At 35.1% G+C, this 144179-nt stretch overlaps 5 protein-coding genes, 2 long non-coding RNA genes and 1 pseudogene across 8 annotated transcripts; all 8 read right to left on the minus strand.

Moving 5' to 3' along the window:
* Positions 1 to 11697: 11697 nt before the first annotated feature.
* LOC115958421 lies at positions 11698 to 15723 on the minus strand. 2 transcript variants are annotated; one of them, XR_004084529.1, is made up of 7 exons: positions 15354 to 15723; positions 15189 to 15258; positions 14380 to 14480; positions 14146 to 14259; positions 12873 to 13115; positions 12303 to 12408; positions 11698 to 11998 (listed from the first exon to the last, which is right to left on the minus strand). It is a non-coding gene; the product is annotated as an uncharacterized LOC115958421 (long non-coding RNA). The 2 variants fall into 2 exon arrangements; XR_004084528.1 differs by having other exon boundaries at positions 14146 to 14480.
* An 8163-nt stretch (positions 15724 to 23886) lies between these two features.
* Positions 23887 to 24276, minus strand: LOC115956901 (homoserine kinase-like). Its single transcript, XM_031075168.1, has one exon. It carries the CDS (start codon positions 24274 to 24276, stop codon positions 23887 to 23889), a length of 390 nt encoding a protein of 129 aa, XP_030931028.1.
* A 7719-nt stretch (positions 24277 to 31995) lies between these two features.
* Positions 31996 to 33356, minus strand: LOC115956902 (gibberellin-regulated protein 12-like). The gene is made up of 3 exons (XM_031075169.1): positions 33285 to 33356; positions 33126 to 33144; positions 31996 to 32177 (listed from the first exon to the last, which is right to left on the minus strand). The coding sequence occupies exons 1-3, from the start codon at positions 33354 to 33356 to the stop codon at positions 31996 to 31998; spliced, it is 273 nt and encodes a 90-aa protein (XP_030931029.1).
* A 410-nt stretch (positions 33357 to 33766) lies between these two features.
* On the minus strand, positions 33767 to 35493 carry LOC115956903 (annotated as a pseudogene).
* A 23633-nt stretch (positions 35494 to 59126) lies between these two features.
* LOC115954682 lies at positions 59127 to 63279 on the minus strand. The gene is made up of 4 exons (XR_004083939.1): positions 63028 to 63279; positions 60884 to 60988; positions 59976 to 60055; positions 59127 to 59369 (listed from the first exon to the last, which is right to left on the minus strand). It is a non-coding gene; the product is annotated as an uncharacterized LOC115954682 (long non-coding RNA).
* A 1583-nt stretch (positions 63280 to 64862) lies between these two features.
* Positions 64863 to 67737, minus strand: LOC115954970 (G-type lectin S-receptor-like serine/threonine-protein kinase SD2-5). The gene has a single exon (XM_031072984.1). It carries the CDS (start codon positions 67642 to 67644, stop codon positions 65110 to 65112), a length of 2535 nt encoding a protein of 844 aa, XP_030928844.1. The 5' UTR covers positions 67645 to 67737; the 3' UTR covers positions 64863 to 65109.
* Positions 67738 to 83550: 15813 nt separating this feature from the next.
* On the minus strand, positions 83551 to 86301 carry LOC115955215 (G-type lectin S-receptor-like serine/threonine-protein kinase SD2-5). Its single transcript, XM_031073280.1, has one exon. It carries the CDS (start codon positions 86293 to 86295, stop codon positions 83764 to 83766), a length of 2532 nt encoding a protein of 843 aa, XP_030929140.1. The 5' UTR covers positions 86296 to 86301; the 3' UTR covers positions 83551 to 83763.
* Positions 86302 to 111583: 25282 nt separating this feature from the next.
* On the minus strand, positions 111584 to 112877 carry LOC115954590 (G-type lectin S-receptor-like serine/threonine-protein kinase SD2-5). The gene has a single exon (XM_031072497.1). The coding sequence runs from the start codon at positions 112441 to 112443 to the stop codon at positions 111718 to 111720; it is 726 nt and encodes a 241-aa protein (XP_030928357.1). The 5' UTR covers positions 112444 to 112877; the 3' UTR covers positions 111584 to 111717.
* Between the last annotated feature and the right edge of the window lie 31302 nt (positions 112878 to 144179).

Consider the following 144179-nt stretch of genomic DNA (forward strand, 5'->3'; position numbering starts at 1 on the left):
TTCAAGTAAGGGTAGTCTTGTGACCACATTGACTTACACATGGAGTTGCCCTGGACCAAAGATACTACAAATTTTATTACATGGTTCTTACGAATTGAAGTGACATCCATCACAAAAAGTAAGACATATTGAATTATAATTTTGTTTTTTTTTTTAGAATCCAATTATAATATTGTTGAAGTGCCTCCAATAACATTCATTATCACATGATTCACATTCATTTGTAAATTTTTTTGCAGTAAATTATTTTAGTAATTATCAATTACCATTAAGTGAATCACCCTTATTAAAAAGTAAGAATAATATATTTTAATTAAATAAAATTATGACATATATAAAATATATAAATATTATGTAAGTAATATTTAAATATAAAAGGACTCATTTAAAAGTATTACCTTTGGCGGAGATATGGCTAACAAGATGGTTCATTTGAAGTACAATTACCTTTAAGGGGGGAAGATGTTTCATTATTGATTTTTATAATCAGACAAAGCTCCTCAGCAGGGATTGGTGTGATCGTTTGCAACAATAGGGGCGAAGCTATTGGTGCGTTATCTATGCCGATCCCTCTATCTAATTCAATTGCTGTCTTGGAAGCTTTAGCATGCTGTAGAGCTCTCCTCTTTGCCAAAGAAATCGGTCTAAGACAGGTGGTCTTCGAAGGAGATTCTGTCGTCGTCATCCAAGCCGTTATCCATAGCAACTCAGAACTCACGGAGTATGGACACATCGTTGAAGACATCAGGATATTAGCTGCAGATTTTGACTTAAATGCAATTGTAATGTTGTTGCGGATACCCTCACTAAGAAAGCTAAAGACTCTCTAAGCTTAGCTATTTGGCTCGAAGAGGTGCCTTTGGACATTGCCCCCCTTCTTTTGTTTGATATTCCTTAAATTATGGTTATTTCTCCCCTGGTCGTTTTGGTCTGGGTTCTCACAAAAAAAAAAAAAAAAAAAAAGACTAAGACACTAATTGGTCTTGATATAGGTCGTGATCAAACCTTAAATCTCTTATTCTATGACAATAAACTTTACCAAATTATTTTTTAGAAGAAAAAGTTTTACAAATTGAATTAAATAGGACCTGCTACTTTTTAACATGAAGAAGAATTGTGTATAATTATGTATAATCATCACAACTCTCTCTCTCTCTCTCTCTCTCTCTCTCTCTCTAATAATCCATATAATTAAAAATAGAAAAAGGTATAAAAAAACTGATGATGCCAAAATCGTCAGTTAGGTCACTCGTCCAATCTAGAGCATTAGAATATCTTGTAGGACCTGTAAGATAAAAGAGAGATAGATCAAAGAGACCACCGGGTTGTGTATGGAATTTAACCAAAATCCCAACCTGTGAGAAACAAAACAAATAGAGAAAACACACGCCAAAGAAAAACAATCACACACACAAGACAATATTTTCGTGGTTCGGCAATTTGCCTACGTCCATGGAGTTGTAGGGATTTCACTATTATCAAGAAAAATACAATAGTGCACAAGAATACTTTCAAGAAACCCAAATCCCAATTGCACCCTAGCACTCTCTCACAGAAACAATAAGAATAGAAGCTGGTCGCCTCTCTTTTCTCTATTTTCTCTCATGCGGCTGCTCAGTAGGTTAATTGGAATTACTCTAAAAATCCCACGACTGGACTTAATACAATATATATATGTATATATTAAAGTCGGCAGAAAAGAGGTTTCCTATTACAAATAGGATTCGGTTAACTAAGGTGACTTAGATAACTTGGGCTTGTGGCAATTCAAGCCACACACGGGCCCACTTCAACAAATCTCCACCTTGGCTTGAATTGATCAAGCTACACTAGCAAACTCCTCCATCGCCTCCACCTTAGCCCTTAAGGGCTCACAAGCTACAAACATCAACCACAATCCTCCATAACACAATCCCTCATCCCTGCAACTCATCCTTCTGTCCTAAAGTTAGAAGGCTAATTGAAGCTGCGCATAGCTTCAACTTCTCAATAGTGACACCCTTAGTCAACATGTCTGCCGGGTTCTTAAATCCACAAATCTTCTCAAGTATTACCAGCTTATCTTCAACAAGATAACGGATAAAGTGGTATTTTGTCTATATGTGCTTCGATTTTGAATGAAAAACTGAATTTTTGGCAAGAAAGATTGCACTCTGACTGTCACTGTGTAGAATGCCCATCTCCTGCTTCTTACCCAATTCATCTAAGAAACCATGTAGCCAAATCATCTCCTTTTCAGCTTCAGTTGCTGCAACATACTCAGCTTCTGTAGTAGACAAAGTGATAATCTTTTACAGATTTGAAACCCATGATATAGCTATACCACCCAGAATAAAAACAAACCCAGTAGTACTCTTTCTACTATCAATATCACCAGCAAAATCAGCATCTACATAACCCTGCAGTTTCAAACTTGCACCTGTGAAGCAAAGACATGTATCTGATGAACCCTTCAGATATCTTAGAATCCACTTGACTGCCTCCCAATGCTGCTTTCCAGGCCTACTCATGAATCTGTTCACAACTCCCACTGCATGTGCAATGTCTGGCCTTGTACACACCATAGCATACATCAAACTGCCAATAGTTGAGGCATAGGGCACCTTGCTCATATGGTCCCTTTCTTCCTCTGTTTTCGGTGACTGTTCTTTGCTTAGTTTGAAATAACTACCCAAGGGTGTGCTCACTGATTTAGCTTCATTCATGTTGAACCTGCTGAGAACTTTCTTCACATACTCTGACTGTGAAAGTTTCAATGTACCATTAGCCTTGTCTCTAATGATTATCATACCAAGGATTTTCTTTGCAGCTCCCAAATCCTTCATTGCAAACTGTTTGGACAATTGCTTCTTCAGATTATTAATCTCCTCAATGTTAGACCCTGCAATAAGCATATCATCCACATACAACAGTAATATGATGTAAGAATTGTCAAAATACTTAACATAGCAACAGTGATTAGCTTCACATCTCTTGAACCTAATTCTATGCATAAAACTGTCAAATTTCTTGTACCACTGTCTAGGAGCTTGTTTTAGGCCATACAAGCTCTTTCTCAGTTTGCAGACTAGATTCTCTTGTCCCTGAACAATGAACCCTTCTGGCTGAATCATGTAAAGGTCTTCCTCCAAGTCACCATGAAGGAATGTTGTCTTCACATCTAACTGCTCAAGATGTAAATTTTTTGCAGCTACTATTCCCAATACCAGTCTGATTGTTGACATCTTCACAACTGCAGAAAATATCTCTGTGTAGTCAATGCCTTACTTCTGCTGGAACCCTTTAACAACTAATCTAGTCTTATAACGTTTACTACCATCATGCTCATTCTTTATTCTGTATACCCACTTGTTGTGCAAAGCCTTCTTTCCTACTGGCAATTCAGTCAGTTCCCATGTCTGATTCCCCAACAAGGAATCCATCTCATCCTTCATGGCTAACTCCCACTTGCTTGAATTCTCATCTTGCAAGGCTTCATCATAACACTCTAGCTCATCACCATCAGTCAACAGGAGATAATTTAGAGTGGGTGAATAACGCTGTGGAGGTCTAATGTTCCTGGAAGATCTGCGGACTTTAACTACAAGTGTACTTGGATCTACCTGTGAATTTACATTATCCTTATCTTCTTCACCCCTTTTCTGGACAATATCTTCAGTCAATTCATCTAAGTTGATAAACTCAGATTTCTTTTGATCTATCTTTGTCACATCTGACACTACAGTTGACCTGTCCTTGTACATAATCTGTTCATTAAATATCACATTTCTACTTCTGATGATTTTCCTGTTTTGTTCATCATAAAACCTATAGCCAAATTTTTCATCACCATAGCCAATGAAAAAACATATTTTAGACTTTGCATTAAGTTTACTACGAGCATCAGAATCAATATGAATATAAGAAACACAACCAAAAACTTTTAAGTGTAAAAACTTTACCTCTTTACCGCTCCAAACCTCCTCAGGAAGTCTGAACTCCATGGGAACTAAAGATCCTCAGTTTATCAGGTAAGCTACAGTGCTAATAGCATTAGCCCAAAAAGTTTTTGGTAGTCCAGCATGCAACCACATACTCCTAGCACGCTCATTTAGAGTTCTGTTCATGCGCTCAGCCACACCATTCTGCTGCAGTGTCCCAGAAATGGTCTTCTCCATCCTAATTCCCTGTGCAGCACAATACTCACTGAACCTTCCATCTATGTACTCTCCTCCATTATCTAACCTCAAACATTTTACTTTCAAACCTGTTTCTGTCTCAACCATGGCCTTTCACTTCTTAAAGGTTTCAAATACATCGGATTTATTTTTTAAAAAATAAACCCATACCTTTCTGCTTGAGCCATCAATGAAAGTGATGTAGTACCTTGAACCTCCAAGGGATGCAACCGGAGAAGGCTCCCACAAATCAGTGTGTACTAACTCCAATTTTTCAGCCTTCAGCGTCTTGCCAGTTTTCAAAAAGTTCACATTTTTCTGCTTTCCTAAGATGCAACTTTCACACAAGTCAAAATTAATGGACTTCAATTCTAGTAGTATTCCTTTTGACAGCAGCATCTTCATCCCTTTCTCACTCATATGACCAAGTCTGTGGTGCCATAGGCTTGTATCAGTACTTGCATCAACAACTGCAATTGTGTCTCTTGGACTTGAGGTCATGTACAGAGTACCAGTCTTCTTTCCACGAGCTAACACCCTAGCTCCCTTTGTAACCTTCCAAGTATCACCAATAAATAGTATTGCACGTCCTTCATTATCAAGTTGTCCAACAGAAATCAGATTCCTCCTCAGGTCAGGAATATGTCGAACCTTCTCCAGTAACCAAACAGATCCATTGGGCAACAATATCCGAATGTCTCCCATATCTACAACATCCAAGTCTGAACCATCAGCCAAATACACCTTACCAAAATCACATGCAACATAATTCTGTATGATTTCTCAGTGTGGAGTGATATGAAACGAAGCTCCTGAATCCAAAACCCAATCATCAAGTGGACTGTCTACTGCAAGAAGTAATGCATCCTGTACCTTTTCTGTTACAGCATTAGCAGAATCATCTCCATTCTTCTTCTTAGGACTTTTGCATTGATTCCTAAAGTGACCTATTTTCCCACAGTTCCAGTATTGTACTTGTTGGCCTGATCTAGATTTACTTCTGTTCCGATTAGAATTTCTGGATTTTGATCTACTCCGGTTTGAATTTTTGTCATTATCTCTGCCTCTTGTCTTAAGGTTTAGGACAGAACCAGATCCTAAGGTTTCGCCTGCATCTCTTCGGCGAATCTCCTCAGCCAGAATTAAATCTCGTATATCATTGTACTTGAGCTTTTCCTTTCCTGTAGAATTGCTTACTGTCATCCTCATTGCCTCCCAACTGTTTGGTAAAGAAGCTAAGACGATCAGAGCATGAATCTCATCATCAAACTTAATTTCTACAGACGACAATTGATTTGTGATAGTATTAAATTCATTCAGATGTTGTGCTACTGATGCATTCTCTTCTATCTTTAGATTGAACAGTTTATTCATCAAGTGCACCATATTGTTTGCTGACGGCTTTTCGTACATACCAGACAAAGCCTTCATCAGATCTGCTGTGGTTTTCTCCTTTACAATATTGTGTGCAATAGACCTAGACAGAGTTAACCTGTAACTCCTAGTACCTGTCTGTCAAGACAAGCCCATTCCTCAACCTTCATAGCCTCAGGTTTTGTCCCCAAAAGAGACAGATGCAATTTCCTCCCATAGAGATAATCTTCAATTTGCATCCTCCAATACGTGAAGTCTGTGCCATTAAACTTTTCTATTCCAGACGCCTTTCCTGCTTCCTCTGCCATTGCTCCTACTCAAACCTAACCCTAGGCTCTGATACCAGTTGTAGGGAATTTAACCAAAATCTCAACCTGTGAGAAACAAAACAAATGGAGAAAACACATGCCAAAGAAAAACAATCACACACACAAGACAATATTTACGTGGTTCAGCAATTTGCCTACGTCCACGGAGTTGCAGGGATTTCACTATTATTAGGAAAAATACAATAGTGCACAAGAACAATCTCAAGAAACCCAAATCCCAATTACACTCTAGCACTCTCTCACAGAAACAATAAGAATAGAAGCTGGCTGCCTCTCTTTTCTCTATTTTCTCTCATGCGGCTGCTCACTAGGTTAATTGGAATTACTCTAAAAGTCCCACGGCTGCACTTAATACTATATATATATATATATATATATATATATATTTATATGTATATATTAAAGTCGGCAGAAAAGAGGTTTCCTATTACAAATAGGATTCGGTCAACTAAGGTGACTTAGACTGACATGGGCTTGTGGCAATTCAAGCCACACACGGGCCCACTTCAACAGGTTGTGCCCAGTAGGGAAGCATCCAATGCTTAAGTTAGTATCAGCTTGTCTATTTCGTATATAGATAGTGTTTTGTACTATTTTATAGTAGTTTTTGACATCCCTTAGAAAATGGACAGATTGTCCCTTTTATAGGTGACTTAGGTAGCTATTGGACATAAATGAGGGTGATTATTACCCTAATTGTAACGTTCTTTGTCTTGATGAGAGAGTTTAAGACCTTTGATGGTCGTTATTGAATATGTTGGGCGGTTACTCATCTATCTTTGATGGCCTACTAATGATGTAATGATCGTTCATTAAGATGGACGACCTTAATAGTTTTTATGGACTCATCAGTTGCCCCCCATTCCCAAGTCTGATTTTGCTTTATGCTGATTAGGCTTAGGGAATGTTCTTGACTTGTTTAGATTCTGACTTCTTTATCTTCAACTACTTTCTTTTTAGTATCTGCCTTTTGAAGGTCTTTTTGGACGTTCGAGGGATCATAGCTTGATCTTGAAAGTGAGCTAATTTCTTTGGACGATCATTTTTTATCACTGTTGAAGAGCAAGCTAATTTCTTTGGACGACCATTTTTTCTCACTACTGAAGAGTAAGATGATTTCTTTCGACGACTATTTTTGATCACTTCGATGCTTCTTCTTTCATTCATTCTCTGGTTGTCACATTTGATATTCTTGATTTGTGTGTGACTTGTGTTTGTGTGAGAATCCTTGTCTGCTTACACTCGTCTAAGGGTATTTAGTCTCTTATCCACTTTTAGGTGACTTACATCCAGTTACGGAGCTTTGTCATTTAGACTTCATCAGTGATTTACACCAATCTAATGGAATCTTGTCTTTTTTTTTTTTGGTGACTTACATCCATTTAAGAAATCTTGTCACTTAGGCTTCGTCAGTGATTTACATCCATCTTGACGGAATCTTATCACGTAGCCATTTTTTGGTGACTTACATCCATTCAAGGAATCTTGTCACATAGACTTTGTCAGTGATTTACATCCGTCTTGGCAGAATCTTATCACTTAGCCATTTTTTGGTGACTTACATCCATTTAAGGAATCTTGTCACTTGTTGCTGGAAAGATTCCTTGATGCTATGTCATTTTGGACCTTCTTGAGGCCATGTTGATATCTGCATTAAGTAGCACATTCACTTGCCAAGACTTGGTTAAACAAGAATTTTAGAACAATTCATATATGAATAATAAGTTACCAATAGTCTAGGTCGACCTTTTTCTTATTTCCTTGTAATCCTAGAGTTTTATCTCTTTTGTGATCTGTTTAGTAATACATACATTTTTGCATGAAACCATACTAGGTGTAAATATTTATTGATGAATATAAAAGAGACAGAGATAAATGTGTTACCTTAAATGACGACACTATTTTGTCACATACCTCAATCTTTTTATTGCTGGGATCTTCTTGACCAGCTCTTCTCTTTTTAAGATGATGAGCTCTTCTCTTTTCAAGATTCTTTAAGCTCAACATGATACTTCGTGTCTAAGGACTAGATTTCTTTTGCTTCAATTTTTTGAAGGCGTAAGAACTAGGCCACGTTTTTGCCCTCGTTCAAACATGAAAAGTACAATTCTCGTTTGTTGACGACTAGAGGAATGGTCTATCATGATTGGAACTTTTTTTTTTTTTTTTTTGGAGTGCTTTGACGACTATGGCCATTACTGTTTGTAATAGCAATTTCCTCTTCCTTCTTCTTAATTGTACGCTTAAGTCACTTCAATAGTGCTAGCTGCATTTTGTTAGGAATGACAATGTACAAATATGCAATTGCATGCTATACAATTATGGATGTCATTTGATGAGATGCATTCTATATGAATCATAGAGAAGTATTTTATGATATTAAAAAAAAAAAATTGAACCGATTTGACTATATGCTTCTTTAAAATAGTATTTGTTAGTTGCTTGCACTGTATATAATTTTTAAAGCAATTTAAAAAGATCTTGGTGAGTTGACAGAGATAGCAAAAATTTATTGAGATTTAGACTTATGACCATATTGTGAACACGATCATCTAGCATTTTAAGTTTAGGAGACTTAATAGAACTTCTTTGATTCATGATGATGAAACATATGCTACTAATAATATATAGAGCCATATTAATTGTGATAATTGTGATAATTTTATAGCAATATTTTCAGCATGTTCTATATATACATATTTGTAGATAATCATGCAAGTTTGATTTGCACTTACTTGTAATAAGCTAATATATGGCATGGCTAATTAAAAAGAAAAAAAAAAAATGAGTTAACTCGACAAGAGACCTTAAATCACGATACTATTGTGTACGTACCTCAATCTTTTCATTGTTGTAGTCTTCTTGGCAATCTCTCCCTCCTTTAAGATCTCTTTTGTTAAGCTTAACATGCTATTTCATGTTTGAGGCTTAGATCTCTTATGCTTCATTCTTTTGAAGGTACAAGTACTAGGACACTTTGTTTGTTCAAGGTTATATTTCCTTCCTTTGGGGACGAAGGTTATGCCATGTGCTTCTATTATTACATGCCTAATTGGTTACGCATATACTACAATTTAAAGAGAGTACTTATGCTTGACATGTGATCTATCATCATACATTCACATTCAATAAATATTCAAGCTAATGTTTCAACATCACGTCTCATACATACCATTGTGTGAGCCATTATGTAATAGACATATAGCAGTGTCAACAATCATAGACATATAGGGTCCGTTTGGATTGAGCTTATTTTTGCTGAAACTGAAAACTGAAACTGAAAACACTGTAGCGAAATATTTTTTAAATATGTGAATAGTACCGTGGGACCCATTTTTAATAAAAAAAATTGTGAAAAATGGAATTTGTGGGTCCGTGAATAGTGCACAAATGCACACTGTTCACACTAGAAAAGTCCACATATACGGCTGCACAGTAACTGATCACTCTTGAAATGCGAGAAAAAAAAAAAGGGAGGTGTTTGCTGTGTTACTGTAGCGTGGGTCCCACGCGAAAAACGCAAACGCGCATCAGCAAGAAAACGTCCAGCCCAAACGCCCTCATAGTAGTGCCATTATGAAAGAAATATTCATGATGATATGGAAAGAGTCTAGGCCTTTCCATGATTTTTGGCCTTGGTACAAAATTACCTTATAATAGTGTCAACAATTATATATAGATAGAGATGTGGTGGTATGATGCTATCATGTCACATACCTTTGATCTTTTTTTTAGCAAGCTCTTCTTGATGAGTTCTCATCCTTAATCCTGTGGACTTGACAATATATGTACAATCGAGATAGTCTAGTTGCTCTAGTCTAGTTGTTGTACTACATGTACTCTTTTTGTGCAAAGTGTTAGACTAGGAGCAACGATATCAATAAAGAAATTCACAAATAATATTAATTAAAAAAAAAAATTCTAACTTAAGGGCGATATATGTTGATGCGTCTATGACATAGCATAATATCCCTTAGAGCGTTTACATAACACAAATATATTTTGGAATTCCTTCTCAAAATTAAATAGCCAATATCATTTTAAAATGTTTGGAATAGTGGGTCATGATTATTATTTGTGAATTCATAATCAATCATATGTTTATGGGATTTCTCCTAAAAAGGGATCTATTTTTTGATGAGCTATAACATATGAGATATTGATCAAAAGAAAACGATGTTTGAGCACGAGCATATGCAAAATTCAGAGAAATAATTTGGCATGCCATGTTTCAATTTTAAAGGGAGCAAGAAGGATCTCAAGGCCAATAATTATATCTAGCTCCATGCTTTTAGATACCCAAAAGTGGGATCTTGAAACTTGGAATGTTGATGAGGAACATCTCTTATTTTTAAGCCTATAAGGCAAATATAAAATTTGCAATTTTGCTTGAAACTTTCTTTTTAAGTTTTTTGGGCTTTTGATGGAATAATAAAAGAGACTATCTTAAAATTATTTAAGATTGATGGTCAAAAATAGTTGTCACGTTATTTAAATGTCACATGCATATGTATGCTTATAATTCAATACGTTGCCCTATTTATAAAAAGAAAACCGAATAATCTCTTATTTTAATGCTTGAGTTTGGGGTTCTTAAACTTGGAATCGAAATAAGAATTGCCCCTCCTCTTTAATATCTGAAGTTATAATTTTGTATAGTAATAAATTTTTGCTTCATTTTCTCTTATGACTAAAAATTGAGATTTATTATTTTGGGCAAAGCAATAATACTGGATTTCATCTTTCCTATTTTAGCAAGACATATTGGGAAACAAGAGCGGTGATAAAGCATCTCTTTATTTTTCTTTACTAATCAATATGACTTTACATATTTAACGTCCAAAATTACAATATATATTTTTGGCTTCATTTTTCTTTAATACTCAAAATTAGTATCTTTAAATTTGGTAGAATAACAAAAGTTGAGAGCCTTTTATCTTAAATGGTCCTTATACTTAAATACTGTAGCACTACAAATTCGTAACCTCAAACGACAATCTTAACATAAGCATTATTATAAAATAAGGTGCATGAGAGGTAGGTGTTGCACTACAAGAAAACTGGGCTATTGCGGCGGGCCAAAACCGCCGCTAAAGCCCAAAAAAGCGCCGCTAAAGGTACCTTCGACCTATAGCGGCGGGTGCTATTGCGGCGGGCCGTCCCGTCAGTGTTGCAGTGCCACTATAGGTCAATTGCGGCGGTCGAAAAAAGCGCCGCTATAGATGTACCTTTTAGCGGCGGGTGAAGGTTTATTGCGGCGGGCATAAAACCGCCGCCATACGTGTTCAGAATTCGTGGCATTGACTTTTAGCGGCGGGAATGACCCCGCCGCTATTGGTGTCTACCTTTAGCGGCGGGCAAACAGCGCCGCTATAGGCAATTAATCAAAACAAACTAATTGCACTTGTAGCGGCGGGTAGAAACGCCGCTATATGTTTCAATCTTTAGCGGCGGACGATAAGCGCCGCTATAGGGAATCATTTATAACATAAAAAGTGCACCTTTAGCGGCGGTTTTTGCCCGCCGCTATAGGTCTTTTTTTTTTTTTTTCCTTTTCTGGTGGGTTTTAAAACCACATTTCTATTACAAATAATCCTGTAATAATTTTAGCCCCACTAAGACAATACCACAAATTTAACCAGATAACACCACAATTGTCTCAAAACTAACATTATATTAACATAAAAATATATTATCAAATACATAACAATGTCTATTTATCATAAAATTAACAAAAGAAAAAATGTGGTCATTTGTACACAGAAGAAGTGCCATCACACATTGCGTGATACAAGGAGTGCCTTCAATCCACAAGCTAGGCAGATTCAATAAAATCATAATTTAAAAAATGTTCCTCATTTTATTCCTTAAGCATTTTTATGGACATCCACACAACCAAGAGTAATATTTTGATAAATATCATTAAGCAACCAACACATATTTAAGTGTTTGCCAATGATAAATGGCACTCAATGCTTGTTATAAAACCACATTAACTATGTTGAACTTAGGATACCTCATCAACACGGCACAACAATTCTTGCAGCAAATTAATATTCACATTAAATTGAAGAAACCAATGATTCTAAACTCACATTTTGCATATAGGAAGCCCATCATTCCCTTCTCCAAGTCCAGCTACACAACAATGAAAGAAATTGCATAAGTTAGGACTATAATGCAAAGTTACCAAGTCAAAATACATAAAGTTATTATTTTTATCCATGCTTCCAGAACATATCCTTCAATGCCTTAATGGGAAGAGAACAAGCTCTAGAATTGAATAAGGATTTCTATCTCATTCTTAGATTTTTTTTTCCTTCTCAATCGGTAATTACACACATTCAGTAAGTCATGAACAATAAAAATTTCTCTCAAACTATGCATTTTTATGAACCAAACCCATTTAAAATAAAATGGAATAAAACTACTAATCACTCACTTTATTCTGGATAGAGAAATTGATGAAGTTGGTATCTACCAAAACCCGATAAGGCGGTCCCAACGAGGTGTTGTAATTGAAGAAAAGTGCCAATGAAACCTTTGGCCTATATCGCACAAAATTAAACACATTACAACACAATATAAACCCTTACAAATCCCAAAGCTCCTATACCCAAAATTTAACACCAAAAATCTATATATATATATATATAGGCTTTCATAAATACTAAAAAAATTCAAAGGAAAACTAGATAAATAACAATGATAAACAACACAATAAGGCTTACATATTTCTGCCAAATCAGCATTAATATTGTTGATTCCTTATATAAAATAAAAATCTTTACTGGAAAATAATTTTAGAGAAAGAATAGTGCTTGAAATTTTCTTAACAAATTGACATAAAAAATTAGTAAAGATATCTTAGAGTGAAGGACCTACACACTAATCTTAAGTATCTGCCTTAAGGGATTAAAGTGATAGTGGATGCACAAAAGCATGTCATATCAGTCAAGAGAAACTGACTTTTAATTAAATTTTATTGCATGGGAAGAAAAAATGAACTTACAATGATCTCTACAATAACTCGTGGCTGTCTTAATGGCTTTTGGATGAAAGCCTGACCCCATGTAACTACAACTACAAGGCATATCTGCATAATGGCAAGAGGCAGTGAAAATTGAAGAGGATCATCTCCCTGAAATATGCCATTTGAGGTAGGTTTCATTGGGGATGGACATGTCAGTCCAGCTGTAGCGTTGGAAACCATTTTGCTTTAGCAGAGTCTACAAAAGTTAGTTTACTTCAAAGCCTGCAAAGAGAGACATCTTATCAGACTCAAAATCTAAAACATTAGACATTAGTTTGCATGGTATTCCTTGTTTACCACCAAAAGAATCCACTAGCATTCTCTAGATCATACCAAACAACTTTGAACCTACAAATCTCTCTCTCACACACACACACGAACACATGGTGGAGACCCACCTTCCATCTCTAATGATAATTATATTCTCTAAAGATGATATCCATAAGTCTAATAAATAAATAAATAAACCAGGGAAAGAAGTCCAAAAATCTACTGCTTCTATTAAGGCTATCATCACAAAAATTTACCTGATAAAATTGACCCAGTTAAGTTAATGTTCCACTAAATTCAATAACCAATCTATGCATAGATTTTAATGTCCCACTTTTGAGTTTGACATCAATCAAACACAAGCTCATTTATAAATTTTGATCACAAAAAATAAATAATAAACCAGGAAAACAAGTCCAAACAAACTACTGCTTCTATATGGCATTTATCACACCACTTTTAACTGATAAGATTGCCCCACTTAAGTAAATGGTCCACTAATTCAATAACCAATCTCTGCAGAACATGGTTCATACATTTTCATTTAATAATCTCTAAACAAAACCAGTCCCTAGAAATATCTAGATTAAAATATACAATTTTCTTTTTCTTGACTTCAAACAAACTGAAACTCAATAATAAGTTTTGATCATAAATAAATAAACCAGGAAAAGAAGTCCAAAAATCTACTGCTTCTATTAAGGCTTTCACACACAATTTTTACCTGATAAAATTGACCCACTTAATCAATGTTCCACTAAATTCAATAACCAATCTTTGCATAAATTTTCATTTAATAAATCTCTAAACAAAACCAGTCCCTAGAAATATGCATATGCATGTGTGTTTCCCTTACTGTGCACAAAACACAGTACTCAATATCTATATATCTAATAATGAAACAAACGCAACCCATCAAAGCATTAGATTTCTAGACAACAAAAAAACAGACCCCAACTGATGAATGGAGTATAATGGTTACCTGGCTATGGCCAGAACTCGCTGACACAAAGGATCAGATTCAAACCAGCGCTTTTAAGTTGAGCGGAGCAGAGGTATTTGAAGAGCCAAAAGTTTTGCTTTTGTATTTTGTGTACTATGAAGTCAGAGAACATAAAAGTAGTAGTGTGAGTTAAGGCTTCGATGGCATTTTTATAACTTATATACAGAGTAAACGCTGCGAGAAATAAGGAAGAAGAGTTCTTATAGCATGAACTTTGTCAACTCCTTCATCGGTTTATGCGCGTACAGATATATCCTAGGCCCCACCAACACATCTTAGAGTCAAACTCGGACACAGCACAAATGGCTCATGCTCTGTCATACATGTTGCAACTAGTGACTTAAGCAATGGTTATATTGTGTTTAAATAAAATAAATAAAACTCTATAATCAAAATATCAACTAGTATTGCCTTCAAAAAATAAAATATCAAATAGTATCTTTTTTATTATTATTAAGACAGATTTATTTCAATTAGAATTCTATTACTTAAGTTTTAACAAAATTTAAAAAACCAACTCCAAATAAAGCTTTATGACCAAACATTTCAAATATTATTATTACAATAAATAAAATTTACATCTAACCTATTGTGTTTGTGTCAACTGTCAAGTGGCTCAACCTATTATATATTACACGTTGGGAAATTAATTTGTTTTTGACTTTTTGGAATGTATTTCATTCATTATTATAAGAAAGTTAATTTATTGGGTGAAACTATATTAAAATTTCCAGTGAATAGCTACTAGTCTAAGGATCTTCCCAATAGCCTCTTCCTTTGGGAATCCTGTGACTAAATCCCCATTACAATTTTTACTTATCTAATGGGCTATATTGGCTTAATGCTAAACCATATCTAATTTTCCATATTCCCATTTTATTGTGCTATCTCTAATTAGCCACAAAGCCAACATGTTCCCCAAAACATTATGGTACTTTACACAAACAGATCATGTTCATAACATTAAATGACTAAAACTAAACTACCCTTGTGATAAAACTGAAAAGTCATGAGTCTCATACCTCTACGCCAATATGGGACTTTACAAACCGGACAAGTGGAGCCCGATTTCATCAATTCGAAATGCACAAACTGAAAACAATCAGAAAAAAAAAAATAGCTTTAATTATTTTAACCAAATAAATAAATTGAACCCATTTGAACTGTACCAGAAAGATTAAACTCACTTGCGAAGCCACTGGCAGCCCAACAATCAAAGACCCGATTCGGTTGGCTCCTTGGGTTGTGCTCGATTCAGCTACGCTCAGAGATGCAGAGGCTGAGACTGAGGAGCAAATGATGAGGTTTGGGCGGCAAGGCGAAGAGAATGGGGCTCGACGGCGTCCTCACTCCTCACGGCATCTTCACAGCGGCGAGGCGAATCCTCACAGGTCCTCACGGCGGCGAGGCGATGGTCAGAGTGAACCATGGCGGCGAGGCGAGCTTCTCAACGGCGGCGATGGAGCACAACAGAGAACGGTGGAGAGAGGGAGAGAGAGAGAGAATGAAAAAGACTAGGGGAAATGGGAAATAGGGAGGGGCGGCTGAATGAGAAACGTTAGGGTTTTATGTTTTGTTTTAAATAGAATCAAAACGACGTAGTTTTGATAATAATAACTTAAAAATTGAAAAAAAAAAAAAAAGCTTTTGTGGAGGTTACAACCTTGGACAGGACCCTGAAAATCTACATGGCACGTGTAATATTTATAAATAGTAATATTAGTCAGCTTTGGGGGGAAAAAAGCTATAAGTGAAACACGTTAGGAGGGAAACAAATTTTTGGAAAATTTTGGGTGGGAAAAATAAAAGAAGATAGATTTATTTTGAGGAAAAAAATAAAAATAAAAGAAGACAATGTTTAATTAATTACCATTTTTTATTAGGAATTACCATTTTGTTATGCATTTTGTAATTGTACATGAATCAAACTCATCTATATATCTAAGTGAGTTAATGAGTGCAAAATATTAAGAATCTAATATTAATGAGCTATGAAATAAAATTTAAAAACAAAAAACAATCACATATACTAAATAAAATTCACCACACAACTTTCTCAAAAAAAAAATATACCACATAACAAAAATTATCACACGTTCTTTCTTATTAAAAATTAAAAAAAAAAATGATCATAGCTATTATTAAATTTATGTAAGAATTTTAATATGTGACTAACTATGTTTACATTTTTTAAAAAATAATATGACTAATTCGATGGTCAGATTGAGAGAACATAACCATATAAGTACACAGCACATGTCCATCACGCATTATACTTAGATTTGAAATCTAACCGTTGGATTTGAAGAGTGTAATGAAAAGTTAATTCTAGTCAACAATGGTAACAATCAAACGGTAGATTTGTCAAAATTCACATCGAATTAAGAAATATAGAGTTGGATTCAAGTTACACTTGATGTAACTCTAAAAAATGTTACACCAACCAATAACTTATTGTTGAATTCATATTTTGAAAATACAACCGTTGGATCACATTTTCTATATGTTTTTAACGTGCATGTCAATTTTCATGCCAATCGGATGTAATTTACCATTTAATCTTTAAACTCATCCTTTATATGTTATTTTAAACTACAAAAACTTGAATTTAAACAATTGATTGATGACATGACTATTAATCTTTGATCACCTAAAAATGTTGTATGCTTGAAAAATATATGAAGATAATGTAATCTAATGGTAGATTTGTCAAAATTCGCATCGAATTAAAAAATATAGGGTTGGGTTCAAGTTACATGTGATCTAACTCTAAAAAATGTTACACTAACAAATAATTTATTATTGAATTCATATTTTGAAAATCCAACCGTTGGATCACATTTTCTATATGTTCTTAACATGCATGCCAATTTTCATGCCAATCGGACGTAATTTACCATTTAATCTTTAAACTCATCTTTTATGCGTTATTTTAAATTACAAAAACTTGAATTTAAACAATTGATTGATGACATGACAATTAATCTTTGATCACCTTGAAATTTTTTAAGCATGAAAAATATATGAAGATAATGTAATCTAACGGTAGATTTGCCAAAATTCACATCGAATTAAGAAATATAGGATTGGGTTCAAGTTACACGTGATATAACTCTAAAAAATGTTACACCAACCAATAACTTATTGTTCAATTCATATTTTGAAAATACAACCGTTGGATCACATTTTCTATATGTTCTTAACATGCATGCCAATTTTCATGCCAATCGGACGTAATTTACCATTTCATCTTTAAACTCATCTTTTATGCGTTATTTTAAATTACAAAAACTTGAATTTAAACAATTGATTGATGACATGACAATTAATCTTTGATCACCTTGAAATTTTTTAAGCATGAAAAATATATGAAGATAATGTAATCTAACGGTAGATTTGCCAAAATTCACATCGAATTAAGAAATATAGGATTGGGTTCAAGTTACACGTGATATAACTCTAAAAAATGTTACACCAACCAATAACTTATTGTTCAATTCATATTTTGAAAATACAACCGTTGGATCACATTTTCTATATGTTCTTAACATGCATGCCAATTTTCATGCCAATCGGACGTAATTTACCATTTCATCTTTAAACTCATCTTTTATGCGTTATTTTAAATTACAAAAACTTGAATTTAAACAATTGATTGATGACATGACAATTAATCTTTGATCACCTTGAAATTTTTTAAGCATGAAAAATATATGAAGATAATGTAATCTAATGGTAGATTTGCCAAAATTCATATCAAATTAAGAAATATAGGATTGGGTTCAAGTTACACGTGATATAACTCTAAAAAATGTTACACCAACCAATAACTTATTGTTCAATTCATATTTTGAAAATACAACCGTTGGATCACATTTTCTATATGTTCTTAACATGCATGCCAATTTTCATGCCAATCGGACGTAATTTACCATTTAATTTTTAAACTCATCTTTTATGCGTTATTTTAAATTACAAAAACTTGAATTTAAACAATTGATTGATGACATGACAATTAATCTTTGATCACCTTGAAATTTTTTAAGCATGAAAAATATATGAAGATAATGTAATCTAATGGTAGATTTGCCAAAATTCACATCGAATTAAGAAATATAGGATTGGGTTCAAGTTACACGTGATATAACTCTAAAAAATGTTACACCAACCAATAACTTATTGTTCAATTCATATTTTGAAAATCCAACCGTTGGATCACATTTTCTATATGTTTTTAACATGCATGCCAATTTTCATGCTAATTGGATGTAATTTATCATTTGATCTCTAAACTCATATTTTATGCGTTATTTTAAACTACAAAAACTTTAATTTAAAAAATTGATTGATGACATAGCTATTAATTTTTTATCACTTTGAAATTTTGTAAGCAGGAAAAATATATTAAGATAATGTAATCTAACGGTAAATTTGTCAAAATTCACATCGAATTAAGAAATGTGGGGTTAGGTTCAAGTTACACTTGATGTAACTCTAAAAAATGTTACACTAACTCATAACTTATTATTGAATTCATATTTTGAAAATCCAACCGTTGGATCACAGTTTTTATATGTTTTTAACATGCATGCCAATTTTCATGCAAATCAGATGTAATTTACCATTTGATCTTTAAACTCATCTTTTATGCGTTATTTTAAATTACAAAAACTTGAATTTAAACAATTGTTTAATGACATGGCTATTAATCTTTGATCACCTTGAAATTTTTTAAGCATGAAAAATATATGAAGATAATATAATCGATCGGTAGATTTGTCAAAATTCACATCGAATTAAGAAATGTGGGGTTGGGTTTAAGTTACACTTGATGTAACTCTAAAAAATGTTACACTAACCAATAACTTATTGTTGAATTCATATTTTGAGAATCCAACCGTTGGATCACATTTTCTATATGTTCTTAACATGCATGCCAATTTTCATGCCAATCGGATGTAATTTACCATTTGGTCTTTAAATTCATCTTCTTTGCGTTATTTTAAATTACAAGAACTTGAATTTAAACAATTGATTGATGACATGACTATTATTATTTGATCACCTTGAAATTTTGTAAGAATGAAAAATATGTCAAGATAATGTAATCTAACGGTAGATTTGTCAAAATTCACATCGAATTAAGAAATATCGGGTTAGGTTCAAGTTACATGTGATGTGACTCTAAAAAATGTTACACCAACCAATAACTTGTTGTTGAATTCATATTTTGAAAATCCAACCGTTGGATCACATTTCCTATATGTTTTTAACATGCATGCCAATTTTCATGCCAATCGGATGTAATTTACCATTTGATATCTAAACTCATCTTTTATGCGTTATTTTAAACTACAAAAACTTTAATTTAAACAATTGATTGATGACATGGCTATTAATTTTTTATCACTTTGAAATTTTGTAAGCATGAAAAATATATTAAGATAATGTAATCTAACGGTAAATTTGTCAAAATTCACATCGAATTAAGAAATGTGGGGTTAGGTTCAAGTTACACTTGATGTAACTCTAAAAAATGTTACACTAACCCATAACTTATTGTTGAATTCATATTTTGAGAATCCAACCGTTGGATCACATTTTCTATATGTTCTTAACATGCATGCCAATTTTCATGCCAATCGGATGTAATTTACCATTTGATCTTTAAACTCATCTTCTATGCATTATTTTAAACGACAAGAACTTGAATTTAAACAATTGATTGATGACATGACTATTAATCTTTGATCACCTTGAAATTTTGTAAGCATGAAAAATATGTCAAGATAATGTAATCTAATGATAGATTTGTCAAAATTCACATTGAATTAAGAAATATAGGGTTAGGTTCAGGTTACACTTGATGTAACTTTAAAAAATGTTATACCAACCAATAACTTATTGTTGAATTGATATTTTGAAAATCCAACCGTTGGATCACATTTTCTATATGTGCTTAACATGCATGCCAATTTTCATACCAATCGGATGTAATTTACCATTTGATCTTTAAACTCATTTTCCATGCGTTATTTTAAACTACAAGAACTTGAATTTAAATAATTTATTGATGACATGCCTTTTAATCTTTGATAACTTTGAAATTTTGTAAGCATGAAAAATATATGAAGATAATGTAATCTAACGGTAGATTTGTCAAAATTCACATCGAATTAAGAAGTATAGGATTGGGTTCAAGTTACACTTGATGTAACTCTAAAAATGTCACACCAACCAATAAGTTATTGTTGAATTCATATTTTGAAAATCCAACCGTTGGATCACATTTTCTATATGTTTTTAACATGCATGCTAATTTTCTTGCCAATTGGATGTAATTTACGGTTTGATCTTTAAACTCATCTTTTATGCGTTATTTTAAACTACAAAAACTTGAATTTAAACAATTGATTGATGACATGGCTATTAATCTTTGATCACCTTGAAATTTTTTAAGCAAGAAAAATATATGAAGATAATGTAATCAAACGGTAAATTTGTCAAAATTCACATCAAATTAAGAAATATAAGGTTGGGTTCAAGTTGCACCTAATGTAACTCTAAAAAATGTTATACCAACCAATAACTTATTGTTGAATTCGCATTTTGAAAATCTAACCGTTGGATCACATTTTCTTTTTTTTCTTAATATGCATGCCAATTTTCATGCCAATCGGGTGTAATTTACCATTTGATCTTTAAACTCATCTTTTATGGGTTATTTTAAATTACAAAAACTTGAATTTAAATAATTGATTGATTACATGACTATTAATCTTTGATCACCTTGGAATTTTGTATGCATGAAAAATATATGAAGATAATGTAATCTAACGGTAAATTTGTCAAAATTCACATCGAATTAAGAAATATATCGTTGGGTTCTAGTTACACTTGATGTAACTTTAAAAAATGTTACACCAACCAATATCTTATTGTTGAATTCAAATTTTGAAAATCCAACCGTTGGATCACATTTTCTATATATTTTTAACATGCATGCCAATTTTCATACTAATCGGGTGTAATTTACTATTTGATCTTTAAATGGAAAGATGAAAAGATAGTGGGAAATTTAAATGTCTATTGCGGCGGTCCAACCCGCCGCAAAAAGGTGTACATATTGCGGCGGGGCACTTACCCGCCGCCATATCTAAGCTTAATGCCGCTAAAACAGGTCTATTGCGGCGGGTCATTGGCCCGCCACTATAGTACGCCACAAAATACTTGAGCTATTGCGGCGGGTAAGTGACCCACCGCTATATCTAAGCTAAATGCCGCTAAAATAGGTCTATTGCGGCGGGTCATTGGCCCGCCGCTATAGTACGCCGCAAAATACTGGAGCTATTGCGGCTGGCATATGGACCGCCGCAATAGATCTAATGTATAGCGGCGGGCCAAAAATGCGCCGCAATAGGTGACCTATAGCGGCGGTTTTTGCACCCGCCGCAATAGGCCCGCCGCAAATGCTCAGTTTTCTTGTAGTGTTGGGTGTATTAACTGATGGGCTACTAGGTTGACATAAGCATCACAGAAACTCATTTACCATGTAAAGAAGATATCATTGTTTGTAACCGAAGTAATATCTCCTGTTTTTTAATATTTGCTTCCAATCTATATTAGTCAAAGGCTTGTTAATGATTCATTTCAAATGACATAAGAAACAATAACATGAAATTGGTGAATATGATAAGCATGAAAGGCACATGTTGACACGTGCTGGAGAGTTCCATACTGAGAACCATTTGATTCGGTCGAAGGCAGAATGTATGCTTAATGATTTCAAGTTAGCCCATGCTTTTCATAATAAACCTAGTGCATTTGTAGCCCGGGTTGTGAGATGGATTCAGATGCACCCATTTCTCCTCTATATAAGGTCAATTTTGAAGGGGCAACCTTCAATGATTCAGGATGTGCAGGCTTGGGTGTTGTTGTCCTCGACTCCTCAGGCTATGTGATTGGTGCTCTTTCAGAATAAATTTCCCTCCCAAACGTAGCAGCAATGGTTGAGGCTTTGGCTTGTAGAAGAGTTATGATTTTTGCTAATGAACTCAGTGTCTTTGAGGGAGATGCAGAAGTTATAGTGAAAGCGATTTTTTCTAAAGATTCGAATCACCCAGAATATGGTCAGGTGCTGAGTGATGTTTTGGTGCTTGCTACAGATTTTCATGTATGCAATTATTCTCATGTAAAATGATCAGGCAACTTAGTTGGCCATTTTCTTGCTAGAAAATGTTATAAGTTTGATGTTGAGCTATAGGTTTGGATTGAATCCATTCCTGATGATATAGCTCCACTTGTTGCGCGTGATGCGGTGTAAGTTTTTTTTTTTTTTTTTTCAATAAAGTTGGCCCTCAGGTCTGGTTTCTCAAAAAAAAAAAAAAAAAATTCTTATAAAAAAAAAGTGCGAGGAACCAAATGAATAGTGTTTTGTTGTTTTCCATTTCTGTTGAGCTAATATTCACACCATTTCAATGCGTTTAGTAAGAATAGCAAAAAGTGAAACGGTATAATTGGGTTCTACAATTCATTGGATTCAACACCTACTTGAGAACCAGTGAGGGAGAGAGAAGAGTGTAGGGGAGTCCATGAAAGAGAGACCATGGAAATGAAGGGAGTAGAGTACATAGTTTATATGGCCTTCTACTTGCTCAGCATGAGCTTTTATGTTACTTTGTATGATGTGATAAGGGATGGGCAAAGTTCGGCCAATTGCTACAATTCTACTCAATATTTTTTTATTAGATATAAATTTTGCCAAATTTACAATTATATTATATTTTCTTCTTATATACTCCATACTTGTAAAATTTTTAGAAGATCAAAGATTAATAACCATTTCGTCAATCAAATGTTTATATTTTAAGTTTTTGTAGTTTAAAATTATACATAAAAAAATATATTTATGGATCAAATAATACATAGCATTTGATTGGCATAAAATTTTGACATGAATGTTAAGATTAGGCGAAACTACAACGCTGGTCCTTCAAGTTTACCCTATGTGCGCAATTGGTCTTTTAAACTTGAAGTGAGTATAATTGGTCCTTCAAGTTTTAAAACTGAGTTGTATTAGTCATTTTATTAACTGCCGTTAGTAGCGTTGCTTACGTGGCTAACGAAACAATGATTTGTCATTTTTTTTATGACGTGACATTTTTTTTATTAAAAAATTATAAAATAAATTTACACATGAGAGGTTGCCAACAACTTTGCCCGTGGCCATTATTCTAGTAAGCATTTCACACTTGTCAATGTTTTTCAAATTTTTTTTTTTGGGTGCCATTTTAATTACAGCATCTAAAACAAAACAATTTCCTTAATACCAAATCTCTAATCCGTCGTTTATCCACAAAAAGAAAAGTTTCTGATCCGCCACTCTCTAACCCCACTGCCACCATCCTTCACATGAACCCTATTTGGCTGCAAATTTGCAAGCGAATGCAAAGAAGAAGTGGACCCAAACCACGACGTCATTTCCAGCATCGGCAAATCGGGCACAAAATGACATCCTAACTTAACTTCGCATTCTTACCAGGTTGACCCGCCTCAGTTGGCAAGGATATTGTTGATTTGTGCTTGGAACATATCATAAAGCTTGCCGACAACTGCACTGGTCTCCAAGGATTTCTGGTTTTTAATGCCGATGGTGGAGGCACTGGTTTTGGGCCTGGCTAAAGGCAAGCATTTTTCTAGAGAGTGAGAAAGTCCCACTGATCATATTTCAAGCATTTTCATAACCTCGATCGCGGCGATTCCGGCGTAATTGGAGAGAAGATCACGGCTGATTTTTCCGGTGGCGTCACCGGATATTTTCGTGATGGAGATCTTGTCGGGGTGGACGGATAAGTCGATGGAGAGGGAGATGAAGTCTCTGAGACTGTCAACGATGCAGCTGAGGAAGTCGAAGTCGGGGCCAAGGTTGGCCATGGTGGCAGGAACGAAGGTTTTGACGGAGGCGAATATGGGTTCGGGTTCAAGTTTGGGTATGTGGGTGGGTCTGGAATTCGGAATAGATAGGTTGTAGTTGGTGCAGCGTAATGAGTTGAGTTTGAGAGTGGGTGAGATACGATTCAATGTAGGAGGAGGTTGATACCAAAGAACCATTGCTTTGTTTTGCAAGCTTTTTGCTTTGCTTTGCAAGCTTTTTGCTTTGCTTTAGCTTAGCCCTCACTCACACAAACATATATGTCGTTTATGGGAAAGAATAAAAGCTAAGTTTCACATCCTTATCCAACTTCACATTTTCGGAATTTTTTAATAAAAAAGTGCAACGTCATTAAGAAAAAAAAATCATTATTCCGTTAACTACGTAAGTAACACCACTAATGACTGTTAATTAAATGATTAATACAACTCAGTTTTAAAACTTGAAAGACCAATTGTACTCATTTCAAACTTGAGGGACCAATTGCGCATATAGGATAATCTTAAGGGACTAACATTGTAGTTTTGCCTTGAGACTATAAAGAAAATGTAATCAATTATTAAATTTTAAAAATATGTAACCTTGTTAATTTTTTTAATGGGAGTTGTAAGATTATTGACTACAACTAAGTTTGTAGACAAATTTTGAACAGGAAGGGAATTGGATTAGTTTCTTTTTCATTTTGTCTTAATTTTGAGGATTATTATTGGGTATTTTGGAAGTATTATACGCCGTCCCTCTCACATAGGGGTGGGTCTCACCTAGCATGGGGCCCACTTCTATGTGAGAGGGAAGAAGTATACTCTTGGACTATCTAATAAATTTCCCAATTTTGATTATGGATATTTTTCATTCCAGCTCTCTCTCTCTCTCTCTCTCTCTCTCTCTCTCTCTCTCCCTCTCTCTCTCTCTCTCTCTCTCTCTCTCATAATGTTCATATTAACGGATGCCCCGATGATAATTGTTAATAAACCATATTAGGAAAGTTTTAAAATTATTTTTAGGGAAAATATAAAAAGTTGTTAATAAAATTAATTATTTTATCATTTTTTCATAATATTTTTTAAAAAATAGTTCATAAATCTCTCGTAATCCAAACAATCAAAGATTAAAAAAAAAAAAAAAAAAACCCACAATTTTTTAAATCTTATTTAAAAGAATTTGAAAGAGCAGGTGAAAGTTGGCAACTGCGATTGCCAACTGGGCATCGATCTCTTCAATTACGCTTTTCTTATTTCAATTTAGCATAAAAAACTGTCAAACAATGACTTTTTTTTTCCTACTCCTCATGGTTTGCTTGGCACATCATGGGCACTTGGGTCCGCCTTCCTTAGTTTTCCAGTTGTTGTAGCATGGACATTCTTCCTTGTGCCCGAACGTGCCGGAGGGGACGCATAAACACTTCGCACAGCATAGGTTGCAGTACGTTAAGCATGCTTTCTTATATTGAGTGTTGGAGCACCGAAAGTCGCAGGCCGGTGCACACCCTATGAAGAAAAAAATTGAAAACCATGCACATATTTTACAACATTAATATTGTTTTAAGTTCCAAGTTGGGATGAGAAGAAGAAGAATAATAATTAGTAATTGGTTACGAAAAAAATGATCTTATACATACCAGCTGGAGTAAGTGATCCCTCCCCACCAGCCTGTACATATTCAAAGAATGCAATATATGGAGTTAAGATCTTACATTGTTTCATGGTAATTATACATATACGAAAAGAGGAAGCAAATCTTGAGTGTCTTCTATATTCAATACCATAAAATATATGATATTGAAAGATTTTTTTTTTTTTAAACATTAACTTAGTCCATTTATTTATCTATTGTTACAAAAAGTGGGAGGAGGATGATATGAACTCATGTTCTTCCCATTAGGGAAACCAGATAATGGAAGAAAGAGTTTTTTTTTTTTTTTTTTTTTTTTTTTTTTTTTTGAGAAAAACGTCAAACGCAAGTAATTATTTTAGCCTTATGACTATGTTTGTTATACTTGAAAAAAAAAAAAAAAAAAAAAAAAAAAAAAAAACCTTAAAAGGAAATTTCAAATTTAATGGAAAATAAATTCCTCAAAAAATAAAAAACTTAGATGTATGTTTCATGTCCTTGAAAAGAAAAAATGAGAACTTTCAGCATCATGATCTTAATTTGTTTGAAATTTTATTTTAGAATAAAGATTATTAATGCCGTTAATGATGGTCTCCTTCTTAAACAATTCATGGAAAAACTACATATGAATCCCAAACATGTTAAATACTTAAATAAAATACTTTACAAAGCAATATATTTTTTTGAGAAAACATTTTCATGGAAAATTATTCAAAATTAATCAAACCACAAAATAGCCTGTGAGGAAGTTGCTTCTATATTTAAACGTCCTCTGTGCAGTCCAGAAACCACTTTCACAAGTGAATCACAAATTCACAATTACAGAGGAGCGCTTTTAGGGGTTGCCAAACTAGTAAAAAAATGCACAGGAAGAGTAAGGAATTTTAATATTTAATAGCATTTTTATTTTTCAATACAAAAGTAAAAGTGTAACATTAAAAAAAATTGAAACAGTAATTTAAATAGTTAACATATTGAAACTGGTAAGATTTATTTAATAATTTTTCTTATCTGTACATTTTCATGTGATGATATGAGAGAGAGAGAGAGAGAGGGCTCACATTGACTTCGATGAAAGAGGCCATGGCAAAGATGAGAAAGAAGGCAATAGCGACAGATGAAAGCTTCGCCATTTTCTTTGGAATGGAGGGGGTAAGTTTATGAACAACTAAGTGCTAACAATTGAAAAACAATGAAGTACTCATGCCTCAAGTCACGCGTATATATATATATATCTCGCAAAGAAGGCTATGCAACTTTATATTTGGGAAAAATAAGAACACCATATAAGACAGTAAGACATTGTATGTATTTTTATCTTAGCTTATGGCATATCCAACTTTGTTTGGACATATCTTTTTTAGTTTCCATTTTTGTTTATATTCCATATATATATATTGGATAGTAACATCACATTCGACTCTATATTAAATTCAAAAAATCTTTTGTCAAAAACATTTACTTATATATATATATATATATATATGATAGAAAGTCAATGTTAAATGGAAAATAAATGAGACACCAATAAATTAAAGAGTATTTATACTTAAAAAAAAAAAATGAAGGGGGTCATTACTTAACATTTATTCAAAGTTTTAAATTTTTTACCATTAAAATAGATGGAGTGGTGCATTTTTTAAAAAGCCAAGGGGCTTCCCCCCCCAACACACACTAAGGCTCCGTTTGGGAGAAGGGAATGGAATGGAATGGAATGGAATAAAATGAATATTTTTAGAATATTCTTCCCTCCTCTTGTTTGGGAGTTTTAACGGAGGGAATGGAATGTCCATTCCCTTGTTTGGGAGTTTAAGTGGGAGGGAATGGAATGGTTAGGAAGGAATGCTCATTCCTCCCTTTTCCCTCAAAACCTCAAATTTTTGTTCCCTTCAAAATTGGGAGGAATGGGAGGGAATGAATTTAGGTTTAATGAAATTTTTGTTAAAATCCCTAAAATACCCCTTTAATATCAACCTTTTTTTTCTCATTCAGCCGTAAGAAAAATAAAGCTATAATTCTTGCACAATATTGTCCGTCCTCTACAAAGTGAAGCTACTGCCGCTGGTCTTTTTTTTTTTTTTTTTTTGCTGCAATTTTCAAATATTGCTTAAACCAAGTATGTCTATCTTTTTCTTTTTCTTTTCGGTTGTTTGCTAGTCTTTTTCTTTTTTTTTTTTTTTTATTTTATTTTTATGAACTGTTTGCTAGTGATTCATGAGAGTGATATATAGTGTTTTTGTACAGACCAAGATAGTTCCCTTTTCTATCCATCAATCTATGTTATAATTTATCAACGTCAATTCCCTTTCTATCTAAACAAAATATATACATAATATATTTTATGCATTTGTTTACAACTTATTAAGATGTTAAAGTTAGTGTACAAGGACATGTGTGTGGTTAAGAAAAAAACAAGAGTAAAAAAAATTTAAAATGAGAAGAAAATAAAATGAAAAGTATTTTAATTAAAATAATAGTAGTTTAGAACTTTAATAAGTTAGAGTAGATTATTTTTAATATAAATTTTTTTATGCCTGAGGCCTACATATTTTTGATGGAAAATCCAACTTATAAAGAGATGTTCTTTGGTTACCCAGATCATGAGCGCAAATGTGTCTTATTGACACTGATGTCTAGGCCTAAAAATTAAAAAAGTGTGGGATTTTTTGGCCAACCTTAGTTTTGGAATGGATTATGTTATTTTGTTTTGTTTTGGCATGACTCATAACCGGAGTTTTTTTTTTTTTTTAAGATATTTATTTGCATTGTTAGACAATATTTATTTTGTTGAGAATAAATATGTGATGCGTGAATTGCTTTACAACATAGAAATATACATAACTTGTTTTTTAGCTACAATAATTTTTTTTTCCTTAATGAAATTGGGAGATGGAGATGTATTAAATTATCAAATCCATTGTAAAGCATACCAGCCAAAAAAGATCCAATCTAAAACTAGCAGCCCCTAAAAAAAATTTGCAAATTGAAATAAAGAAATTGTACTATTGTTAATTTTTCATGCCATTATATTCATCTGTTAAATTATTGATTAGCGTGATACAATCTATTCACCTTGACAAAACAATATTGTAATTTAATAATCTAACATAGACCCAATTGTGGCTAACTAGTTTCACATCATCCACTAAATACTAAGCATTTCAAAGCAATTATAAGTTCTCATTGATTATTTTTTATGTTCTTTAAAATGAGGGGTATAATAGTAATGTTATTATAAAATGATTCCATTCCATTCCTTTCAATGTCACTCCCAAACGGTGTTACTTACTTTCCATTCCATTCCATTCCTTTATTTTATAACATCCAAACAAGATTTTTAAATCACATTCCATTCCATTCCATTCCATTCCTTTCCCTACTAAATCCATTCCATTCTATTCCATTCCATTCCATTCCTTTATAAACTCCCAAACGGACCCTAAGTCTCCCCTCCCTTCACCCTTGGTGACAAGTAGTATGTCATACAGGAGAGTTGTGCTAAAAGTTGTAGATTAATTTGTTTGTGATACAAAACATCATATAAGACAGTAAGTACATCTTATTTGTCTATAAGCTTATGTCATTTCCAATTGTATTTTGGTTTTTATTCCATTTTTGTTTTTTATCCCTTTTATAGTTATATTGGATAATAGCAACATCACATTTGACATTTGATACTATATTCCATTCACAACACCATATAATTAGACAATGCATTTATTTCTAAGCTTATGTCATATCAAACTTTCTATTTAGATAATTTTTTTGGGTTTCCATATTTGTTTATATTTCTAATTCCTTATTTGACATTTGAATAGTAACAACATTTTTGACGATACATTACATTTAATGGCCCTAATCTTATGTCACATTCCCTTTTTTGTTTTAATTTTTATTTTTTCTACCTTTCAATTTCGATTTTTTAGATTTACAAACACACAAATCCTTAAATTGCATATTAGAAAGGTTAGCCCTAAACCGAGGCCGCTTAGGCCATGGCCTAGGGACCCTTACTTGAGAGAGGCCCCTAAATGTGGGGGCAGTAGTATTTTTTATTTTTCTAAAAATGTAAGTTGTATCTTTTTTCCTCCACTTGCTGAAAGCCCAAAAAATTGATTGATACCTAAATAGAGGTAGCTCTAGGAATATTTTTTAAGATGGTTATTGAGAAAATCAAATTATACAAAATTTAATAAAGAAATAAAATAAATATATCAATGTCACAAAAAAAAAAAAAAAAAAAACTTGCAAATGCATGAAATATTTCTTTTTCTTTTTCCGCTAACAAAGTGAAAAAATGGGAAAAAAATAGACTGATAAGAGATAAAGTTTGAATTGAAAATGTTGAGATGAGAGTAATAAAGTGAGAGAGTTGAAATGATAATAGAGAAGAGAAAAATGTGAGAGAGAGAGAGATGATATTTGTTCCAACTGTGAGCCGAGTTGTTAAGGAGAGCAAAATTATTGTGACTCTAAAGCCAAAGAGAGCATAACTACTGGGGAGAACTCATAATGACAATATTTCTCTTAGTACTTTTATTAGGAAAAATGAAATTAGATATTATTTTTATGAACGAGTTACAAATTTGAATGATCAGAGATTTTTTTTATATATTTTGCTTTTGAATAGTTTTTTTGTTGAATAATTTGTTCACTTGTTGTTATTTCGTCTAGTCATATATGTTTTTTTTTTGGGTTATTTTTGTTGTTTTTTGGGCTAATTTTTATTGTTGTTATTTAAGCATTTTTTTTTTTTTGGGGGTTTAAGGGGTTAAGGATTATATTTGAGGGGTTAGAATTATTTTTTGGAGTAAAGCTATGTTTATGATATTTTCCCAACAAATCTTATCCGACAATCTATTATTGGTTGGTTAAAAAATTAATATCAATATTGGGGCCTAATTAGAATTAGTAACAGCTTATTAAGTAGGATATGTTGTGAAATTAATATTAAAATATTGTGAATATAACATTACTTTTATTTTTGCTTAACTTAAAATTCTTGTGATTATCAAGTCAGAGTGGTCAAAATAGGTTAGTTTACAATAATTTTTTATTGCAAGTGTGTGTGTGTGTGTGTATATACTTTTTTTTTTGAGTAAGGGTGGTCCTGTGACCACATTGACTTACACATGGAGCTGCCCCTGACCAAAAATACTACAAATTTTATTACATAGTTCTTACAAATTGACGTGTCATCCATCACAAAAAAGTAAGACATATTCAATTATAATTTTGTTTTTTTATAATCCAATTATAATATTGTTTTTTTTTTTTGAGAAAATCCAATTATAATATTGTTGAAGTGCCTCCAATAACATTCATTTTCGATTCTCAAAAAAAATAACATTCATTTTCACATGATTCACATTCATTAGTAAATTTTTTTGCAGTAAATTATTTTAGTAATTATAGTATTTTCCAAAAACAATTATGGATTAATGGCAATCCAACTCAATTACCATTAAATGAATCAGCCTTATTAAAAAGTAAGAATAATATATTTTAATTAAATAAAATTATGACATATATAAAATATATAATTATTATGTAAGTGATATTTAAATATAAAAAGACTCATTTAAAAGTATTACCTTTGGCGGAGATATGGCTAACAAGATGATTCATTTGAAGCACAATTACCTTTAAGGGGGGAAGATGTTCCACTTTTTTTTTTTGTTTTAATTGTTAAATATTATTATTAATTTATTAAATCTTATTTATTATTATTTAAAAAAAATGAAAATTTCTATTTTATCCTTAATTATAATGTCAAATTATATTTATTTTTATAATTAGACTAAGACACCAATTGGTCTTGATATAGACGGTGATCAAACCTTAAGTCTCTTCTTTTATAACAATAAACTTTACCAAATTATTTTTTAGAAGAAAAAAGTTTACAAGTTGAGCTAAATAAAACCTGCTACTTTTTCTCAAAATAAATAAAAAATAGAACCTGCTACTTTTTAACACAACTCTCTCTCTCTCTCTCTCTCTCTCTCTCTCTAATAATCCATATAATTAAAAATAGAAAAAGGTATAAAAAAAACCATAATTTACTGAATCTTTTTTTTTTTTTTGAAAGGATAATTTACTAAATCTTAATCTTATTTAAATAAATCATTGCGTTGGTAATTTGGAAGAGCAGGTTACGGCTAGAAACTGTGATTGCCAACTACCCATCAATCGCTTCAATTACACTTTTCTTATATCAATTTAGCATAAAAATTGAATTGTAAAACAATTAATGACTTTTTTCTGTTCCTCATGGTTTGTATAGCTCATCATGGGCACTTGGGTCCGCCTTCCTTAGTTTTCCAATTGTTGTAGCATGCACATTCCTCCTTGTGCCCGTACGTGCCGGAGGGGACGCATAAACATTTCGCACAACAATAGTTGCAGTAGAATAAACAAGGCTTCTTATGTGAAGTTGCAGAGCACCGAACGTCAAAGGCCGGTGCACACCCTATGAGAAAAAAAATTGAAAACCATGCACACATTTTCCAACATTAATATTGTTTAAGTTCCAAGTTGGGATGAGATCAAGAAGAAGAAGAATTAGTAATAGGTTAAGAAAAAAATGATCTTATATATGACTTGTGGTGTAAGTGATCCTTCGCCACCAGCCTGTACATATTCAAACAGTGCAATATATGAGGTTAAGAACTAACATTGTTTCATGTTAATTACACATATATTAAATGAAGAACCAAATTACGGGTGTCTTTTTTGTTTTACTAAAAATAAGAAAGAAAAAAAAAATGAGATGTTACGTTCACAACATTTTTATAACAAATCATTGATAGTTAGTGGTTATTGGTTCAAATTTGAATCTAACACTAAAATTACTTTTTTACCCCAATTATAACTAACTGCTAGTTTAGAATTTGTTATGAAAATGTTGTGAATATAACATTTTAAAAAAAATAACTAAAAATAAATTCCTCAAAATAAGAGGGTGTGGGGGGGGGGGGGGTGTTGGGGACGGGGAACTTAGATGTTTCCAGGCCTTCAAAAGGGAAAATGAGAAATTTTAGCATTTGAAATTTTATTGGAAAGGGATTATTTTTAAAACAAATTGATGATGGTCTCCTTTCTTAAACTATTCATGAAAAAAGTAGATATGAATCCCAATCATCTTTTTTTTTTTATTTTTTTTTTTTTTTTGAGGAAAATCCCAATCATGTTAAATACGAAAACAATGTACATAACAAAGATTCCAAAAAACATAAAAAGAGTATATCACAAAGCAATTTTTTTTTTTTTCTTTTTTAAGAGAAGAAATTTTCATGGACATGCAATTATTCAACATTAGTCAAACAATAAAATAACTTGTGACTTATGAGGAAATTGCTTCTATTTAAACGTCCGTTGTGGAGTTTAGAAACGACTTTCACAAGGGAATCACAATTACAGAAGAGCGCTTTTAGGGGCTGCCAAACAAGAGAACAAATGCACAGGAAGATTACATATTAATTGAAACTGGTAAGATTTTTTAAAATTTGTACATTTTCAAGTGATGATATTAGTGTGAGAGAGAGAGAGAGAGAGAGAGAGAGAGAGAGAGGCTCACATAGACTTCACTGAAAATGGCCAAGGCAAAGATAAGAAAGAAGGCTGTAGCAACAGAAGATAGCTTCGGCATTTTCTTTAGGATGGAGGAGGTAAGTTTAAGAACAATTAAGTGCTAACAATGAAGTACACATGCCTCAAGTCATGTGTGTGTGTATATATATATATAGTTGGGTTCAAGTTACACTTAGTATAACTCTAAGTAATGTTACACCATCTAATAATTTGTTATTGAATTAATATTTTGAAAATCTAACAGTTGAATTACATGTTCTATATGTTCTTAACATGCATACTAATTTTCATATCAATCGGATACTATTTACCATTTGATTTATAAACTCATCTTTTATACATTATTTTAAACTACAAAAATTTGAATTTTAACAATTGATTGATGACATGACTATTAATCTTTGATTACCTCGAAATTTTGCAAGCATAAATAATATACAAAGATAATGTAATCTAACGGTGAATTTGTTAATATTCGCATCTAATTAAAAAATATTGAGTGATGTAACATTGTTTAGAATTACACCAGGCAGCGACCCTTAACATATTCACTATCTTTGCTCCATATAACTGCATATCCTCACTAGACTTATCAACCATATCCAAAAGTTGTCCTTCCTCAGCTTTTCTCTTGAAAAGGCTTAATAAGTGCATATCCTCCTCTAGCTGAGACAAGTCCATGTTTTTCCGCCCACAGCATACTTCCATGACCACAACACCAAAGCTATACACATCTACCTTTTCAGTGATTCTTGAATTCAATCACTCAGGAGCCATATAGCCTGGTGTTTCTCGCATGGTTGTTACAACTTGGCTTTGGTCCCTCTCAATTAACTTTGACAGCCCAAAATCTGAAAATTTTGCATTTGAAATTTTCATCTAAAAGGATGTTTTGGGGCTTGATATCTAATTGAATTATTTTCTGCCTGCATTCTTCATGAAGATAGGCTAGTGCCTTGGCTACGTTGAGGAAAATGTTCCTTCTGGTTTGCCAATCAAGAGGAGGCTTTTGGTCTCTGTGGAAGATCCATTTATCTAGGGATCCATTGCACATGTACTCTTAAACTAATAGCCTGTGCGATGTTTCAGCACAGAATCAATTAATCTTACCAAATGGACATGATGAATGTTGCCTATGGACTCAACTTCTGCAAAAAATGACTTCTTCTCTTGACCAAAATCAATTAATCTAGGGTCCCTTGAAAGACTGCACCAAATCCTATTTCCCCTAGCTTGCTGCTAAAATTATCGGTTGCACTTTTCAAGTTCTCATAAGAGTATCTAGTAGGCAACCTCGGTAATTGGTCAAGGTAATCTTCCTCAATTTCTTTGTAATCCTTTGTAAATCGAAGAAAGAAGAAGATGCCAACTGTCAGTCAGACACCAAAGACAGCTCCTAGAGTTGATCCCACTATGATTGCAACTTGATTTGTTCTATTTTTGGGAGAAATGGTTGAGGAATACTTTGTAGTGTCCTGCACTATAAATAATGCAAAAGTGTTATAGTAATAATACATTTGTTCATTGTTGATGATCGAAAACACATTAGACAATAAAACGCAATCACCACTTGATGCATTCGATTTATATCGAAATAGAGCGAGTTTGCATGAACAGTTCTTCACACAGGCCTATTTGCAAGTCTCCATATCTGTATTGTTAAGGTCAATGCTGAATCTGTAAGCAAAGTAATAGAGGTCCTTGATCTCAAGAAAGCTCTGAGACTCAGAAGAATTGCAAGAAATGGGTGTTATCGCTGTACACCCAAGATTGGGTTGCCTACCATTGACTTGTCTGAACAAATTTGTTGTATCATCTACTCCAGGACAATTGCACTACCCATTTGAACATATACCATAATTTCCACAGAAAAATGGATAGTCACTTGCTCCTAAATAAAGAAGTAGATCAGAAACTTGTTTCCAACTTGACCCTCCCCACTCATAAACCCTCAAATGCCCATCAGTCTCAAACCTTATGAATTGAGCTGAAGATACAGGAGCAAAATTAAACTCTGCAAAACTTCCATTCATATATATAGCACTGTTTACAATACTCAGAGATTGATAATAGATTTGGGGGGGATTGGAATCAACATAGGCAACCAAACCTTCATTTTTATAAGCAAGAGATAACAAACCCTCAATCAAATTCGATGCTGATTCAGTTGCTATTAGTTTCTGGCCAGACACCATCCTCTACCCAGGAAGTAAAGAATCTGTTGTATGATCAAAAGACTACCAGACCACAGCATTGTTTTCGCTAAAGAGTATGAGGTTTCCCTCAGTTAAGTTTAAACCTGAAACAGACATACCGGTTGTATTTGTAGACCAAACATAAGTGCCATCAGCGTCTATTAGGATCAAGTCTCCATCTTAAGAGAGTTACAGTGTCGCATTAATTTTGAAAGGTGTGTTCCTGTTCGTAATCCACACTGCTTCTAAGGATTCTATGAAAGGAGGGTTGACACCTATGCGGGTTTGTGATAGGCTAAGAATGTATTAATCCCTTGTGATAAATTAACCAATTAATTAGCCAAGTGAATTAATTAAGTTAATTAACATGCAATACGCATGGCAGCACAAACAAATCATCAACTAAGTTAATATACAGCGGAAAATAAAGTTGACTCGGTGATTTGTTTACGAATGGGGAAAACCTACACGGCAAAAATCCCACCGGGTGATTTTAAGGTTGAAAGCTCGAAAATGTGTTAAAAACACAAAAGTTGTTTAAACCCCCAAATTAAAGTTACAGCTCGATAGATTTTAAACTAACTTAATTCTAAGTGGGAATAGTGTGAATACGAGCGGATAAACAAACAAGCTACTCTAACCCATAATCAAGACAACACAGCAATAAAATGGAATGTAAAAGAGTAGAGAAGAGAGATGCAAACACAAGATAACACACCGATGTGTTATCGAAGAACTCAGCGAAAAACCTCTCCACTGTCCTCCAAGTGGTAATTGATCCACTAGACAATCAGTTGAGATACATGGGTTAAAGATAGACCCTTCAAGCCTAATCTACCCGATGTACCTAAGCCCTCCAAGCTCCTACTCCAACAAAACTTCTCGGAACCGTGTCTTGTCTAGCTCTCCGAATTCCGCAACAAGCTCCATGTTGCATCTGCCATCCTTGGCTTTTTCCAATACTTCCCAGCAGTACCAAACTATCACTTGACACTCTGAAAGGGTGTAGTAAGTGTTTAGGCTATCAACCTCTTAATGGTATGGAAAGGGAGAGGTAGGAGTTGACGAAATCCACAAGCATGTGTAGAGATATATGGGTATGATAATCTCTAACTCTCAAGGTTTGAGACTAGGGTTTTTTCTCAGAAACACTCCTTATCATTTGTGGGTAATGTGGGTATATATAGCGTGGGTACAGATAGTGTGTATTAGATAGTACAGTTTGGCAGAACAGAATGTTTCGCGGGTGTCTCGCAGGAAGACCTTACCCGCGAGATACTCGTGAAACACAGCTGTCTTCATCTGTACTAACTCTTCGCATTCCAGTCATGTGCAAAGCACATGCTTCACTTCGTGGGATGCTTAGTCGCGAGCTACCCGCGAGAACTCTTCTGGTTTCAATTGCTTGAGTCTTCACACTCTCTCTCTAACACACAACTCTTACAATCAAATCCCACAATAAATACAGTGTACAAAAGATTGAATATAATTACAATCAAATTTGGCCCGGAATAAAAGCCAACAAAATACATATTTGTAAATCACAATTTTACAATCTCCCCCTTTGGCTATTCCATAACAAAACCCTTAAAATAGACTCTAGACTTAAACGTGAGTTTGGGAACAGTGGCAAAACTCACTCACACCTAATCTAGAAACTGTGAAGCACTTGCATGTTTCCCTGAAACACTCGCACACAAACAAAACTTTTATTAAGCTTATGATAAGTTGAATACAAGGTATGTACACGAGCAAGCATAATGCGATAAGTTTGTAAACATTAGATATCATGTAAACAAAAACTTGATCAAACAAGTTCAGTCATTAAAGAATAACTACAATGAACATTTAGCAAGTAAGTGTTCATCCGGACATGCAAATAAAGAGCAATCACTTATGATCACTTGTATGTCCAACACACGACCAATGCAAAATACATGTAGTATATGAATCTAGGAACAAGATCCTACTAGGGCACAAGTGTAAGATACTCAAGACATATTGGCAATATCTTAAAAGTACAAAAAAGATGCTACAAAGCAATAAGGCAAACAAAACATATTGAATAAACTGAAATTAAAAGACAGAGTACTAAAGCTTTAAATGAAAGTAGAAAACACAATAAACCAAACAGTAGTTACTATCTTCTCCTCCCCCTTTCACTGCATTCCCCCTATCACTACACTCCCCCTAACAACAACACCATCTCCCCCTTTTTGTCATGGAATAGCTAGTCTTCATGTTCCTCTAGCTTCCTTTGAATTTGGTCCAGTTGAGTCTAAAGAGATGTGAACTTGGTGTCGAAACGAATGTGTTAGGAGTGCATGATGGTAGCTAATCTGAATATCTTGGTATTAATCTCTTGGAGAGTAGCCATAATGTTATCTAGCTATTCATCATAAACATGGGATGTAGAACTTAAGCTTCCCTGAGTAGCATGACTTTCTTGCTTGGTATTCTTCTTAGTGTGACTCATGCTTGCATGGAGAGTGCGGATATTAATTGGACTTGGTCTTAGATATGGGTGCTCATCTTCCGAAGGACGCACACCTTTGAGCTTTAAAATCCTTGAGATAAGGTGACAGAAATGAATACAATTCCTTGAAGCAGTCCAGTCAACCGTTTTAGCCACAATGTGGAAAATATGAGAGCACACATCAATCTCTACGTCAGTGATCAGATCATGCAAGAATAATGCTCGACCAAGATTCATGTAACTAGTACTGGACAAAGGGTAGAGCTTGCTAAACATGATCATCATGAGCAGCCTTAATTCAGGAGAAAGAGATGCCACACTTATTGACTTCCCATTGGAGGAGAATTCCAAATTAACTCTAAAGCTTCCCGAAGAACCTCCTCATCTAGATTCAGTTCATTATATACCGGTGGGATAGGTAATATTGGCCTGTTGATGTGTAGAATATCGGCCAAGTAGACGGGTGTAACTGAGAACCGCTTTCCTCTCGCCCAACACTTGATTTCCTCTCCTTCAACAATGGCATTTGCATAGAATTCTTTCACTAAGTTTTCGTATGCATCCTCAAGATTTGAGAAAAGAAAATTCCAATATTTGGTGGCAAACCATATTGGAATATTCATGTCTAGGAGAGAGGGTTGATCAACGGCCCTTTCAACCAACAATGGAGCATCCCGAAAGTGGCTTATGTAGGTCTGGAATGCAGCATAGGATCTGAACAAGTCAAGGTCATACACTCCTGTTGAAGAACGAGTCCTCTTTGACCTCAGTAAAGGGTCATCAACATCAATCACCAGCTCTTTCCCTTTGTTGCAACCTCCTTTCACAGCTGAGCTTTTAAACAAAGACATCTACATATGAGAGGACAAAATAGAAAAGAAAGAAGTGCAAAAACACAAACACAAAACACAAAACTTGATTAGATTCAAGTTAGTTCAAAACAAAGGTAAAACAACCTAAAACAGAGCAAAAACAGCTCAAACAACATGCTAAAATAGTTAAAACATGCAATCATAAACACAATGCATGAATTTTAATGTCTGTGCATGTGTGTGTATGTGCTGATACATGTGTGTATGCAGCATGAGATGCATGAGATGTGCCTAGAGTGTGCATGGCATGGCATTGAAGCACAAAATGGACAAAGTGTGAAAAACACACAAACACTGACCAAAAACATGATAAACATGATCAGTCAAGACAAAATCCAAACATTGGAACTCACTTGAGTCCAATTCAACACAAGAATGTCACTAGGACATTCTGCCAAACACCTAACATGCAACAATGTACACAGATGATGAAAAATGCATGAACATAATGAAATTTGCCTCAATACATGCTCAAACTGCCACATGGGGCCAACACAGATACACAAACATCAAATGGGACACAGGCCAATCAAAGATTTTGAAAAATTTTCACAAAATTAAGAACCCCAACCCAGTTTTCGAAAATCCCAAATTTTCAAAACCCTAAGCTAAAATCTGCATAATCTAAGACAAAAATGAAGACAATGTTTAGGAAAACATACCTTGAAGTGATCTTGGAGAGATTTTTGCTTGAAAACAATGGGGTTTGAGTGAAAAATGATTTTGGGTTGAAGGGGGGTTCGAGAGAGGCTTAGTGAGGGAAATGAAAATGTTTTGAAAACTTGTCACATCTGCCTTATAAAATTGAAAACACGCGTTTTTCGCGGGTTAGAAAGTTGTGATATTAGTCACAAGACATACTGAAGCTTTCGTGAGAAGCTTTTAGTCACGAACCAGTCGTGAGACAGTCGTGATAGCCTTTGTATGAACTTGAAAAATTTCCAGTTTTTGCCTAAAAACATTTCGTGAGAAGAGTTTAGTCGCGCAATACTCGCAAGGTAGTAGCGAGACCTTCTATATGAAAATGTGACTTTGAAATTTCCCTTAAGCACATTTCGCGGGAAGCTCTAAGTCGCGAGCTTCTTGCGAAAAGACCTCTGAACCAGTTTTTGAAAAAAAACACAAAAATGCATTTTGAACAAAATCTAAAAGCACGAAAGTATAAAATCACTTTCAAAAACATATAAAACACTCAAAAATATTTTTGGGTTTGATCAGCAAGTACTTAGGCATACACATCACATTTGAACATGTACAATCACACAAATGAGATAAGCATTAATTGAATCGAAGTCTTGTGTGTTGTGGGTGAGTATCAAATGTGGAATAGTCCTTAGACTAGAGTGAAGCTTTAATGATCAATTCAATCAAGTCATACACAACTGGTACGAAATCAAGTGGACTATCTCAATTATAGAAATTAGCATATATGACCTCCCACAAGAGAATGATTACAAATCATAGAAGCTTTTCATTTGGTTTCTGCATAAATCATAACATTTTGTCCTTTTTGGATAATACATCTCTTTTTGTGATTGGTGCTTGAAATTTTTAATATTTCAACATGTAGAGTTAGCCTTTGGCTTTTTGAGCACCATACGTTTTAATAAAAAAGTCGCTTTCCCTTTTTCCTAGTTAAATACTAGTATGTGTGATAGGCTTTTGCAACTCATTATCTCTTTTCATTTGGAGATTTACATTTGGTGAGCTCTATAGCAAAACTATAAAAATAAAGTGGAAAGAGATATAAGCACAAGTCTATGCAAGTACCAAGACCATCAAGACTATTGACCAATCATTCATGACAAGCTTGAAGATCTATTTACAACAATCATACAAAGTTTTCAAGATTTCTCCCACAAAGATATATGTGCATACATAATAAGTTAAGCTCGTAAATGCGCTACGCCATTAGTACGAAGGTACTAGGCCAAACTGACATGTGATATACACAACATAAGCGATCAAACTTTTTGAAGATTTTTCAATTTTTATGAGTTTTTGAATTTTTTTTTTGAACACACTCAAAAACAGAACAGAAAAAGTAAGATCAACAAAAACAAGTATAAACCAAAACCAAAACCAAAAAAAATATGCTAATAACTAAGCATGTGATACCTAAACACCAGATGTGCAACAATGAATAGAATAGATTCGTAGAAAAGATAGAGTTCAAGGAATGATACCTACACCAATGGTCTTACGCAAAGACTCAAACCTTGGACCATCAAGAGGTTTAGTAAAAATGTCTGCCTTTTGGTTGTCAGTGTTGATGAACTCCAAATACACAGTCTTTTCCTCCACCAAATCTCGAATGAAGTGGTACCGGATCTCGATATGCTTTGATTTTGAGTGTTGAACTGGATTTTTGGACAAATTTATGGCACTCGTATTGTCACAAAACACACACATAGTGTCTTTTGTGGTTCCATAATCATGTAGAAGCTTCTTCATCCATAATAATTGTGCACAACAACTTGCCGCTGCAATGCACTCAGCTTTAGCCATTGATAGAGAAATTGAATTTTGCTTTTTGCTCATCCATGACACTAAGTTATTTCCAAGATAGAAGCAACCACTAGAAGTGCTTTCCTGTCATCAATGCACCCGGCCCAGTCAGCATTAGAATATCCAACTAGGCACTCATTCGAGTCTCTTGAATACCAAATTCCATAATCAGATGTGCCATTTATGTAGCGGATAATTCGTCTGACTGCTGTCAAGTGTGACTCTTTGGGTGCTGCTTGAAATCGAGCACATACTTCTACACTGAAAGCAATGTCTGGTCTGCTAGCAGTGAGATAGAGAAGACTACCGATCATACTTTGATAAAGTGTTGGATCCACTTCTACACTTGCTGCATCACAACTCAGTTTTGCTGAGGAACTCATGGGAGTGGAAGTGTGTTTCTTAGAGTCTAGGCTGAATCTCTTTACAAGATTTTTGGCATATTTCTCTTGAGAAATAAATATCCTATCTTCCCGTTGTTTCACTTGAAACCCGAGGAAGTAGTTTAGCTTTCCCATGATGCTTATCTCAAACTCCCTTTTCATTTCTTCTGAGAATTCATGAGCTAGGTGATCGATTGTGGATCCGAAGACAATGTCATCCATATATACTTGAGCAACAAGAAGAGATTTCTCATCTCTTTTGACAAACAAAGTTCGATCAACTTGACCTCTCTTGAAACCATGATCCAAGAGGTTTGTGGTGAGGCGATCATACCAAGCTCTTGGTGCTTGTTTCAGCCTATATAATGCCTTCTTCAGCCTTAACACATGATCCGGAAAGTAAGGGTCTTGAAACCCCTTTGGTTGCTCAACAAACACTTCTTCATTTAAAAAACCATTCAAAAAAGCACTCTTTACATCCATTTGATATAACTTGAAGTTCATAATGCATGCTATGGAGAGAAGAATTCGAATTGACTCTAGTCTTGCAACTGGAGCAAAAGATTCATGAAAGTCTATGCCTTCAACTTGGGTATATCCTTGAGCCACTAATCTAGACTTGTTTTGGACAATTTCACCATCTTCATCAGTCTTGTTCTTGAAGATCCACTTGGTACTGATTACATGTGTATCCTTGAACCTTGGTACCAACTCCCATACATCATTTCTAACAAATTGATGCAACTCTTGGTGCATGGACTCTACCCAACTCTCATCCTTCAAAGCTTCCTCCACTTTCTTTGGTTCAAATTGAGCAAGATAGCAGTTGTATGTCACATGATTCGCACTATAGGTTGGTCCTTTTCTCAACCGAATACCTTCATCTAAATCACCAATGATATTGCTTAATGGATGATTAAGAATTACCCTTGACGATGGTCTCTTGGAACTAGAAGGTTCCTCATCATGAGAGATTGGAGATTGAACTTCAGGAGGGGTGAGTGGACTAGAAGATCCTTGAGTTGATCTAGTCTCCCTTCTTGATATAGGAGGTGTAAACTCCTTTTCCGGTGATTCTTTCTCAACATCCTCACCTTGAGACATGTTGTCACTACCCTCATTCTTCTTAAGATTCGGTCCTTCACCATCATCATCAATATCCTTTTCAGAGATAGTGTCATCGATGACCACATTTATCGATTCCATCACCGTCTTAGTGCATTTATTGTGCACTCTATATGCTCAGCTATTTGTTGAGTAGCCTAGGAATATCCCTTCATCACTCTTAGCATCAAATTTCCAGGATTCTCCCTATCATCGAGAATATAACACTTGCTTCCAAATACTCTAAAATATTTCACCTTCGGTTTCTTTTCTCTCCAAATTTCATACGATGTCTTCTTTGTTCTTTTCCGAAAGTAAATCCTATTCCCAATGTGACACGAAGTACTCACTACTTCAGCCTAAAACTTCTATGGAATGCTTTTGTTTAGTAACATTACTCTTGCTATTTCTTGAATCACCCAGTTCTTTCTTTCAACCACCCTATTCTGTTGTGGAGTTTTTGGAGCTGAAAATTCCTTCTTGATGCTGTGTTCATTGCAAAATGCTTCAAGCTTTGCATTTTCAAATTCCTTCCCATGATCACTTCTGATTTTAACTATGGGAACTCCCTTCTCATTCTGTAGCCTCTTGCATAGCCTTTCCATCTTGTCACATGCTTCTGACTTCTCTCTAAGAAATTTCACCCAAGAATATCTTGAGAAATCGTCAACAACCACCATAATATAGCGCTTTCCACCCATGCTTTCTGTTCTTGTTGGACCCATTAGATCCACATGTAGTAACTCCAAAGGGCGAGAAGTGGCAACCACATTTACTTTTGGATGGCTTAACTTTGTTTGTTTTCCCAATTGACATGGACCACAAACATTCTTCTCAATTTTTCCAAACTTTGGTAAATCAATCACAGCTTCAAGCTTTGAGACTTTTGCCACTTGTTTGTAATTAGCATGTCCAAGTCTTTGATGCCACAACTCCAAAAGATTCACTCGAGCACTTCGACATACTATGCTTGGTTTGGGAATGACCCCATAACAATTGTCGGTGGTCCTAAGTCCCTTCAAAACCTGAACACCTTCTTCATTTAGGATTAGACATCCTTTCTTTGAAAATTAGACTAAGAAGTCTTCATCACAAATCTGAGTGATACTCAACAAGTTCACTTTCAATCCCTTAATGTATAGCACATCTATTAACAAAGGCAGTCCTAAAATATCCACGATTCCCTTTCCAAGAACTTGTGAGTGACTATCATCTCCAAATGTCACAAAGCTATCTTCCTTCTCTTTACGAGTTTTGAACAAGGACTTATCTCTAGTCATATGTCTTGAACAACTACTGTCAAGATACCACAAACATGAATTAAATACTTTCAATGCGGTATGAACAAAAAGACAAGCATGAGATAGGCATTCTTGACCATCAAAGCAGGACTCATCTTTCTTTACTTCATTCATAAATGAGTGAATCTTTCTTTTCAGACAATCTAGTTTGTCACACAAACGTCTATTCCTTTTCTTATATTTGTCAATTAAGGAATTTGACTCACATAAGCTATTATGAATATCATGATTCCTATGAACTAGAGATTTTAGCATGTGTATAAAGATTCTAGCATGTTTCTTTGATTTGAATAACTCTAAAAATTCATTACTAGAATAATCTCCAAGAATGCTCATAGAGTCATTTTCACAAACACCTTTACTATGCTTCATGTTGGCCTTTACCATATCACTTTCCATGGCAAACCAAGAGGGTCGAGGATTACGCTCAAGTATTTAAATCACAGCGAGTGTACCCGCTCTGATACCAATTGAAAGCTCGAAAATGTGTTAAAAATATAAGAGCTGTTTAGACTCCCAAATTAAAGTTACAACTCGATAGATTTTACAATAGCTTAATTTTAAGTGCAGAATAGTGCAAATGCTAGCAAATAAACAAACAAGCTACTCTAATCTATAATCAAGACAACACAGCAATAAAATGGAATGTAAAAGAGTAGGGAAGAGAGATGCAAACACAAGATAACACGCCGATGTGTTATGGAAGAGGAAATCGAAAAACTCGGCAAAAAACCTCTCTGCCACCTTCCAAGCGGTAATCGATCCACTAGACAATCAGTTAGGATACATGGGTTAGCAAGAGACCCTCCAATCCTAATCTAGCCGATGTACCTAAGCCCTCCAAGCTCCTACCCCAACAAGACTTCTCAAAACCGTGTCTTGTATAGCTCTTCGGATCCCAGAACAAGCTTCATGTTGCATCTGCCATCCTTGGCTTTTTCCAATACTTCCTAGCAGTACCAAACTATCACTTAACACTCTGAAAGGGTGTGGTAAGTGTTTGGGCTATCAACCTCTCAATGGTATGGAAATGGAGAGGTAGGAGTTAAGGAAATCCACAAGCATATATGTGTAGAGATATATGGGTATGATAATCTCTAACTCTTAAGGTTTGAGACTAGGGTTTTCTCTTAGAAGCACTCCTTATCATTTGTGGGTAATGTGGGTATATATAGTGTGGGTACAGATAGTGTGTATCAAATAGTACAGTCTGGTAGAACAGAATGTTTCGCGGGTGTCTCGCGGGAAGGCCTTACCCATGAGATACTTGCGAAACATAGCTGTCTCCATTTGTATTGACTCTTCGCATTCCAGTCATGTGCAAGGCACATGCTTCACTTCGCGGGATGCTTAGTCATGAGCTACCCGCGAGAACTCTTCTGGCTTTAATTGCTTGAGTCTTCACTTTCTTTGTCTCTAACACACAACCCTTACAATCAAATCCCACAGTAAATACAGTGTACAAAAGATTGAATATAATTACAATCAAATTTGGCATGGAATAAAAGCCAACAAAATTCATATTTGTAAATCACAACTTTACAAAGGTCACGACTCTCGAGAATCCACTATTATCACAACAAACGATTACAAGTAAAGGAATCCCAATACCTTATACCAACCTATAGTTGAACCATTACCCCAATACCTAATTTAACTTGTTCTGTAGTGACAATCTCTCCTTTCAATGCATGGCTCCCAGTACGTGACTAATCAATCGATGCGCGGATCCCAGTACATAGCTTACACACCAACTTGAGAAAGATGTTGGTTGGAAAGTTCTTCAATTCATCCACATGATGAAGATTATGAAGCTCTTTGATTACAAAACCCTACAGTGTACAAACATAACAACTTCTTGAAGAGAAAGATGAATTAGGGCGTATGTCTCTGGTTCACAATATGCTTGTGAAAAACTTTTGTATTGAGGTGCATCAGCTGTGACGACCCTTAAAACAATCCTTATATATGTTTAGGGTTGTCAAAAAAGAAAGTCCAAACATTTATATACGGATTGGAGTGAAATCAGATCTAAAAACTGATTTTCTTAAATCTCGATAGATACCCTATCTATCGAGTAGCTGTCAAGTATCGGGCTTAAACAACCTTTTAAGCCTCAATAGATACTAGCTGTCGAGTTTTAAAATCCAACACTTCTTCACTTGATTCTTGGACAGACTTGCATAGTTTTAACACTTGAACTTGAAACCTTGTTCCTTGAAGCATTAAACACATCCTAGATCTACCCAATTACAAGTAAAGTGTGTTTTGTCAAATGATTAGCCAATTCTATATTGACATATATTCCTAACATGATTTACATATGTCCTAACAATCTCCCCTTTTAGCAATCCATGACAAAAGTACAATAAACAAATGAACATATGAGAGAAGTCATAAATCACTCAACTCATATTCACTTGTTGAATACAATAAAATCTATTCTAACACAAACTCTTGAAAAACTTTGCATGAAGAGAATTATGGCAAGAAAAATTTTGACGACCTGTATTTCTGAAATACTTTAAACAAAACTCATCACGACATCTTAGTGTGAAATAGAAAAATAAGATTGTATACAATATATATATATATATATATATATATATATAAGAAGCATGCACATAAAGAGTGAAAAGAAACAACACATGTAGAGATAAGTGAAAGAACTGTAAGAACAACCTTATCATATATATATATAACATCATAAGTACAAGGTTTGCTATCACAAAGTAAGAACAATGTATCTATAAAGTAAGAAAAAGAATATATATATATATATATATATATATATATAAGTCCTCACTACATCCCTCAAAAAGAAAAATCACCCCTTAACAAAAATGTCCTATGCCCTATGCTAACTCTCCCCCTAAATACATGACTACTCTCATCCCAAAACTACTCCCCCTTTTTGTCACGAATGACAAAGGGTAAGTAACTCAAGTAGTCATCTCATCATCACTGGGCGAGCTAGTATCCTCATCCTTATCATCATCATCGTCATCGGAGTCACCATCATCGTCCTCATCCTCAAATGCCTCTAGAGAAGGAGAGCGAGACTCTATGAAGCTACTAAGGCGAGCATGCCATAGAGCAACTAACGAGAGAGAGAGAGAGAGAGAGAGAGAGAGAGAGAGAGAGAGAGAGAGAGAGAGAGAGAGAGAGAGAGAGAGACACATAAAAAAGCACCAAACAGTTCAATATAAGAATATAAAGAAATGAAGGTACGTATGCATGAAAAATGCATGAGCATGTGATATGCAATAGGAAAAACATCATTAGCTCAGCCCAATCCAACCCTACCAGCACACATCATTCCAACATAATAATCACACATCTAAAATGCATGAATCATAGTTAAAATGCACATAAGATGCAATGCATGATGATTTAAAATCATTTGAACAAAAAAAAAAATCCCAAAAATTTCACAAAAATCTCATTAAACTTGAAAAACCCCAAAAATTTTTCAAAAACCCAAAACTTATGTCAGAAAATATGAAATGCATGATAGAATAAAGATAAAAAATCATACCAAATGAAGAAAACTTGATTTAGGCTGAAGATCAAGTGGGGTAAGTGAAGAGGTTTAGTTTGAGGTGTTTGGGAGAGAGAGGAGAGAATTTCTATCAAGAGAAATCAGAGAAAATGAGAAAAGAATCGCGCTAACCCTTTTTATAGAAATCTCAGTTTCTCGATGGATTGAAAGGTGTTGAGAGCTATCAAGAATTAAAATGGCCAGAAGGAGCTATCGAGAAGCCATCGAGAGGTGTCCACAGCAAATTGACCTCAATGGATCGAGAAGCTATCGAGCATACAGAAACTTCCTCGATGGATCGAGTAGCTGTCGAGAAGCTATCAAGATTGAATCTCAAGAATCTCGATGGATCAAGATTGCGATAACAACTATCAAGAAAGGAAGCTGAAGAGATCGATAGATAGCCTAGTTGTCGAGAGGTGTCCAACAGCTGTCGAGATTGCTTAAAAACAGTTTTTCAAAGGAGAGAAAAACATAGACATGAATGTAATTAAACATGCTACTTAACCAAAGATCCAAACAACATTTTAAGCTCTCAAAAACATCTTTCATCAAGAAAAATTTCAAGCATTTAGATTCAAAACACATACACACACTAAACAAATCAAACCAATTTTATATTTCAAAAACAAGTTAAGACAGTTTAGTGAGCATATATTAACACACGTATTCCTTGTGATGGCCAAATCACATTTTAGCTGCACATATATAAAATTAGCAAAGAATGTTGCGTGTTGTGTGTGAAAACATCTCAAGATTGCACAAGTGTTTACATGTTATAACGATTTGAGATATGAGAAAATCACTTTAACTCACACACAATCATAATTGTTTGATGGGGACTATCACCTTCGAGGTACATTCTATAATTCCCACATCTCTTAGATGACACGCTTGCAATCATATATAAAGCATTTTGATTCTTTTTTCCTTTTATTTTTCTTTGCATATCTTCTTTTAAGCAAACCATGTATGGGCATATAAGAGAGAGAAAAGAAATACCCAATTATGTTAAGCTTTTGACATTGCACTTTTGCTATGCCAAAGCATACAGATGTCATTTCATGATAGGCGGGCAAGAGTGGTGGGATAGTTATTTATGCATTTCTCATAGGATTTTCTAGTTATTCCCGTAAAAAAGAGTGAAACGAGTGTTAAGTACAAGAAATTACTTAATCTTACTTATCACAAGCATGAGCCACAAAGTTCACTTGCCTCGTTGTGCATGGAGTTGCTTATCTAAGCTACAAAAGATACAAAGTTTAGAAAACTTTGATTCAATGGCCATCCATGGTACACAAGTACCAACGTACACATACACACACTGTTTTTGTATGTTTCTGATTTTTCAAAAAAAAATTTTTAATGAAAAACAAAGTAAAACAGAACTAAAAATAAATTAACAAAAACATTTTAAACAAAGCAAAGCATAAACTAGATTGACTCAAAACAAGAAAGCAAAACACACAAGTAATGCAAACTCAAAAACAAGAAGGGGAGAAAGAGAAAAAGTGACTAAATCACTTGGAGCCTTTTTCCTTCCACACCTTGGAAGAACCTTTCTGTTTTGCAAACCCTTGATTCGGCGGTGAGGGGGAAGAATTGAACCTGTTCAAGTTCGAAAGGAACATGAGGGCTTTGAGTAGATCTCCAAGAGGAGCAAAGGAGGATGAAAACTGATTCTAGTTTTCCGATGAGATCATACTGTTGCTTTGTTAAGTGGTTAATCACTTATAGCAATTAGGTCGAGTATGTCCACCCACTCCATAGTGATGACAGAGATGCTGCTTCTTCTATTTAGGCTTTTGAGTATTTCCCTTCTTAGCCTTAGGGTTTTTAATCTCTTTCTTATTCAGTTTAGGGGGTGCTCCTAAGATAAATTTACCCTTGTCTATGTTTTCACTGGCTAAAATAGTTTTCACATTATTGTTCTCAAATTCAACATTATTAGCAAGTGAAACAAAAACAGTAGTAATAGTAGAAGCAATACTGGGAGAATAGAAATCATACCCTAAACCGGTTTGATCAGAAGCAGATTTCTGAATGCTGAGTAGCTCGTCTAGCTTTGCACTCGATGTCCTTTCCAACTGAGCTTCGACTTGGAACAACTCTACCTCAAGCTTCTTGGTCTTCTTAGCCAAGAAATTATTCTTAAACCGCAGTGCTCCAATGATCTGATTGGCTTCATCAAACTTTGTGGAAAGCTCTTCTCGATCAAGTTCCAAATCACTTAGCTTCTTAGTGTCCAATCTATATGGTTTTTCATGCTTCTCAGAAACCTTATACAATTTTTCATAGGCTGTATGGATATCATCCTGATCATCCATTTTCTCGAACTTAGAATCCACCAAGTCCTCTTCATCATCCACATCTTCAAAAATCCCCTCAGAAGGATTTACAGTGGCAGTAAAGGCATTTAGGATTCCATCATCCTCATTATCAGAATCATCCTTAGGCTCAGTGTCGCTCAAAGTAGCAGAAGTGCCTTACTCTTCCCAATGGTCTTGAGATATGTAGGGCACTATTGTTTCATATGACCAAAGCCTTAACACCCAAAGCATTCTGGTCTTGAGGGAACAGTGTACTGACCACCATCCCTAGCATCCTTCTTTCCTTTGTCTTGGTTCTTAAACTGAGACGAACTGGACTGCTTGCTGTATTTATCAAATCCTCTTGTATTGGCATTCTTCATGAACTTTTTGAACTACTTTGTGATATAGGATTTCATTTCAGAATCTTCATCATCAAAAGACTCATCAGTATCACTGCTTTTGACCTTTAGTGCCATGCTTTTGCTCTTTCTTGATTTCCCGATCCTTGTCAAATCTAACTCATAGGTCTACAAATTACCAACCAGCTCTGTCAAAAGAATTTTATCAATATCCTTTGATTCCTCAATCATGGTGATCTTGGCATGAAATCTCTAGGGTAGATATCTGAGCACCTTTCTAACAATCTTGGGTTTAGGAATGGTTTCTCCAAGATTAAAGGCTAAGTTCACTATGTTCTTAAGCTTGACATAGAATTCATTGAATGACTCATCCTCCTCCATCTTAATCTCTTCAAAACTCATGGTAAGCCTCTAAAGTTTTGAATCCTTAACAGCCTTAGTTCCTTCATAAGTTGTCTGGAGGATGGTCCATTTATCCTTTGCGGTTTCAGTAGAGGATATCTTCTTGAATTCCTCGTTCATGACCACACTAAATAAAGCATTCAATGTCCTGCTATTGAAATTTGTCACCTTGATCTTAGCATCATCCTAATTGGCCGGCATTTCCTTTGACTTGGTCCAGCCTATCTCTACAGCTTGCCACACGTTCTCATCTAAAGACTGTAAGAAAACTCTCATGCGTACTTTCCAGTAAGCATAGCTAGTACCATCAAATAAAGGAGGTATAATAAGAGTCTGTTCTTTATCCATTACAAACAGGGGTCAATGAATCACACGGCAAAGATTAAAACCTAATCAGAGTGTGCTTACTCTGATACCATTTAATAGGCCAAGAATGTATTGACCCCTTGTGATAAATTAACTAATTAATTAGTCAAGTGAATTAATTAAGTTAATTAACATGCAATACGTATGGTAGCACAAATAAATCACCAACTAAGTTAATATGCAGCGAAAAATAAAGTTGACATGGTAATTTGTTTACGAATGGAGAAAACCTACATAGCAAAAACCCCACCAGGTGATTTTAAGGTCACCATTCCTGAGAATCCACTATTATTACAACAAGTGGTTACAAGTAAAGGAATCCCAGTACCTTATACCAACCTACAGTTGAACTATTACCCCGATACCCAATTGGACTTGTTCTGTAGTGACAATCTCTCCTTTCAATGCACAGCTCCTAGTACGTGACTAACCAATCGATGTGTGGATCCCAGTATGCAGCTTACACACCAACTTGGAAAAGATGTTGGTTGCAAAGTTCTTTAGTTTATCCACACGATAAAGATCACGAATCTCCTTAGTTATAAAACCCTACGGTGTATAAACATAGCAGCTTCTTGAAGAGAAAGATGAATTAGGGCATATGTTTCCTGTTCACAATATGTTTGTGAAAAACTTTTGCATTGAGATGAATCAGCTGTGATAGCCCTTAAAAAAAATCCTTATATATGTTTAGGGTTGTGAGAAAAGAAAGTCCAAACATCTATATACGGATTGGAGTGAAATCAAATATGAAAAATACGGTGTACAAACACAGCAGCTTCTTGAAGAGAAAGATGAACTAGGGCATATGTCTCCTGTTCACAATATGCTTGTGAAAAACTTTTGCATTGAGGTGCATCAGCTGTGATAGCCCTTAAAACAATCATTATATATGTTTAGGGTTGTGAGAAAAGAAAGTCCAAACATCTATATACGGATTGGAGTGAAATCAAATCTGAAAAACTTATTTTCTTAAATTTCGATAGATACCCTATCTATCAAGCTATCGAGAATCGAGCTTAAACGGCCTTTTAAGCCTTGATAGATACTAGCTATCGAGTTTTAAAATCCAGCACTTCTTCACTTGATTCTTGGACAGACTTGCATGGCTTTGGCACTTGAACTTGAAATCTTGTTTCTTAAAGCATTAAACACATCATAAATCTACCAAATTACAAGTAAAGTGCGTTTGTCAAAGATTAGCCAATTCTATATTGACATACGTTCCTACCATGATTCACATATGTCCTAACAGTTTGGAATATAAAGACAGTAAAAAAGCAAGTATCGTTCCGAAATTGGCAGAGGAAGCCACAAACAAAGCGGGGTCCAAAGCTTCCCCTGAGAAGGACGGTCCTCTGACCACCCGAATTTGAACTATTTAGGCTGTCTAATGGGCTATTGATCCATGTTGTGGATAGATTGGCAACTGGAATCTCAACAATCTGGGAATTGATCAGAAGCGAAGAAGAAAGCAGAAGACAAAGGATGTGAAGATTTAAGCTGACAACCATTGCTATCTATGATGCGAGACGATGTTGAAGGAGAGCAAATGAGCTCAAGATAAAGATATCACAAGAGTCCACTGTCCAATGTCAGTTGGAATTAAATAATGCTACAAAGATTAGTCAGGTGCACAACATTTTGTACCTTGTTTTTCATAACATAGATTATGACAATGGTTGTACAAAAAAATATTAATATAAACAATTTTGTCTCTAATATTATTCAGGTTAAATATTGAACTTCATTAAGATAAAATAAAGTACAAGACAGTCTAGGGGACCTGATGGTTTGGCCTTGAGTTAGGTTATCGGCTTGGCTTGAGGTAGGTTTATCTGGTACATTACTTGAAGACTGGTCGTATTTCCAAATGCATAAGGTCTCCTATTGTATGCTTATATATATATTATTGGACATAATTTGAAGACAGGCGACTGGTTGTATGCATTATTAGGAAGTTCCAAAGAAAAAGTATACATTATGTTGTAGAAAAAATTGTATATTGTGTGCCTAAGAATAGTGTAATAATAAAATATAAAATGTTATGATTGATTAAAAGACTTTTGTTGAGGTTACCAGTTCTAGGCTTCTACAGAAGTGTTCCATAATAGAGGTATCTTTGATTGATGCTCAAACATCTTGTTGTGCAGATAGCACCCCAGGACTCAAATCAATAATAATAAATAAGTGGAAATTAAATAACAAGCACACACAAAGAACACAAGAATTTACGTGGTTCGGCAAACTGCCTACCTCCACGGAGACGACGGAGAAATTTCACTATAAAAATAGGGAGATACAATAGTGCACAATAACACTCTCAAGAAACCCAAATCCCAATTACACCCTAACTCTCTCTCACCACACAAGACAAGAAAATACTATTCTTCTTCTTATGCGGCTGCTTCTAGGAATAACTCTCTCACATGACTGCACTTGCTAGGTTATTGGGAATTATCTAAAGTGCCGCACATAACAATATATATATGTTATTAACCAAGTCGGCAAAGGAGCAATCCTTTTACAATTTGGATTCGGTCAACTAAGGTGACCAAATTTGGGCTTGGCAATTCAAGCCACATAGGCCCAATATCAACAAATCTCCACCTTGACTTGAATTGATCAAGTTACATGAGCAAACTCCTCCATCGCCTCTACCTTAGCCCTTTAGGGCTCACAAGCTGCAAACACCAATCAAGTCCAAGCAGTGCTTGAACTTGTCTGTTGGAACTGGCTTTGTTAACATATCAGAGGCATTCTCACTATGAGAATCTTCGACAAAGAAATATCACTAGACGAAACCCATTCTCCGATCTTGTGATACCGCACAGTAATATGCTTTGTTCTTGCACGATATACCTAATTTTTTTTCAAATGAATTGCACTCTGACTATCACAATGTAGCACCATGCTATCCTGCTTGAAACCAAGCTCATTAACCAGTCCACTAAGCCAAATGGCTTCTTTTCCTGCCTCTGTCATCACCATATATTCTGCTACTGTAGTGGATAAAGCAACTACATCTTGTAGTGTAGACTTCCAGCAAATTGGGCCACCAACAAACCTAAACACATAGCCTGTTGTGGACTTTCTAGAATCAAGGTCCCATGCATAGTCGGAATCCACATAACCCATAGCTTCTGTACTAGCTCTTTGATCAAATAAGATACCGAAATCACGAGTGCCTGTAAGATATCGAAAGATCCACTTTACTGCATTCCAATGCTCTTTGCCTGGATCTGCCATATTCCTACTAACCACACTAACTGCATGAGAAATATTAGGCCTTGTGTACACCATCAAATACATAAGACACCCAACTGCATTTGCATATGGCACTTTAGACATATACTCTGACTCCTCATATGAACTTGGACATAACTGTGAGGACAGTTTAAAATGGGTAGAAAGCGGTCTACTAACAGGTTTTGCATCAAGCATACTAAACCTCTCTAACACCTTCTTAAGATATCCCTTCTGAGATAACCATAATTTACCAGCCCTTCTATCTCGATGAATTTCTATCCCAAGGATCTTCTTGGCAACTCCAAGATCCTTCATGTTAAATTCACTACTCAACAAAGACTTCAACTTCACAATTTCTTGCTTACTCTTTGCAACTACTAACATGTCATCAACATACAGAGCAAGAAATATATAAGAGCCATCAGCAAGTACTCAAAAATAAACACAACAATCATACTCACAACGCATGTACCCATGTGTGACCATGAATGAATCAAACCATTTGTACCATTGCCTGGGAGACTGCTTCAAGCCATATAATGATCTCTTCAACAGACAAACATAATCTTCCTTGCCAGGTTCTTTGAAGCCTTCAGGCTGTTGCATGTAAATCTCTTCTTCTAAATCTCCATGGATGAATGCGGTCTTCACATCTAGCTGCTCTAACTCCATGTCATGCATTGTCACAAATCCTAGGATTACTCGAATTGAGGTGTGCTTCACAACTGGTGAAAAAATCTCATTATAATAAATTCCTTCTCTCTGTGAGTAACCCTTTGCCACTAACCGTGCCTTGAATTTTTCACCTTCCTTTTCTGACAATGCTTCTTTCTTGCGAAATATCCACTTGCAACCAATAGCCTTCTTTCCCTTGGGCAATTTCACTAATTCCCAAGTCTTCTTCTTTTGTAGTGACTCCATCTAATCTGACATTGCTACAAGCCATTTATCATTGTCTTTCCTATTTGTAGCCTCCTTGAAAGTGAATGGATCTCCACTGCTAGTTACGAGAGCAAAACTAACCATGTCTTCAAAGCCATATCTTTGTGGTGCTTTGTGAACCTGCTTCTCTCTACCTTTAGCAATTGAATAAGACTCTTCTTGTTGCTGCTGTGGATCAATCTCAACATCACCCTTATCTCTAGGTGAACTATTCTCGTCAAGCTCCACCTCAACAGTTAATTTCTCCTGTGGACTATCATCACATGTCTCTGCTTCATTCTGTTTCAACATAAAGGCTTCATCAAATATGACATCTCTATTGGTCACTGTTTTCTTTGAGATTGGATCCCAAAGCCTGTAGCCTTTAACACCTTTTTCAAAACCAAGAAATACACATTTTCTTGACTTTGAATCCAATTTAGAACGCTCTCCACTCTGCACATGCACATAAGCTGGACAACCAAAGATTTTTAGACTCGAATAATCAACCAGTTTACCTGACCAAACCTCTTTTGGAATCTTGAAATCAATGGCTGATGATGGAGATCTATTAATAATGAAGCTTGCTGTGTTAACTGTCTCTGCTTAGAACACCTTAGGCAACCCTGCATTCAATCTCATGCATCTGGCTCTTTCTGCTAAGGTTTTGTTCATTCTCTCAGCAACCCCATTCTGTTGTGGAGTTCTTTTAACTATAAAGTGACGAGTAATGCCTTCTAATTCACAAAATCTTATGAATTCTTTATCTCTATACTCTAGTCCATTATCTGTTCTAAGGTATTTTATTTTTCTACTAGTTTGATTTTCATCCACTTTTTAAATATGCCAAACACATCAGACTTATGCTTCACAAAATAAATCCATACCTTTCTAGAGTAGTCATCAATGAAACTGACGAAGTACTGAGCACCACTATGAGAAGAAACTGATACTGGACCCCAAAAATCTGAATGAATGTAATCAAGAGCACCCTTACTTGTATGAGAGCCTGTCTTGAAACTAACTCTATGCTGCTTCCTATACACATAATACTTGTAGAAGTCTAGCTTGCATGTCTTCACCCCTTTCAATAAATTTCTTTTGTGCAACTCTAACATACCGCGTTCTCCAATATGGCCAAGTCGCATATGCCATAATTTTGTGTCGTCAGTGCTGGACTCCATCGAAGTGGTGACTGCAACTCTTCCTACAATTGTGTTCCTAATCAATTTGTAAAGCGTGCTTACTTTCTGTCCCTTCATCACCATCAAAGCACCTTTGGTAATCTTCATGATTCCACCCTTTGATGAGTATGAATAGCCCAAATCATCTAATACTCCTAAAGAAATTAAATTCTTTCTAAGATTTGGAACATGCCTGACATTACTAAGAAGTCTCACAACTCCATCAAACATCTTGATCTTCACGGTACCAATTCCAATAACCGGGCATGTAGCATCATTACCCATTTGGACCATACCACCGTTGTAAGGCTTATATGTGTCAAACCAATCTTTCTTTAGAGTCATATGATATGAGTATGCTGAATCTAAAACCCAAGATTCCAATGGAACATTATTACTTGATGAAACTGAAAGTAAATCTGCACCAACTTCACTGTCATCTGATGTTTCTTCAGCAACACTAGCTGATTCTAGGGGCTTCTTTCCATTCTTCTTCTCCTCTAAATGCTCTTTCAACTCTTTACACTGATTCTTGTAGTGCCCTTTCTTGTGACAATAAAAGCACTCTACATCTTTCTTTGCACGTGATTTAGATTGTGATCTGTTCATGTTGGAGTTCCGTCCTCTTGACCTGCTTCTACCCCTATTGCTTGACTCAGACTTTACAATAAGTCCATCAGCCTGAGAACCATCGCAATCTTGCTTCATCTTTATATGTGACAAAAGAGCATTGGTCACCTCCTCGAGTACTATAGTCTCTTTCCCGTACATCAACGTAGTTACTAGATGATCAAAAGAAGTAGGAAGCGATGCTAATAAGAGTAACGCTTTATCTTTGTCCTCATAATTCACCCCAAAAACTCAACAGTTGGGTGTTCAACATGTCAAACGTGTTAAGATGCCCCAACAGATCAGAACCCTCCTTTATATGCAAACTATAAAGTTGCTTCTTCACGTACAACTTGTTCGTCAGATTCTTTCTCATATAAAGACCTTCTATTTTTTCCCAAACCTCCTTTGCGGTCTTTGCTTCTAGGATGTTGTGAATGATCTCATCACCAAGGTTAAGGCGAATAGCGCTAGCTGCTTTCTTATCCATCTCTACCCATTCTACATCCTTCATCATTTCTGGTTTCTTCTCCTTCCCAAGCAAGACCTTATGAACTCCTTGTTGAATTAGGAGATCCTTCATCTGCCTCTGCCAAAGTGAAAAATTTCCCTTACCACAAAACTTCTCTACATCATACTTTGTGCTTGACATCTTTACTGTATTCAAAGGATTGAATCCTAAACTTACTCTGATACCACTTGTTGTGCAGATAGCACCCTAAGACTCAAATCAATAATAATAAATAAGCGGAAATTAAATAACAAGCATACACAAAGAACACAAGAATTTACGTGGTTCGGCAAACTGCCTACCTCCACGGAGATGACGGAGAAATTTCACTATAAAAATAGGGAGATACAATAGTGTACAATAATACTCTCAAGAAACCCAAATCCCAATTATACCCTAACTCTCTCTCACCCACAAGACAAGAAAATACTATTCTTCTTCTTATGCGGCTGCTACTAGGAATAACTCTCTCACACGGCTGCACTTGCTAGGTTATTGGGAATTATCTAAAGTGCCGCACATAACAATATATATATATATATATATATATATATGTTATTAACCAAGTCGGCAAAGGAGCAATCCTTTTACAATTTGGATTGGGTCAACTAAGGTGACCAAATTTGGGCTTGGCAATTCAAGCCACATAGGCCCAATATCAACACATCTCCCCTAAGTTTGAAGTTTGAACAAGTCAGCGCTCATCAGCAGTCTTGCAAAAGGTAGTTTGATGGGGCTAATTTTGAAGACAAGGTTTTATGCAGACAATTTTTATAGTAGCAAAATAATGTTGTGAGTCATCTCAAACAGAGACTAGTATCCCAAACTAAGCAGCGTTTTGCCCCATTTTCCAAACTAATTAGAGAAATGCCCCTCTTTTGTAACTTGATTTGAGATAAATCGAGTTTAAAAAAAAAAAAAAATTTGGAGTCTTATAGTGGCATTTTTAAGGACTTATAGTGACGTTTTAACCACCTATAGTGACATTTTGTAACTCGACCTCCATGAAATCAAGTTATAGGCTATTTTTTTTAAATTTTTTTTACCTATAACTCGATTTCATGGAGGTCGAGTTACAAAACGCCACTATAGGTCCTGAAAACGTCACTATAGGCTCCTTAAAAAAGCCACTATAGGGCCTAATTCAATTTATCATAAATCGACTTTGAAAAGAGGGATATTTCCCGAATTAGTTTGGGAAATAGGACAAAGAGCTGCTATTTTTGCCTGAAAAGGGCATTTGGCAATTTTTTCCTATACTAATGCGTTTTCCTTCACAAAAGCTGTGGGACATCTCAACTTATATGCAAGATTGCGTAACGAAGCAAGTAGTTGAAATCTGTGTAAAGAAGTAAATTGTTAAAATATACAACAAAAACTTGGAAATTTACTGAAGCGATGCTGTACCTACATTAGGACAACTAGTCGCTAACCCGTGCGATGCACGGGATAGTTAAATAAAAATTAAATATATTTATTTTGTTCAAGATATTGACTTGAAAATATATGAAAATAAAAAAATTTAGTGTTATTAATGCTAGTTGAATGTTACTTTATGAACACCACCACAAGTTGAATAAGCAAATCTATCATTGTACATAGACATTTGTCAATTTACATAGTCCATATTTCTATGGTTTATGAACTGGTTCTGCAACTGTGTATGTGAAACTCATGAGATGTTTGTCTTCTTGTCCTCATTTCCTCCATGAAAGCAGGATCATAATTGAATTGAGTTATCTACTTTTTGTTGATGCTAAATCAAACCTTTCATACCTCTAGGAAATATCGACAACCCCTTCAATTAGAAAAACAGTCCCAGTAATTTAAAGCAAAATCATCAACCCCCTTTTTAAATGATTGGAATGTGTAAACCACTTTAAAATTAGAATCTATATTTGCTTAAAGGATTAGACAATGGTGTTTTTTCTCCAAAAAGTTGTTACATATTTTCAAAAAGTCAATTCTCAATGCATATGATGTTGTCAAGAGTCACCACATATGTTAGTAGTTCAGTGTAAAATTTTGAGAGAATGACCATAAGAGATCCCATGCATGCAATCTAATAATGTTGTAAAAATTTAAATATTTTTGCTTTCTTTCACTGACGATGTAATTTATTTGAGATTCTAATTTGAACTTGATTTCCTTCAGCAACCAAATAGAATTCTTCTTTTTTTTTGGGGGGGGGGGGGGGGGGGAGAAAAACAAAGCCCAAACAGCTATATAAAAAAGATGCCCAAATCCCAACCAAACTAAATAAAAACCTAAAACTATATGTATTCTATTACTACACTTTCTTAGTAACCAAACAGAAATCATTATTAAAAAAAATTGCAATGACACAAAAAGAGAGAAGGTTTAAAAGAAACCTCATATAATACCTGAAGGTACTCATCAGAATCCACTGGCAGCCCATGTAGGGAATACTTGTAGTCAACAACATTGCAAGGCTGCAAGCAATCTGCTATACAGATTAAGATCATTCCCCAAGAAAATTTTATCTAAAATGAGTGAGAGAAGAATGGGAAGAGACATAAATCATAAATTTGAACATCTTGTTTGGACTACATGATCTATATTATTAATTTAAAATTTCAAAGTTTCCTGGCTTTCATATGAAAGGTTGATAGAGCCACACATCAAGAAAGTTAGGATTTTGAACATAATAAAGAATTGTATCAATGTACTAAATAGTTCATCATCATTGTGTAGAAAAACCATCAAATTTAAAAGGGATTAATTCTGAAACTATTGTATCAACATACCATCCACCTACCATATTTTGGGTTATCATCTCTAATCACCCTTTAAAATTTTGTGGTTGCCTATGCTTCTAGCCAACAAAAAATTATGTTTCCCACCATTAAACAATATTCTCAATTTTGCAAATATTCTTAAACCTACCAATTTCATTGAAGAAACCACAATACACTCTCAATAGTTCCATCACTATAAACAATACAACAAATTGAGCTATACAAAATCTTGATAACACAAATCTCATAAATGATGTAATGGCATATTACCGGAGGTAAAAAACAACAAATTTTTAATCCAAATGGATAGTCTATCTATAAGTTGGAGTATGTATATCTATAAGCCTATCCTAGTTCAATTGAAAAGGAATCTAAAATTTGGTGGAGGGCTCCTGAGTTGAACAATTGTAGAGGATAAAACAGGAGAGAAAAGAAAATAAAAATAATGAGACAAAGTTTAGAAGAAAAAAAAAACATTTATATACAATACATTTTTAATTGATAAATAGTCATAAGAATCAAACATAGCTTACCTTGATTAAATCAACAATAGAGCATCACATTTCTTACCTATCTTCCTCCTTACGACTCTCCATGTATTATGGCTTCTAGAACTCATAGGAAATTTCATCAAACACCTTGTGTACATGTAAAAGAAACAACATTTAATGAAAGTGAACTTTATTAAAAATGTCTATACTCAACTTTAAAATAGTGGCATAATAGTTATAAATCATTACAAAACTACAAATGTAACAGAAAAAATTCCAAAACATGTATCTATTAGTGCTTCCAAATTTGCTATCTAAGCCCATATCTGACAGATCAAATAGCTTTAGTGAATTTCTCGAACGATTGGCTCAATCTAAAATACAAATAGATTGTACAGTAATAACCTTATCAATTGGGATGGCTCCCACTGTTCGTTTCAAAGATTCAACTTAAATTTATCAAGGAAAACCCAAGAAAAATCACAAAATTAACACTAAATGTATTATGACTTTGAGAAAAAAAAATAGTAATGAATTGCTAATGGTGATGATTTGGAAAAAAAAAAAAAAAAAAACTTTATAGGAAAAAAATAATGTGAAAAAATTACGTGTGTATGCTTTGAAGCTACTACCATCTCTATCAAAATTTTAAGGGGAAAATATAATAAAATATATTGATAAAAGATAAGATATAAACTTCATAATTGATGTAACGATTTTGTTAATGTCAAAGTGAAAAAATAATATTCACTACTAAACCAACTATTTTCATTGCAGAAACCAAAATACACACTCAGTTGTTCCACTACTATAAACCATACAACAAATTGAGCTACAGCAAATCTTGGTAACACAAAATCTCATAAAGGATGTATTCCAAAAGGTAAATTTTTAATACATGTTTTCTTAAAGAATACAATCATATGAAACTTAAAAGCAAGTTCAAAGAATAGGTGTAGCACATGAAAGCCAGTCATTCGCTTTAAGTTGGAGAAACAAAATCCATCCTGGTTCAATTAAAAAAGCATAAGAAAAATGAGTGGAGTTCTTTAGACTATTTATATAAACCATTCATGCTATCCCTCATCCAAAATCATATATGGACCTTTTATATATCATACCTACATATCGAATCATAACAATTTTGTAACCAAGGGCCTATTATTAACATTCAATACTTTACCATCAAATCTGAAGCAAAAACCACAGCAGCCAATTCCAAATCATGATTTTGGGTAATTTTTGTTCAAAATTCTTTAATTTTCTAGAGGCATAAGCAACCTAGCCAGTCATGTTTTTACATCGCAAAAAACTGACATTGAAAAACTAAGGCCGACAAACACATCTCAACCTGATTAAATCAGCAACATAGCATCACATTCTTTACTTATCTTCTTCCTTACCAATCTCCATGTAATATGACTCCTAGAATAACAAAAAAAAAAAAAAAATTACACAGGAATTTTATCAAACAACTTATGTTCATGTAAGAGAGATGGGAATACTAAACACATCCAGACACAAACACACCATGAAATAAATCATTAAAAAAATCAAACCTACTTCTCAATATGGTAAATCCACAGACTAATAATCAATATAGTAAATTATTGTCACAATAGTGCAGCCCAAAAAAAAAAAACAATTGTACAATACTGTCAACTATTACCAAAACTATCTAAATAAATGTTGTTTTCTACAATATAAACCTATCCCACCATCAATACCAATCCCAATATCTAACATATGAATCATAAAAGAATTTCAAATACACAATCTCAAAGAATTAGAAATTAAAATTCCTTATTAATTTCGAATTTAAATCCCCAAACTATACACTAAAATCAAGTTTTTAAGGGGTAGTCACATGAACCCAGATAAAAATTCACAAAATTAAATCCAAAAAAACTGAAGAATTATAAAGAGAGCAATAAAAATTCAGAATTATAAAGTGAGCAAAAAAATTTCAGAAGAGAGGAATGAAAGATACAAATTTTTAGCCGTGAGTTGCATGGTAACAAATAATCCCTAAAAAAACATTATTTATAATATAACATAGGGTTATGGATTCCTAATCAAATTTGGTTAGGGTTATGGATTCCTAATCAAAATATTATGAAATACCCAGATCAGAAAATTAAACATTTACAAAAATAAAATATGTTAATGGTATAAAAATTATTTACCAGCAGTGGCGGTGCCTGATTTGATTTTCTCTTCAAGCTCTGTTGCGGTCCCATCGTCACCTTCGCTTCTGGAAAAACTCTTCGAAGGACCAAACCATATGGTTGGTGATGCCTTCTTTCTATCTCGAACCTAACCGTGTGGGGATGACTTCTTGGCAGGATTGATTTTCAGTGTTGGGTTTTGGGGAAGGAGACGGTAGAGAAATAGAGAAGAGAAAGGAACGGCAGAGGCTTCTTTTTGCGATATGTTTTTTTTTTATTTTTTTGGTGAGAAGAGAGAGGAACGGCAGAGGCTTCTTTTGGCGTTATGTTTTTTTTATTTTTTGGTTTTTATCGGGTGTTTTTATTAGGTTTTAGAAAAGGTCTTTTTTTTGTGCTTACTTTTTTTTTTTTTTTAAGAATTTTTTTTTAATACTGTGCTGACGTGGAAAATTGTGGAAGCTTCAAAAGTTTCGGTTTTATATATATATATATATATATATATTGATTACATAGACATTAGACACTATTTAATATGTTGCTGAAATATGTAAAAATTTAATGTCACCTTGCAAGTGTCTAATGCTTTTTAAATAGGTGCGGCTACTCTCTATGTTGATTTGACATTTAATAGGTTATTAAGCATGGTGTCTCGTATTAATGCAAGCACAGTGACAGAGGCTCATATTCTAGCAAGATTAATCAGTGCCTTTTGTCCTCTGCTAATATGAGGTTAAACCGTTAAAAGGCCACCAAGTGCCTCCTTCCGCAGATTACTGTAAAAAGAGTTATTCTACCGAAATGCGAAAAAAAAAAATGAGGAAAAGAGATGTTGTATATTGAACAAATTACTAGAGTTTAAGTCTGCGTATAAGAAGTAAGAACAATCCAAATTGTAAGGCTTACAGATCCTACACAATTATACCTAATAGATTCAATTTGAATATACTTCCTTAGTTTCCCGCAAGGAAATATTTATTTATTTAATTTTTTTTTCTATCTACATGGATAGTATAGTTAATTTCATCCCATTGATTTGAAGACGATGCTATCATACCATGGTTTAGTGTCAATTCAAACTTACGTAATAGAGAGTAAGTTAAACTTCAAAGGTACCATGATTTCCAATGCCACGTGTTGATAGTAGAAGAAGCTATATAACTAAGGGAAAGTAAAGAATGTATAATGTATATGTACTTGACCTTGCATGGTCATATAATATAGGATTCCGTTGTGTCTAAAGTTTGACCAGTTTATTTAAGAAATAAAGGGGAAGATCCAATGAGATTTTATGCCCCTCTCACACGGTCTACCTGGCTCTACAGACCAGTCCACACGTTTGTGCAGGAGGGACACTATAAGGGAATGAGGTATTAAACGTGATCCTCTCTGCTTCATTAGTCTTGTATACAAATTCTGACGTGAAGACCACACCATATGGCCTACTTACTAGTCTTGAGTTTGACCTCCAGCCTCCTGATGAAAAAATTTGATTTTGAAATGTAATTTTATGGGTAGTCTGAGAGAGGACTGGTCCTCCATCCTCACTGTGCGAATTTCATGAATGGAAAATTATTGGTTAACATCTAATGTTTATGTAAATTGTACATAATTGTACCCATTTGTTTAGTCTTCATTGTAAATCTTACATGAACGGTGGAATGTAAACAAATTCTAGATTTTTTTTGCCCCTATCCAAACCAAAGTCTCAAAAGGAACACCTCTATCATCCTAAGCTCATCCAAACCAGATGAATTTGAGCCAGGTGAAGTTAAAAACTGATAACGAAACACTACAGAACTTGCGAACGTTAGATATACTTCACTAATGATTATTTAAACTAAAAAACAAACAAATTATAGCAAATGAGATATTTATTCAATAATCATAAATATCACCTTCAAATATATGGTATCTAGCAACATCAAATAAATTGAGTGACAAACATGTTACAGATTGAGAAGTACTAGCGACTGCCAGGAGTTCAAAGCTGCTACAACAATTTGGAAAACTAGAAAATTCAATCACTACGGGAAGGAACTTATTATAGAACTGAGATTACCTCATTCTTCATGCGAAAAAAATAAAAGTTCTTGTCAATTGTCACCGTGGTCCTGATAGAACTGAATCCAATAAAGTAGTGGCACCACCAACATTTACTTCTGGATGCATGACTCTTGCTCTTGTGTTTGGAATAGGTGGATTGCAGAAGTTATAATCAATGTTCTCTTCAACATCCATGACACCCTCCAAGACCTTAACAACCATTGACATGGAAGGCCTCTTTGAATAATCACTTTGCAAACACCAAGCAGAAACCCTCATCATATCCACAACTTCTGCTCCATGTAATTGCATATCTTCACAGTACTTATCAACCAGGTCCAACAACTGCTTCTTCTGTAACTTTTCCATGAAAAGTCCTAGTAAATGCATTACTTCCTCAGGCTGAGAATGATCAAAATGTCTCCGTCCACACAATATTTCCAACAACACTACTCCAAAGCTATACACATCTACTTTCTCTGTAATTACTAAACTCAACCATTCTGGAGCCAAATAGCCAGGAGTTCCTCTCATGATTGTTACAACTTGACTCTGGTCACGATCAATCAATTTAGACAAACCAAAATCAGCAACTTTTGCATTAAAATTCTCATCTAGGAGAATATTTTCAGGTTTTACATCTAAATGAGCAATCTTTTTATCGCAATCTTCATGGAGATAGGTGAGTCCCTTTGCTATGTCGAGAATAATCTTCTTCCTCCTATGCCAATCCAAATTAAACTCATGGTTTTTGTGGAAAATCCATTTATCCAAAGACCCATTAGACATGTACTCGTAAACAAGAAGTCTATGAGATCTTTGAGCACAAAACCCAATCAATCTTACCAAGTTGAAATGATGAATACTGCCAATCGTCTCGACCTCAGCTAAAAATGATTTCTTGATTTGATTAATACCATTAAGATGCTTCACAGCAATTTTAGTGCCGTCAATTAGAGCCCCTTCAAAAACTGTGCCAAACCCACCTACACCGAGCTTCTTACTGAAATTCTTTGTCATGGCTTGCAAATCCTCAAATGAATATCTTGTGGGCATTCCTGGTACATAATCTAAATAATACTCCTCAGCTTCGTCAGAATCATTATTCTTCCTAAACAAAAGAACTAAGATTCCAATTAAAAGAAACAGACCAAACAAAGATGCAAGGCTGGATCCCAATATTATTACAAACCGATTTCTTTTCTTTCTCCCTGGGGAAGGAATTGCCCTTGGGAGATTCTGCACTTTGATGTATATGGAAGCAGCAGGAATATATTCAGTAACGTTTCTGTCACCGCTCTTCAGTGATAAAATTCCGGATAGTATATGACAATCCCCTCTAAAGGGACTCCAACTGTAGTATTGTAAAGAAGCAGCTTGGCATGAACAATTCATTAAGCATGCCTGCTTACAACCTTCTAAGTGTGTATTTTGGACCACTCTTCCAGAACTAACGTAAGTGACGTCCTGGACCTCTAAAAAAAATTGATTTTGGGTATCCTCACAAGACAAGGGAGAAACTAGGGAGCACCCACGGTCAGGCAGACTGTCATTGGTTCGCTTGAAATAGTTTGTCCCATTTATTGATTTAGGAACAGGGCAACTACACTGGGCGTTTCTACAAATACCATAATTGCCACATGCCATTAGGTAATCACAGAAATCAATATATTCTTTGAGAGAATCAACTTCCTCCCATTTTGATCTCAGTTTTTGCCACGCGTACCCTCTCAAATGTCCATCAGCCCCTAATCTCACATACAGCAAATTCTGCAATGGACGGTAATCATATCCAATCCAATACATAAATGTAGCGAAACCTAACCTTCCATCATAAACTCCGAAAGAAACTGGCGTGTAGTCGTAGACTGAAGTGTTGATGTCAAAACTGAGAGAAATAGAAGCACCTGAGTAATAGGTTATTGGAGGATTAGAATTGAAGGAAAATAACATCTCATCAGCATTGACAGAGAGTGAAAATAATCCTCCTTCACTAGTGAGATTCTGCCCTGCGCCCAAAGTTTGCTTAAAAACCAGTGAGTCGGTTGGGTGATCAAAAGATTGCCAACTTGCTTCGTCATTTTCATCCAAGAGTGTGAGGTTGCCTGTGTCAGTCATGTTTATGCCAGCCACAGATTTTCTGCTGCTGTTTGTCGACCAAGCTATAGTTCCATCAGCATCCTGCAATACCAACCCTCTTTCTGAACTGAGCTGCAAAGTCGCGTTAATGCTGACTGGATTCTTTTGGTTAGCAGACCATACAACCCGCGGACCAACATCCTCGCGAACCTTGCCCATGTCAACTTCGTCAATATACAGATAAAAAATGGCAAAGAGATAATCCTTGCAGGTTTGATTACAGAAGAAGCCACAAGCAAATACTAGGCCAGAGGATCCACTGGTAAGGATGATTCTTACTGTTGACCCGTCTCTGAACTTGACAGAATCTGGAGCAGAGAGACTGTTGGTCCATGAAGTAGAGGGGCTTGCTTTAAGATAACCCTGAGGCAGAGCTGTCACTAAGTTGGGGAAAGGGATTAGAAAAAGAACAAGGTAAAGAAGAACACCACACCAAACCCAGCTTAAACCCATTGTCTGTAACACGCGGTGCTAGAAGAAAGGTAAAGTAGATAAAGAAATGGGGAGGGGATGACTCTCATACTCCAGATCTGGACGTGTGTGGGTTGTTGCTGATGTATGTGCTAAGTTTCACATCGATATCATGGTTTGTTTATTTATTTATTTATTTATTTTGGAATTACTATACTTACAATATTTTTACAAAAAATCGTAAGTAGTTAATTATTATTGGTTATAATTTAAATTTACAACTAAAATTACTTTTTTGTCTCACTAATAACAACCAATAATAACTTGTTATTTAAGATTTATTGTGAAAATGTTGTGAATATAACATTTCTCATCACTTTAATGATAAATACTAATGTACACGTACACACTTTTTTTTTACCTAAAATCATAATTTCAATTAAAAAAACATTAGATAGTATGTCATTTTTTACTGACTAAATATTTTTTTCATACTTTCATTTATCTCCACTATTTCACAAGCAATGTTAGAGAGGGGAAAAAGAAAATAGGTTTGACATATAGATGTACAAAACACAACCATTGTAACAAAATATATATATATATATACATATATTTATATATATATAGGTAAAGAAAGATTTGAGTTAACCACGTTTTGTGTCAAGAAACTTAGAAAGGATCAGGTCAACCTTAAAAGCTTAAAAAGAAACAAATTGATTTTATTATTATTACTTCTTCTTTTTTTTTAAGAAGAATTGATTTCTAAAAGCATTAATTTAGAAAGTATTTTCAGAAATTTTTTTATGAAAAAAAGTAACCAATGTTTATTAGGGCTTTCTATATTTTCTATAAAAATGAAATCAAAACATTTTTAAAATAGCTAATTAACAATTTTTTAAAAAACACTCATTAACCGGACCATTTTTATTATTTTTGAAGAGATGTATTGATAGGGGAAAACGTGGGATGTAACGTATATACTTGACCTTGCATAGTCAGGGGATTCTAGCATTTTACCCTTATTAAAAAAAAAAAAAAAAACAATTAGCAATATGTCCTTATTTTAAAACTCGATTTTAAATCTAAAACTCGATTGGTTTAAAATCGAGTTATGCCAAATAAAACTTAAAAAAAAAAAAAAATGCATGGAACTTGAGTTCATGGAGCTTGGGTTCCATATCTATAGCTACGTTCAGGTCATCCTATTTTAAATAGAACTCGAGCTCCATGAACTCAAGTTACATGCAAGTTATTTTAGTTTGATCGCGCCATACCTATATAACTGTGTTCAGGAAGTCTTATAGTGGCGTTTTAAATGGAACTCGAGCTCCATGAACTCGAGTTCCATGCAAGTTTTTTTTTTTTTGATCGTCCCATATTCGATTTTCTACAAATCGAGTTTTACATTGAAACTCGATTTTGAAAAAATCGAGTTTCAAAACAAGGGCATGGGTCTAAATAATTTCAAAATAAGGACATATTGCTAAATTTTTTAAAAAATAAGGGTAAAATTCTAGAATCCCTTATTACATAGTAATGTAATCTAGAATTCCTGTGTTTGCAATTTGACCAGTTTATTTAGGAGATAGAAGGAAAGAGCTGGGTGAAATTATTCATGGTCCAGAGGCACCATAATTGTGCCCTTACACATGGACTCGCTGACTTCCACACCTTTGTGCAAGAGGGAGACTTGGGTGTGAAACTACTTCACTTTCTGGCCTAGGGAACACATTGCGCCCCTCTCACGCGAAACACAGACCTGCTACGCAAGAGGAACACAATAAGGGTTTGACCGTGTCTAACGACTTTGACCAATGACCTAATTCAATAATTCACAAATTTCAAATTTGAGTATGTATTACCTTCAAATGTATGTCGTACACGTATTTATTTCGGAGCACTCTTCAAGAACTAAAGAAAGAGACGTTCCGGACCTCTAAAAAAAATTGATTTGGGTAACCTAAGAAGACAAGGGAGAAACTAGGGAGCACCCACACGGTCAGGCAGACTGTCATTGGTTCGCTTGAAATAGTTTGTTCCATTTATAGATTTAGGAACAAGGCAACTACACTGGGCATTTCTACAAATACTGTAATTGCCACATGCCATTGGGTAGTGACGGCTCTAGGAATTTTGTTCAAAGTGTTCCTATTCCACTTTGAAAAAATTTCGGGTCATTTCGGTCTATTTCGGATGTTTGGAGACGTTTCGCTAAATACCAGCTGAAATTCAAGATTTGGCTAGCATGAAGTTTGTGCTTAAAAAAAATATATATATATATATATATATATTATTAAAACCAAAAAAAAAAAATTACATTCTGTACATCGAAAAACCTCAAAAGGAAAAAAAATGAAAAGAAAAGAAATGAACAAAGGTTCCTGAACAATAAACTATAAGTTCATTTGAAATATTAATAAAATTATTAATTATTGTTGTTTAGTTATTAACTATAAATTTATTTGAAATAAATTATAAGTTCATTTGAAATATATATACTTTTAAAAAAATTCTATATAAATTAATATATCTAATTACATTTCAAAATTTTACCTCTTTTATTCAAATTATTTTAAGCCATATCACAACTCAATAAAAATTAAAAATTAAAAAGCATAATAAGCCTTCTACATTGGAGTGGTCAAAAAGAAAAAGAATAGAAAACTATAAATAATTTTCTAAGAAATTAAAAAACAAAAATCAAAAATCAAAAAATATAAAAAGTAAAAGAGTGGCAGATAAACCACGTTGTTTTGTCCACCCATTAGTAACTTTTGTAAACAAATAAATAAATAAAAGAAGCATTTAATGAAAAGTTGAAAGTGGGTAGGTATGAAACAGTGGAAGTCATCTTGAGTCTTGACCTCTTGTCCCTTGGGGTTCTTTGCTAACATTTTGTTTAGAAACCCAGACCAGAAATGCCAAAAAGAAGAGAGTGACAACGAGGAAGAAAAGAAAACTGAAGAAGCTATTATGGGATGGCAGTGAGCTCAAGCCTCAAGATTTGACAATATCTCACCGGTGGATGAAGGTTCAACAATGGTGAAGAGGCGCCGTAAGTAGCAATTTTTTTGAAAACGCGTAAGCCATTGTTGTTGATGAGCCACAATGCCTCATTAGATGAGGTTTTTTCCTTTAGGTTAGGTAAGGTTTCTGATTTTAGGTTTTGCTTTTACCATTTGATGATTGAGGCGGACGTGTATTTGTATTGGGTTTTAGTTGGTTGGTTTATTTTATTTTATTTTAGAATATGTTTGGGTTGGGCCTGTTCGATATTTGTTTAGGATTGATATTGGGCTTTTTTTTTTTTTTTGGGCTTGCCCTATTAGAATTTTTTTAAATTTTTTTTTTTTAAGATTTTAGTTCAAAATTTGTTTGGCATAAAAATATTGAGGGTGTTCTTGATATTGCTTAAGAGTGTTCCTATTTTTTTTTCAGGGTAAACAAATAAAAAATTTAAATTATATATATATATATATATATATTTTTTTCATGTCAGGGTGTTCACCCTGGACTTTGAGTGGTGCTGCCACTACCACTGGGCAATCACAGTAATCAAGGGGTCGTTTGGTATGGCATTTCAAGTAATACTTTTCAGTTTTTAAACAACATTACATATATTTTCACTCACTTTTTCATCCACATGTATTTCCAAAAAATACAAACAACGTTACTAGAGCAATGTTACCAAACGATAATATATTCTTTGGGAGAACAACTTTCTTCCATTCTAAACTCTGTTCTTTCCACACATACCTTCTCAAATGTCCATCAGCCCCTAATCTGACATACTGCAACTAACGGTCAACATCTTCAAACAGATATGAATATCTATACCAAACTAACCCTCCATTATAAAATTAGTTATGGTGCCACGTTCAGGCTAGGGTGTTCTGACCTAAAAATATATATATATATATATAATAATTAAAAAAATTATTTTTTTACCCTTAAAAAAAAATTAGGAACACCCTAAAAAAAAAATTATTTGTTCTACTTTCAAGAAAAAAAAAAAGAAAAAAGAAAAAAAAGCCAAATAAAATTTTTTAACTAAAATCTTAAAAAAAAAAAAAAAATTGTAACAGAGCAAGCCACCAGGGAAAAAAAAGCCCAACATCAATCCTAAACAACAAATTACAAACCCAATCTAAAAAAAAAAAAAAAAAAAAAAACAAGGCAAAGCAAACCCAACATAGTAGCAAACCCATGGATTCTCAAAAAAATAAATAAATAAAAAATAAAAAACCAAAACGTAATATACGCGATTACAACCTAACCTAAAGAAACCAGAGCATGAGCAACATATTCATCAAGTAAAGCAAAACTATTTATCAAAAAAAAAAATTGTAAAGCAAAACTAGAACAGAGAACATCAACCACAATAACCAACAACAACGGAGATTGGACCTCAACGACAACAACCAACAGCAACGGCAACTAGAGCACATCACATCGGGCCTCAAACTCAAGTTCCAGAACCAGAACACATCGGGCATCTAAGATCGGTCTTCCTCCCCTCGATGTGCTGCGCAACGGCGCCGCCCCTCAGCCTTAGGCCTCCCAGCTTCCTTAACCTCATGGTATTTCATCTTTTTCTCTCTTTAGTCTCTTACATATACGAGTTAATGGGTTAATGGGTATGAGTTTCTCTCTTAGACTCTCAGTCTCTCTCTCTCTTTTATCTGAAGACCAAAAGGAAGCAAATGAGATTCTCTCTCTCTCTCTCTCTCTCTCTCTCTCTCTCTCTTTGAGACTTTATTTGAGACTTTTTATCTGATTACTTAGTGTATTTGCCTCTGTTTAATATTTGTCCCTGTTTTTGGCTTTATTCGTTAGCCTTTTGCCTTTACCCTATCACTTTATTAATATTTGCCCCTGTTTTTGGCTTTATCCATTGGTGTTGGTGACTATTGGTGTTGGTGAGATATAATTAATTGTCTTTTAGTGTATTTAGTGTATTGTGATTTGTGATTGTGAATTTATTTGATTGGTTCTTGTGATTGGGGGGCCATGGGACTTGTTTGTTGAGTGGGGGGTAGTTAGGGGCATGGGGCTGGGGTGGGATATTTGAATTGGGGGAAGTAAATGCACATGGGGTGTGTGCTAGTGCAACTAATAAACAATAATTTAATTAACCAATAATTAATTGGGGGAAGCAACTAATAAACAATAATTAATAATTTAATTAACCAATACATTATAAAAGACAAACAAATTAAATTATGTTAGCTAAACAACAATTAATAATTTTATAATAAATGAAACAACAATATAACAAATTATAGTTTATAAAAGACAGACAAATTAGTGAAACAACTAAACAACAATAATTAATAATTTTATTAATATTTCAAATGAACTTATAGTTTATTGTAGTATTGATATTGAGACTATCATACAACAATTTCAAAATATGAAAACTCGTAAAAGACAATTGTAAATTTTATGTATTTGCGTGTTTTTTTTTATTGTTGTTGTTGTCAATATACAAAATTTTCTTTTTATTAGATTGTATAATTTATGCTTGTTGAGGAACACCCTGAAAAAATTTCCTGGAGCTACCACTATATAAAATTATAAACCAATTGGCGTGTCATTTTCAAGCCTTTGAGAAAAATAAGAAGTTATTGGAGGATTAGAATCAAAGGAAAATAATATCTCTACATTAGTGACAAAGAGTGCAAATAATCCTCCTTCACTAGTGAGTTTCGGCCCTACGCCCAAAGTTTGCCCAAAAGCCACAAGCAAATACTAGGCTAGAGGATCCACTCGTAAGGATGATTCTTATTGCTGATTCGTCTTTGAACTTAACAGAATCAGGAGTAGCGAGATGGTTGGTCCATGAAGTAGAGGGGCTTGCTTTAAGATAATCCTGAGGCAGAGTTGTCACTAAGTTGGGAAAAGGTATTAGAAAAAGAATAAGGTAAAGAAGAATACCACACCAAACCTAGATTATACCCATTTTGTATAACACACGATGCTAGAAGAAAGGCGAAGTAGATAAAGAAATGGGAGGAGGGGATGACTCTCATACTCCAGATCTGGACGTTTATGGGTTGTTGTTGATACATGTACTAAGTTCCACATCAATAACATGATGATACTATGGTTCGTTTGTTTGTTTGTTTTTTGTTTTTGTTTTTGTTTTTGTTTTTGTTTTTTTTTTTTTTTGGTTTTGTTTTTTTTTTTTTCATCATTTTGGAATCACTTTAATGGGTAAATACTAATGTACATTGCATACATTTTTTAACTAAAATAGTGATTTGGGTGTGCAGCGAACCTATCAAAACCGACTTGACCCAACTTAACTCTCATGATTTTTATTATTATTATTATTATTATTATTACAATGGGTCAGGTTGGGTTCAGGTCATGAGATTATTATTTATAAACAGGATGGTCCTAAGTGCCCTTTCTTTCAATGGATTGATAATCCCACTTGTATGTGTGGGAATGAAACTGCCTATTTGGTGCAACAAAAACTGGATTTACTACGGAGTGAGCTACAACTTGCACATGAAAGGGAAAGAGCAGCTACCCAGACAGCAGTAGAAGCTACCCAAATGACAGAAATTGCCCAAGAAAGGGCAACAAATGCCACTGAGAGGGAGAGAAAGTTTCGAACTTTCTCTGTTCAAGCCAAGGAGAAAGCAGTGAGAGCTTTAGAGCAAGAGAGAAAGTGCAGAATTGCACTAATTCTATCATTTTTTTTTTTGGTTATGTTGTTTTCATGTTTTGCCTCAAGTGAGAATGTTGGAATGATGAGATTGAGTCTGCTTGGTGGATTGTAATGTATAAGTTGATCATCAATTGTATTGTAATAGAACTATGTAAAATGGTAGATGTTGTTAACTTGAAGCCACTTAATAATATAAGCTTTTTAAAGATAAAATGTTATTTATGTTAGATATTGTTGGTGTTTATTTATTTATTTATTTTAAATTTTAAGTGAATTAGCTACTTGTGAGCTGTGAGCTGTTGGTGTTTTGTTGGATGTCATGAGCTATGTTGTTTTGTGCATAAAGTGCACTGTGTGAAGATAATTGTGTTAAAAATGAATTTTTTAAAATTTAAAATGCATGACAACTATCTGTCAACTTGTAAGAAACGACAACAAATGCACACATAAACCTGCTATTCAGCACATACACCTGTTGTATTCAAAAGTGACTGCTATATTCACCACATACACACATAAACAAACACATATATGTTCAATTGCAATAATCAACCACATGACAACAACTAGTCAAAATAATAATTCTAAACACCTGCCATTAAGTTGAGAAATTGTGTACACATTTAAGGTGGCATTGAATAGTCTTTCATCAACCACCAGTAAATATAAGGCATTTGGTACAATAACAACCAAAACAGTTGCACCTGCTCTTGTTTACAAAACTTACAAAAATACAAATAAATCCCAACAGTGTTTGAATAGCATATATAATCAACAATTGTCTGCCTTGCCATTGTCTAAAAATTACATATAATCCTAATACTATATAACCCTAATACATAGCAACAAAAGTGTCTTGACATAGTCTTCATTTACTGCCCTTGCCTTTCCCACCACAACTGGCCTTTCTACCTCTTACTTTACATTTCTATGTCTTAACTGCATTACCCCTTCCTTTCAAAGCAGCTCCTTTGGTAGCAGGTGGTCTTGTAGGCTACAAAGTACAAGAATTCACATGTTAGCTACTAGTATCACAGTTTTATGAATAAAACATCAAACATAAAATTATAGTACATGTGATGATGATGCTCTAGTGTCCCATGTTTCTGCAGGGGTATGTGGTGCTGGCTGGCTTGAAGAGAACCAAGGAGCTCCTTTAACTGTGTACCTGAAGTCTGAAGAGTACCACTGACTTCGTTGTTGTGACCATGGAGTCTGAGCTGGTGGCTGTGACCCTGCCTCCGAGTTGGATGAGGCCATAGTGTAAGGTTGATTTGTTGGTGGGGGCTGAGATGATGCTAAGGGTTGAGATGAGGATGGGGCTTAGGAAGCAGATTGGGCCTGAGATGAGGATTGGGCCTGTGATAAAGATGGGGCCTGGGATCCTTGTTTGCATGTAGAAGGCCTTCCACTTGCCTGCAACCAAATTTGAGCATGTTTACAATGTCAGTTATTGGCATTTTGCATATAATAAAAAAATTTCTAAAAACTTACAGATTTCTTTTTATGCAATCTCTTCCTCCTTTCCTATGGTGTCTCATTAATGACATTGGCCTTCATCCCTTTACATTATGTCCTTCCTTTTTACACCTTCCACATGTCACTAGCTTGTTTGCTTTAGACACCCTATAAGGGTTCCTTGGCTCATCAGCATCTCTCTTCCTCTTAATGGGTGGCCTGCCTGATGGCTTATAGATAGTAGGTGTAACAAGCTTGGGTTGACCACTTGAGATCCATTCAGACTAGCCAGGCATAGGAGGTATAAGTGTCTTGTATGTCTCCATAAAAGCATCCTTGTAGAAGCATGGATGGGTGTAGTCCTCTGGTTTCTCACGATTCATAAAAATGGCTGCAACTGCATGCTTGTAGGGGATTCCTATCAAGTTCCATACTCTAAAACTGCATGTCTTCCTTACCAAGTTCGCCACATGCCTTTCCTTCTCATTGTCAACCTCATACATACACCTCCCAAATGGCATTCCACAAAAGTTCTTAGACCCTAATTTTAACTTTTCTAACTTGTCCTGTATGCTTGGACATAACTTGCCACCATACTTTTCTATGCCAATCTTCTTTATATACAACCTACTCATAAGCCTAACTCTGATCCACTCCTGCATTGATAAGATTGACTTGTCTTTAGCCTTCACAATCATAGAGTTAAAACTCTCACTCAGATTGTTTACCAAACAATCTGTCAAAGCCCTTGGAGAAAAGTGGGATCTGGTCCACTATCCAAGCTCTATATCAACAAGATACTTCCAAGCTTCTTCATCCAAACTCTTAAGACGCTCCATCCCCCTCTCAAATTCCCTGACTGATGTTGTGCCAGCACACCTCCACAGTACACTATTCAACTCCATGCCCTTCTGGTTAACCTTGAAGTTGTTGTATATGTGCTTTACATAATACCTGTGCTCTACCGTTGGGAATAGAGTCTACATTGCAAGTAGAAGGCCTTGCAATCAAGTAAGCAAGTAAACATTCAATGTCAGCAAGTAAGCATGTAAGCATTCAAGTAAGCAACTATGTAAGTAAGCATTCAAGTAAGCAAGAAATGAAGTCATAAACATGAGCTAGATGATAATACCCTCTACCTGTCATTGATGAATACCAGATTGAGCTTCTTTGGCTTGCCAATGTCATCTGCAAACTACTCCAAGAACTAGATCCAGTTGTCCTTGTTCTCTTGCTCAACCATAGCCATTGCCATTGGGAATATATTGTCATTTCCATCATTGGCAGTGGCAAACAATAATTGTCCACCAAACCTACTCTTTAAGTGGCATCCATCCAGCCTAACAAAGGGTCTACAACCACCTCAAAAGCCAATTTTCTGAGCATTGTACCTAATGTACATCCTTTTAAACTTAGGTTCTACATTTTCATTTTCCATCTCTGTTTGCAGTATCACCTTGCTTCCTACATCTGTCCTCCTTATCATTTCTGCATAATCTCTAAGTAGGCCATACTGAGCCTCTTCATTCCCAGTAATCAAACCCCTAGCTACCTTCCTTGATCTATACAACTGACTAAGACTTAAATCAACTGAAATCTGCTACATCACATGGTGCTTAACACTTGAGACCACTCAGTTAGGATTCTTACTAAAATCCTCCAAATACCTATTTACCACATAGACTGATGTAACTTGCCTATTTTGAAATGTTAGGGAGCAGGTACACTCAGGATTAAGTGTCTTGATCTCAAATGCGCACTTTCTAGTCACCATTGAGACATAACACCTCCATTCACAATTGTTCTTACAATGTATAGAAATTTTCTTCTTCTCATTCAACTTCCACTTGATATCAATGTGATGCTGAATCACATATTCCCTCAAAGCCTTCCTAAAAACATTGGAGTTTAGAAACTTCATCCTTTTTACCAACTTAACATTTGTCATATCAGTCTCCTCATTGAATTCTGGATTTCCAAGCCTCTACTCATCATTGGAACCATCCATACTTGCAATATCATCCTCTGAAACTGGTTCAACTCACTCTTCATCTAAATCTATGTTTGGAGGAGAAACTTTGCTTGGCCCAGGTGCATCTGTGTTTGGTTGACGTGTATTAGTGTTTGGCTGAGGTGTATTAGTGGTTGGTTGAGGTGTATTAGTGGTTGGAATAATGTTAGGCTTAGATGGAATTGTGTGAGGTGGAGAAGACTCACCAAAAATATCATCAACAAAGTCTTCTCCTTCCAGACCTTTATTCAACCAATCAAACTCCTCATCTACCCTCACACTAGCATCACCCCATGTAGCAGCTCCTGCACCACCCCTACACCAACCGTTGCACCCCCTATAGCAGCCCCTGCACTAACCCCTACACCATCAGGAACTTCAACTACAAGTGGAGCATGACCACTCTCCACATACAGTATGATGGTGTCTCTTGGCCCTCCCTTATTAAGCTTACACATGGACACCACATCTTTATCATCTTCTATAAGCCTCAAGTCTTACTCCAAGTTGCCCCTAAGACCTAAATAATGAACTCTAGACGGTTCATCAATCCCCAATTCCTCACATATAGCTTTTATTTCAAAATAAGTAAGCCTATCAAGATCCCTATACACTATTTCAACTTTCCCACCAAAGTATTCTAAACTTGGGTTCCATAGAAAAGTACCCCCATAATGAACCTCAAATTTCACCTCATCATCCATTTACAATAACAAATTACCATTTGACACGTATACAATTAACAATTAAAGAATTGTAAACAATAGAAACATAAAGAGTAAACACTTGCATGTTTCTGTTTTGTTTTTGGGATGCAACTCACACATCAAAGGGACCACATTTTTTGGTTTGCTTTTGTTTCTGTTTTACTAATAAGCACATGCAAATACTAAAATTTAAACCCAACAAAAACTTGGGTCCACTGTGAGACACAATGACCACGACAGACAAAATGCCCATAAACAAACGCAAATCCAAACAACAGGCGATCACATTTTTCATAAACATCAACAAATACATCCAATATTCTCATTTTGTTACATGTCACATTGACCATTGACTGATTACTAAAAAAAACTATAAAACAATCACAAGCCCAAATTAAAAACCCAAACAACCTGTTGCTTATCTAGGTTTATACTTGCAACATGATTTCAATATCAGATGCAAAATGGGGTTTTTCGTGTTTCTAGGGCTTGTGAGGAAAAGATTCAATGGTTTGTGTTTTTTTATTCGTGTTACGTTTTGATTTTTAATAAAATGATGTTTTTCTAACATCTGGGGGTGAGGTGGGTAATGGAGAGCAAACGAATTGAAGTTCAGGTGGGCAAAGTGTTAAGTTTTAAACCATGGGTAGGCAATGTGAAAACGGGCCAAACCACAGGTGGGTTTATTGTAATTTCCTTTATTTTTAAATTTTTAAAAATATATTAAAAAATTTTATTATTTACTTTTTTGCCAACTATATTTATATAATTTTATTATTTACTTTTTTTCCGCTCTTCCTAAATAAAACTCAAACCCTAAACTCTTCTTGTATTTGTTTGGTGTTACGCTCATGATTTTTTAGCAATAAATTTGCTCTTATTTGTGGTAGTGTTGTTCTAATTCTCAATTTAATAATAATAATAGAAATTAAAAAAAAAAAAAAATTGTCCAACTCATAGGTCCAACTTGACCTAGTCCGACTCACATGAATTGGGTTAGACCCCTGTGATGGGTTAGGTTGGGTTGATTTTTTTAACCTACCATGGTGGGTTGGGTTGAATAAACTTCTCAACCTAGCCCAACCCAACCCATGCACACCTCTAATTTCAAGTCATAATTTCAGTTAAAAAAAAAACATTAGATAGTATATTAGTTTTTACTTGTCAAATATTTTTTCATACTCTCATTTATCTCCACTATTTTAGAAGCAATGTTAGAGAGGTGAAAAATAAAATAGGATTGACATATAGATGTACAAAACACAACCATTTTAATTATATACACACACACACACTAGTCGCTAACCCGTGCGATGCACGAGATAGTTAAATAAAAATTAAAAGTATTTATTTAACTTAAAGGTCTATGACTTGACTTTAAAAAATGTATAACTTGAAAATGAATGAAAATAAATAATTTTTTTGTTCAATATATTGGTTTAGAAATTTTTTTTTTTTCTTTCATATCATTGGTTCCACATAACATATCCTAGCATGGGCCATTCTATGATGATGACTTCACACAATATTCAACTGCAATTAAATCTACTATCTATCACCAATCTAATCTATGTTATTTTGCATAAAAATCTACAAATTGCATTCTCATATCCTCCATCATTTAGAAGGTAATTGATTTAATGATTGTATGTAATGTATAAATTTTATTCTTTTACAATATAAAATTATTAAAATAATTAAAATAAAATCTAATGTTTTGGAAATTTTTTTGAAATAGAATTTTAAATTTCTTAAAACTTAGTTAATAGAGTTGCTATTTTACCTAAAATTGAACTATCACAATTAATGAGAATTTAACCATTTTTTGCAATGAGAAGATAACCATTGGCCCAATTTTTATTCTATAGCATAGGATATTACAATTAGATCCGTACCATGTGTAATACATTTGGATAGTTCCAAATAATATCCTAATACCTATCTATATGAGTTTTCTTTTTAATGATGCCATAAAGGATGCATTTGGAATGATCACATCATTGATACCATATCATGATGGTTGCAAATGACAATATTATTATTCATGATTAATAGATGAACAATGAAATTGTAAATTAACAGTTTAACCATTCAACTACCAAGTTTAAACTACAACACATATACAGAAGACTCCAAATAATGGAACATACTTCTTCATTATTCAATCAAAACCAAAATTTCAAAAATAATTCCAATCCAATTAAGCCCAATACATACATACACATGAACATAAAGAATTCCAAAAATAAAAACAACAATCTCCAAAAGCCTCTACCTAATATAGTCATTATTTTGTTTTTAGATTGTGCATTCATTGGTTCTTTTTCCTTTTATGTTTCATCAAACTTTTTCTACTTGACCAAAGTATCTCTCATATATGTTAACATTAAACCTAATAAGAAAACTTTACATACCTTTTGTTTTGAAAGCTCTCCAAGAAACTGAATCAATAGAAGAGACTGTATAGCAAAGTGGTGTTAGAAGAATAATCCCCAAAAAAAAAAAAAAAAAACTATTTATAATATAATACAGGGTTATGGATTCCTAATCAAATTTGGTTATATAATTTTTTTAAAAGGATGAATATGTTGTTGAGTCTCATTTGATATAATTATAGAGTTTAAATCCTATTGAAATTATAATTTCTAATCAATGTTAATATAAAAAAAAAAAATGAAAAAAAGAAGAGAAAGAGAATGTGATTGATAGATATAAGGAAATATGATAGAATTTTTATTTTATTTTTAAATGTTATCAATGTAGAAATTATCAAATTAATGGAGATATATTCCGTTTTTGAGATAGATTTATATTAATGGAGTTATCATATAATTTGTTAGGATTATCTAAAAATTCCCTGATTAGGTGATAATTTAGGTCTCCTTTAAGTATAGTGTTTGTATAGCACCAATAAACTAAATTAAAAATTTTTTTTTAAAGAAATTTAATTGTGCAATTTGGTGCTATAAAATCAAAAGAATTACATCAATTAAAAAATATAAATAAAAAATGCTGATGTGGAAAATTGTGGAGAGGTCAACCAAAAGTCTTGATATAAAATTTAAATCCTATTGAAATTAAAAATGATATATAAATATATATATATATATATATTTGTTGAGTCTCATTTGATATAATTATAGAGTTGAAATCCTATTGAAATTATAATTTCTAATCAACATTAATATAAAAAAAATAAATATAAAAAACAAGAGAAAGAAAACGTGATTGATAGATATAAAAAAATATGATAGAATTTTTTTTTTTTTTATATGTTATCAACGTAGAAATTATCAAATTAATGGAGATATATTCCGCTTTTTGGGATAGATTTATATTAATGGAGTTATTATATATTTTGTTAAGATTATCTAAAAATTCCCTGATTAGATGATAATTTAGGTCTTCTTTAAGTATAGTGTTTGTACGGCACCAAAAAACTAAAATTAATTTTTTTTTTAAATTTTAATAATTTTTTTGCAATTTGGTGCTATAAAATCAAAAGAATTAAATCAAATTTAAAAATATAAATAAAAAATGTTGATGTGGAAAATTATGGAGAGGTCAACCAAATTAAAATCAAAGGTTTCGGTTTTATACATATATATATATATATATATATATATAACCAAATTAAAATCAAAGGTTTCGGTTTTATATATATATATATATATATATAAATATAAAGATTAAGTAAAGAAAGATTTGAGTCAAGGACGTTTTGTGTCAAGAAACCTAGAAAAGATCAAGTCATCCTTAACTGTTTTAAATAAGGATACTAGTTGATTTTATTTTTACTTTTCTTAAAGAAGAATTGATTTCATTATAGGAAAAGTTAACAAGTGCTTTAAGGATGTTAGTTTTTGAAATATTTTTAGAAATTTTTAATGAGACAAAAAAGTAACCCATATTTTTCTTAAGCTTTCTTTACTTCTCATAAAAATGAAATTAGAACTTTTCTAAAAAACTCTATTAATAATTTTTTTAAAGACACCCATTAATCCAACTCTGCCCTTTTTATTATTTTGAAGACATGAATTGATAGGGGGAGATGTAGGAAGTAACATATATACCTTCTTTTTTTTTTTTTTTTTTTGTTTGATGGGAAGTCACGTATATGCTTGACCTTGCATAGTCACGTAATCTAGAATTCCAATGTGTATGCAGTTTGTTCAGTTTATTGAGGAGATAGAGGAGAGCTGGGTGAAATTATTTCATAGTCCAGTGGTACCATAATTGTGCCCTTTTCACATGGACTCGCTAACTTCCGCACCTTTGTGCTATAGGGAGACTTGGGTGTGAAACCACTTCAGTTTCTGGCCTAGAGGACACGTTGCGCCCCTCTCACACGGTACAAAGACCTGCTGCCTTGACAGGTTTATGCAAGAGGAACACAATGAGGGTTTGGCCGTGTCTGATGACTCTGGTCAATGACCTAACCAAAGACTCAAAAAGAACATCATTAACTTCCGCACCTTTGTGCTATAGGGAGACTTGGGTGTGAAACCACTTCAGTTTCTGGCCTAGAGGACACGTTGCGCCCCTCTCACACGGTACAAAGACCTGCTGCCTTGACAGGTTTATGCAAGAGGAACACAATGAGGGTTTGGCCGTGTCTGATGACTCTGGTCAATGACCTAACCAAAGACTCAAAAAGAACATCATTAACTTCCGCACCTTTGTGCTATAGGGAGACTTGGGTGTGAAACCACTTCAGTTTCTGGCCTAGAGGACACGTTGCGCCCCTCTCACACGGTACAAAGACCTGCTGCCTTGACAGGTTTATGCAAGTGGAACACAATGAGGGTTTGGCCGTGTCTGACGACTCTGACCAATGACCTAACCAAAGACTCAAAAAGAACACCATTAACATTATCTTCCTAAGCTGATACACCAGAAGAATTTGAGCCTGGTGATAAGTAAATAAGTGATAACGAACAACTGCAGAATTTGAGAAAGGTTGTGAATATTAACTGAACTTGCGAAAGTCAGACATACTTAACTAATGATTCTTAAAATAAAAATATATTATGGCAAATGAGAGATTTAATCAATAATTCACAAATTTCAAATTTGGGTATCACCTTCAAATGTATGTCGTACACATATTTGTTGCAAAATCATATAAATTAAGTGACAAATATGTCAAAGATAAGAGCAGTCAGTTCCGATTGCCATACTTTGGGTTCAAACCTGCTCCCACAATTTGGAAACTTGGAAATTCAATCACTACTGGAACAAATTTATTACAAAACAGATTAGCTTACTCATCATGCAACAAAGATAAATGTTTTTGCCAATTGTCACCGTGGTCCTGATAAAACTGAATCCAATAAAGCAGTGGCACTACCAACATTTACTTCATGATACATGACTCTTGCTCTTGGGTTTGAAATAGGTGGATTGCAGAAATTATACTCTATGTTTTCTTCAACATCCACAACACCCTCTAAAACCTTAACAACCACTGACATGGAAGGCCTCTTTGTAAAATCACTTTGCAAACACCAAGCAGCAACCTTCATCATATCCACAACTTCTGCTCCATGTAATTGCATATCTTCACTGTATTTATCAACCAAATCCCAAAGTTGCTTCTTTTGTAACTTTTCCTTGAAAAATCCTAGTAAATGCATTGCTGCCTCAGGCTGAGATCGATCAAAATGTCTCCGTCCACACAATATTTCCAATAGCACAACTCCAAAGCTATAGACATCTACTTTCTCCGTTATTACCGAGCTCAACCATTCTGGAGCCAAATAGCCAGGAGTTCCTCTCATGATTGTTACAACTTGGCTCTGGTCTCGATCAATCAATTTAGACAAACCAAAATCAGCAACTTTTGCATTAAAATTCTCATCTAAGAGGATATTCTCAGGTTTGACGTCTAAGTGAGCAATTTTTTTACTGCAATCTTCATGGAGATAAGTGAGTCCCTTTGCTATGTCAAGAATGATCTTCTTCCTCTTATGCCAATCCAGAGTAAACCCATCAGTTTTGTGGAAAATCCATTTATCCAAAGACCCATTAGACATGTACAGGTAAACAAGAAGTCGATGAGAGCTTTGAGCACAAAATCCAATCAATTTTACCAAGTTGAAATGATGAATGCTGCCAATTGTCTCAACCTCGGCTAAAAATGACTTTTTGATTTGATTGATGCCATGTAGACGCTTCACAGCAACTTTAGTGCCATCAATTAGAGTGCCTTCAAAAACTGTGCCAAATCCACCTCCCCCAATGTTCTTCTTGAAATTTTCTGTCATTACTTGCAAATCTGTAAAAGAGTATCTTGTGGGCATTCCTGGTACATGATCTAAATAATACTCCTCAGTTTCATCATAATCTTTATTCTTCCAAAACAAATGAAAGAAGATTCCAATCAAAATAAACAGACCAAACAAAGATGCAACGCCGGATCCCACTATTATTATAAAATGATTTATTTTCTTTCCATGGTTTTTCTGCTCTGGAGAAGGAACAGCTCTTGGGACATTCTGCACCTTGATGTATGTTGTACTGGTATAACTATCATTCACCTCAGCGTGCTTCAGTGAAAAATTCTGGGATGGTAAGTAGCAGTCCCCAACAAAGGAACTCCAAGTGTACTTCTGGAAAATGGCAGCTTTGCACAAACAATTTTTTAAGCATGCCTCTTTACAACTCTCTGAATCTACTACGAGGTCTTGTCTAAAAGTCACGGAGGTGATGTTCTTGAGCTCTAAAAAGTTTTCTAAAAAGTTTTGATTTAGGGAAGCTTCACAAGACAAGGGAGTAACTAGTGAGCATCCACGGCCAGGCTGACTGTCATTGATTTGCTTAAAATATCTTTTATCATTTTTGGGTTCAGGACAACTACACTTGCCGTTCGTGCAAATACCATAACCGTCGCAAACCGTAGGGTAACCACAGTTACCAATATCTGCCGTGAGAAGATCAGCCACTTCCTTCCACTCTAAACTCTGTTGTTTCCATTCATACACTCTCAAGTGTCCATCAGACTCAAATCTCATGTACTGCCATGATGATAATGCTGAAGGAATGAGAAAATCTTTATGAGGCCCAAATAATTTATCATCAACTGTGAAGAAAGAAAAGCTTCCATTCATAAATTGAACATAACTGGTGCTAAATGAATCATGATGATAATATCGCTCCGGTCCTTCATTAGATTGCCTGAAAGCAAACAACCCATCAATATCGAGAGAGAGGGAAAACAATCCCCTTTCAATCTGATATGTGGCAGAAGCAGCAGAGGAGAGTTTCTGCCCTACCGACAACTTTTGCCCAAGAAGCAGCGAGTCGGATGGGTGATCAAAAGATTGCCAAACTGTTGAAGCATTTTCACCTAACAGCTGGAGGTTGCCCGTGTCCGTTAAGTTTAAGGCTGAAATATATTCGCTATTGATGTTCGTCGCCCAGACTATAGTTCCATCAGCTTCTTGTACCACCAAACCTTCATCTGAACTGGAAAAGACTGTCGCATTAATACTAACCGGATTGGTTTGGTTGGCAGACCATACTACTTGTGGACCAATGGTATCCTGAATCTCGAAGTCTTTGTAAAACAGAATGAAGATGGATAATAGATAACGGTCACTGGATTGATTACAGAAGAAGCCACAAGCAAATCTTGGTCCTTGACTGAAAGATACAACTTCACCGATGATTCGCACAGTTGATCCGTCTCTAAATTGCACAGGTTTGAGATTATAGAGAAGTAGGTTTTGGTCATTAATAAGCAACGGAAAAAATTTAGGCAGGACAAACGGAAAATGAATTAGAAAAAGAGCAAGGTAAAGAAGAACACCACGCCAGGCCCAGCTCATGCCCATCGACAGTAGCTGTAGCCTGTAAGACACAGTGCAAGAAGAAGAGAAAAATGGACGACGAAGATGTAAGGCTTGTAATGACTCTTGAAGCTTGTAAATTCTTATAGGATAAAAACTGTATTTAGAATTTTAGTTCAAAAAAATGTATATGTAGACGAGTGTGTAACAAACTTTCTGGTTAAATTTTATATTTTCTATTTTGTTAGCCAACTTTTCACTTACAATCGGATTTTCACACTTTTTCTACATTTTTATTACTATTTTTTTCTCTTTTTTAAAAATTTTCCTTTTCTTTTTATAACTTGTCATCCTTCTTTCATCTTTTGACTGTGTCGAGCTTCCCATCCATAGCTCCCAACCTTTCACTAACAAATAATAAACCATGCAATTTTGGAAAGGCTAAAACCAATTTAATTAGGGTACTGTCAAGAATGGAATGGAACCCAGATTTCATTTTAGGATGGCCAAAGTAAGAACAATAAACATTTTGTCCATTAATAATAAGAATTATACAAAGAATCAAGATTAAATTAATTAGTATCTACAAATAAAACTTCCAATGCATCAAAAAATAAATAAATAAAGAAAATAAACAATAATTGTTTCTAATACATTTCAAGTAAAATCTTTTATCAAGGTGTAATAAATTTCACAACAATTAATTTTCTATAACCCTAAAGTAAGAGGTTACTAGTTATCCTAAGTTCACTTATATAAATAAAGCTATGTTGCCATATATCCTATCTTGCGCCTAGCGCCTAGTACCCAAAAAAGAATATATATATATATGTGTGTGTGTGTGTGTGTGTGTGTGTGTGTGTGTGTGTGTGTGTGTGTGTGTGTTAAAAGAGAAGAGCATTGACAATAAAATAATAATAATAATGATGATGATGATGGACTATGACAACAATGAGAAATATCACTTTGAAAAAATGTAATAATCAAACAATTTGACCTGAAAAATAGCACATTCAATTTAAATTTCAAACTATATTTTCCCTACCTACACATGACAATAATAGCAAATTACCCATTGGATTTAGTGAACCATAGTTACCCAAGCACTACCAAGGCATCAATGAGCACTAAGCCAATGTTTCACCAATACTCCATTAGGGTTTCTCATTGTAGAAGTTGAATCCAAGATCTAGTATGAACCCACGAAACCATTTGGCAAAAAACAATGGTAAACCATCACCTCAGGCGGTGACACTAAGGCATATTAACTACTCAAGACTACTGACTAGTCTTATTATTATATAATAAAAAAATAAAAAGTAAATAAATAAATAGAGGAGGACTACTTACTAGTCACTATGGAAAAGGAAAAGGACTACTTACTAGTCTTGAGCATGTCCTGCCTCTGATCTAGATGAAATAGTTTGGATTGTAATTAATCGTACAGAGGATAAGAGTAGTCTCAGACATGAATAGTCTTCATTGAACCTAGTGATGAGTTAAATAATTGATAATGAAAATTTGCAGAATTTAGATTGAAATTTTCAATATTGTAAAGTTGTGATTTTCAATTCATGTTTGTTGGCTTTAATTTTGTGTTAAATTTGATTGTGATTCTTTAATCATTTACCTATATTTTTGTGGGATTAAATGTAATGGGTTTAGTGTGACTTACAACTGACTAGTGAGTGGTGCAACCCGCAAAAGGTCACGTGAGAAGTACATGTTGGAAGTTCAAATGACTCATGTGTCAAGGGCATTTCGCGAGTGGCTCATGACTTGGCCAACTCACAAACTGACTCACGAGATACACGGACAACTATTTATGTGTGTTTTCCTTATTTTTTTACCCACACTATAAAAGTCATCATTACCCATAAAATTGTAAGGAGAGTTTCATAGAGAAAACCCTAGATATCCATTGGAGAGTTAGAGATTACAAACCTACAATACTCTACACATTTCTTTTAGTTTTCTTCACTCTCTTCCCTCTCTAATTCCATATCCTTTTAGAGATTCTTAGCCTAAATACAAACTACACTCATTCAGAGTGCTGTGAGTTGATTTGGAGTATTTGGGAAGCATTGGGTCATGCCAATTTTTGGTGGAAGCAATTATGGATAATCGCAGGATCCGGAAAGTTAATGAAGACAAAGCTCAATGAAACCCATTGGTAGCTGAGACTCGAAGAGTCTAAGTACATAGGGTAATTTAAGTTTGGAGGGTCTATTTGTTATTCTTGTACTATAACTGATTTACTAGTAGATCAATTCAGCTTGTAGGGCAGCAGAGAGGTTTTTTTGCCGGATTCTCCAGTTTTCCTCTTCGATACCACATCATGGTGTTATCTTGTGTTTGCTTCTTTCTTCCCTTTACTATTTGTGTTTATTGTTTTTTTTTTGGTCAATTATGTATGCCCATGCACTAAGTAGTAGTCCCGATTGATTGCACATTTGATACTCTTGTTCTGCATCTATTTGAGTAGATTAAAAGCAATCTTGCTGTAATTTAAAAATTGGAGTCTATATTAGCTCTAGTATTTATACTAGTGAACTTTCAAATATTAACTGAACTTGCAAAAGTCAGTTACTTGACTAATGATTCTTTTTTTTTTTAAACGATATTAATAGCAAATGAGAGATTTAATAATTCACAAATTTCAAATTTGAAAAATATCACCTCAAATCTATGTTGTACACATATTTCAAAAAACATTATATAAATTAAGTGACACATATCTTAATTATATTTAGCACAAAAAAAAAAGGGGCATTTATGTTATTGATAGAGAATTCACGGCGATTGCCATATTTGGGTTCAAACATGCTACAACCATTTGGAAAGTAGATAGTTTAATCCTTACTGTCAACTAATAATAGGTATTCTATGGACACATTTGGCAACATATTTTAACACATTTTGCAAATTACCAGTAATGTGTGATTAGATTACATTACTTACATCCAGGTCAACTACTGGAACTTTTTTATTTATTATAAGACTACTAGAACTTATTTGAAAAGTAATATGATCACCATTTACCACTTGTATAAGTTATGTCACAATGTGTTATTTAAGTCGCTACAAGTTTTTGGTGCCCTCATCATGCAACAAAAATACATGTTCTTGTCAATTGTCATCGTGGTCCTGATAGAACTGAATCCGATAAAACTGTTGCACCACTTATATCTTGATGCATGACTCTTGCTCTTGTGTTTGAAATAGGTGGATTGCAAAAATTAAAATCTATGCTCTCGTCAACATCCACAACACCCTCCAAGACCTTAACAACCACTGACATGTAAGGCCTCTTTGCAAAATCACTTTGCAAACACCAAGCAGCAACTCTCATCATATCCACAACTTTTGCTCCATGTAATTGCATTTCTTCACTATACTCATCAACTAGATCCAACAACTACTTCTCCTATAACTTTTCCTTGAACAGTCCTAGTTAATGCATTGCTTCGTCTGGTTGAGAACTACCAAAATGTCTCTAACTACACAATATTTCCAATAGTACTACTCCAAAACTATACACATCTACTTTCATAGTAATTATTAAGGTCAACCATTCTGGAGTCAAATAGCCAAGGGTTCCTCTCATAATTATTATAATTTTATTTATTTATTTATTTATTTTTTTGTAATGATAATTTGATTCACAACAACAACAAATCTCTATTGACGCTTAGGGCACCATATTATTTAAAATTTTAAATAACGCAACACTTTGTTCCAAGGTTATCGATTTCGTACCATACCGGCCGGTACGGCTGAAATATACCGTACCGGCCAGCAATCCAGTACGCTCGACCCCCCTGTTTTGTACCGGAAAAAATACCGGCCGTACCAGCCAATTTCGGGCAATACCGGCCGATACAGAAAAAAGTTTTTTTATTTTAAGTTTTGTAATTTTTGAATTTTTGTTAGGACAGAATGGTAACTTATTTGCATTAACTTATTAGTATTATTTGTTTTCTTAGTATGCAATGGTAACTTTTAAGCTTTCTATTTTATTTTTTTTTTCCCTTTTAATTGATACTAAAGTTTAAAACCATGAATAATTAGTTCTGAATTGAGGAAATGTTTTATGGTAAACTTTTATATTTATTATAATATATATATACACAGACACATACATACATACATACATACATACATATACATATATATATATATATATATATTCATAAATATAAAAAATAGTGGTAAATCCAAAATGGTATATCAGTATCCGAAATATATCGTACCGGTGGCTAAACCAGTATGGCCTCCGGTACGGTATTGACATCCTTGCTTTGTACATATTAAAATTTATAATATTTAATCTAAATTATAAAATAGATGCTTTCCTTTTCTTTTCTTTTTTAATAAAATAGAGAGCAATCTTTTCCTCGGTGGACACTCACATGGACCAGCTTGCTCCACACGGCAAGTGGGAGACATAGGTAAAATTAGTCCAAAATAATAAAGTCTTTTGAATAGAAAAATGTAGTGTTAGTGAAAAATACATTCCTCTTGAATGGAAAAGGTAAGATTGTCAAATAACTTTTTTTTTTTTTTTTGATGATGAAGTGAAAGGGAGGCTGCCTCTCTTATTTCCTTGTTGCTAGTCAAATTACTTTTATTCATGGGCCAGGGGGCACGTTAATATTGTGTCCGTCTCACACGGAGTTGCTAAGTGACTTCCACATGTTTGTGAAAGAGGGATGATCAGGTGAAATTATGGGTAAATATTATTGTATACAGTGTGATACATATCTTTATTGTGTGGTTTATAAACTAAAATCATGATTTAAAATTACGATTTTGATCTATAAAACAAACCGTGTGTAACACAAGTGTGAACTAAACACAGCCTTTGTTCATGAACCAAGGGACACGTGCCTCTCTCACTAGGACTTGCTGGCTCCACACGTTTGTTTTGGAGAAGGACCTCATTGAGACATAGGTCTCATGAGATACTTTCTCCTACGAGAGAGGGTATGACCATATGATATACTTTTTCTAGGAAAATGAATACGAACATCATACTCTCTCCATTTCATTTATCTTCTATATACAAAGAAAGGTTCACCCTGGTGGGGCAAAAATTCTGACGTGAAACTATAGCGTTTGGCAAATTATGATTATTACTTATCAGTCTTGAATCTTGAGTTTGTCCTCCTGTCTCCTGATGAAAAGGTTGGATTTTCATACGTGACAAAAGGTTGTAGAATAGGTTAAAAGTAATTCTAGTACTGCATAAAAAATCAAAATTTTTACTACAATTATTTTACATGGCAAATTATGACTGGTTGCATGTCACTTTTATATGAATTTACCACTTTTTCTTTACCACTACCACTCATGGTCTATCATATAGAAAATTGTGACAAGAGTTGTGATTTATTATGTGGTCCTAAAATTTTTGATAGGTTAATTTTCTTTCAGATTCTTTGTTTGCAAAAATAAAAAAATAATAAATAAATAAAATAAAATTGTAGCAGATTTGGGAGCATAAATAAAAATTTGATGGTAAAGAACGGAGTGGTGGTTAAGGAGCTAGGCAAAAGACACAAGGAAGATGCCTGGATGGTTTCGAATCTGTATAATAGAACTTGGAAATTAAAATTTATAAACATACTAACAGCAACAGATTGTTTTCTCCTTTTTTTCACCAACCGAATAAGAGGTTTCTTCTCTCTCTCCCCATCAATTGTAATGATATCTGAAGAAATCAATGACATACTGGACACTAAGTCTATCTGTTTTTGTTTGTCTTAGGGAGTGAGAAACTTCTGATTTTTTGTTTGGAAATCGTTGAGGGGAAAAGAAAACACGAGGAGTGAGTACTAAACACAGCCTTTCAAACAAAAGACACTTTAACCTATAACACTGCTTTAACTTTACTTTTTTTCGTATATTTTTAAGTTTATTCAATTTAAGCTTTTCATCCAATTCAATTAAAAAAATTGCTACCGGGCCTGTTGGCCCAAGTGGTACCCGGTCTCCTTAGTGACCTTCAGCTCAGGGGTTCGAGCCCCTGCACCTGCATAAACAATTACCTAGCAAAAAAAATAAAAAATAAAAAATAAAAAAATTGCTATTAAGTATGTAATTGACTAATGAAAAAAAAAAAAATCTCACATAAAAAATCTATAAAATATTATTATTAATTTTATAGACTTTTTTCATGACGATTTTTTTTTAATGGAATTTTTTAACCAAATTGAATAGAATTCTTATATTATTAAACAAATTTGAAATTTAGCGAACTCAATTAAATGAAAATCTTGTTAAATGACCAAACTGAATTTCAGTTAAATTTAGAGTGTGCAATTTGCATTTTAGTCTAAAAATAAATAAGATATATTAGAACATTTCTTAGAAAAGTTGCTCCATTAATTTGCACACCTCTTTTCAATAGGATTAGATTTGCCCACAACTAATGCATAATGATTTTCAAATTATATTTGACCAAAACAAGAAAAGGTAAATTGCAAACGGGTGTGTTCAAAATTGAGGCTTCGGTTGATTTTAGAACTTGATAGATGGTGAGAGTTGAAGAGCTTAGGGTGGCTTTTACAATGCATCCTCAGATTGCAAATTGGCTTTGTACAAAATTGAAAGATTTGAGTGACTTTGTAAGGAGATGTCAGATGATGAGAATTGGAGATTATGGTTTGTTGGAGGGAGTGTATTTGCCGGGTTTGTATTTGTGTTTGCCATGAGAGAGAGAAAAACTTATTGGTATTTTTTATTACCACACACACACACACACACACACACACACACAGAGTAGCAATGGCTTGAATTAGGAGTTCGACTCCTTGTTGGATTTGGATAATAAAGGATTTTTATTCCTTTTGAGTTACTGTTGTTTGAAGTTATCAAGTTCTATTAGAAGTCTTGTCTAACACTTGATTTTGATTTCTATTTGGAATAGGAGTGATTCTCCTTTTGTGTATGGAAAAAAAGTCTAGTCCTTCTTGGTTTTGGATATACTAGCCAACTCAAGTCTCCTATATAAGCATAGTGCTACTACAGAAAATTAGAGATAAAGAGATGAGAGTGTGTAAGAAAAAGGCTCTCTCTTTGTTTGGTTATCTGATATTTATGGGTTGCAATTTGGAATAATGAGAGAGGTTTGTTACTGCTTGGTATTGGTTCTACGGTTTGATGATTTGCTCGCTCTTGGTGCGTTGCAACTTTTAGATTTGCTTTGTGGCCCTCTCTTTGGTTTGTGCGCAATTGGTATTTGGTATTTGTGAACCTTTGGTTCTTTGGTTTTGTATTTGTGAGTGAGAGAGAGAGAGCTATTTGGTTGTATTTGGGATTTGGATTTGTGAGAGTCTCTACACAAATTTTTATCATCCCAAATTTATTATAGTGAAATATGTTCGTTGTCGCCCGTGGATGTAGGTTATTGCCGAACCACGTAAATCTTGGTGTTTTGTGTTTATTTTCTTTTGGATTAATTTTCTTCATTTCTATTGTTTGTTTGGAGATCTTTCTTAAGCCTAAAATATTTTCACAATCAATCTTAATTTTTTGAGCTTCCGCTATTTTACAACACAGTGTTGGGGGAAACAACGAAGAAAAGAGTTCGAGGGCACTGGCAGGGAGAAGAAGGGGGGGTGTTTGAGAGGTGAAGGGCTCCACGTAAATAAGAGAGAGGCGGGAGGTGATCCAAGGGCTCTGCGTTTGAGGCAGGCAAAAATAAAAGAATTAAAAGGAGGAGAGAGGCAGCTTGTATTCTCGAAAATAATCAAACGTCTTCGATTTTGTATTATTTATAGATATATATAGATTGCACTAAGAGGATGAGCTAGTGGTCTGAAAGAGTTCAGATCATCATTGTACAAATTTCATGATAATAATCTAGTACTATATTTTTCTTGCCCCATCCAAATCCAAGGCTCAAGAAGAACCTCAGTACTATCATCCTATACGCTCATGCAAACTAGATGAATTTTAACCTAGTGAAGTAACTAATAACGAAAAGCTACAGAATTTGACTAAGATTTTGAATATTAATTGAACTTGTGAAAGTCAGATGTACTTAACTAATGATTCTTTAAATTATAAATAAAAAAACGAACAAATTATAGCAAATGAGAGATTTGTTAAATAACTCATAAATTTTAAATTTGAGTAACACGTTCAAATGTATGTATGTTGTACACAAATTTTATAGATGGAGAAATATTGAAGATTGCCAGACTGGCGTTCAAAGCTGCTACAACAATTTCAAAATTAGAGCATGTGAAATCTAATAAGAATGAATCTATAACTCTTGGCACTAAATTAAAATGCAATTAGAATTTCATTTGAATCATTTATTTAGCATTCAGTTTAGTATATTATGTAGATAAATTGCTAACCTATTCCATGCACCGGAAAGTTTATATCATATTGATAAATAATAATAAAAATAATTAATTTATAATAAAAAAAATACCATATCCAATTTAATGAGAAATTATTTAGAGAAGGTGAATTCTAATTTAGTCATACAGAGTTGCTTTATCCAGAAACACAGAAAGTTATAACTAATTCAAATTAACATAGTTTATAACTATTTTTAACTCTAAAAGCCAAATTGAAATACAAGAGAAGCTAGAATTTACCCTTTAATGGTCCGATGCTATTATTTAGGCCACAAACTTGTAAATACTATATTTGAGCCCCTAAGGTTTGGGATAGGATGAAATTGTTAGGGTCTTGTCCAAAGACCAACTAAATTTTTTTATTTTAACCCAAACTTGAGGAGTTTAAAATGTAATAATTCAAAAGTTTGTAAGACTAAATTGTGATAGGGTCACCATAAGTCTTGTAAATTAACTAGGGGTGGCAAAATCAATCCACACATATTTGCCCACCCAAACTCTCCCACTTAAATAAGACTCAAACCCACCTAATTATTAATTGGGTTAAATAGGTATTAAACCAATTAAACCCAATTAATATTAATGTTTATTAGGTTTTAATTTGGTACCCAATTAGATCCAATTATGATCCAAGTATCATTTCTACAAATCACTCAACTCTAAAATACCAAAAACCACTGAAAAGACCAAAATACACATGAACCCTCAAAAATTACCCAAATACCCCCAAGACTAATAAAATGACATAAATACCCACGAAATCTAAAATTTACCAAAATACCTCCCTAAACCTAAAAAATGACCAAAATACCCCCTAAATCTGAAAATTACGAAAATACCCTTAAAATCTATTGTGGGTTCAGAGAGTTTGTGGTCCCGGCCCACTTTCCATTAGGGCCCAAGACCCGCGCCGAAGAGAGTAGTTGCCGAGGACAGGTAGCGAAAGTCCAAATGGCCTAGAGATGCAGCCGAGGATGACCCTGTCCTCGGCATCCCAAGGCCCAAAAGGGAAGAACGACATATCATCAAAGGCAGCCTCCAAAGCGCTCCCAAAAGAAAAGGCGACTAAAATGGGACTTGCACGGGGGTACAATGTGGGAGTGGTTCAAGGAAAAGACGTCACCTCCGCATTGAATGCGCTAACAAACGTCCTAGCCACATTGATGGGAAAAGACCCCTGAACAGTGTAGTTTCGGTTATTGCAACTAACAAAAAGTGGGGGGAGGCGGCTGATGGGACAGGCACTCGAGTAGTTACCTGCTTGATCAACCGCTGGACGGTCAGGATCAACTGAGAGGGGCTATATAATGTAAGAATTCATGCCCCAAAAAAGAAAGGCTAGAACAATGGTAACCAAAAGTGAAAGGAATTATAAGAACATGAAGTTCATCGGACGAGGGCCAAGAACTAGAGCCTCCCATGCCGTGCCGAGGAGAAAATCTTCTTGGGCAAGCGCGGTTCACCCTTGTGCGATTACCATGAACATCATGACTAACCACTATCCGGTGACCAAGGCCTAGCCTTTTAGTCCACTCTCTACAAATTTATTGTTTGGACCTTTAACGTTCGAACCTAGTAAACCAATTTGGGGTCGCTACAAATTGAGTCCTTACACCTATAAATGACCAAAATACCCTTGAAAACTAAAAAATGACAAAAATACCCCCCAAAACCTAAAAAATGATTGAAATACTCCTAAAACCTAAAAAATGACCAAAATACCCTATAATTTAAAAAAATGACCAAAATACCCTTGAAACCTAAAAATGACTTAAATACCCTCGAAACCTTAAAATACTCCCCCAAAACCTTAGAAATGACCAAAATACCCCCCCTAAAACTAAAAAATGACCAAAATACCCCTCGAAACATTTAAAAAATGATTGAAATACCCTCAAACCGATAAAATGATGAAAATATCCCTAAACCTTTAAAATGATCAAAATACACCCAAAACCTCTAAAATGACCACAAATAACCCGAAACCCTCTAAAATTAACAAAAATACCCTTAAAACCTATAAATGACCGAAATACCATTGAAACCTAAAAAATGACAAAAATACCCCCCAAAACCTAAAAAATAACCAAAATACCCTTAAAAGCTAAAACATGACCAAAATACCCCCAAAACCTAAAAATGATCGAAATACCGCCGAAACCTAAAAATTATCGAAATACCCTTAAACTTATAAAATGACCAAAATACCCCTCGAAAGCTAAAAAATGACTAAAATACTCCTAAAACCTAAAAATTGACCAAAATACCCCCTAAACCTAAAACATGACCAAAATATCCTATAACTTAGAAAATGACCAAAATACTCCTGAAACCTAAAAATAACTCAAATACCCCCAAAACTAAAAAATAACCAAAATACCCCCCCTAAAACTAAAAAATGACCAAAATACCCCCTGAAACATTAAAAAAAATGATTGAAATACCCTCAAACCTATAAAATGACGAAAATATCCCTAAAACTTTAAAATGACCAAAATACACCCAAAACCTCTAAAATGACCACAAATAACCTGAAACCTCTAAAATTACCAAAAATACCCTAACCCTCCAAAATTACCAAAATAGCTCTAAACCTCTAAAATGACCAAAATACCCCCTCAAAATATCTAAAATGACCAAAATACCACTAAACATATAAGATGAACAAAATACACCCAAAGCCTCTAAAATTACCAAAATAGAGGTTTGGGGTATTTTGGATGTTTTAAGGGTATTTTCATCAAATTAAAGGTTCTAAGAAAATTTAATCATTTTTTTAGGTTCTGCGGGAATGTCGATAATTTTTTTGGGGATATTTCAGTTATTTTTTAGGTTTTAAGGGTATTTCTATAAATTTTTTTTAAGTTTTTGGGTATTTTGGTCATTTTTTAAATTTCAAGATATTTCAGTCATTTTATAAATTTTGGAGGGATTTTGGTCATTTTTTTAGGTTTAGGATGTATTTTTATCATCTTATAGGTTTAAGGGGCATTTTTGTCATTTTATAGGTTTCGGGGATATTTTGGTCATTTTATAGGTTTCGGGGGTATTTTGGTCATTTTATAGGTTTAGGGGGTAATTTGGTCAATTTTTAGGTTTCAAGATTATTTTGGTCATTTTTAGGTTTTAGGGTTATTTCGGTTATTTTTTTAGGTTTATGAGGTATTTTGGTCAATTTATAGGTTTCAGAGTTATTTTGATCATTTTTTAAGTTTTGTGGGTATTTCGGTTATTTTAAGGTTCCGAGAGTATTTTGGTCTTTTTTAGACTTAAAGGGTATTTTGGTAATTTTTAGGTTTCGGGAGTATTTCAGTCATTTTTTAGGTTTCGGTAGTATTTTGGTCATTTTTTAGGTTTAGGGGGTGTCGACGCCTAGCCTTGAAAACGGAACGGAGAACCACCGCCTTCGTTCGACCACCCACCGTGGCGACGCTTTTGCTGCACAAGGCCTGTTGGAGGCCCCCTTTCTCGGATGATGATCATGTGTGCACGTGTGTAGTAGTGTGTGGCGTGGTTCGCGCGAGGCTTCAAGTGCTTTTTCCCTCGGTGGAGGAAGGTAGGTCTACCTTTGGCATTGTGGCAGGAATCTGGGCCAAATTTTAAGGGATTACCAAAGGTAAGTGGAGTTGCCATCAATCATTGGGTTTTTTAAAGGTGTGATTCGTTACCTGTTTCTAGTTGATTTTATTACCAATCCTAAGCTAAGAAAAATGGCATTTTTCCTAATCTAATGTGGATGGCAAAAAATCTTGATTCTTAGGTCTGGAAATTTGGTTACGTGTGGGGAAGGTGTTAGGCACCCCACAACGCCTTTCTAAGAACAATCCTTTGTTTTGATAAAACCTTAATTTTCAAAGATTGACAATAAGAAACATGATTTTGGTATTGGCTTTCGGGCCTTTGCATGCATGGGGCTTTGAGGTGTGGCCTCAATCTATGCTCTCTTACGGCATTCAGGCAAAGTGCTAGATTTCCACGGTGAAAATCCGGCAACATGTCACCTTACTTTCGCTGTGGAAATTAGGCATCGCTTTGCCTTAGGTGACACAGACTATGACAATCACACCAGAAGGGGCGAGTAGGAATATATATGCATACATCATGCACAATGCAAGCAAACAGAGCAGGAAAGTAAATGCCTACATCCCTAGAGCATAGCCCAAAATATAGGTGCAAGAAGGTAAACACGGGTCACCATACTCTAGAGATGAGGACGAATGGTACATGGCATGATATACCTAATACAAACTATCTAAGAGAGAAATGGGGAAGGAAGGAAGGGGGTTTAAAAGAGTACATAACCAAATGGGAAAAGCTAGACCCTTAAACCTACTAAACACAGTCGTTTGGCTTATATTGACATGCTCGCATCCACGCCCTTTTTTGCTTGCGCCTGGGAAACCGTGCCCTAGCTACATACGTCTTCACTCCATATGTGTACATGCAAAGGTAAAGACAAGAAACTAGCAAGCAAGCAATGGAAGGAAAAGATGCAAAGAGCACATGATAAAGGTATGGAACAGATGAACATGATAGATATGGCAAACATAGAAACAAGGATGCGAGCAAACAAGTGATAAGGCAAACAAGCAAAAAAGCAAACAAAATGTGGCGTCCGTGATGGACAAATGTAGGTTTGAATCGAGTGTCCATAGCTTCATTGTATTGAAGTATGGACAACACACTAGCAAGCAAGACACATGCATGGACATGTAAGAAAGCGTGTAAAGATGCAAATAAAGCCAACAGGTGGCACAAACAAGCATGGTAAGCATATCATCACACGAAACGAAAAAGGGGAAAGGTATGCATGAAACAACCAGCATCATGGCGATGCACCCCAATTGGTTACATCCAAACAAGGCCTCATGGGCGTCGGATGTATCCACACAACCACAAACCCACTAAGGGTGTCAAGCATGGCAAAGCCTAGAACAAGAGAGGCTAACACAAGCATAAAGCATAGAAGCATGCAAGCATAGACATGCAAATAAGAATGATCCAAACCCTTTGATGTGGGCCAAGGTGTATGGACCATGACAAAGACCATAGGGTCTAGATTAGGTCCGAACCAATAGGCCAAAATACAAGAAAGAAAAACAAAGCGACAAAAAGGCTACAATAGCACATGGCATGACAAAAATAGCCTAGGTCTAGGAACACAAACATGGCATGAAGCGCACAAGCACATGGAAGATATCATAAAGCATGTAGAGAATATAGATCCAAGCATATAGGCATGTGAAAAACATAGATCTAGACATATAGGTATAGAAACATACATGTAAACATGGAAGAACATGAATCCAAGCATATAAGCATGTGAAGACTTGGATCCAACCATATATCATGAAAATAAACACATAAACACATAGATCTGAGCAAGGCGTAGCCGACAACATCATACCAACATGTGAGCATGTAACCCTAACATCAACCTCGAACAAAAAGAGGCACAAAACATAGGAAAACATGGCATAAAGCCTAAAGCATGTAGATCTAAACATATAAGCATGAAAGGATGTAGATCTAAGCATGAAACATGGCAAAAAGCATAAAAAGCATGGAGATTTAGGCTAGAAACACAAATAAAGCAAGCAACATGCTAGGAAAGTAATAAATCATGTTATTCAAACAAAAAAAGAGCACGATAAATGCTAGAAAAAGATTTAGAAGGTTAGGGGTGTGGATAGTAGCTAGAAAGCTACATCCACACCCCTAAACCCCAAATCCAAGATGTAGAACCAAGGAGAAGAAGATCGGGTATAAGAACAATATCTTGTATTTTTTGTGAAGAAAGAAGAATCAAGAGACTTTGATGTGTTTTTGTGTGTGTGTCTGTGTGCGTTTTTTTTTTTTTTTTTTTTTTTTTTTTTGGAAGAGAGGAAAAACGTGTAGAAGACATTCAGGCAGAGAGCAGAACCAAGGGAGACCTCTCTTTTTTGGTCTGAAGGGTGCCTAGGGCCTTTAATAGCCCCGACACGATTTTCGAGGCAACGGCCCTTCAAGAGGCAACGGCCCTTCAAGGGCCGCCACCTTCAAAAGGCCTTGGATTGGGTGGATCTTGAAACCCTTGGAAAGATCTTGACTTCTTGTTTCTGAAAAGGTATGGAACTTGAAAATCTAACAGTCGGATCAAAAGTTATGACTCTCAGAAGATAGTGGTACATTGATCGGTGTGTTATCTCGATTTTCGTGATATCTTAGCCGTTCTAACTCTGATTTCAACTCATGAACAGTTGTTGGAATGAGAATTTGATAATCTTCGCAATGGCATTGGTTTTAACATGTTCTGATTGTCGGATCAAAATTAGGGTTTTTGGGCCCACCCGAAGTCAACTTAGAGTCAAACTTGGTCAAATTTGTTAAAAATCTCTGAGAAGCACGGGTTTGATGTAAAACTATTAAAAATGTTGTTTTGTGAGATTTTTTACCTTGTTTGACCTTTGGTCAATCCTAGGATTGACTAAGGGCATTTTGGTCATTTTAGTTGAAAAATGCACTATGGGTGCTCCAATGTCCGAACAAGTTACGCCAAATCATTCTAGATATTCTCGTAGCCCCATGGAGAGAAAATAATATTTTTGGTTTTTTCAAGGTCTAGCACGTAAATCGAGGACGAACAAAATATGGTATCAATAGGGGGCATTTTGGTCAATTTTTAGGTTCGGGGTTGTTTTGGTCATTTTTTAGGTTTCAGGGGTATTTCAGTCATTTTTTAGGTTTTAGGGGGTATCTTGGTAATTTTTAGTGATTTTTGAGCATATTTTGTCTTTTTTTAGGTTTAGAGGGTATTTTGGTAATTTTAAAGGATTTTAGGAGTACTTTGGTTATTTTCAAGTTTTAGGGGAATTTTGGTAATTTAGATTATTAGGTAATTAGATGGGTTGGGGTTTACTCATAATAATTGGGTTGGGTTGGGTTTGGGTTAGAAGTAATTAGTTAAATGAGCAATAAATGGGTAAATGAGTTTTTGTACCCAACCCAATTATGCCCACCCCAAATCCACCCATTTGATACCCCTAAAACTAACTGATACCTCATAATATTTCATTAGAGACATTTTGTATCCAAATTCCCTTTCACCATTGTAATTATCAATTGTCAACAAACAAATAAATTAAAGAGTTTATCCTCGAAATATAAGTTCTGTTAATTTGGACAGAATTATAAGGATTTTATTGTAACCCAATCTTTAGGGTGTTAAATGTATTAATTAAAAGGTTGGGAGCTTAATTATAATTGAACCAAACTATATGGTTAAAGGGGCCGACCGAAGGAGGCTTCCCTGTCTAAACGTGACTATAGTAGTATTTATCCGTTAAATTTAGTGAGCCATAATTACCCGAGTGTCACCAAGGCATCAATAAGCACTAAGCCCATGTTTCACCAATACTCAGTATAGGCGTTTCTTATTGCCAGAGTAGAACCTAAGATCGAGTAACCACCAAATCATTTGGCAATAAACCATTGAAAACCATCACCTTGGGCGATAACACTAGGGAATATTACTCTAAACTACTTGCTAGTCTTATTCAAAAAGTACTACTTACTAGTCTTGAGTGTGTCCGGCCACCAGATGAAATGGTTTGAATTGTAATCGTATCAAGAAAATGAGTAATCTGGTCTAAGACATGTCTGGTCTTCATTTTAAGATTTTCAAGAAAACGAACATGTTTGGAATTCATTGTACAAATTTTAATAAAAATGACCTAATCTTATATTTTTCTTGTGCATCCAAACCAAAGGCTGAAAAGGGACATCACTATTATCCTAACCTCATCAAACCATATGAATTTGAGCCTAGTGTTAGGTTCCAAAGACTTAGTATTTATGTATTTAGAACTCTAATTTGTATTGTTAGCAAACTATGATCAAAACAATGTATTTAGAAATGTTTTAGTCTTGCTCAAAGTTGTGCATTTATGTAAAGTTGGAATCGAGCTAATGCAGGAAAGCATTATGCATTTTGGTCTGGCTCAATCGATCGAAGCTTAGGCTCGATCGATCGAAACTCGGGCAGAATGTTTTTTCTACAGAATTTCCAATTCAGTCCTAGTTGTTTTAAAACATTTTTAGGGTTTTCTAATTTTTCCTAAGTATAAAAGGCAAACTCTAGCCACGTTTTAGTGTTGCTCATATTGCAGTTTGTGTAAATCTCTTGTAAGATCTAGAGGAGCTTTCCTTTACACAAACTTAGGGTTTTCAAGGAGAAGATTTATCTACACCTTGATGATCAACTCAGTTGCTGCCATTGAAACTTAAAGAAAACACAAGCGGGTATACTTGTATCTGGTGGTGAATCTAAGAAAGAAGGAGTCCGTGGATTTGAAACTTGCACGTGGTCGTGTCAGTAAGTTCTACTAGTTGGTAGCAATAAGAAGTCGAGCGTGGGGGCTTGTAAGTCTTATTTTATGAACTTCGATTCTTTCAAGATAGTGGATTCAAATTTACCTTGAGGATAGTTAAGTCAAATCCTCCCCAGGTTTTTACCAGTTTGGTTTCCTGGGTGATCATATCTTGTATTATTTATCTTTTCGCTGCTTTGCATGATATGATCTTTGTTATTGTGATAACTTAGACTTGTTAAATTGGACTAAGTAACAACTTGGCTAATTACCTAGGTTAATTTGTTTGTGGTTTTAAGGGGTCTAAAAACTATCAAGTGGTATCAGAGCGGGTTGCTCTTTTGTTGTTGATCTTTTGATCACTGAGTTGATCCTTGACCCCTGTTGTCATGGAACACGGACACTCTCTAGTTATTCCTCCTCACTTTGATGGGAATAATTATGCTTATTGGAAAGTAAGGATGAAAACATTCCTGAAATCTATTAATGAGAGAGTGTGGAACTCTGTTGAATACGGATGGGAGAAGCCCACTACTCCTATTAGTGAGTGGGAAACTTCTCAAAAAGAGGTAGTTGCGTTTAATAGCAAGGCTATGAATGCTATCTTTAACGCTATTTCTATGGAGGAATTTAAGAGAATCTCTAATGATGAGGTTGCTCATACTGCTTGGAATATCCTCTAGACTGTGCATGAAGGCACAAAGGCTGTCAAAATCAATAAATTGCAGCAATTGACTTCTAAATTTGAAAGCATTAGGATGTCTGATGATGAATCTTTTGATGAATTCTATGTTAAATTGAATGACATTATTAATTCTGCTTTTAACTTGGGTGAAATCTATGATTAACCTAAAATTGTTAGGAAGATACTTAGATCTTTAACTGAAGACTTTAGACCCAAGGTGACTGTCATTACTGAAAGCAAGGATGTGGACTCCATTCCTGTTGATGAACTTGTAGGATCTCTTCAATCTTATGAGTTGGATCTATCCAAAACTACCAAATCCAAATCAATGGCTCTTAAGTCAGTTGATGATGTTAAAGGTGGTAGATTTGATGATAAGCTCTCTGCTACAAAGATTGCCTACCTTGCCAAGAATTTTAGAAACTTTTTCAGGAATAGTAACAGAAAGGCAAGAGGCACGAACACTGCTGAACCTAAAAATTTTAGGAAGTATGATCCCACTAAGGTTAACAATAATGATAAACCTAGAGAAAAAGTAGGTCAATCTTCTAATAATTCTTTGGGTTCTCAGTGTTTTGGATGTCAAGGGTATGATCACATGAAATCTGAATGTTCTACCTATTTGAAGTCTAAGGGTAAGGCTATGGTTGTAACCCTTAGTGATGGTGAAGTTTCAGATAATGAGTCTAATTATGATGAGGATGGAAACTTCATTGCTTTCACTGCTACTGCTGTAGTCAATGAAAGCATATCTGTTGAAAAGAACCTTTCTGATGGGGAACTCTTTGAGGATGTAGATCTTCAAGAGGCCTATAATAAACTTTGCAAAGTTGCTGCAAAGGATGCTATAAATGTTGAACTTGGCCTGAAGAAAATTGAATCTCTTGAGCTTGATAAGAAGAATTTGCTTGTAAAACTGTTTGATACTACTGAACTTTTGAACAATGTGAAAACTGAGAATATGTTTTTGCTTGATAAAGTTAAATCTTTGGAACTTGATTTATCTGTTGCTAGATCTGCTAGTTCTAAACTTGATCAAATGTTGAGTGTTCAAAAATCTCCTTCTGACAAATCCGGTTTAGGTTATGTTGAAAGCATCTCTGTGTCAGCTCCTCATTCCACAAACTTTGTCCCTTCATCTTCTTCTGAACCTTCTGTGAGTGAGATAGTGAGTGAAACTGTCAAACCCCCTATGAGTGAGGTTGTCAAACCCATAGAAATTTCATCATCTAGGAAGATTAGGGTTGATCTGAAAGAGTCTAAGTCTAAGAAGCCTACCCTATCTAAGGACAAAACACATGATAAGCCTGCATGGGTTTGTCATTTTTGTGGAAAGTCTGGACACATACGTCCTAACTGTTATAAGCTGCAAGCCACAAAGAGAGCAAAGAAACCAAAAGTACCTGTACCTCAAGCACAAGATCCTATGGTACTTATTGGTGAATTGGTAAAGGCTTTAAACCTTTATTCTAATCCTGGAGTTGGTAATCATTCCCATGTGAATAAGAACTCCAATTCTCGTGGTGCATCTAAAAGGTTTTGGATGCAAAAGACTCGAACTAATTGAGTATTTCTGACATGGTCCTTGTGCTTCATTACTCTACCCTTTGTGACCTTTGTTCTTTGGTTTTGTTTTTTGTTTTCTAGGATTTGCATTACATAACATTCATGCATTTCATTCTAGGTGTTTTTTTTTTTTTTTTTTTTTTTTTATAAATAAAAAAATAAAATAAAAAAGGGAAGAAAAAGGAAGCAAATTGTGTTTTGTACTATTCTTCTTGGTTTTTGAAGAACAAGGTTGGTCAATTTATTTTCACATAACATATCGTTTGTACCTTGTTTAGCTTTGATGATCTTACTTATTGCACTTTACTAGTTGAAACTTTGTAGTGCATGTTGTATGGGAAAGATGTTTATGGTTTTTGATTACTCTGGCTTATTCTTGAAGTCACATGTTTTTTACTGTCGGACTTGAACTTTTAGAGAAAGGCACAAATAACCATCTCACCACTATTCACTAGCCAATCATGAACACCTTAGTGCATATCATAAGATTTTGTGCTCGAGAAAGTGTAGCACATGCACGAAAAGAACATAAGGTGAAGCCTCGGTTTAAATTGCTTAATACTTAAAATTGGTGTGTACTATTGGGCTTGATGTCACAATCACATGACTTAAAATTTGGTGTGTATATTATGAGGCATAAATTTAAGAAATTTACATTATTGCAAGCTTATGATCTAGGAGATGTGGGAGTTATATGATGTAACTCGTTAGACGATAGTCTCTTTTAAATTCTTTGTGATGAATTTTGTAGACTTTGTGATTGATTGCTATTCACATATCACCTCACATGTATCTCAAGCTTTTGCTAAGTGCACACACTACACGAGTTACTCTTTGCTAAACTTTGTACATGTTATTGTGTGTGTTTATGGTCTGACCAACCAAGTTTTGTAAATACTTTGAATTTTGTGCAAAATTAATTTGTTGCTTGAAAATTTATGGAGAATGCAAGAAATTTTATTTTTGGGAAATTTGGGCTTAAAATTCTTGTTTTTGAAAATCACAATCATCACATACTCAAGCATTTTGTTCTAAAATTTCAATGCTTTGAGTTGATTCAGAATTTTTTTTTCAAAAAACTGTGTTTTTCATCAAATTTAGTGAGCCTCTGTCCATTTCGATCGATCCATTCTATTTTTCGATCAATCGAAATTGTTTAAATATGTTTGAGAGAGCCTCTGACTATTTCGATCGATCGAAATTGTTTTTCGATCAATCGAACTTTTTTAAAATTGGTTTGTTAAAGTCTCTGTTTGTTTCGATCGATCGAGGCTAATTTTCGATCAATCGAAACTCGTGAATCATGTTTTTTAAAAGTCAGATTGGACAATTTCAAAGTCACTTTTTCAAACCTTTTCAAACTTTCTTCTCTCTCTCTCTCTCCGATTTGGCAAGGCTCTACTAAGAATTTTTTGTCGTTTTCCTTCAAAAATTTTGCAAGGTTTTCCTCTCTCTAAGCCGGTAAGTCTTTATGCCCTTCCTTTTGCATTTTATTTCATGTTATCATGCATTTTTCATGCATTTCATTGGGTATTTTCGGCACTTTTCAAATTGGTTTTTTTGATGTTTCAAGCCATGTTGTCTGAAATTGATCATTGGGTTTTGTCTCTATATTGTTATATTCATGATATATGTTGGTTAATTTGATCATTTTGGGGATTTTTGAAAAATTGAAAATTCTAGGGTTTGTAATTGATCCAAATTGGGGATTTTGTTCAAATTGGATCAAATTGATGAAATTGGCTTGTTCAATTGATGTACTTGGTCATTATTTTTTGAAATCTATCTTGTAAGATGATCAATTAGTCAATATCTTTCAAGTTGATCAAGTGGTTTTCCAAATTTTGGGGTTTTTGTGTTAATACCTCTATGTTCAAGCCAATTTTGTGAATTTGAACTTATTTGGACTTAATTGCACTGCATTCGGACATGCATCATACCATTTAAATTGTTCATGCATCATTTAGATTTTGTTCTATATTTTTTTTCTGGTGCTAACTTGCAGTCTGCCCTTGGTATTTTTTTTTTTTTGTTCCTTTGCTTTGTGTTTTGGTCCTTATCCTAGCATCATGCCTAGGAAAACTAGAGCCCATAGGACCCCTTCCACTTCCTCTGAGTCTCCCTCTAGGAGTGAGGTGTTTAGGAATGATAAGAGCAGAGAGGCCTTTGATACTTTGAACAATAAGCGTAAGATTTGGGCTGAGTGTTCTGTGGTTTTAGATGAGATTGATCCGGCCATTAGGGCTAACTTTAAGTCTAGAGGTTGGTTGCCTCTCTTAGAGATAGATCATTCACCCCCGACCGCCTTGATTAGAGAGTTCTTCTTGAACCTCTCTTGCCACATCTATGATTCCAACACTCTTGTTAGGAGTTGGATACGAGGTGTTGAGTTCACCATTATCCCTCGGGTAGTGGCTGAGGCTCTTGGGGTTCCGGTTGTTCGGGAGCCTATCTATCCCTATGATGAGTCGCCCTCCTTAGATGTTGTCATGTCATACATCACTGGGTCATCTATCCAGTGGGGTTCTGTCGTTCTGATCCTTGGATCACGTCCGCTGAGCTTACCGAGACTGCCTATCTTTTCTTTAGGATAACGTGTCATTCGTTGTGGCCTATTTCTCATTTCCACACCATCCTTCTAGAGCGATGTGTATTTTTGTATGCTTTTGTTTCTGGTGCGTCGATCAGTTTCCCTCATCTGTTCCTTCGTTCTTTGAACGAGATTCATAGGAGTTCTACCGTAGGACATGCGCTTATTCATCCTATTTTCATTCATAGGATTTTGCTCTTTTTAGGTCTAGATGGTTTTCCGTCTGGTGACACCTTTCTTAGACAGAGGACTGCTCACATGTGAGCTGTTCCTTCGCGTCCTAAGGGTGCGTCATCTAGTACTGTTCCCCCTCCTCCCTAATCTACAGGTACTGATGATGATGAGACGTCTGGTGCTACTGCTGCTGCTGCTGATGTTCCTCCACCAACTACTTCGGATGATTCAAACATTCGACGTACGTTGGATTATGTCTTAACCGTTCAGGCGGCTCATGGATAGATTTTGGTGGACGTGCTCGATGAGATTCGTGCCTTGCGTGCGGAGTTGGCACAGTTTAGACCACCTCCCTTTTGATGATGGAGTTTGTTTGCCTTTTGGCATTCCGTCACAAAAAGGGGGAGTACTTTGTAGAGTTTTTTGTTTTCAAGGGGAGAGTATTTCTTTGGTTGGAGCTTGTGGAATTTAGATTGTATCTAGGTGCTTCACATTGTATTTTACCTTTTTAGCTCTTGCCATGTTTTTGGTGGGATATTCATGTTAGAGGGAGTGTTTTTTTTTTTTTTTTTTTGTTACCTTATATGTTTCTTGTTTCAAACTGTTTATTGATTTATATTTATGAGGTATTCATTGATATATGTCTTTATTGTGTGTTGTTTGAAATCAAGAATTTAATTTGTTTACTTGTATTGTTTCCACACATGCGGTTATGCATTTTGTTTAGTGTTTCAAGAAATATACAGGTTGATTCAATTGAGCTGCTGTCTACACTTGCAACTGATGGATAGTAGTTAGGATTGAATTTTTTTTATGAGCATTATTTTTGTAAAGGGCTTTTATTTTGTAAACTTTGAGTTTCTAATTGTGTTTTGTCACGGATTGCCAAAGGGGGAGTTTGTTAGGTTCTAAAGACTTAGTATTTATGTATTTAGAACTCTAATTTGTATTGTTGGCAAACCATGATCAAAACAATGTGTTTAGAAGTGTTTTAGTCTTGCTCAAAGTTGTACATTTATGTAAAGTTGGAATCGAGCTAATGCAGGAAAGCATTATGCATTTCGGTCTGGCTCGATCGATCGAAGCTTAGGCTTGATCGATCGAAGCTCGGGTAGAATGTTTTTTCTGCAGAATTTCCAACTCAGCCCTAGTTGTTTTAAAATGTTTTTAGGGTTTTCTAATTTGTCCTAAGTATAAAAGGCAAACCCTAGCCACGTTTTAGTGTTGCTCATATTGCGGTTTGTGTAAATCTCTTGTGAGATCTAGATGAGCTTTCCTTTACACAAACTTAGGGTTTTCAAGGAGAAGATTTATCTACACCTTGATGATCAACTCAGTTGCTGCCATTGAAGCTTAAAGAAAACACAAGCGGGTGTGCTTGTATCTGGTGGTGAATCCAAGAAAGAAGGAGTTAGTGGATTCAGAGCTTGCACGTAGTCGTGTCAATAAGTTCTACTGGTTGGTAGCAATAAGAAGTCAAGCGTGGGGGCTTGTAAGTCTTATTGTATGAACTTCGATTCTTTCAAGATAGTGGATTCAAGTTTACCTTGAGGATAGCTAGGTCAAATCCTTCCCAGGTTTTTATCAGTTTGGTTTCCTGGGTGATCATATCTTGTGTTATTTATCTTTCCGCTGCTTTGCATGATATGATCTTTGTTATTGTGATAACCTAGACTTGTTAAATTGGACTAAGTAACAACTTGGCTAATTACCTAGGTTAATTTGTTTGTGGTTTTAAAGGGTCTAAAAACTATCACGTAGTGATAAGTTAAATAATTGATAATGAAAATATGCAGAATTTGACACAGACTTTGAATTTAACTGAACTTGTAAAAGTGAGATAGTTAACTAGTGAATGATTCTTAAAATAAATAATTAAAAACGTAAAACTTCTAGCAAATGAGCGTTTCAATAATTCATAAATTTTTAATTTGAACTGTCACCTTCAAATCTATGTCGTACACATATTTCTGACATCTTATAAATTAAGTGATGACATCTTATAAATTAAGTGACATGTATGTTATAGACAGAGAAGTCATGGCAATTGCAATATTTGGAGAAAATTGGCCTTTGCCTCTTTCGCGCAAAAAATCTAGCATTTTGCCCTCTTTTCCAAACTAATTAGGGAAATGTCCCTATTTTGAAATACGATTTTCTTAAAATCGAGTTAAGCCCTATAGTGGCGTTTTAAGGAGCCTATAGTGGAGTTTTGAAACTCGAGCTCCATGAACTCGAGGTATAGGTAAAAAAAAAAAAAGCTTGCATGAAACTCGAGTTCATGGAGCTCGAGTTCCAAAACGCAACTATAAGTCCTTAAAACATCACTTTAGGCTCTTTAAAACGCCACTATAGGGCTCTAGAATTTTTTTTTTTTTTTTTTTTTTTTGGGAAAGGGGGCAGAATGCTAGATTTTTTGTGTGAAATGGGCATTTGCCCATTTTGGCCTCAATATTTGGGTTCAAACCTGCTACAACAAATTGGAAACTAGATAATTCAATCCCCACTTCCAATCAATAAACATGATGTTTGGAATAGTCATATATGAAAATGAAGTTACAGTAATAATAATGTCACCTCAACATATTGCGAAAAAAGTTGGGTCTTTAGTGTTATTTAAATGCATTTATTTCATGATCTAGAAGATAGAAAATGATCTCTATTTCATTGAAAATGAAGAAAAACTAGTTCATGATTTAGAATTTATTATCTAAACCTAATTGTATATAAAGTGTCACGTTAAGTGACAAAACATATTTATACTATACTTTTAAAGGCAATACTTTCCTTGGTGGACACTCACATGCACCAGCAGCCTGTGTGACGTTTGTGCCTGAAGAGAAGACCTAGCAAAGTTAGGCCAAATTTTTTTCTTTGAATAGAAAAGGGTAGAGTTTTAGTCAACTTTACTTCATGGCCCAGGCCCGGTGGCTGGTGAATATTGAGTCCCTCTCAAACGGAATTGCTGACTTTCACACAAAAGTGTGGAAGAGGGGTGCTAATTGGGTAGTTGGGTGAAATTAGCGAACACGTTGTGCTCCTGTCTCACATGGACTTGTTGGGTCCACACGTTTGTGCATGAGGGGAGACTGTATGAGGTACTTTTTCTAGGAACTTCCGAACATGATCCTCTCTCCATTTCTAACATTAAACTTCAGCATATTTGCTACTTAACAGTTCTGAATTTGCCCTCCTGCCTCCTAATGAAAAGATTGAATTTTGAAATGTAATCTTATCAAGAGGATGAGTAGACTGTCTCCGAAAGAGGTCTGGTCTTCATTGTACAAATTTCGTGAAAATGATCTAATTCTATTTTTTTTTTTTCCTTGCCCCATATCCAAATTCAAGGTCCAAAAGAACATCATAATCATCTAACCTTTTCCAATTAAATAACTGTAGAATTTGAAATATTGTTAATATTAACTAAACTTGCAAAGTTAGATACTTTACTTGATTCTTTCAAAACATGGTACAATCTATAGCAAATGAGATATTTATTTAATACAATTGATAAATTTCAAATTTGAATATCATCTTCAAATGTATGTCGTACACATTTCTGACAACATCATACAAAGTGACATATATGTTATAGATAGAGAAGCTATTGCCATACTTTGGTTCAAACCTGCTACAACAATTTGGAAACTAGAAAATTCAATCAACACTAGAAAGAACTTATTAATTACCTCACTCATCATACAACAAAATACATGTTCTTGTGAATTGTCACCGTGGTCCTGATAGAACTGAATCCAATAAAGCAGAATCACCACTTACTTCCTTATGCATGACTCTTGCTCTTGTGTTTGGAATAGGTGGATTGCAGAAATTATAATCTATGTTCTCTTCAACATCCACAACGCCCTCCAAGACCTTAACAACCACTGACATGGAAGGCCTCTTTGCAAAATCACTTTGCAAACACCAAGCAGCAACCTTCATCATATCCACAACTTCTTCTTTATGTAATTGCATATCTTCATTATACTTATCAACAAGATCCAACAACTGCTTCTCCTTTAACTTTTCCTTGAAAAGTCCTAGTAAATGCATTGATTCCTCTGGTTGAGAACGATCAAAATGTCTCCGTCTGCACAATATTTCCAGCAGCACAACTCCAAAGCTATACACGTCTACTTTCTTAGTAATTATTGAACTCAACCATTCTGGAGCCAAATAGCCAGGAGTTCCTCTCATGATTGTTACAACTTGGCTCTGGTCCCGATCAATCAATTTAGACAAACCAAAATCAGCAACTTTTGCATTAAAATTCTCATCTAGAAGGATATTTTCAGGTTTGACGTCTAAGTGAGCAATCTTTTTATTGCAATCTTCATGAAGATAAGCGAGTCCCTTTGCTATGTCAAGAATGATCTTCTTTCTCCGATGCCAATCTAGTGTAAACTCATGGGTCCTTTGGAAAATCCATTTATCCAAAGACCCATTAGGCATGTACTCATAAACAAGAAGGCTATGAGATCTTTGAGCACAAAATCCAATCTCTTACCAAGTTGAAATGGTGAATGCTGCCAATTGTCTCAATCTCAGCTAAAAATGATTTTTTGATTTGACTAAAACCATCTAAACGCTTCACAGCAACTTTAGTGCCGTTAATCAAAGTGCTTTCAAAAACTGTGCCAAATCCACCTGCACCAAGCTTCTTATTGAAATTCTCCGTCATGGCTTGCAAATCCCCAAAAGAATATCTTGTGGGCAATCCTGGAACATGATCTAAATAACACTCCTCAGCTTCATCAAAATCTTTATTCTTGAGAAACCGAAGAACCAAGATTCCAATTAAACCAAACAGACCAAACAAACTCGTGCCGGATCCCAAAATTATTAAAAGCAATTTTTTTTCCTTTCCGTGATTTTTCTGCTCTGGGGAAAGAGTGATTGCACTTGGGACATTCTGGACCTTGATGTACACTGTATAGAGACTGGAAGTATCACACTTATGAGTGAAAAAATTTGGGATTGTAAAAAGCAGTACCCTAAGGAATCCCGCGAGTCTTGATGGTAAGTAGCAGCTTTGCAAGAACAATTTTTTAAGCACGCCTGTTTGCAACTCTCTGAATCAATCACAAAGAATTCTCCATCGTTGTCTTCTATGTTTACGTAAGAGATGTTTTTGAGCTCCAGGATAGTCCAATCTTGGTAGGCTTTACAAGACAGGGGAGTAATTAAAGAGCACCCCTGGTCAGGCAGCCTGTCATTCACTTGCATAAAATAGTCGGTCCCATTTTTGGGTCCAGGACAACTACACTGGCCGTTTGTAGAAATACCATAAGTGCCGCAAACAATCGGATAACCACAACTACCAATAGAATCTGTGAGAAGATCAGCCACTTCCTCCCACCCTAAACTCTTTTGTTTCCATTCATACACTCTCATGTGTCCATCAGGCCCAAATCTCATTTACTACAATGATGATGCTAAAGGAATGTGAATTGCATCGTAAGTTGAAGAGGGGAAAGCGAAGCTTCCATTCTAAAATTGGATATAGCTGGCTTCAGGTGAATGAAAAGAAAAGTATTCTTCTGAAATATTAGACTCCATGAAAGCCAACAACTTGTCACTAGAGATAGAGAGCGAAAAAAATGCTCCTTCCATCTGATATAGACAGAGATCAAGAACCCCTCCTAGTGAATCTTTCTCGTATGTAGAAGACTACCGTCATGAGCGCAAAGACAGAAACTCATCTTCGAGAGGCCTAGGAAATGATGCTATGAGTAGAGCACTCAACCAAATCTCCAAGTCATCTTTCACGCACAAGATTGAGGGAGGAAGACTTCCTCAGCGGTTCGCTCAGCCCACGTTCACCATGTACAATGGTCAAACTGACCCTGTGGAGCATGTTAGACATTTCAATCAGAGAATGGCTGTGCACTCTAAGAACGAGGCCTTGATGTGCAAGGTATTCCCGTCCAGTTTGGGACCTGTGGTGATGAGGTGGTTTGATGGTCTGGATGTAGGTTCCATTGATTCCTTTAAGGAACTCACTCAGACATTTGGATCCCGCTTTATCACGTGCAACAGGATTCCTCGGCCCTTAGATTCCTTGTGTCCATGTCCATGAGAGAAGGGGAGACCCTGAAAACATACTCGGATAAATACTGGGAAATGTTTAACAAGATAGATGGGGATTTTGACGACGTGGCCATTAGGACTTTCAAGGTCGGCCTACCTACCAAGCATGGCTTGAGAAAGTCTTTGATGGGGAAGCCCGTTACCAGTGTACGCCAGCTCATGGATCAGATTGACAAGTATAAGAGGGTTGAGGAAGACCAACAACAAGGCAAGGGAAAGGTAAGGTTATCTCTCAGGAAAGGAGAGATTTCAGGTCGGATCGCTACAAACAATAGCAGACCCCAAAGGGATTTTGCCGGGTAATCTGGGCAAACATCTCCTCAGGTGGTGAATAATGTGTTTCGAGAACCGATGCATCAAGTTTTGGAGAAGAAAAAAAACGAGCCATACTTTAAATGGCCGAACAAGATGAATGGAGACCCCTTGAAGTGTAATCAAAGCCTTTATTACCAATACCACCAGGAGCGGGGGCATACCACCAAGGACTGTGGAGCCATCTGGAGCAATTAGTTAGGGAAGGAAGGTTATAGCAGTTTTTGTATCGTCCCAACAGGCAGGGAGACCAATCAAGGTCAGGGGCTCAGGGGAACACTCCTTCGAGGCCCCCTATAGGCACAATTAATGTCATTTTTGCTGCACCTAGAAGAACTGGTTCTCAACCTTCCAGGATAATGTCTGTAGCTTGGCTTCCTACCGAGGACTCTAATTCTGAGCCAAAGAGGGCTAAATTGGAGATCCGACCGGTGCTGAGTTTTTTGGATGAAGACAAGATTGGAACCATCCAGCCACATGATGATGCTTTGGTGATAACCCTCAGAATATAAGGGTATGATGTGAAGAGGGTAATGGTAGACCAGGGCAGTGGGGCAAAGATTATGTATCCTGACTTGTATAGAGGGCTGAGCTTGAAACCTGAAGATTTGACAGCCTATTATTCACCTTTAGTGAGTTTTGATGGGAAAGTTGTCATCTCAAAGGGCCAAATTAGGTTTCCTGTGCAGGCAGGCTCAGAGGTGGTTAAAGTGGACTTCATTGTAGTAGATGCATATTCCCCCTACACAGTCATAGTGGCCAGACCCTGGCTTCATGCCTTAGGGGTTGTTTCTTCAACCCTACATCAGAAGGTGAAGTATCCGTCTAGGGACTAGATTGAGGAGCTAGTAGGAAGCCAATCCATGGCTAGGCAGTGCCTAGTGTCTACAATTTTGCATCAGCTTACAGCTGAGTCCTCGGCCTTTACCGGTGGAGATTTATAGCAGTCAAAGTTACCGGTGTTACTTGTAGATGGGCTAGCCGAGGATGCGAAATGTGAGGATTTGGAGAAATTTGTTGTGGGCGATGACAGTAAGAAGTTTTTTCAGGTTGGGGCTCAACTACCACCTCTGGAGAAGGAAGATTTAGTGGAGTTTCTCATAAGGAACGTTGATGTGTTCACTTAGAATGCCTACGAAGCTCCGAGGGTGGATCTAAGCTTCATCTGCCATAATTTGAACGCCAATCCATCTGTCACCCCCAGGAAACAGCGACCTCGGTGCTCATCCAAGGTTCATTCTGATGTTATTAAAGACGAGGTGATGAAGCTTAAACAGGCTAAGGCTATTAAAGAAGTATTCTACCCTGAGTGGTTGGCCAATATGGTAGTGGTAAAGAAGAATACTAGAAAGTGGCATGTATGTGTAGACTTTACAGATGTAAACAAAGCCTGCCCAAAGGACCCCTTCCCCATGCCTCTGATTGATCAACTAGTGGACACAACCGTGGGCCATCCTCGGATGAGTTTTTTGTATGCCTTTTAAGGTTACCCTTAAATACCTTTAGCCTTGGACGATTAAGAGAGAACAACTTTCGTTACTCCTATCGGGAATTACCATTACAAGGTGATGCCCTTTGATTTAAAGAATGTGGGGGCCACCTACCAGAGGATGATGACCAGGATGTTTGAGCCACAGTTGGGAAAAAAATCGAAATTTACATAGATGATATGGTGGTGAAAAGTAAGGCAGAATCCGAGTATGTTAATGACCTCAGAAATATCTTTGAGATCTTGAGAAGACATAAACTGCGACTCAATGCTTCTAAGTATTCTTTTGGGGTCGGATCAGGAAATTTCTTGGGGTACATGGTTACACATTACGGAATTGAAGTTGACCCTGACCAGATTAAGGCAATCAACAATCTTTAACCACCTCGGAACCCTAAAGAGGTCCAGAGGTTGAAAGGGATGACTGCTGCTCTGAACCGATTCATTTCTCGGTCGGTCGACAGGTGTAGGTGTAAGGTTGAATTTATTCAACCATCTTATTGGCTTTATTCCGTGCCAAATTTGCTTGTAATTCAGCATTTAGTAACCCTGTATTTAGGTGGGTTTGATGTAAGGGTAGTGAGTGAGATAGAGTGAAGTTTGCTCAAGAGTGTGCAAGAAAACAGAGTGTCGCGGCTGGGTCTCGCTGGTGACTCGCGGCTTCAAGCCGCCAGAAGCAACCTCACGTGCCAAGCATGCTGGAAGGTGAACAGTCTGCTAGCTGGAGCACTACATGACAAAACAGGACAACTGGCCATACGGTTATCTCGCGACTGGATCTCGCGACTTAGTCAAGCCGCGAGGTCAAGCCGCGAGCCACCCCTGTTTTGTAGAATTCTGACGTTTCACATTCCTCTCCACTCCAGTATAAATACCCCTATTACCCACGATTGAAAGAGAGCTTCCAGAGAGAATTTTGAGAGAGAAACCCTAAAGAAAAACTAGATTGATTCACACACAATCTATACCTTAGAGACTCTTCAAATTCCTCAACTCTCTTCCTCTCCATTGTCAAATCCTTAAGAGGCATTATACCAAACCAGGTTCTCACCATCATCATCATTGTGAGACTGCTGTTTGGATTTCTGGGAAGCAGTTAGGAAGGAACCAATCTTCATTGGTTGATGCTACGGTCTAGTAGCGGAATCCGGAAAGCTAGAAAAGAAAAAGGTTCGGCGCAACCTCATTGGAGCAAGAAGCTTGGAGGGCTTAGGTGCACTGGGTAGATTAGGCTTGGAGGGTCTATTGCTGTCCTTGTATCCCAACTATATTTTCTAGTGGATTGATTACCGCTTGGAGGGCGGCGGAGAGGTTTTTCGCCGAGGACTTCGGTTTCCTCTTCGATAACACATCGCGTGTTGTCTTTGTGTTTGCATCTTCCTTCCTCTATCTTTGCCTTTTTATTTATCTGCTGTGGATTTTAATCTGTTATGGCTTAGATAGTATTTAATCAATTTCGTATGATAGCATATGTTAAGTTTCCGCACATTAGTTGTTTGACATATTGCTTGAATTGATTAAGTTGTAATTTGGGGGTCTAAACGTTCAAAGGTGTTTTTGTACACGTTTTTGAACTTTCAGTAGGCCTTTCTTTCAGTTGTTGAACAAATGGAAGAGATTTGAATGGGTCGAGGAGTGTGTACTGGCTTTTCAATAGTTGAAGGAGTATCTTTCTCAGCCACCCATTATGTCCAGGCCCGAGGTGGACGAAGTTTTGTTTGCCTACATTGCAGTAGCCTCTTATGCAATAAGCTTGGTGCTGATACAGGTTGATAGTGGCATGTAGAGGCCAGTTTATTATATGTGCAAATCATTACATGAGGTCAATGTCCGTTATTTACCTTTGGAGAAGGCCATTCTAGCAGTGGTGCATGCTACACATAAGCTCCCCCACTATTTTCAATCACACACAGTTGTTGTCCTAACCCAGCTCCCACTCAGATCTCTACTTCGAAGTGCTGATTACGCAGGGAGAATTGCAAAGTGGGGTACAATTCTAGGGGTTTTTGATGTCAAATACATGCTTCGCACCTCTGTCAAGGGTTAGGTCCTTGCCGACCTAGTAGCCGAGTTTGCTGAAACCCCAATAGAAGAGAAAGTAAAGAAGCAAAACATGGATGAAAAATCGGTTGGTACAATCTCCCTACAAAAGCCTCTGTCCTGGAAGGTTACGTTGATGGTGCAGCGAATCATAAAGGATTTGGGGTGGGGCTAGTGATGGTATCCCCAGAGAGAATCACAATTGAGAAGTCCTTGAGATTGGGATTCTCGGCCACAAATAATGAAGCTGAGTATAAAACCTTGCTAGTAGGGATGGCCATGGTTCAAAAAATGGATGGAAAAGTAATGGAGTTATTCTCTGATTCGAGGCTAGTTGTAGGCCAAGTTCAAGGAGAGTTAGAAGCCAGAGATCCCAGAATGCAGGAATATTTGAACTAGGTTAGACATTTACAGTCTAGGTTTGAATTTTTTAATTTACCATAAGTCCCTAGAAGTAGAAATACACATGCAGACTCTTTTGCCACCTGGCAACCTCCTCGGCACAATTTTACCTAGGATAATCCTTGTGGAGGACTTATGTAAACCTATAGAGGTAGGAGTGAATGTGATTCATATTCATCAAATAAGAGTGGGTCCTAGCTGGATGGACTCTATTGTACTATTCCTCAAGGAAGATATCTTGCCCAAGAATAAGTCCGAGGCTGACAAAATTTGAAGGAAGACTCATCGGTTTTGGTTATCTGAGGATCAAAAGTTGTATAAGAGGACTTTTTCTAGTCCATATCTATTATGTATACACCCTGAAGTAGTTGAACTACTCTTGGAAGAATTGCATGAAGGAATATGTGGAAGCCACACAGGGGGCCGATCTTTATCTCACAGGGCCCTCAGACAAGACAATTGGTGGCCAAATATGCAGAAAGAAGCACAAGACTATGTGAAGAAGTGTGACCAATGCTAGAGATTTGCCCCAAACATTCACCAACCCGGAGGGATCCTTAATCCTTTCACCATTCCTTGGCATTTCGCTCAATGGGGCTTGGATATTATAGGGCCTTTCCCTAAAGCAGCAAAGAATAAGAGGTATTTGTTGGTCGACACAGATTACTTTACAAAATGGATTAAAGCAGAACCACTGGCGAACATCAGGGATGTGGATGCCAAAAGATTTGTTTGGAAAAATATTGTCACATGGTTTGGAATTCCTCATACACTCATCTCGGACAATGGACTTCATTTTGACAGCAAAGCCTTTAAGAGGTATTGCTGTGACCTAAGCATAACAAATAGATATTCCACCCCGATGTATCCACAGGGGAATGGACAAGCCGAAGCTATCAATAAGGTTATATTGAGTGGGTTTAAAAAGAGATTGAACGAAGCAAAGGGAAAATGGGTCGAAGAATTACCACATGTTCTTTGGACATACCGGACTACACCTCGTAGGTCCACTGGGGAGATACCCTTTTCAATGACTTATGGGGCCAAAACTATTATTCCTCTAGAGATTGGGTTCCCCATGCTAAGAACGAGTTCTTTCACTCCGAGCAACAATGATGGGCTATTAGAGAAGAGCTTAAACTTAATTAAAGAACGAAGAGAAAATGCCTTGGTCCAATTAGCCTACTATCAATACAAGCTCTAACAAGGGTATGATACCAACATAAAGCTAAGACCGTTGGCACTTGGTGACTTGGTGTTAAGAAAGGTTTTGGGCACTGCAAAAAACCTAGCATGGGGAAAATTGGGATCCAACTACGAAGGGCCATATCGTATCACGCCAGTGGCTAGAATAGGCGCATATTATCTTGAAGATCTAGAGGAAAAGGTTGTACCATGCCCCTAGAATGTATACAACCTTAGAAGATATAATTATTAATGAAGGCTTTCTTCACCCTATTTGGATTTGTTATATTACATGTCATGCGTTTTTACTATCTATTTAAGTATCAAACAGAACCTTGATCATGCCTGACTCCTCGGACCACATACCTTGAGTAAATTGATATCTTTTAATCACTGTTCTAAGTGTTAAACAGAACCTTAGCTATGCCTGGCTCCTCGGACCACATGCTTTGGGGAAATTAATACTCCTTGACATCTATCTAAGTATCAAACAGAACCTTGATCATGCCTGGCTCCTCAGACCACATACCTTGGGTAAATTGATATGTTAAGTTATTTGTCTAAGTGTTAAACAGAACCTTAGCTATGCTTGGCTCCTTGGACCATATGCTTTAGGGAAATTAATACTCTTTGACATCTATCTAAGTATCAAACAGAACTTTGGTTATGCCTGGCTCCTCGGACCACATACCTTGGGTAAATTGATATCTTTTAATCATTGTTCTAAGTGTTAAATAGAACCTTAACTATACTTGGCTCCTCGGACCACATGCTTTGGGGAAATTAATACTCCTTGACATCTATCTAAGTATCAAACAGAACATTGGTCATGCCTGGCTCCTCGGACCACATACCTTGGGTAAATTGATATGCTAAGTTATATTTCTAAATGTTAGACAGATCCTTAACTATGCCTTGCTCCTCGGACCACATACTTTGGTTAAAATAAATATTTTCTGTCATGTTGCTAAGTATCAGGGCAAAGCCTTAGTTGTTGCAAACTTTTTGGACTACACGCTTAAGGTAAATTAGTATTCTTTATTGGTCACTTTGATGTCATGCATAATCGATCACTCCAAACAGCAATGATTTTCGTTGTAATAAGAGGTTCAACTAGATGCTCATGAGCATCACTTAAAGCATTTGCAGGCATGCTTGTGTCTGTTTGAAAATTGATTATTCCTTTGACTCTATAAACTTATTGATGAGTAAGGCACAGAGTAAGTTTAAATCTATATGTATGCTGCATTACTGTGTACATTCTTAAAATTAGAACTACTCTTTGCTGAGGTGATAGACTTGATAAATTTAACCAGTTTTGGTACTAACCACATGAAAGGGTTTCAACTATCTACTAGTTGTGTAGGACAATAAGGAAAGTTATACCTCATTACTATGTTCATTAGGTGTTAGAATAGATAGAAATCATATCAACTCCAATATATAAATCACAGGAAGAAAGAAAATATGCATAAACTTTCATTAATAAAGGCCTTAAAGTAAGGCAGATCAAATACAAAGGGGCAATTTAGTTACATACTTTGAAAACCAAAAAAAAAAAAAAAAGAGAAAAGAAGAAAAAGAAAGAGAGCAATCCAAAAATCTACTTCTTTTTTATTACAATTTTTCCGTGAGGAGGGGCCTTAGATTGCTAGGCTGCAGTCTTTGAGGACCCTTGGTCTGTGCCTTTAGAGTCACCCTTGGCAGGAAATGGAGGGGTTGCAAGGACAATCTCCATCCCGAGTGCCTCTTTGTCTTTTGCAGGGTCCTAGGGAACAGCCGGGGGCATGGTGGCATTAGGGGCCACTCCCTTTGACGCCTCGGCCTCTTTCTCAGTTGCCCCCGGTTGCTCAACCACCTTCGGAGGGCTACCCGAGGAGGGAGGAACCTTCTCAGGATTGTTTTTCTCTAGATCGGCCACCTTAGGAGGAATGTCCACCTTGGAGCTGCTGGAAGAAGAGGCACAAATGGCTTCAGGGTAATAGACACTTTCTACCTTCCTAAGCATAGAGGAAGCCTTAACCCTAGCTTGGTTGAGGGCTTCATCCCATACTTGGGCGCAGTAAAGTCCACATACCCCTGGGACCTTGGCCCTAAGAGCATCCTCGGTTTTGGCCACCCCAACATTGTATCCATGTTGCTTTGCCTCCTCCTTTGCCCTTTCAAACTCCTCCTTGGCTTTCTCAGCTTGAGCCTTGACCTTTTTGACCTTCTCCAATTTTTTCTTCAGAGCAATGATCTACTCCTTGAACGCGGCCAGCTAGTCCTCGGCATTTCGAAGAAGTACCCTTTGGCCCTCAGCTTGCCTCTCCACATTATCCAACGCAGCTGTGATACTTTTCCTTTCCTTCTCCTCCTCCATCAATTTTTTCTTTAGCTCCTGGTTACTTTTTTCAACCACGTGGAAGGCGTCCAAGGCTGCTATCCTCCTCCCTCCTCTTCCTTCATTTTCCAATGGGAGGAGTTCACCATCTCTTCAGCCCTAAATGTAGCTTGGATGGCCTGGGAGAGAAAAGAGATACAGTTAAAAAAGAAAAAATATAAATAATAATAATAAAATAATAATAATGATAAGAGTAAAAGAAAGAAGGCATACCATAGCTAGGTCCTTTTTCAAGCCAAGGAAGACCTCATGTTGCCTCATGGATTTGAGGTCAGCCATGTCTTTGGGAAGCAACAAGGACTGTTCTACTGCGTCTGCAACATACCCTGCTGTACCCCGCTAGAAGTCTCGGATAGAGGCATCATTAAGAAGAGGAGCCCCATCCAACTCCATGCGTGGGGCCCAAACAGGGGTTGCAACTCGGAGGTCACCCCTTTTTTCTTCCTCATTGGCTGACCTCGGCTATGTCACCTTGGGCTACTTGGCCCCCCTTTGGGGTTTAGTCTCCTAGGGAAGCTAGGTCTTTCCAACGTCTACCACTTCCTTTCCTTTGTCCTCCCTTTTTCTTTTGTGGTCGGCTGGATCAACTTAAGAGGATTGAGTGGGCGGAGGAGTGGGAAGCCTGGTCTAAGGTGCCTTCACAGGCGCATCCCTCCCAAGTTGAGACTTTAACAACTCTTGGAGAGTTAACCTCTACTTGCGTTGGATACCCATATCAATGGATGTATTAGCAGGCTCTTGGTAAGGATTGGATTGTACTAAGGAAGGGGAGCTGAGGTCACCAGGAAAGGCTTCTAGGGACAAAATTTTGTTAAAGACGTCGAACTCGTCCTCGGAGTCGAACACTTCTACTATTTTTTCCTCTTCTTCTTCTTCTTCCTTTATAAGAGCTGGATGAGAAGAAGTTCCTTCCTCGACCATGTGTTGTGGTGGTGGGGTAATCTTTGTGATGCCCTCTGGAATGGGCATGATAGCGAAGGTGCCCTTTGGTACTTGCCCGATTATCAGGAAGCCTGGAGCTGCAACACTGATTCGTTGCAATCAAGGATCTTTGGCTTTGAAGACACACTTGGGTGCCAAAAAGCTCTTGGAGATCGGGGTATAGCCCAGAATCAGATGAGTCGCTCTGAGTTGGCCGTCTATATGGACAAACACCTCGGCTTGTAGAATTTTGTGCAAACTTTGCTGGTTCACAAGACCAAAATTAGGCATGGGGGGCGTTCTTATCTGCAAAACCATAGAGAAAAGTAGAAAGCTCTTGTTAGTAAGAAATGAAATTGATCAAATAAAAATTTACATACAAGTGCTCAAACCTGGACCTAAAAACCCCACCTGGTTTCCCTTCTCTCGTCGGGCGGGGAAAGCCATCGTGTCATTCCCCTAATATAATCAGGAAGTCTTTGTTTAAGCCCTTATTGGAGTCGGGGAGGCATTGAATAAGCTTGACCTCGGGGTATCTAGACTTAAGGTAATACCCCTACCTAGTGAGGTGGTGGAGATTGTAGATCCAGTTGACATCGTGGTGAGTCAATCCTAAGCCCATTTTTTCATTGAGGGCGTCTACACACCCTAGTATTCTGAACATGTTTGGAGCACACTGGGTAGGAGCTAACCTATAGGCCTTAAGATAATCCCTCGTTACAGTGCCCATGGGGATTCTCATCCCACCTTCTATAAAGGCAATCATCGGGATCACTACTTGTCCCTCTTGCCTGTCTACGTGCCATTGTCCCTCTTTGCAATACCTAATGCCCACTCCTGGAGGGATCCTATATTGAGCCCTAAAATTCTCTATCCCCTCCTTGGAGTTTACCAAACTCTTAAATTTGCCCATTTCTAGAAGGGTTTGGAGAGAACTAAAAAGATTGAGAGGAGAAAATAGAGTCGAGGAGAGGAAAAGTACGAAGAATAGACAAATGTATGGAAAGGTAAAGTGCAAAGATTTGTGAAGACTTACAGAAATAAGGAATGTGTCCTCGGATAGGCTTTTAGTATTTGTAGAAGCACGAGTAAGTTAAGAGAGTTGGCAAGTTCAATGTATATGTGCTAAAAGCTAAGCGAATGCTAAAGTGAGATGGGAAGTTGATTTGAATGGTATTTATATCAAAGAGAAAGCTACAAAGCGAGAAAGTCCCCGCCCAAGTCCTAGCGAAATCCTCAACCATTGGATTCGCATCACACCATAGAACGTGGGGGACATTGAGCCGTAAGAATTTAATGAAGATGTATCTCAAATGCCAAAGCACCAGGAGCACGTCTTGGGTAGTTAAAAAGGCATCTTCATGGGCAGAAGTGAGATGCGATGGACTCAGAGTAACTACAGTGACATTGAAATCCTCATTTCTTCCCGAAGGGCTATTGTAGGGGTACTGAGACTGGGAGCCCATTATCTATTTATGTACTGGACCTAAGGCCCAAGTCGAGGGCTAGAAGGCATTCGAGGATGAATAAACATCGTCAAGGGAGTCTGTGTTGGTACTGAAGAAGTAAGTTTTGGTCTTAAAACGCCCAGAAGGGTGGGTCGAGGATGAATGCCTCCTCGACTAACTAAGTCGAGGCTCGAATAGGTGATTTGCCATTCGGGGGAACGTTCTAAGGAGTTCTATTGGTACAAGTAAGCCTTATAGAAACATAGGATAGGGGGGAAACTTAAAACATCTAAAGAGAAAGCTGTTGCCTCCTCATTAAATGCACTGTAGCTAACTCTCTGGCCGCATTAATGTGGAGGTGATGCCTGAACAATGGATTCCAGTATTACAGCTACTACATGAAAACTTATGGGAGTTGTTTATAGGACAAGTATCAACACCAACTATCTGGAATGCACGTGGAAGGTGGAGATGAAAAGGGAAGATAGTATAAAAGGAGAAGGAGGCAATGGGACTAGAGGATCGGAAAATTAAGAGAAAACACTGTAGTATCAAGAACTAACTGTGTAATCAAACCTATGAGAAATATATAAGAGCAGATCTCCTCGGACTTTGCCGAGGACAATTTTCTTCAACATAAACTTGTCTTTTTTCATTCTCTTATCTTTTGAATCTACTTTAGTGTTTGTCTAATTCACTAATGCCCAGTTTTCCAACCCATTCTCTACAAATTTATTATTTTAGGCCTTTTGGGCCTAAGTCCATCAACCTTTAGGCTAGGGAATTCAAATCTGGTCCCTACAATTTTAATTACAACTGATCTAAATCATTAGCTATTTCGCCTTTTTTTTCTTTTCTTTTCTTTAATCTATCCATGTCTATTGCATATCTATAATATGGATTGATCTAATTATTGTTTTATAGATCTAGTTGATTGTAATCTAATTACTGTTTTATAGATCTATATTTTTTTTTTCTTTTGAGATAAAAGATAGAAATAGATCTACATAATTATTTTTTTTATAGCAGATGTATATAATTTTTTTTTTTTTTTTAGATTCAGCAGATGTATATAATTGTTTATTCATATAATGTTTGATTGTCTTCTCAAAAAAAAAAAAAAATATATATATATATATATATATATAATGTTTGATTGAAATTTAATTATTGTTTTATAGATCTATATAATTGTTGATTATAATCTAAGGGTTGTTTTATAGATCTATATAATTGTTGATTTTAATTTAATGGTTGTTTTATAGATCTATATAATGGTTGATTTAACTTTAACTTCAAATCATTATCTTTTTATTTTTATAAAATTTAAAGCTTTTTTTAATTATTTTGTAAGAAATTAAAAATCCCTCTTTAAAATTTTTTTTTATTTGATTTATTCTTATCTAATTCTTATCTGTTTTTTTGTTCTTTATTGAAATATTTATGTATTCAAGTCATTAGGTTTTTTTTTTTTTTTTTTTTGGTGGTATTGAAATGTGCAGCTATTAATTTATAAATTTTTTGAAATGACATTTAATTTATGTATTAATATTTTTTTTTATTCAGATCTAGTTATATATCTATATATATAAAACTATGTATATATTTAACTATGGGCCTGAAGGCCATAAGGCCTAGTAATTTCCGGGCCTTAGGCCTTAACGAGTATTAATATTACTATTTTTTTATTCAGATTTAGTTAATAGAATATTTAAAAAAAAAAAATTATGGGCCTTAGGCCCTAGAGCCTAACAATTTACGGGCCCTAGGCCTTAACAAGTATGAATATATTTTTTTTCCAATCTATTTAAGAGAATATTTATTTTTAAATTATGGGCCTTACTTTCTCAAAAATGAAAAAAATAATTATGGGCCTTAGCCTTAGCCTAAGGCCTTATCAATTAGGCCAGCTGGGGTAAGAACCCAATTTTGCTTTGCCTTTCTACTCTCTCACTTGCTCACTCTTGAAGACCCTAATTTAATTAATCAATACATTATAAAAGACAAACAAATTAAATTATGTTAGGCTAAACAACAATTAATAATTTTATTTAATGAAATAACAATATAACAAATTATAGTTTATAAAAGACAAACAAATTAATGAAACAACTAAATAACAATAATTAATAATTTTATTAATATTTCAAATGAACTTATAGTTTATTGTTTATTCTTTTGCTATCCTAAGAAAAATTCTTGGGAACTTATAGGAACACCTGGGAAAAATTCCTGAAGCTATAAGCATGTACCATTTCAAGGTCTTGTTCTTACTTCCCTGTCTCATGCTACATAGTCTTTTGTTTTTTTCAGTGGTACATTTAACCTTAAAATTGACAATAATAAGCTAATTTATATGACAGAGTCTGTCCCTAGATATGTGATGTGATCCTTCTATATTTTTCCAAGGTCTTGTGCTTGCTTCCCTGGCTAAAGTTGCAAGGCCTTTTTGTTTGTTTCTATAGTACATTTACCCTAACAATAATTAGTTAATTTATAGCTCTGTCCCATGATATGTGATTCTGCTATTTTATTTTATCATAGCCTCTGAGAGATTTATCTAGATAAAGAATGCTATTATCTCATGCTTAGATGGGTTCAGTCACATTTTTTTGTTCATTGGATGTGGATCAACTAGTTTAGGTTCCTAAATGTTGTGTTTCTGTTAGTACTTTTGTGTTCTTTATCCTAAAGAAACATGCTATGGTTTCACTAAACTTTTTTGGTTGAAGAAGGAAGAATTCAAAGGCAAATACAGTTGTTAGGTTGTGAGCTACATGAAACGTATTTCCTGAACTTTCATTTGGTCGGGCAAGAAGAATTTAGGGGCGTGTACACTTGTTAGCTTGTCAAATACCTTGGCATTGGGACAGCCATCAGAGGGAGTTTAAATTAACTAATTAGTATTTTTAATGATGCATGCAAATAGTCATCCTTTCTCTTGCACACACTTTAAAATTGGTTCTATCTACATGTTCTTTCTTTCACCATCTTGAGTCTTTAACTTGATTCATTACTTCATATTCTTAAACTCTGCATCTCTAATCTCTATCTACTATAGTTCAAAATTTGACGTTAATCTATCATTACTCTATTCATATTAATCTATCTATGGCATTTAACATTATAAAATTATTGCTACCCATGAGCCTTTTTTCTTTCTATTTTATGAATTGTTAAAGGTATATGTGTGACACAAATTTACTAATTAATCTAGTTTACTCTATTCATATTTTATTCAAATGCTATAGTTTGAAATGTGAAATTTCTTGCATTTTTGTTTGCTAAACTTGTTTCAGCCTCATCGAGATTTGAAAGAAAAGTTGAAGTCATGCAGCATTGAGGAAGGTCAAGATATTATTGGGGAGATGTTGGTTAATGCTGAGGCAAGAATTCTGAGTTTGGACTTGTGCAATCCATGCAAGTTTTTGGAGGCTTGTGACTGCCAAGGGGAACAGTGTGAGTTTCATAAGTATTTTGATACTAAAGCTGGTTTGGCAGAGCTTGAGTTGATTTTTAATTTGAAGACTAGGGAATTTTTTGTTAGTAATTTTAGACGAGCCGAGGAAAAAAAGGCAGCAAGGGTTGCTGCTTGGTATAAGGAAGCAATGAGGGCGTCAACCATCGAGGTTCCTGCCTATGAGGAAGACAAGGCTGCTTTCAATAGAGTAAAGTAGGCCATGGGAGCGGATTGGGTGAAAAATGAATTTCATTCATTTGTGGATTCAATGACCTCTAAAGTAGATGCTGCACGGGTAGCAGCACCACCTACTAATGAAATGGTGGGGGTTGAAAATGAAGGGGCTAAGGAGGAGGTGGAGGAGGAGGTTAGACATAAAGCTGTGGCTGAGAAGGAGGAGGTAAGAAAGGAAGCTGATTCTAAGGTGGCCGAGCCTGAATTCATTTTTCACCCAATCTGCTCCCATGGCCTCCTTTACTCTATTGAAAGCGGCCTTGTCTTCCTCATAGGCAGGAACCTCAACGGTTGATGCCCTCATTGCTTCCTCATACCAAGCAACAACCCTTGTTGCCTTTTTTTCCCCAGCTTGTCTAAAATTACTAACAAAAAATTCCCTAGTCTTCAAATTAACAATCAACTCAGGCTTTGCCAAACCAGCTTCAGTATCAAAATACTTACGAAACTCACATTGTTCCCCTTTGCAATCATAGGCCTCCAAAAACTTGCATGGATTGCACAAGTCCAACTTCAAAATTTTTGCCTTAGCATTAACCAACATCTCCCCAATAATATTGTAAGAAAGGAAGCTGATTCTGAGGTGGCTGAGCCCGAAGCTATCATTGAGGAGGAGGTCGAGCCTGAAGCTGTCACTGAGGAGGTCGAGGCCAGTAATGAAGCTGTGGCTGCCAGTGCACTTCTCCTACTTCCAGCACCAGCTAGAAGAAGTAGGAGACGTGCCAGCATTTTGGCTGAGCAGAGAATCGCTGCCATCTACAAGAAGGAAGATGAGGAGGATAATGAAGACAAAGATTGAGAAAAATTGAAGTATATATCTGGTGAGGATAATGAACTATTTTACTGGGGTTTGTTCTGGCTTAAATTGCTAGGAGGTAAGAAAGGAAGCTGATTCTGAGGTGACCGAGCCTGAAGCTGTCACTGAGGAGGAGGTCGAGGCCAATAATGAAGTTATGGCTACCAGTGCACTTCTCCTACTTCCAGCACCAGCAGGAAGAGGTAGGAGATGTGCCAGCATTTTGGCTGAGAAGAGAATCGCTGCCATCTACAAGAAGGAAGATGAGGAGGATAATGAAGACGAAGATTGAGAAAAATTGAAGTATATATCTGGTGAGGATAATGAACTATTTTAGTGGGGTTTGTTCTGGCTTAAATTGCTAGCATGTTTTCATAAGCCTTAACATTTCTAAGTACAGCTTAAGCCAATAAACTGAGCTCATCCAAAGATTCCAAACGCACTACCAGTTTTGTAACCTTGTCATTAGTCATGTTACTGCTGCTTCATATAATTATTCTATTGCTCATTCTTGGGAAGCTGCTACTACTCTTCTTACGTATACAAATTATCTGATATTGCATTCCCGCTTTTCAAATATATCTGCTGTTGAAATTGGGTTCCGTAACGTTTTTATTTACCTTAAATATCCTTACAACTACAATAAACTATAACATCTATGAAATTTAAGTTCTATTTTTCTTACATATCTTTCTATGCTTAAGTGCACTAAGCAATTTCATGGTCTTTAGATGTTTAACATGTTCGAATATATGGCTTAGATATTTGGAAAAATGCTGTTTTTTTTTTTTTTTTTTTTGGATAAGAAAAAAAGATGTCTCTTGGTGCTACAAGAGTTTTGCAATTAAATTAGGAGAAAGACATATGTTAATGATGACAATCTACTTGTCTGAACAATCTCATTTTGGGTAGCTGTTGATAAATACTCTCTGACACTGACCATTGACGACATAAACCCACTTTTAAACGAGAATATTTCTCATTGACATTGTAGTTTTGATAGCAATTCCATTGGTTTACTTCATTATCCTCATCCTGCTTGGTTTGGACATTGTCATCACCCATGTAATCCATTGCTGCAGTGAATTTTCTTTTTCACATTTGCTTTTGTCAGCTTGCCGTGGATTACAAGTATAAATCTTTACTATATATGAATTGGTTATTTCTGTCGTGCATTTCTTCCTATGTTTTTTTTGGACTAATTTTTAATTAATCCTTGATAGTGCATGTTAATTTCCACTCTTTTGCATCATCTCAATTTTGATTATACTGCTCATAATGGCTTTTTTGTATGTTATTACCATCAAATGGCAATTGAAGTCATGTCATTGTGTAATCATATAATTTCTGTAAAAGTTAGAATTTATTTACCAAATAGTATTAAATGTTGTTCTTCTCAATCACGCTGTCTTCTTTTTATTTCCTTAGTTTTCCTTCTGCTATAAGTTCCCTCATGTTTATGCTCTAATAAATTCGTTTGGTTTGATATAGTTTATCATAGCCATCATCATTATTGTTTTATCAGTATTGTGAACTTATTTCTTTTCCTTTTTTCCTTGGTTTGCTTTAAGTACAATTAAACAGCCTATGTCTTATTTCATGGCCCTTGGCAATTTATGGGCTAATTTTCTTTACTAATTGAATATACTGAAATTTTGGTTCTGTCTTGGGGGTTTCTCAAACATGCATCCTGGTATGATGGAGCCTGGATGTATTTTGCATTAACAGGAGTGTTTGTTACGGTTTATTGCAGTTAGATGAACTCCAAATCAATTAAGGTGCTCTAAATTTACTAATAATATCATACATTTTGCTGAAGTATTTGTTTTTACCAAAATAATTTTTATTTGAAGGTCTGTTGATAGTGCTTTTATGGTAGTGTTTTAGTGTAAGCTTACATGTCTGATGTTGTTGATTAGTCTTTTGGTGATAGTTCCTAAGGAATGTGTTAGTACATTTTAAATTAAATATGTTAAAACTCAAAATAACTGAAGATGAATAAAGAGATGAGTTATAATAAAAGTTGTTAAAGAAAGAGTTACTTGTATGTAAATTAGATTAAATAAATTAAGAGAAGTTTTCTAAATTAATAAATAACATGTAGGTTATGTGAAGGGTTGGAAGACTATATATACGGCTATGCTATGGACTAATTTCATATCAAGAGTGAATGAAGAAAATAGTTAAAAGCAAAGTGTATTGTGTGAGAGAGTGAATTCTATAATATTCCTAAATACTTAAGAAATTTCGGGCCAAAGAAAGGTGTTCTTCTGGTGGAGCTTTGGGTTTGAACACTTTGTACAAAAGTTGTTCTAGCCATACAACATTTGTTGGGCTGTTGTATCTTGAAGGAGACAAGTCAGAGAAGGTCTGCACCGGTTACAAAGTTTAGCCAACCAAGGGCTTGAATCTCCTTAAAAAGAGCGAGTGCCGCGCCTCAGTCCAAATAGTGTTGTGTAATTTTTCTTATTGAATTAATAATATTCAGAAGTACTATTCAGTTTCTCATTGTGTTGTTTCCATTATTATTGTGTTTGCACCAACAGAATGCCAAGATATACAACCTCGTAGTTGGCTTGATAGTCTTGATGATGGTACAACTGTGGTTGGAATCAATGCGGTCTTTGATATTGAAAAAGCCCATCTAAAAACGAACGCCTTCTGAGTTTGTTGTTCTTTCTTTAGCATGACTCCCGACACTTGTGTGCTTTTCTTTGTAAAATTTGTAGTTTATGTTACTTTTTTGGATGTTAATATAAACAATTGATGCTCAAAGACATAAATGGATTGGCCGAGCAGAATGCTCAAAGACATTGCTCAGAAAATTTATTTACTGTCTACGTAGCGCTTACTTGTTTGGAATTTTTTTTGGCGCCTGAACTCCAACTTGCTGTGCCCTTGTGCTAATTTACGAAAGTGTTATAAATGAAACTCAAAGAGCATACATGATTGCAGGAACCTATTGAGTGCTATCCCCAACAAGCGAATTGAGCAAGTGTATCACGAAGCCAACCAATATACTGATGCACTGCAAAGTTTGTAGTTGGCTCTCAATGTCTTTTTGTCTCTTTTAATGAATCACCGCTTGTGGTGGAGAACATGCTTGCTTTTGACAAAGTTGAGCTAAGCTGTAACAGACTTACTAACTCTTAATGTAATGCATATCCTCTTTTCACCAAATAAAGTATAAAACATGTGTGTAACTTACCTATTAAAAAATGAATTTCTTATGTAACTAATACTAATTCCATTCACTTGTATAGTTGTCAACAATATTAACTTGTTTTATATGCACACAGTATATGACATTGAAATCCAATAGCATTTGGGCCAATGGCGCCTCCTCTCCCTATAGACCTATAGACAAGGTGTCATGTCCTCAATTCTATACCGTGTAAGTTGTATAGAAAAGAAATGCTGCACTAATCACATCTTTATATGTTGTTGTGGAACATGTATATATAGTCTTTGACATAAAACAGTGTACAATATCGAATATGAGGGAAAACCATGTCTGACTATTTCAGAAATGCAAACAGAAGGGACTTGAATAAAAATTCCAAAATTGTCTTTTCTTTTTTACTTGCTCCCCACTATTCATTCATGTTTGAATAGAATCTATATATTACTAAAAGCTGAAGCGTAGCATTTAATGTTGCTACACTCCAGTTGAGCCACCCCATACTTTTTTTTTTTTTTAAATCCTTTTTTCCTTTATGATTTCTCTCTATTTTAAAAGAAAATTAAATATAGATCATGGGCAAACATGTTGATGCAATCTATTAAGATGACTATTCATCTCCTTCTCAAAAAAAAAAAAAAAAAATGACTATTCATCTGCTACTAATCTACTACATATACTAAATCATCTCAATTGTTATCCACACAACATGAGTTATTATCTTCAGTTATGACTATTCACATCCTTCCATCCAAAATTGGAATTTGGAAGCAAAACGGTTTCTTTGTAACGTAAATGCAAAGTTAGAGTCTTCTATCCAAATCACCCATCCACTTTCAATGGCTAATCCAAATCTTATATATTCTACCTGTAAGTTCTCTCTCTCCATCTCCATTTTAGTTCTTTCTCCCTCCCTCCCCCCCCCCCCCCCCCCCCCCCCAATTTCTGTACTTAGCCAATGCCCAGTGAATATGCAAGACAAAGGTGTGCAAACTATCAAGAATTCAATTCAACTATTGATTATTGCTTACAATCCCAGAGGAATTTATCGATTCTTTATTGAAATTTTGGGTAATCAATTTGTTTTACATATCACTCTTGATTTTTGTTTAGATGCGTTTCACAATGTTGAATTATCACTGTATTTGTATCGCAACTTCTGATAACTTTTTGAATGGTTAGTATTTTTTGTTTAACGTTAAGACTAAATGCTAATTTGCTCACAATGTGCATGATGTTATATTTCTAGAAGGTTATTATGTGTTTTTTCATTTAGTCACAATACAAATTGTTTTTTTACCAACCATTGGCACTGGCACCCCTATCTATGTGTTTAGCAATATTCATGAACTCTTCTTTTGGCTATGTATTTAAACTTATTTTCTTTACATATACGAATTTTGGTCTGTAAAAAATGCGTGCCTTTATTATTTTCGAGGTATCTCTCTCTCTCTCTCAATCATTACATTGTGTATTTATCTATCTAACTTTATATATATAAAATCTTTTGATAAATAAATTTCATACTAAACAAAACTCAATTATGTTGTCATCATTTTTGTTTGTTTGTTTGTGTTTTTTTTTTTTTTTTTAATATAATTTTTAAGGGATATTGAAGGAGAATAAAAGTGACTTTTAGAGTTGTTTGGAGTTCCAATCTTTCTAGATAGACATAAAAGTTTGAACTATTTTATAAAAAAAATTATTGTGTATATATGATCAATTTTTCTCAACATAAAACTTATCTGGTTGGCATATTTTGTCTATGAAAGTCAAATAGAATCACTTGGCATTTCTTTAATGGCGGAATTGTCTCCCTCTAAAGAGTCATATCTTAATGAATTTGACAGCTCTACTTAGTAAGCTTCTATTTTCTCTCTTTCTTACTTTATTCTTACAATTCAATATTTTATTACAATCAGCAGATAAAAAATATCTAGATTGTTATTTTGATTGTTTGGTCTCTTTTTGTTAATGGATTCTAATAATTTTGATCATATTTTATTCAATAGGTAATCGATTAGGGTTTGGAATTATTTTATGTAATGGGATTGTAATTATGGGTTACTTGGATTAAAATAATTCATTTTGGAATTTTTTCTTGCAATGTGTCTCCAAGCAACTTGAAACACGGGTTCTCATGCCCAATAAAGACTAAAGTGTTTTTTTTAGTTGTTTAGAATGAAAAAATATCAATATATTTTGTGGGAGATATTTTTGTAACATTAAATTGACTTGATTCTTTTAACATTCATTTAGTGATAATCAAACCATAAATTGTTAGATTTTTTTAGAACTCAAAAGTTTTATACATAACTTTTTTTTAAGAAATATTTTATACGTAACTTATTGTATAGAAAATGATATTTAGATTTTTTTTTTCTTTAAGTAGTGAAATTGAAGTAAACGTGTTCAATAGACTTTGTTTGTTGTTTGAGGACTTAGAATGTGGTTTAGTTGGGACATATTCCAACTCTATAAATGTGTACTAATCATTGCTTTGATTTATACAAATTTCTATAATTTTGATAATATATATTTTTCACCTCTAAGTGTTTTTTTTTTTTTTTTGGTTACATTCATTTGTGTGATTATGTTTGGTAATAATTTCTGATGTGCATGAAATATATACAATAAAGTACCATCAGATTTGCATAATTAGCCTTATTTTTATATTATTTTGTGACTAATTATATATTATATTTGTTTTGTGGAAAATAAAGGCTATTCATGTTGAGAGGCTGAACAAGTTACGTGGGCCAAGCCGATTATAAAGCTAACTTAAGAGAAGAGAGCTTGCAAAGAAGTAGAGCATCTAGCCCAGGCGTGAATTCAAGAAGAAGCCCAAGATGCAATTCAACATGGATGAAGTTTGCTAGGAAAGAAACTACAATCAAGCACAGGTGTCACAATAGAAAACAAGTCTACGAGGTGGGCCAACTGATTCAAGAAGGCAAATTGTAGAGAATTGTAATTTGGAAGCCTGGAGACAAGTGAAGGAAAGAAAAATAAAAATGAAAAGAGTTGGATTAATGCTAAGCTGACGTGATGAAGAAATAGAAGTTTAATTGTGGAGACTACAAGTGGGCTTGTGGTTTCTATGCATAGTTGTTAAGTGGGCCTCTTTCTTACTTAAAGGAATTGCACGTTAGAATATATAGTAGAGGTATTTCTGGGCCATTCGGGTTTATACCTTGTGAAACTCCTCAAGTCAGCGTTTGGTCCAAGCATTAAAAGCTCTAGTTCCACTTGTATTAGGATGAGGCATGGTATCAGGCGGTGGAAGTAAACAAATAAATAGAGAGCAAAACAGAAAAATAAGAGGGGACTGAACATATAGAGGCTGCGGCTAGGACTGGTGCGTAGGAGCAGAACGTGTTCTTTTTGTCTATGGCTGTTCTCTAGCACTGTGACTATTTCTTTCTCTATTCTATTTGTTTAGTTTAATGATTAGTATTTTATTTTTATGTTTTCTTTCAATTACTATGAGTAGCTAAATTTATAATTAGGGTTGAGGATGAAACCTTGTTAAGGATTATCAGTTATATTTATGTGATTTGATCTTTTCCACAATAATTGTTCTTTAATGATTTAAATTGTTCTTGCTTCATATCAATTGATTAAGATGCGATTCTAGATATGAGTTCAATCATGTTTTTCTCATGATTTAGGATTTGTCTTAATTAATTGAATGCTTGGTTTATTAATTCTTGATTATAAAATTGGATATCACTTGTGATTTGTCTGTCAATGGATATAATTTATGATTTGATTTTTAGAATTGGATATATCTTGTGATTTGTTTGGCTACGGATACAATTGATGATTTGATTTTATACTTAAGAAGCGAAGAAGAACATGCTTTTGATTTTTAAAATAAGGATTTTAATGATGATATTTTCCATGATAGCAAGATTGATTTCTAGATTATCATGTAGTGAGTTGGGAAAAATTAATGATCATAAATATATGCTAATATGACTTACAAGGCGGATTCCAAAACCTTAATTCCTTTCTCTTGATTGTTTACATCTTTTTATTACTTTATATATTTTTCTTAGTTTAACTATTTGCTTAATTTTATTAATTGCTTAGTTTACTTTATTGTAACCAACCAATTTTTATTTAAACTAGATTAGGATTAATTTGGTTAAGGTTTAATTAATTTTCCTACATTCATACAAGTCTCTGTGGGTTCGACCTCGTTCTTGTCCAACTATACTTCGGTACGGTTCGTACACTTGCGAGTATTTTAAAATTTCACAAAAATTTCTATGCAATATATAGTCTTATTAATTGAATTTTCACTTTAACATTGTCCTATGTTAGTCATTATCCTTTGTAAGTGAGCTATGTTTGCATGATAAGGTGCTATGTCATATTTGGATTGACATATGGCAAATTTCAACAATTAATTTGTCAATAATTGTTGAAATTTGAAAATTTTCTTTACAATTCAGAATAATTGTAAGTAAATAAGAATCAAATGATTATTTTTGGAAACTGCTCATGTTAATATCTTTTCAAAAATATACTTAACTTTTCATCTAATTATTTGAAATTTGTTAAAAGTATCTTAAATTTCTAGAAATTGCATTTGACAATGCAAAAATTCACCAAGATAAAATCTTTAACTAATGAAGGATTAAAATATATTTAAGTTTCAAAACCTGCATTTCTTAATTTAGAATGAATGTTTAAGGGTTGGGTTCTTTGAAAAGATGTGGATAAAAGTTGGGCTTATTAAACTAAATATCTAATAATATATATTCAAATTACAAATGTTACTATATATTAGATACAACTGTTTGACTATTTAGCCACCCAAATTGATTTCAAATTTTCATTTTCTTCTTTCTAATTTCAAGTAATTATTAAAATTGAATAGGTCATTATCTTTTTAGTGGATACAATTAAAATTTCAAGCATAATCTACAGCCCAAAGATGAGTTTTGTGTCTCTTTGTTTATCTTCAGTTACAATGTTTCCTCTTCCAAATTTTCAGTTTTTGACAACCGTATTTCTCTCTCACTCACACATCAATCATTTTTTATTTAAGCTTTACAATATATCTACCAGTGTACATTCTAGATATGATCACCCCATCATTTACAACAACAAAAAAAATAGTTCAATACAATTTGTTCTCCATATTTTTCAATCAAGCTTTAGTTTTCACCATTTTGAGAAGACATTGATTGTTTTTGCCAGAGATTTTCAAAGTTAAGCTGGTAATAGGATGACCATTGAGGTGAACAAAACGCACAAATAGAAATGAACTTTTTTTTCCCTTTCTTTTTGGTATTCTTACACTTAGTCTATGTGAAGTGATTTTGCTGTTTTCCTTCCCAAATTTTTTAATGATATTGACTTTTGTTATTCTTAATTGACTTAGAATTGGCAACACAATTTTAGTTAATCTGATTTTTTTTTGGGTAAGTTTTTACTTTGCTTAGTTGATCATCTTTGAGGAAAATATCAAAAAAAGAATAAGACAAAATATAATTTACTCTAAAGTATCATTATGCTATTAATGTTTTTATGTATAGATACTTGAGGAACTTGTGATTAATTCTTTTTTGGAATTCCAATTATTCTTTTGTCTAGCATTCTAGATTAATTTTTAGGGGTGCAAATGATAGCCTAGAGGTAAATACATTCTTTGTGGTATCCCATATTTGTGGTTCAAACCCCACCATCCCCCCTCCACCACTATCTACCTATGAAAAAAAAGGTTATTGTTTGTGTTAGTTTGAATAACATTTTATGTCCCATTATTTGCTAAAATATTTCATATATGCAATGCTTAATTCATATAACATTTTTGAATTAATCTTTTGTCCCCCCCCCCCCCCCCTTTTGGTCTCTTTGTGATTTTGAAATTGCACAAATTCTGTTACATAGAACCTGATTAAGCTTATGTTATGGTAACAATAGAAACAATGCCTAAGGTGCCCCCACTTTTGACAAATTAAGCATTACACCACATAAACTTTTCAATAGGGTTGATTTCCATGATGAAGTCATTGGTATTTGTAATGCAAGCCTTAATGGAGAGTGAACTTTTAAATTCCATAAGCATGTACAACATATGGAACAGGAAAATGAACTTATTTGTACAAAGTTTTGAATAATAGTTTTTGAATTAGTTTTGTATAACTACTCTATAATTGTCGTAGTTTAAATTTGTCAATGTCACCTTCATTTGGAAGAGAAACCATGAAAAACAAAGAGCAAACTAACATAGTTGATAGTGATTAAAAATTCTTTGATTAATTCCTCTTGGTTGAATGTGTACACTCCTTATAAAAAATATCTTAATATCACTAAGCTGAAGGTAGTATACATTTAATCATTTTGCCAAATTTTTGTATTAAAGTTACAGATTTTATCTTCTAATAGATGTTTGTGTAGGATGATTTATATATCTATAATCGGTTATTCAAACTAAGAATTCCTGGTCATATGTTACTCTCTAAAGATCTTATTAGCTATATAGATGTTACTTTTGGATTAATGAGACAAGATCAACAAAACATGACTTTTATATAATTATATCTAGACAATACTGCAATGTTATGATGGATAGGTTGGTCTTATTTTACTATATAATCTAAGTAATCATATGGTTTATGAATTTGAAGAGTTATATATTGCAGGATTTATTCAAATGTTCATATGATGAAAAAAAAAAATTGAATTTTATTTTATTTTATATTTTCACTTTATGATATATGATTTATTATTATGAGAAAGAATGAAATGTTGATCTATGTTTAGGAGAAAAATATACCTATAAGAGTTGATTTGCATGTATCTTTATAGTAATTAACAAATTATATATGGTTACACCTTGGTCTAATAGTTCTCACACTATAAAATAAGAGATAACTTTTTTTATTGCATTGTGTTTCATATTTTTCCGTACATCGCGCGGGTTTGCGACTAGTGTACTATAAAAGTTGAATGAAAACTATGTGTGATAAGTTTGGAAACAGAAAGAGCGTTTGAATGAAGACCCAAATATAACTTTGCAATACATTTAGCTCAAATAATTGAAAAATAGTATTGTGATATCCTCTCTTTAAGCAAACCCCGTATGTCATAAAGTTAAAATGTTGTCTTGTCCATTTGCCGCTAGCCATGGTACATGTGTTGCTATCCATAGCATGTATGATTGCAGCTAATGGCATATTATGTAGCGACCTCAAGGTTGCCTTGTCCGTGTGCTGCCAGCAATGGCGGCATGCATCACTTCCTCATAAAGTTTTTTTTTTGATACTTATACCCCTTGTTCTGAGATGAGTGTACATTTTTTTGGCCAAGTTTAAGCAAGGGGATTCAACCCTCAAAATCAAACCCCGTAAATGGGGTGGATTGCCACAGGACCACAAGGAGACTGGCTGAATAAGAGTGTACTTGTGTCATGAATGCTAGTATTACTCTTCTCCTTTTTGTAAGTCAGACTACAAGGTGCTACTTTTGCTTTTTACTAGGTTGAACACTTGAACTTAGTCTACTAGTTTGCCAAGAGTCTTCTAGCTCATTGGCATTGCATGCTCTCCTTATGAGAATAATTAGTTTCAAATCTCTCATCTCCCATTGTTGTAACTTGTAACTATCAATTTGCAAAAAACCAATAAAATGAAATAAAAAAAACCCCTTAGGATCCAATACATTGTTGTAGACATCAAAATTTTATGATGTATCCACACTGTCCAATTAATCATGATCAAATATTTGTGGTCTAATTAATTCCCCATTAATGATGTGTTAAGAGTGAACAATCAGCAGAAGAAATCAAGCCACATGTCAAGTCTTTGAGTTACTACAACTCACAAAGAAATGACAAGTGTCCAAGCCACGTGGTAGCGTTAAATAAAGAGAGCCATGTGTCAACGTAGAAGAAAATACTCACTTAGAAGGTTTTAATTAAATGAAAGACTGAATTAAATTCAAATTTGATATTCAAAATTCACAATTAACTCTCAATGAATGCGGAGAGAAATTTCCAAATTAAAGACCATATAGAGGCTTCTCATATGAACCATCGCACACCCTTGGTACGATAGTCAGTCCACAAGTATAAGTGCTTATGGGGGGGATAGGAATGGCAACAAGCTGAGTTCAGGCTGGGTTTTTCCATACCCGGACCTAGCCCGTTTAATAAACAGGTTTTTTATGTGGGGCTCAAACCCGGCCCACGAGCCCATTTAGCCCAACCAGATTTGGGCCCAATCTACAGGCCAAAAAAAAATGAATTGAAGCCTAAATATTAACTGCTAAAGTTGATGGCTGCCTCATCAATTCATTCAATGAAGTTTTTCCCATACTAATCTAGCACCTAAACACCTCCAATTATTGTATTTAAAAATTTTCAAGTAAATCTACAGCTGAAAAAAAAAAGTTTTCCCCTTCCTTCTTCATGTTAAGGATAAAGATTCATCACCCAAGATACCATTGACAAAAGCATAAAAACGAAAATGAATATTCAGATACAAGGTAGATTTGCTAGGGCAGTTTCACAAAAGCATAAAAATGAAAATAAATATTCAGATACAGGGCAGATCTGCCAGGGCAGTTTCACAAAAGCATAAAAACGAAAATGAATATTCATTCCAGTGGCAAGACTAACAATTAGCATAACTAGAATTGATACATACTTTGGTTGAGATCCATAGTTTAAGTAGAAAACACCAACCAAAAAATTGAAACAAACATCTCAGAGACTCAGACTGAATATGTTATTAAAATAAAAACTAAAAATTTGAAGAGAAGTAGAGAACAAAGGCAGTGAGAGCTTGGGCTAGCGATGAGATTGAGAATGACTGAGAGCTTGACCGGCAATGGTGAATGCTTGGACCAACGGTGAGAAGCTAAGAGCTTGGGTCGGCGGTGCTTAGGTGGTGGTGCTTGAGAGGGAGTGAGATTAAGAGTGACGAGACCGTGTCCGTGTGAGCTGTGTGAGATTGAGAGTGAGTGAGGCACTAAGGTCTAAAACGGCTGTGTGTGGCTGTGCTTTGTGTTTGTGTGAGCTGAAGAAATGAGTTAAGGACCTTAGGGTTTATAACTATACATATATATAAGGGTATTTAAGTAATTTCATATGTAACCGGGTCGGGTCCAGGTCCGGGTTCGGGCTGGGTTTTAATAAAACTCAAACCCGACCCGGACTTGCTTCGGGTTTTAAAAAAAAAAAAACCCTTACTACTCTATTCTTTATTGAGCTGGGTAAAACCCAACCCATTAGGGTCGGGTCGGGCTGGGCTAGGTACCCGTGGGTCAAGCCCAAATTGCCTTGCCTGGGGGGAACGGCCGAGATTCAAGTCTTTAAGAGAGAGTTTCACACACATTTACACTTAAATTAAGCTAAAGTAGAATTTCTATCTTGTATAAAAAAAAATAAAAAATAAAATAAAAAAGGCTTCTCATATAAGAAAGAGAAACTCTACCAATACTCTGCCGAAATAGAAAGTCATTTTTAAGTCCAAAAGAGCACTCTTGATAGTGGCAGCCGATGAAGGCTGTTTTGCCACTATCAGTTTGAGAGGGACAAAGTGGAAGAGTGATAGTTGTCGTCGAAGGAAATGAGTTGGCAGTGGTCAACCAAGACAAGTAGCGTTGATGGCATTAAAGCTCTTGATAGTGGCAATCGACGAAGGTTGGTGGTGGTGGTAGTGGTAGTGGGAATATGATGGTTTTATTTATTTTTTTAGGTAATTGAAATTATGAAAGGCATAAATTTAGAATTTAATTAAATAGGTGGACATGTGACAAGTTTTTATTTGTGGTATATAAAGTGGAGCAGAAATAATGGTACAGAAGATTTGGAATTATTCGCGGAATGGTTTGGTGTGGTTTTGGGCCCTTTTTAGCACTATACTCTATAGTGTGATACGATGCGGTTTGGTCAGTTTTATATTTTTCAAAATTTTGTGCTGGATTGGCTAGCACAAAACTAATTTTTTTTCTTTGTTTTGGGCCAAATTATAAATTATTGGGCTAATTTTTATTTATTTTGGGCAGGCTTTTCGTAATCAACATCTATTGGGTTGGTTTAGGCCAACCCAAGGCTTTGTTTTTGTTTTGTTTTTATTTTTCCTTGTTAAAAAAAAATGGTGCTTAACAATGACATGACAATATGACACCGAGTCACAAAATCACTAGCTTTTAAAACAAAACAAAAACTTGTAAGACAAAACAAGCTTTACAAACACCAATTACTATTTTACTATTAATAATTATGACAATATGACAGAAATTAAAAAAACCAAATTTGTATAACAAAAAAAGTAAGACAAATATATACAAGACAACAAAAGTAACACTAATGTTGGCTGTTTCATATTTTAGATTATATATATATATATATATATATATATATATATGTGATGATGTTTGAAATCAGTAGGCTGTATGTCATGCCCCAAACCCAGAAGGGTCAAAAGCACGAGAAAAACATCTCAAAGGTACCTGTAGATTTTTCTTTTTTGACAATTTAATCCAAATAATTCATATCAAGTACTTACATCAAGAATTATCATAGTAATTCCATTAAAGATACTCCCAAAGTAAGTCAAAGCTCTATGCAATAATTACAAGAACCATTGGCCACAAAAGAATGGAGGTTTGAATAAATACGATTACATATCATCAATTTATCCCATCAGTGTGAATTAAAGTCATCACCACTATTAGATAAAAAGGAACGAGTCAAGCCCACTTTATAGGATGTACATCATCTAAATATCACCATGGATCACAAAAGTCCAGCCTCTATCAGTAGTTAGTCTAACTACTGCTAGCCACAAAAACTTGTCTAAAAATGATCGTTGCTTACTCTGAAAAAGTTTGTAAATGAATGGGATGAGATAGAGCCTAATAAGTAGCATAATTAATGAGGGTGGGGGAAATGCAAGTTTCATGATGATGAACAATTTACAAAGCATGTTTTAGTTTGGGAAATTTCTAACTGAATACTACGAGATCATTTTTAATAATAATATAACAAGAATGATTAAATACTGAAATACAACTTCTTAAAATAAATACCATGAAACTATACACCTTAATATGTGAGAACGAACAATATAATTTTCAAAGTCATAAAAACTAACATATGGTAAATTATCACAAAGATACCACACTACCACATAAACCGGTTAGGGAATCCACCCATTCACAATTGGCATGATATTGTCTTCTTTGGTATGTAGTCTCTTGGCCCCATGGGCAGCAACCTCATCTATAACCTCAAGGTTATGTCTCTCTCCCCATGGGTAGCAGGGAGAACGCATTAAATAGGACCTCTTATGAATGTGATCTTTTGGCCACATGGGCAACAACCTCACCCACACAAAGAGGGACAAAACTAGGATTCGAAGTCGAGGGGGGCCAAACATGAATAATTTTTTTTTCATGCGAATCCAACCTAATTAACGTCTATTGAATATATATAAACAAAGAATCAACAAAAGAAAAGACATAAAATAATTGTTTCTCAGTACATTTAAACTAAATTATTTATTAAAATGAAATTTGATTATTGTTTTAATTTCTAATAAATCATATATGATGGATTTTGTACAGAATTTAGTTGCAATCTCTCTTTTAATATTCAAAATTAGAGTCCCTTAGAAAATCTTCTTTCATAATAAAAAAAAATTTTATGAAAAATTTTGATTGAGGATTTTCATATATTGAGATATCTTCATTAAAGGTAGGTAATATTGCATCACTAGCAATGACTTCTAAAATATTTGTATTTATTTTTGGAAAACTAATTAGTTGCAAAAGGCAAAATAACTTTATAAACTATCACCACATAACTATACGCACAGGTGACACACAATGTTAAGTTACAACTGATAACAAAAAAAAATTCTAATAAACAGTCTATAATAACTAAAAATCATACTCGGAAAAAAAGAAGAAGTTAGCATATAAAACTGTTAACCAACTGTGTAATACCGTGAAAGATGCCTATCAAATGGAAGCTTCCTTAAAGCAATGGTTGTCAGAGACTCCATAAATTTGATCACCTCCAAGCCAACTAATTTTAAAAAGGAAAAAAAATTTCCAAAGACACGCAGTATTATTATAGGCATTGCAATCACAATTAAAACATAGTGGCAAATCTAGCTGAAGCTGGAAAAACCATGAAAGATTATGGTTGGAAGAGAAGCTGAAAGATGTTTTACACTCCCTCCAAATGCTCCTTGAAAATCCGGTGGAATGCATGGCAAAG

This window comes from Quercus lobata, chromosome 8, assembly GCF_001633185.2.
Source record: "Quercus lobata isolate SW786 chromosome 8, ValleyOak3.0 Primary Assembly, whole genome shotgun sequence".
In the NCBI taxonomy this organism is placed as follows: domain Eukaryota; kingdom Viridiplantae; phylum Streptophyta; class Magnoliopsida; order Fagales; family Fagaceae; genus Quercus; species Quercus lobata.

Bases quoted from the DNA above. Each gene is read 5' to 3' on its own strand.
- LOC115956902 (XM_031075169.1), bottom strand. From the start codon at position 33,356: ATGCCGAAGCTATCTTCTGTTGCTACAGCCTTCTTTCTTATCTTTGCC.
- LOC115956901 (XM_031075168.1), bottom strand. From the start codon at position 24,276: ATGGTTCTTTGGTATCAACCTCCTCCTACATTGAATCGTATCTCACCC.
- LOC115955215 (XM_031073280.1), bottom strand. From the start codon at position 86,295: ATGGGCATGAGCTGGGCCTGGCGTGGTGTTCTTCTTTACCTTGCTCTT.
- LOC115954970 (XM_031072984.1), bottom strand. From the start codon at position 67,644: ATGGGTTTAAGCTGGGTTTGGTGTGGTGTTCTTCTTTACCTTGTTCTT.
- LOC115954590 (XM_031072497.1), bottom strand. From the start codon at position 112,443: ATGCCTAATGGGTCTTTGGATAAATGGATTTTCCAAAGGACCCATGAG.